The sequence below is a fragment of the Lontra canadensis genome, unplaced genomic scaffold (genome assembly GCF_010015895.1).
Source record: "Lontra canadensis isolate GAN:19392208 unplaced genomic scaffold, GSC_riverotter_1.0 scaffold29, whole genome shotgun sequence".
NCBI classification, from domain to species: Eukaryota; Metazoa; Chordata; class Mammalia; order Carnivora; family Mustelidae; genus Lontra; species Lontra canadensis.
Window position 1 is genome coordinate 669,690 of NW_022631023.1, and position 142,768 is coordinate 812,457.

At 54.0% G+C, this 142,768-nt stretch overlaps 1 protein-coding gene across 12 annotated transcripts; it reads right to left on the reverse strand.

Annotated features, from left to right (window-relative positions):
• Positions 1-42,578: 42,578 nt before the first annotated feature.
• PCBP3 (poly(rC) binding protein 3) lies at positions 42,579-107,308 on the reverse strand. 12 transcript variants are annotated; one of them, XM_032865198.1, is made up of 15 exons: positions 107,178-107,308; positions 102,800-102,893; positions 72,271-72,425; positions 71,327-71,350; positions 70,474-70,506; positions 70,075-70,191; positions 69,308-69,439; positions 68,320-68,448; positions 64,952-65,095; positions 61,685-61,726; positions 51,673-51,751; positions 50,887-50,946; positions 47,598-47,650; positions 43,985-44,154; positions 42,579-43,098 (listed from the first exon to the last, which is right to left on the reverse strand). In XM_032865198.1, the coding sequence occupies exons 3-15, from the start codon at positions 72,337-72,339 to the stop codon at positions 43,062-43,064; spliced, it is 1,089 nt and encodes a 362-aa protein (XP_032721089.1). In that variant the 5' UTR covers positions 72,340-72,425; positions 102,800-102,893; positions 107,178-107,308; the 3' UTR covers positions 42,579-43,061. The 12 variants fall into 12 exon arrangements, with proteins under 12 accessions (XP_032721089.1, XP_032721083.1, XP_032721082.1 ...); XM_032865192.1 differs by lacking the exon at positions 102,800-102,893 and having other exon boundaries at positions 51,673-51,748; XM_032865191.1 differs by lacking the exon at positions 102,800-102,893.
• Positions 107,309-142,768: the final 35,460 nt, after the last annotated feature.

A 142,768-nucleotide genomic window follows, 5' to 3' on the forward strand; every position in this document is an offset into this window, starting at 1 on the left:
TGATGCTCCCGCGGAGCCTGGGCCCACCCTGTGCCGCCGCTGCGCCCTCACCGCGCCGGCTCCCCCCGGACGCCAGTTCTCGAGCACGAGCCGTGATCATCCGCTCCCTCTCCTGGCCAGGGGCTTCCCTTCCCTACGCCGGCCCCACGCCGCCCGTCTGCCCTCATGCCGTCATCCGCACGGGCGCAACCGTGAGCACTCGGGATCGCGGTCCCCGCAGGCCCCCCCAGAGGACCTGCACCCCGCGCCCCCGTGGCCGCAGAGAGGGAATCATGAAGGGAGCGGTCGGCGGAACCGAGAGTGGACATGACACACGTCTGCCCCGAGGGGCCTGGCTGTCCCGGCGGGGTGTGGGGTCACTGCATCTTCAGCGCAGCTCCGGGAGCCCTCAGGAGGCAGCGAGCGCCTGCTGGGTGTGAGAGGACACTTTCTGCCCCAGACGAAGTCGGGAGGGGCTGCTCTGCGACACACATGCAAACCCCAGTGTCTCCAGACCCCACAGGCCGGCCCAGCCAGAACCTGCCACATCCTGGTCTCGGCAGCCCCGTCTCCACCACGCTTTGCCCTCGGTCCCCGTGTGCTAGCGGAGGCTCTGCCAACCCTGGAAGGAGTAAGAGAAGAGGCGGCAGGAGCGGGGACCCGGGTCCCTCTGGGATGCCCCCACCTGGGTTCTGCTCCTCCTTCAACCAGACTGCAGCGCCCCTGAGTCCTAGAGCCCTTTGCTCCAGATCTGCATGGGCCGCCCCTGCCCCCCAGACGCCCTGGAGCCTCAGCAGGGTGCTGTCACCCACGGGGGACGCATGGGCTCGGAACCTGTCAGCAGCAGTGGCTTCCAGCTCCGCGACGTTCTTCTCTTTTGGGAGGACATGGTCCGCAGGGTCATTTCCTACGGTCGCTGTGACCGGTTACACAGCCTGGAGACCTTAAAACAACAGCAGTTCATTCTCCCACAGTCTGGAGGCCAGAAGTCTGAGGTCCTGGTGTGGTTCTGGGGGAGGGTCCCCAGTCCCCTCCAGCCCTGAGGGCGGTGGCTACAGTCCCCCGGCCTTGGCCACTGCCCTCACCTGGCTGTCCTCGCTGCACATCTTCTCATTTCCCCGCAGTCCGGGGTGCCTCGTTTTACCTTGATCACATCTGCAAGACCCTGTTTCTAAATAAGGTCACAGTCCCAGGCTCCAGGGGCTCAACCTTCTTCATACCTTCGGGGAACATGATTGAGGCCACAACACCTGGTATCTGTTTTTCATCCTTTTCTAATTTACCTTTCTGTGTGGTATTTTTAGTATTTCACTTGGAATATTTCACACATAGCTGGAATGTTTATCCCATGTGAGAGTTTCTATTGCTTCGAGAATGACTGAATTAGTACATTCCATAAATGTAGTGAATTAACAATGTTGTGCGTTTAACCTGCTTCCTGTGCGAGTCATTACTAACACATTCGTGCTTTCTTTTTCTGTCTTATTGGACAATTTGAAATCATCACGTTTTCTTCCTCGTCTGCTATTAGACTGGCCCAGTTTCCTTCAGTTCCGTCTTTTCATCCGACCATTGAGAATACTCACGCTGATTTCCTTCTCGTACTTATTCTTAAGACGTGGAACAGGAACACTCTCTACTCCCTGAGCTCATTTGGCGAGTCTGTGCCTCTTTGCAACAAAAGACGAATCGAGGCTGTTCTGACTTACATTAGAGCCACGTAATCCTTATCATTTTTGTCCAGAGTTTTGGGTCCAAAAGGAATTCTTACATTTTTATTTTATTTATTTATTTTTTATTTTCGAGTGAGAGAGCACGAGCGTGTACAACTGGAGGGGGGCAGAGGGAGAGAGAATCCCAAGCAGGCTCCACACCCAGCACAGAGCCCACTTGGGGGTCGATCCCATGACCCTGAGGTCATGATCAGGAGTCGGAAGCTTAGCCGATGGAGAGCCCAGGCACCCCTGAAAGGAACTTTAAAGGGTCATTTACAGTTTACAAATGAGGTTGCTCTTGCTATCATGGCTTTTGCTTTGATTTGTCGCCATGTTTCCCTCATCTACCTGTGCTTGTTTCATAGTCTCCTGTTCTTATTTCATGGATATTGTTTTCCTCCTTATTTTTCTAAGGACTTAAATATGTATTTTGTGGTCGTTTTCTCTGTATCCTTGGGAATTGTTCCTCTATTTACTCGGTGCTGAAGGCAGAAGAAGCAGCTCCAAAATATACAACCTTGCATGTGGTCATTTAGAGCTGAAGGAATTTGAAAACAGCAGATACCAAGACTCCAGGCGATTCTAACCGAAATCCCATTATGGTTCTTTGGAACGCTGGCCTCCTGGGCATTATAGACTGTGATGAGTCTGTGGTTATTAGTACAGTCTGGTCCCGGTGAGCAGCAAAGAGCCTGGAAGCAGATGTGAGTGCGTGTGGACACAGAGATGTCTCGTCTCACAAAGGAGTCCCCAGACACCATGAGCTGGACCAGTCCCTGATGGGATAGGCCTGATGTGTCAGATCCCAAATGGAATATGGAGGAGAAAATATCAGAGGATTCAGATAAGACCCCTGGGTAAGAAAGGAGTTTCTCAAACAAGACTCAAAGATTCACAAGCCATGAAAAGAGATGGACAAATTGGACTCATTAGTATTAGTATCAGAAGATGCTGGAAATTTTCCCAGAGCAAGCTGGGAACTGGGGACCAGAGTGGCAGCTCACTCAGCTAACAAACAGTCAGTCTCTGACATACATAAGGAGCTCCCAGAAAGTCATGAGAAAGACAGTCTGACAGAAGATGGCAGCAGCCATGAACACGTGCTTCACTAAGAGGAAACTGGGTGGGTATTGTAATGTAAGGAAAGAGAACATATTCGGAGTCAGGAAGGTGCAGAATAAACCACAGTAGGTATTTTACACCCACCAGAGAAGGGATATTAGAGACTTACCTAATCCCAGGGACCATGACCCACAGGTGATGGGAGTAGAGTTCTGTGCAGCCACGGTGGGAGACGACCAGGCACGATGCCGTTGACGCCAGCAGGCTCCCTCCCTCGGTGGACGTCCGCCAGCGTGTCCCCGCGGCCCCTCGGCCGGCTGCAGGTGCACCACGGCTTCCCTTGGGCAGCCAGGCAGGGCCTGCGGCCACCAGATCTTCATTCATAGTGTGCAGGGCCAGTCCAAATGTTCGTGTTTTCTGTGGAATACAAACCCTGTGCCCGTGTGCCAGGAGCCTCCCGAGGAATGTTTGTATCAGCGATCTTTACAATAGCGAGAACCAACAGAAAAAGGAAAAAACGCTGATTCCGTCTGCTTGGGTGCGATGTGGGGCCGCTCCCTGGGATGCTGTCTGGCCGTGAAAGCGGGTGGCTGCCGTGTCAGCCCACACACGATGCCACATGGAGACGCTGGTCACAGAGAACACGGTACAACTCCACTTGTCGACAGGTAAAGCACGAAGAACTAAGCATGGGTGTCTGCACGCGCGGTAAACCGTGAAGCGCGAGCAGTAAAACGAGGGCCACCAAGGTCAGGGGTGGCCCCGGCGGGCGCAGCTGCCAACGCGCAGGGCAGGTCCTCGGTGCCTCGCCTGGGTGCGTATGCGGGGGCTCTCCCTGAACACCTGAGACCGTGTAGACGTTTGTTTTGTATCCGAGCACCGTTGCGGAGACGTAATCTGCACACCAGGACGTTCACCCACTTACCACGCACAGTTCCGCTGTTCTGGCCCGTTGACAGCCGAGCTGCAGTCCGGTTTTGGAATTGTCCATCCTTCCCCAAAAGAAACCCGCTGTTCATTGGCCGTAGTCCCCACGGCATGTCCCACTCTGACAGCCACTAATGCCTGTTAGACTCCAAGAGCCTCCCGCTCAACCATTCAGACAATCGCGTCCCTGCAGTGTGTGTGACCGTTCGTGGCCGGCTTCTTTCACTACCCCTCTCTCGGGTCAGATAACACCCCATCGTGTGACAGGACAGGTCTCGCTTAGGGCTTAGCCCTTCATGGGTATTTGGGTTGTCTTCGCTCTTTGGCTGTCACGAGCAATGCTGCCACGAGTACGTGTGTGGGAGGCTTTACACGGACATGTTTTCACTTCACTTGGACAGGCGTGAGTGGAATTTCTAGGTCTTCTGGAAACCTTGTTTAAGCTTTTGAGAGGCTCTAGAACCTTCTTCCCCCAGGGCTGCACCACTTTACATTCCCACCAACCAATATAGACCCATTTCTCTCCACACTCTCCAACTCTTGTTACCGTCTGTCATTTGATTAGAGCCGTCTGGTGGCTGTCAAGTGTGTTCCACTGTGGTGTTGATTTGCGTTTCCCCAGGGACTAATGATGCTCACTGTCTCTTCTTGTGCTTATTGGCCGCTTGTTTATCTTTGTTGGAGAAATGTGTATTCAAATTACTTGCCATTTTTAAAACTGTGTTGTCTTTTTATTACTGAGCTGTAAGCATTCATTATGCGTTCCGGATACAAATCCCTGATCATATATTCAATCAGCAAATATTTTCTCCTAGCCGATGGGTAGTCTTGACACTTTCTCAGTGGTGTTCTTTGAAGCACAAAGGCTTAATTTTGTTTAAATCCAAGTTATTGATTTTTTTTATAACATGTTTTTGTGTCATATCTAAGAAATCATTGCCTGATCCAACGTCACATAAATTTACTCTTGTGTTTTCTGTTGTGGGTTTTCATCTTCATTCTCACATTCAGGTCCACTGTTTACTTTGAGTTAATTTTTTTTTATAATTTTATTTTTTATAAACATATATATATATATTTTTTTCCCCCAGGGGTACAGGTCTGTGAATCTCCACGTTTACAAACTTCACAGCACTCACCATAGCACATACCCTACCCAATGTCCATAACCCCCCCCCAACCCCCCTCTGCCCAGCAACCCTCAGTTTGTTTTGTGAGATTAAGAGTCACTTATGGTTTGTCTCCCTCCCAATCCCAACTTGTTTCATTTACTCTTCTCCTACCCCATTAACCCCCCATGTTGCATCTCCTCTCCCTCATATCAGGGAGATCATATGATAGTTGTCTTTCTCCGATTGAGTTATTTCGCTAAGCATGATACCCTCTAGTTCCATCCACGTCGTCGCAAATGGCAAGATTTCATCTCTTTTGATGGCTGCATAGAATTCCATTGTATATATATACCACATCTTCTTTATCCATTCGTCTGTTGATGGACATCTAGGTTCTTTCCATAGTTTGGCTATTGTAGACATTGCTGCTATAAACATTCGGGTGCACGTGCCCCTTCGGATCACTACGTTTGTATCTTTAGGGTAAATACCCAGCAGTGCAATTGCTGGGTCATAGGGTAGTTCTATTTTCAACATTTTGAGGAACCTCCATGCTGTTTTCCAGAGTGGTTGCACCAGCTTGCATTCCCACCAACAGTGTAGGAGGGTTCCCCTTTCTCCGCATCCTCGCCAGCATCTGTCATTTCCGGACTTGTTAATTTTAACCATTCTGACTGGTGTGAGGTGGTATCTCATTGTGGTTTTGATTTGTATTTCCCTGATGCCGAGTGATATGGAGCACTTTTTCATGTGTCTGTTGGCCATCTGGATGTCTTCTTTGCAGAAATGTCTGTTCATGTCTTCTGCCCATTTCTTGATTGGATTTTTTGTTTTTGGGTGTTGAGTTTGCTAAGTTCTTTATAGACTTTGGACACTAGCCCTTTATCTGATATGTCGTTTGCAAATATCTTCTCCCATTCTGTCAGTTGTCTTTTGGTTTTGTGAACTGTTTCCTTTGCTGTGCAAAAGCTTTTGATCTTGATAAAATCCCAATAGTTCATTTTTGCCCTTGCTTCCCTTGCCTTTGGCGATGTTCCTAGGAAGATGTTGCTGCGGCTGAGGTCGAAGAGGTTGCTGCCTGTGTTCTCCTCAAGGATTTTGATGGATTCCTTTCTCACATTGAGGTCCTTCATCCATTTTGAGTCTATTTTCGTGTGTGGTGTAAGGAAATGATCCAATTTCATTTTTCTGCATGTGGCTGTCCAATTTTCCCAACGCCATTTATTGAAGAGGCTGTCTTTTTTCCATTGGACATTCTTTCCTGCTTTGTCGAAGATTAGTTGACCATAGAGTTGAGGGTCTATTTCTGGGCTCTCTATTCTGTTCCATTGATCTATGTGTCTGTTTTTGTGCCAGTACCATACTGTCTTGATGATGACAGCTTTGTAGTAGAGCTTGAAGTCCGGAATTGTGATGCCACCAGCTTTGGCTTTCTTTTTCAATATTCCTTCGGCTATTCGCGGTCTTTTCTGGTTCCATATAAATTTTAGGATTATTTGTTCCATTTCTTTGAAAAAAATGGATGGTACTTTGATAGGAATTGCATTAAATGTGTAGATTGCTTTAGGTAGCATAGACATTTTCACAATATTTATTCTTCCAATCCAGGAGCATGGAACATTTTTCCATTTCTTTGTGTCTTCCTCAATTTCTTTCATGAGTACTTTATAGTTTTCTGTGTATAGATTCTTAGTCTCTTTGGTTAGGTTTATTCCTAGGTATCTTATAGTTTTGGGTGCAATTGTAAATGGGATGGACTCCTTAATTTCTCTTTCTTCTGTCTTGTTGGTGTAGAGAAATGCGACTGATTTCTGTGCATTGATTTTATATCCTGACACATTACTGAATTCCTGTACAAGTTCTAGCAGTTTTGGAGTGGAGTCTTTTGGGTTTTCCACATATAGTATCATATCATCTGCAAAGAGTGATAGTTTGACTTCTTCTTTGCCGATTTGGATGCCTTTAATTTCTTTTTGTTGTCTGATTGCTGAGGCTAGGACTTCTAGTACTATGTTGAATAGCAGTGGTGATAACGGACATCCCTGCCGTGTTCCTGACCTTAGCGGAAAAGCTTTCAGTTTTTCTCCATTGAGAATGATATTTGCGATGGGTTTTTCATAGATGGCTTTGGTAATATTGAGGTGTGTGCCCTCTATCCCTACACTTTGAAGAGTTTTGATCAGGAAGGGATGCTGTACTTTGTCAAATGATTTTTCAGCATCTATGGAAAGTATCATACGGTTCCTGTTTTTTCTTTTATTAATGTGTTGTATCACATTGATTGATTTGCGGATGTTGAACCAACCTTGCAGCCCTGGAATAAATCCCACTTAGTCGTGGTGAATAATCCTTTTAATGTACTGTTGAATCCTATTGGCTAGTATTTTGGTGAGAATTTTTGCATCTGTGTTCATCAAGGATATTGGTCTGTAGTTCTCTTTTTTGATGGGATCCTTGTCTGGTTTGGGGATCAAGGTGATGCTGGCCTCATAAAATGAGTTTGGAAGTTTTCCTTCCATTTCTATTTTTTGGAACAGTCTCAGGAGAATAGGAATTAGTTCTTCTTTAAATGTTTGGTAGAATTCCCCCGGGAAGCCATCTGGCCCTGGGCTTTTGTTTGTTTGGAGATTTTTGATGACTGTTTCAATCTCCTTACTGGTTATGGGTCTGTTCAGGCTTTCTATTTCTTCCTGGTTCAGTTGTGGTAGTTTATATGTCTCTAGGAATGCATCCATTTCTTCCAGATTGTCAAATTTGTTGGCATAGAGTTGCTCATAATATGTTCTTATAATTGTCTGTATTTCTTGGGTGTTAGTTGTGATTTCTCCTCTTTCATTCATGATTTTATTGATTTGGGTCCTTTCTCTTTTCTTTTTGATAAGTCTGGCCAGGGGCTTATCAATCTTATTAATTCTTTCAAAGAACCAGCTCCTAGTTTCGTTGATTTGTTCTATTGTTTTTTTGGTTTCTATTTCATTGATTTCTGCTCTGATCTTTATGATTTCTCTTCTCCTGCTGGGTTTAGGGTTTCTTTCTTGTTCTTTCTCCAGCTCCTTTAGGTGTAGGGTTAGGTTGTGTACCTGAGACCTTTCTTGTTTCTTGAGAAAGGCTTGTACCGCTATATATTTTCCTCTCAGGACTGCCTTTGTTGTGTCCCACAGATTTTGAGCTGTTGTATTTTCATTATCATTTGTTTCCATGAATTTTTTCAATTCTTCTTTAATTTCCTGGTTGACCCATTCATTCTTTAGAAGGATGCTGTTTAGTCGCCATATATTTGGGTTCTTTCCAAATTTCCTCTTGCGATTGAGTTCTAGCTTCAGAGCATTGTGGTCTGAAATATGCAGGGAATGATCCCAATTTTTTGATAACAGTTAAGACCTGATTTAGAACCAAGGATGTGATCTATTCTGGAGAATGTTCCATGTGCACTAGAGAAGAATGTGTATTCTGTTGCTTTGGGATGAAATGTTCTGAATATATCTGTGATGTCCATCTGGTCCAGTGTGTCATTTAAGGCCTTTATTTCCTTGTTGATCTTTTGCTTGGATGATCTGTCCATTTCAGTGAGGGGAGTGTTAAAGTCCCCTACTATTATTGTATGATTGTCGATGTGTTTCTTTGATTTTGTTATTAATTGGTTTATATAGTTGGCTGCTCCCACGTTAGGAGCATAGATACTGACAATTGTTAGATCTTCTTGTTGGACAGATCCTTTGAGTATGATATAGTGTCCATCTTCATCTCTTATTGTAGTCTTTGGTTTAAAATCTAAGTGATCTGATATAAGGATTGCCACTCCTGCTTTCTTCTGATGTCCATTAGCATGGTAAATTCTTTTCCACCCCCTCACTTTAAATCTGAAAGTGTCTTCGGGTTTAAAATGAGTTTCTTGTAGGCAACATATAGATGGGTTTTGTTTTTTTATCCGTTCTGATACCCTGTGTCTTTTGATTGGGGCATTTAGCCCATTAACATTCAGGGTAACTATTGAGAGATATGAATTTAGTGCCATTGTATTGCCTGTAAGGTGACTGCTATTGTATATTGTTTCTGTTCCTTTCTGATCTACTACTTTTAGGCTCTCTCTTTGCTTAGAGGACCCCTTTCAATATTTCCTGTAGAGCTGGCTTGGTGTTTGCAAATTCTTTCAGTTTTTGTTTGTCCTGGAAGCTTTTAATCTCTCCTTCTATTTTCAATGATAGCCTAGCTGGATATAGTATTCTTGGCTGCATGTTTTTCTCGTTTAGTACTCTGAATACATCATGCCAGCTCTTTCTGGCCTGCCAGGTCTCTGTGGATAAGTCTGCTGCCAATCTAATATTTTTACCATTGTATGTTACAGACTTCTTCTCCTGGGCTGCTTTCAGGATTTTCTCTTTGTCACTAAGACTTGTAAATTTGACTATTAGGTGACGGGGTGTGGACCTATTCTTATTGATTTTGAGTGGGGTTCTCTGAACCTCCTGGATTTTGATGTTTGTTCCCTTTGCCATATTGGGGAAATTCTCTCCAATAATTCTCTCCAATATAACTCCTGCTCCCCTCTCTCTTTCTTCTTCTTCTGGAATCCCAATTATTCTAATGTTGTTTCATCTTATGGTGTCACTTATCTCTCGAATTCTGCCCTCATGGTCCAGTAGTTGTTTGTCCCTCTTTTGTTCAGCTTCCTTATTCTCTGTCATTTGGTCTTCTATATCGCTAATTCTTTCTTCTGCCTCATTTATCCTAGCAGTGAGAGCCTCCATTTTTGATTGCACCTCATTAATAGCTTTTTTTATTTCAACTTGATTAGATTTTAGTTCTTTTATTTCTCCAGAAAGGGCTTTTATATCTCCCGAGAGGGTTTCTCTAATATCTTCCATGCCTTTTTCGAGCCCAGCTAGAACCTTGAGAATAGTCATTCTGAACTCTAAATCTGACATATTACCAATGTCTGTATTGATTAGGTCCTTAGCCTTTGGTACTGCCTCTTGTTCTTTTTTTTTGTGGTGAATTTTTCTGCCTTGTCATTTTGTCCAGATAAGAGTATATGAAGGAGTAAGTAAAATACTAAAAGGGTGGCAACAACCCCAGGAAAATATGCTTTAGCCAAATCAGAAGAGATCCCAAATCATGATGGGGGGGGGGGAAGGGGAAAAAAAAAGGTTCAAAAAAAAAAAAAAAAAGAAAGAAAAAAGAAAAAAGAAACAAATAAAAAAAGAAAACCAATAATAAAAAAAATATAAAAAGGAAAAAATATATATATATTAGATAAACTAGTTAAAAAACGTTAAAAAAGAAAAGGGTAAAAGTTTAAAAAAAATTAGCAGAAGAAGAGAAAAAAATTGAAAAAGAAAAAAAAATTAAATTAACTGCAAGGCTAAAGAATCATGGGGAGAAAGCCATGAGTTCCGTGCTTTGCTTTCTCCTCCTCTGGAATTCCGCTGCTCTCCTTGGTATTGAAACTGCACTCCTCGTAAGTGAACTTGGTCCTGGCTGGGTTTCTTGTTGATCTTCTGGGGGAGGGGCCTGTCGTAGTGATTCTCAAGCGTCTTTGCCCCAGGCGGAGTCGCACCGCCCTTACCAGGGGCCGGGCCGAGTAATCCGCTCGGGTTCGCTTTCGGGAGCTTTTGTTCCCTGAGCGCTTTCCGTAGAGTCCGGAGGGCGGGAATGAAGATGGCGCCGCCCAGTCTCCGGCCCGGAGGAGCCGAGAGCCCGGGGCCCCACTCCTCAGTGCGCCCTCAGAGAACAGCGCCCAATTGCTCCCGTCACCCTGGCTCCGGCCGCGCTCCAAGCTGACCGAGCCTGAGACCGGTTCAAGGTAAGCCCGAGCTGTGAGCTCACTCCTCGGCTCTGTCTCTGTAGCCGGCTTCCCCGTTCTAATACCTGTGAGCTCTGGGACACTCAGACACCCCCAGTCCTTCTGTGACCCTGCGGGACCTGAGGCCACGCTGACCCCGCGCGGGCTTCACCCCGGTTTAGCCTCTGGAGCGATGTCCCTCAGCGGAACAGACTTTTAAAAGTCCCGATTTTGTGCTCCGTTGCTCCGCCGCTTGCCGGGAGCCGGCCCCTCCCCCCGCGGTCTATCTTCCCGTCGCTTTGGATTCACTTCTCCGCCGGTCCTGCCTTTCAGAAAGTGGTTGCTTTTCTGTTTCCAGAATTGCTGTTCTTCTTCTCTTCGATCTCCCGTTGGATTTGTAGGTGTTTGCAGTCTTTAGATAAGCTGTCTAGCTGATCTCCCGCAACCTGAAGTAGTCTCAGCTGCTACTTCTCCGCCATCTTGACTCCTCCCCCTTTGAATTAATTTTTGTGTTTGGTGTGAGACAGGGATCAAAGTCACTCTGTACACGGGAATATCTGGTCGACCAGTGCCATCGGTGGAAGACTCTCCTCTCACCCATTTAATGATCTTGGTAGCTTTGTTGAAGGCCACCTGACAGCGAATGCAAGGGGTTATTTTCGGACTGTCAGACTTGCTGCGCTGATTGGTGTGTCTGTCCTCACCCCAGCGTCATGTCACTGCAGCTTCACAGTCACTTTGGGAGTCAAGATGTGATCTACGTGCTTCTGCTTGGGTTTAGTTTGCTCCTGTCTTTCTAAATTGTTAGAGTGGGATGTCAGGGTATCAGTTTGAGATCTTCCTTCTTTTTGGAAAATATAAGTATTAGAGCTATACATTTCCTTCTAAGTTCTGCTTTTATTTTGTATATTGTGTTTTCATTTTCATTCATCTTGAAGTATTTTTTACTTTTTCCTGGTGATTTCTTCTCTGACCTGTTGATTGTTTAGGAGTGTGTTGCTTATTAGTTTCTACATATATGTGAATTTCCCCCCAATTTTTTCTCTTGTTGACTTCTAATTTGATTCCGTTGTGATCAGAGAACATGCTTTATATGACTTCAATCCTTTTAAATTTATCAAGGTTGGTTTTATGGCCAAGCATGTGATCTACCCTGGAGAAGGTTCCACACACACCTGAGAAAAATGCATTCATCCTACTCCTTGGTAAGGCTCTCTGACATCTGTTAGGTATAGCTGGCATGTATTGTTATTCAAGTTTTCATTTATACCCTGGTTGATCTCCTACCTAGTGTTTCTATCTTTGTGGAAAGTGTGAAACTGAAGCCTCCAGCCATTATTGTTGAATTGTCTGTTTCTCTCTTAATTCTTTCAGTTTATGTTGATGTATTTTGGGGCCTTGTTATTGTTGCATATATGTTCATGATTGTTATATCTTCCTGATACATTGGCCTTTTTATCAACATACAGTGTCCCTCTTTATTTCTAGTAACTTTCTGTTTTAAAACTTTGTATTGTACTATATTAACATAGCCTTTCCAGCTCCTTTATATTTGCTATTTGCATGATAAATTTTTTTCAGACTTTTATGTTTTAAATTTCAATATTTTTATCTTGGAAGATAATGTGTATCTCCCGTAGTGAGCGTCTGTTTGGATCTTGTGTTTTATCTAGTTTGATCATCTCTGCCTTTGGATTACATTGTTTAATCCATCAACATTTAATGTTATTACTGATATGGTTGAATTTTTGCCTGCCAGTTTGCTTTCAGTTTTTCATGTCTCATGTATTTTTTGGTCTTCTTTTCCTACTTACTGTATTTTTTTTTATTGTTGACTGGCTATCTTCCATTGTACCATTTACATTTATTTAATGATTTCTACTATATGAATGATTTTCTTAGTGGTTGTTCTGGGGCTTACAATATTCATCTTAATTTATATTCTATTCCAGATTTATATTAATTTCAGTAAGATACAGAAACTTTATTCCTAGAAAACTATTTCTTCTTCCTTAACATTAAAAACCCATTACATTGTTTCAATTATTGATGTATATAATGTATCATTTAGAGAAACAAAGAGAAGAAAGGAAGCAAATATTTTTTTTAATTAAAACAATTGTTTGTTATTTATCACTCTCTTCATTTGCCCTGTGTGCCTGTAGTATCATCTGGTGTCATTTCTGTTCCCAAAGAGCTTCATTTCCACTCCACTCCTTTGTGCTCCTGCTGTCAGACAAAATATGTATATATATATGCCATAGGCCCAACAGTACAAGTTTATAGATATTTTATACAATTGATTTTTAAGCCAGTTAGGAGGAGAAAGGGGGAAGGTATGTTTAACTGTACTGTTTTTATAATTATGTAAACACTTACATTTACTGGTACTCTTTGTTTTTCAGCTGCATGAATTTGAATCACATGCTTTTAGTTCAAAGAAATTCCTTTAGCATTTCTTATACAGCAGGCCAACGAGCAACAACCTTTCTCAGTTTTTTTTTTTTTATTTGCAAATGTTATTTTGTGTTCATTTCTGAATGATAGTTTCGCTGGATACAAGATTCTTGATTGCCAGTTTTTTACTTTGGGTACTTTGAACATGCCATTCAGCTGCCCTCCGACTGCCCTGGTTTCTGGTGAAGTCAGCCCTTGATACTGTTGGGATTTCCTCGTACATGACAAGTCATTTTTCTCTTCCAGTTTTCATGATTTTCTCTTTATTTTCGGACCTCAGTATTTTACTATAATGTGTCTGGATGTGTAACTCTTTGCATTTATCCTACTAGGAGTTTGTTGAGTTTCTTATTATGCAGATTATTCTTTTACAACAAATTTAGGATGTTTCAGGCATTATTTCTTTGAATATTTTTTCTGCTCCCTTCTCTCCTCTTCTCTGGTCATCTCATTAAGCACACACTGGTGCATTTAATGGTGTTTCCACATTTCCCTAAGGCTCCCCTCATGCTTCTCCTTTAATTTTTCTTTCATTTCCTCAAGTTAAATCATCTCTGTTAAATTCTCTTTAAATTCAAAAATTATTTTCTTCTGCCAGCTCAAATCTACTGTTGAGTCCCTCTAGTGAATTTCCCATTTCAGTTATTATACTTTTCAACTCCAGAATGTCCATTTGTTTTTAAAATAATTTCTATTTCTTTATATTCCCTAGTTGATGAGTCAGTGCTATTATATCTTCCTTTACTTCTATAAACATAGGTTCCTTTAGTTCTTTGAACATAGTTATAATATTTGCTTCCAGACCTTCATCCGCTAAATTCAACATCTGGGTTCCTCAGATAGTTTTTGCTATCTAGTTCTCTCCTGGTGGATAGGTCACATTTTTCTGTTTCTGAGAATGTCTTCAAAATTTTTATTGAAATTTGGACATGTCAGTCAATATACTGTAGTCACTCTGGGTACTGGTTCCACCCCCTCACACAGCTGGTCTGTTAGTGACATGGTTAACTCAGGGTGCAGTCTCCACTTCAATACTCAGAACTCTCCGCTTATTTGCTCATTGAGCTTGGCTTCCCAGGAGTTACTGTGTGTCAGCGTGGCTTCACGGTCAGCCAGGATTCCTTAGAAGTTGCGGAAGCCCCAGAGCCAGCTAGGTTTAACCCCTTATTATTGGATCTGTGTTGGCCTGAAGGCTGCTCTCACAGGCTTTGCCCCATGTTCAGCCAGAGACAATAGCTCAGAAAGTCTCTTTGGCTGCTCCTAGGAGTACACAGGCTTAAGCATACTCACAGGGCTATGGAAGACCAGGAGTGACCACACTTTACTCAGGGCCTCCTGACTGTCTCTTTCCTTGATTTTCCTGTGAAACTCCTGGCTGGTCTGTCTCTCGGTATTATGCTCAGCCATTATCTTCCATGAATTTCTAGCAGTTGTTCTGTTTTTGTTTTGTTTTGTTTTTTTTGGAATGACCTCGGACATAAATTTCTCCCCAGACTGACTAAATCAAGTCAAGCTCCTCGGGCAGGGCCAGAGTGTTAACAATGTCTGCAGCTTGCTCTGACGCCTGGCCCCAGAAGAACTTCTGTGTTTTGGAGTGGAAGCTGGGGGAAAGAGACTCAGTCTTTACCCTAGGATTCTCCCTATAGAGCAGGGGCTATTAGTGTGGGGGAGATTGGTACACCCACCCACACATTACAGTTCCTCCCACAACATTTGGTGGGGAAGCAGGTCCTCTCAGTGTTCTCTGACTGCCATGCTGGCTTTTCCACCTTGGGATCTGGGGTGATGGGCATTGCTGTTGACCATCTGAGCCACAGAATCTCTCCTGCACAACCCAGAGCTGGCTGGTTTTATCCCTAGCTCAAATGGCCTCGATTGCTTGTATTGAACTTCCACAGATTTTGTGAAATAAATGCTTTTAAATTTGTCTTCTTGGCCCTTTGATTAATCTCCAAAGACGTGACATGACTGCCTTTGCTAGTTCTGATGATGATGCACTTCTTTGGGGGACAGTTTTGCTGAGCTCTGCACACTCCCATTTCAAGAGTCCCCTCTACCAGTTTACATAATTTTATCTTTTTACATTATTATTATTTTAAAAAACAATTTAAAAATTTTTATTAATGTATAATGTATTATTAGCCCCAGGGGTACAGGTCTGTGAGTCACCAGGTTTACACACTTCACAGCACTCACCATAGTTATTATTTTTTTATGGAGGCATGATACTCCATGTTATATATGGACCACACCTTCTTTATCCATTCATCTGTTGAAAGGCATCTTGGTTCTTTCCACAGTTTGGCGACTGTGGCCATTGCTGCTATGAATATTGGGGTACAGATGGCCCTTCTTTTCACTACGTGTGAATCTTTTTAAAAATTATTTATTTACTTTTTAAATTTCTTTTCAGTGTTCCAGAGTTCATTGTGTATGCACCACACCCAGTGCTCCATGCAATACATGCTCTCTACAATACCCACCACCAGGCTCACCCAGCCTCCCACCCCCCACCCCTCCAAAACCCTCAGTTCTTCAGAGTCCACAGTCTCTCATGGTTCATCTCCCCTCTGATTTCCCCCAACTCCCTTCTCTTCTCCATCTCCCCATGTCCTCTGTGTTATTCCTTATGCTTCACAAATAAGCGAAACCATATGATAATTGACTCTCTCTGCTTGACTTATTTCACTCAGCATAATCTCTTTCAGTCCCATCCATGTTGCTACAAAAGTTGGGTGTTCATCCTTTCTGATGGAGGCATCATACTCCATAGTGTATATGGGCCACATCTTCCTTATCCATTCATCCGTTGAAGGGCATCTCGGTTCTTTCCACAGTTTGGCGACTGTGGCCATTGCTGCTATGAACACTGGGGTACAAATGGCCCTTCTTTTCACTACATCTGTATCTTTGGGGGTAAATACCCAGTAATGCAATTGCAGGGTCATAGGGAAGCTCTATTTTTAATTTCTTAAGGAATCTCCACACTGCTCTCCAAAGTGGCTGCACCAACTTGCATTTCCACCAATAGTGTAAGAGGGTTCCCCTTTCTCCACATCCTCTCCAACACTTGTTTACTGCCTTGTTGATTTTGGCCATTCCAACTGGTGTAAGGTGTTATCTCAATGTGGTTTTAATTTGAATCTCCCTGATGGCTAGTGATGATGAACATTTTTTCATGTGTCTGTTAGCCATGTGTATGTCTTCATTGGAGAAGTGTCTGTTCATGTTTTCTGCCCATTTTTTGACATATCTGTTTTGTGTGTGTTGAGTTTTAGGAGTTCTTTATAGGTCCTGGATATCAACCTTTTGTCTGTATTGTCATTTGTGAATATCTTCTCCCATTCCGTGGGTTGCCTCTTTATTTTGTTGACTGTTTCCTTTGCTGTGCAGAAGCTTTTGATCTTGATGAAGTCCCAAAAGCTCATTTTCGCTTTTGTTTCCTTTGCCTTTGGAGACATACCTTGAAAGAAGTTGCTGTGGCTGATATTGAAGAGGTTACTGGCCATGTTCTCCTCTAGGATTCTGATGGATTCCTGCCTCACGTTGAGGTCTTTTGTCCATTTCGAGTTTATCTTTGTGTATGGTGTAAGAGAATGGTTGAGTTTCATTCTTCTACATATAGCTGTCCAGTTTTCCCATCACCATTTATTGAAGAGACTGTCTTTTTTCCACTGGATGTTTTTTCCTGCTTTGTCGAAGATTAGTTGACCATAGAGTTGAGGGTCTGTATCTGGGCTCTCTACTCTGTTCCACTGGTCTATGTGTCTGTTTCTGTACCAGTACCATGGTCTCTTGGTGATCACAGCTTTGTAGTAAAGGTTGAAATCAGGCAAAGTGATGCCCCCAGTTTTGTTTTTCTTTTCAATATTTCCTTAGCAATTCAGGATCTCTTCTGATTCGGATGACATGACACTTTATACAGAAAACCCAAAAGACTCCACCCCTAAACTACTAGAACTCATACAGCAATTCAGTAATGTGGCAGGATACAAAACCAATGTACAGAAATCAGTTGCTTTCTTATACACTGACAATGAAAATATAGAAAGGGAAATTAGAGAATCGATTCCATTTACTATAGCACCAAGAACCATAAGATACCTGGGAATAAACCTAACCAAAGAGGTAAAGGATCTGTAGTTGAGGAACTACAGAACTCATGAAAGAAATCGAAGAAGACACAAAAAGATGGAAGACCATTCCATGCTCTTGGATCGGAAGAATAAACATTGTTAAAATGTCTATACTGCCTAGAGCAATCTATACTTTTAATGCCATTCCGATCAAAACTCCACCAGTATTTTTCAAAGAGCTGGAGCAAACAATCCTAAATTTGTATGGAATCAGAAGTTACATATTTTTAAAGGGAAAAAAACCTTGGAATTTCTTTTTTTTTAAACTATTTGAATTTTACAATGAACGTATACTGCTTAGACAGTAAAGAAGAAACAGTCTTCTCTCAGTGTTCGGACGTGTGGTGCTAAAGGACTCGATGCCATGTGGCTGGTTCCCACACCTGACACTACTTCCCACTCCAGCCCCATTTATTTCGAGACTAGTAACATTTCCCCATAAGTTTTGGCCTCCAACTTGCTGTATTTTCTTGGGTTTTCTTTGTGCCAGAAGTTGGGTCTTTCTAACACCCTCCTCCCTGGGTGGACTTGAGGTCAGGCCAACATGTCGCTACACTGCGAGGTGGTGGTGGTAGGTGTGTTTTCTGCCGTGTGGTTGGTGCCGGGACACGAGGCCCCCTCCAGGAGCCACCCCTGCCTTTCTGGGGTTCCATGGAGGCACACAGTATGTCCTCGGCCTCCAGGGCAGGGAGGGCCAGGGCTCCTGGGCCTGGAACAGTCTGTCTCTCTGGCTGCATGTGCGGATGTGCCTGACGGTCTCCAGATGTTCCCCTTCCCTCCCTCCAGGAGGACAAAGGCAACTCCGGGCCGCCAGTGCACAGGGCCTGCCTGGCTAGAGCTGCCTGGAAATAGGCATCAGCCCATCTGGGCAAAGCTGCGGGCAGGGTTGGGAGGAAGCTAGTGCTGCGGAGGGAAGGTCAGACTCAGGCTGGTGCGGAACCCAGTCCAGCAGCCCCTTGGCCTGCGGGAACCTGCCGGCCCGAGGCTCCCATCAGGGAACACCCCCCTGCCCTGTCTGCTCTGATCTGTCCACAACGCAAGCGTGGATCTCAGCTGTTTGTGCCAACAGCTTCTCTCCGTCCCCACCATGGGCATTTCAGACCTTGTTTGTTTGCAGATCTGAAACACACCCAGGGAGCCTGCGGGTCCGGGCACCTCCCATCTGGGTCAGTGCACAGATTCCCATTGTGAGCTTGTGCAGCTGAAAGGGGGGGGCGGCTGGGGTCTTGCCAAGTTTTCAAAGTCAGAACCAAATTTACACTTGGGCCGGATCTCATTTTGAATAGTCATCAGAGCACAAATGGAAGCAAAGCCCAGGAACGCTTGTGAAAAAGGAGTCCACGTGATCCGGGGATTAGAGAACTTGCTAGAGCCTGGGTCCACGAGCACAGCGGGTTGGCCCGAGACACCCAGCAGCATTTCCACAGAAGTCATGAGGAGCGCGTAGCCAGGACCGGGCGGAAACAAGCCGGCGGAACCCCGTGGCCTCCGTGCTGTCCCCAGGGGTCGTTGACGCTCTCTTCCTCTCCTGGTGTGATTTCCTCAGGGGGAGGGGCTGCACGGGCTGGACCCTGAAGCGGAGAACATTTCCAGGAACGGAGGGGAAAACTGTGTCTACCTACCCACTCTTCTTCATGCCCTCCCCTGGTCACCAGGGTTGGGGGGTCGGGTCCCCATCCTCCTGGCTTTCCTGGCTTGTTGGGGGTCTTCCCGGCCCCTGGCGCTGGTCACAAGTCTTTGGGGGGAATTCTGGTCATTTCCTGGGGTCTGGACACTTTGGGCAGCCCCATAGGGCTATTGCTTGCACTTGCCTGTGTAGACCAAGCCCTCCAATGGTCCCCAGGGTGGCTGTTGGAGAAATTGAGGTTGAGGGACCAGGCCTGTGGGTTTTGGCCGTTGACCCCAGCACTCTCGTCCAGGTGAGCCAGCTCTCTGGCCAGCCCTGACCACCCCTCCCTATTTGCTGTCTCTGATGTGGTAGACACGTACGACTAGGGACTGGGCAAGACAAGGTCCTGGCACGTGGGAGATTCTCCAGGCTTCTGGGGCAGCCCCGGAGGACACTTCCAGGCAGGAGGTGGTCTGGGAAATGTGACCAGAGATGCTCTGCCAAGGGGGTTCGTGGGCAGAAGGGGCTGGAACACCGCACAGAAGCTGGGGCTGGGCATCGGGCTTGGTGAGGGCCGCCAGCATAACCCCGGCGGCGGCCCCCTGATCGGGCTGAGCTGGAGCCCACACCCAGGGCACTGGCTGAGGACACTGCTCCCAAGGCGCCAGATCACTGTCCGAGGCCCCCAGTGCTCTTGATATCAAAGGCCATCATCTGTCTGGGGTCCAAGTGTCCCCGGTGGGAGCAGGCCCTGCAGAAGGTCTGCAGAATGGGCGGGGTTCCGCAGGGTTCCGCAGTGTGCGTGTGTGGGTCTCGAGAGGGGTTCACACGCACTGCGCCTGCAGCGGTGCGGTGCTCAGAAGCCTTGTGGCACCTGCGTCCCCACCGGTCCCCATGGGACAGATGCCCCTCAGGGTCTGTCCTCCGTGTGAGGGAAAGCAGGGCTCCTGCCTGTAATCTACATCAGGCTCTCCGGGCCGTAGGAAATCGGGCAGGAGCCACCGGTCCGGAGGCCTCAAGGGCCCTCGTGTGTGTGTGTCAAACTGGGCACCCCCTCATGTGTGTGGGGATCAGAGCCAAGAGGTGGGGGGCGCCGTGGGCAGTGTGGCAGAGCGCGGTGGCCGTTCCCGGAGGCAGCAGGACCGCAGCCTTGGCCTGACTCATGGGGATTGTGGCCAGAATCCTGCCCCAGGGCCTTGCCCCCTCCATCCACCCCAGATTTCCCACCAGAACCCCCACGCTGGGCCTTGTCACAAGCCGTCGGGCAGCTCGGCCAGGCACCCTGCCCGCCCACCCTGGGCCGAGCACCCCCAAACCTTGGCGCCAGCCCCACCCACCCACTGCTGTTTGGGAGGAGAAGAAACAGATTTTCCTCTGACCTTCTGGTCTCCTTCCCTGGAGCTGAGACAGTGTGTGCTGGGCGGGGCATTTCCGGAGCCGGACCTGGGCCGCAGCCCAGCTGCTCCCCAGAGCTCTCTGCTGGGCGGGGTGCTGGCTGAGGCTCACGGTTTCCTCCAGGAACCTTCTCTCAGATGATGGGAGAACCCCGTCTGGACAGTCCCAGGGGCCACTGTGGCCTGTGAGGACTCCTGGCCTCTGGCCACGGAGCTGGGCGCCAGCCCCTTTGCGCCAACACGTCTCACTCTGTCCACGGTGAGACCCAGTTGGTGTGGGGCCAGATCTTGTTCCCCCCGGATGGGCACTTTCTGGGGAGCTCCTGGTGGAGGTGGGGCCCAGCACATCTCAGGCCCCATGTCTGAGCAGCACATGGATCCCCGTGGGTGGCCCGGGCTGGCAGTAAAAATACTGTTAGATACCCCGTCTGTCTGCACATAACAATTCCAGTTTCCACGAACGGGCCCTGCCAGGCCTGTGGCCCGTGGACGAGGGCATTCCAAAGCTGTCCCGGGTGGCGCCTGCTGAGTGCACACTCGAGCACGCTGGCTCCCTGTGGCCTCCGACCCTCCCCCCAGCCGGTCAGACCCTCGAGGGTCACAGAGGTGACAGCGTCACCTCCTCCTCTGCAGGGGGAGCACTGGGACCCACCAGCCAGGCCCTGGGCCTCTGCTTCTGTCACTGAGCCTGAACCAGGCTGGAGGCCGGCCACCTCGTGACACTGCAAGACGTCCAGAGGGACGGGACCTTGAGGGTCTGAGGGGCCTATCTGTGGGTGGCTCTTGCTCCCTGGGAGTGGACAAGTGTTTCCAGGTCGTGCTGTGGCCGTTGGGCCAGGCAGAGTTTGGGGGCCTGAGGGTTGGGGAAAGTCAGACCAATCCTCGTCCCCTGAGGGACGGGGCTGTGGGAAGGCCTCTGGCTGCAGCCTGACTTGGTAAATCTGTACCCTGGGGAGGGAGTGGCTGGCCCAGGGACACCCGGCAGAGGGGCTGCTTCCCAGTCCACGGAGGGAGCACGGATAGGGGTGGGACCTGTAGACCTGCTGTGCCACTTGGGAAACTTCCTGCTGGGGCTATGCTCCCCACAGCAGTGGGGTTGGAACTCTCTGCCTTACAAACCAACACTTCAGTCATTTAAATTGTGACCAGCTTGAAAATCGCAGCATCTTTTGGACCTCAAGAAGCAGGTGCCCTAATGTTGGTGACCAGGACTTTCATAAACCGTGGAGGGCACCGGTCTGCCCTGAGCCCCAGCACTTGTGATCCCCAGAGCTGCATGGCTAATTGTGCTCAAGCTCCTGTAAAGATACTCAAGGACACGACGGACAGCCTGCCTCCAGGATGACGGACAGCCCGCCTCCAGGATCACGTAGTGCTGTGGGGGAAGGGCTAATCCCAGGAGCACTGAGCTTGTGCTTCTCACTGGGGCATTTCCAGAAGGGGAGCCTGGGTTGAGACCTGCTCTGGCAGCTGCTCCTATCCTCCCTTCCCAGCGATCTGGGGCAAAGTCACCATCGCCCTCACCCCACACAACAGAGGGTGTGTAGAAGGAGCAGGTGTGGCTGGGAAGGGGCGGCCAGCCTGAAGACAGAGGGTGGAGGGCAAGGAGTTGTCCACGGGCAGCCAGACCCTCCTGTCCCGGCCTGGGTCCTTAGCTGGGGTCCTGCTCCTCGGCCCCTCCCAGCCCCCAGTTTATTCAGTGAGGGGTTCTCTGGGCAAAGGGAACCGTACCTGCCGGATGCTCGGCCCCCAGGAGGTATGAGAATAGCACCTTTCGTCCTAGACTTGGGGCCGGAGTCTGGCCTCCCTCCAGCCATGTAAGCCATGACAGCCGTGGCCCTGTGTCCTCAGCTGCCGGCCACAGGAGGACATGCCGACAAAGTGGGAGGAAAAGTGGCCACTCCAGTGCCCGTGGGGGATTGTCCGGGCTGGGCTGCCACTTATGGTTCCTCAGAGAAGACTCACAGAATCCACGCCCGAAGCTGGGGGTGGCAGGTGGGGGCCGGCTACGGCCAGGGGAGACAGCTGGCCCAAGCTCAGACACAAAGGGGAAGTCCTCGTTCCCAGGCAGGGAGCTAATCCAGCATCCTTCCTGGTTGCTTCTCCTCTCACTCGGCCCTACCAGCCAAGGGACGTACTTCTCACGTGGGGCTGGGGATCCCACCACCGAAAGGAGACAGTGAAGAGGAGTAAGATGGTGGAGTGGGGGGACCCCAGGCTTGCTTGCTCCCTGGAACATAGCTGGATAAATATCAAATCATCCTAAACACCCAAGAAATCCATCTGGGGACTGAGAGAACAGACTGCACAACTAGGGGCAGAAAAATGGCCCCCTTGTGGCGGGTAGGACCTGCAGAGTTGATGTAGGAACTGTGGGTGCTGCAGCAGGGGGAGCCCCGATCCCGGGGAGCGTGAGAGAATGACCGAGCGCGCTAGAGCGAGAGGCAGAGTGAAGCGACACAGAAGACTGCACGAGAAAACCTCTCCCGCAGCGAAGGGAGGGAAAATGGAACAAGACGAAACCAGAACGGGAGACAAACCCTAAGAGACTCTTAATCTCCGGAAACAAACTGAGGGTTGCTGGAGGCGAGGGGGTGGGAGGACAGGGTGGCTGGGGGAGGGACACTGGGGAGGGCGTGTGCTACGGTGAGCGCTGTGAACCGTGTAAGACTGATGGACCGCAGACCTGCAGCCCTGAAACAAGTAATACCTCACACGTTAATTTAAAAAGAGAGAGGAAAAAAGAAAAACTCTTCTCCAAAACCACTGACGGGAAAAGGAGAGGGGTTGACCACCACGAGTCTTTCTAAGCAGTGGACTGCCGAGTCTGAGGTTCTGGAGGTCCGTACCACTACTGGGGGTGTGTCTGGCAGGCTTAGGGGTGCTCCTGTGGGGAAGGCAGGTAGAGACCCGGAAGTGGGCAGTGTGGTCTGAGGAACACCTGGGTCGCATGGTGGAGAAACCTTGGTGTGCATTTGGGAGAGGTGGCACGGCCTCTCCAGGGACAAAAGAGGTGGCAGGCAACAACATGCTGCCCTGTCCATTAGCACAGGAACAGAAACACCTGCTGAAGACAGTAAACCTTGGTGCTGGCTTTTTGCTGTGCTTTACTGTAAACTCTGTGTCCTGTGCAGTCATGTGAATGCTTTTCTGGGACAAACCAGCCCTGGCCACAGTGCAGTAGACCCTGCCCGAGGATCTGTGCAGGTCTGTGCTGTGCTAAAACTCCAAAATTTGGAGTTCTGAAACCCAGCTGTGTGCCCGAGATAAAACACAGGATTGCTGTGCCACCTGGCAGGCAGACAGCCCGGATGCAGACAGGGTGAGGGCAGGGAGCTGACAGAAGCTGGGGACAAAAGACGGAGATTGTTTACTCTTCTGTGAGGGCTTCCTGAAGAGCGGAAGGTGCAAACTCCCCACTCTGGGGGTGTGACAGTGGGGCAACGCCATCTCCACACCCCACCCCACCCCACCCCAATTAGCACAGGCTGACTTCAGGGAACAACACAGTGCCCCCCTGTGGAGGCCAGAGCAGCTTACACCAAGCCCCGAACCCCTGCAACCTGTGGGTGCATCCCCACTAGGGCGCCCCCTGAGAATCAGCACAGTTGGCCCCTCTCCCAGAAGACCAGCACAAACCCCTTACATCACCACATCTACTGAACATAGATGGCTGCAAAGCTTCGGCTCTCAGGGAGATAGGATCTAGCTTCTTTTAACAAATGGACCAAAACACACTCAGGTAAAACTTGCCACCCTGGACAAGGTCCAAACACGCTGGACAAGGTCCAAACAATCCCCACTGCACGAAAGAAGAAACTCCAGGGAGGACTGACTTTGAGGGAAGGAGTAGCCAAAACAAAATATCAGGGTGCACACATTGAAACACCTCCTGAGGCACCAGGCCCAAGACGGGATAAGACTTCTTCTTGATATAGCCATTACTCTTAGGAGCAGGAATATAACAGGGTTTCCTAACAATCACACACACACACACACACACACACACACACACACACAAACCAGCAACCCAGACAAAAGGACAAAATGGAGGAATTCACCCCAAAAGAAAGAACAGGAAGAAGTAATGCCAGTCAACCTGTATCTTACCATACAGATGTAAGTAAGATGTCTGAACCAGAATTTAAAACAATGATGATAAGGATACCAGCTGAGCCTAAGAAAAGAAGAGAAGACACTAGAGAATCCCTTACTGCAGAGATAAAAGAACTAAAAACTAGTCACACACACAAAATGCTATAACAGAGATGCAAAACTGACTGGATGCCATGATAATGAGGATAGGCAAAGCAGAGGAATGACTTGGTGATATAAAAGATAAAATTATGGAAAATAACGAAGATGAAAAGAAGAAGAAAAGGTATTGGATCACGAATGGAGACTTAGGGAACTAACTCCATAAAGTATAATAACGTTCATATCATAGGAGTCCTAGAAAAAGAAGAGAAGGAGAAAGGGACAGAAGGTTTATTTGAGCACATTTTAGCTGAAAATTTTCCTAATCTGGGGACAGAACCAGACATCAAAATCCAAGAGGTGCAGAGAACTCCCACCGAAATCAACAAAAGTTGGCCAACACCAAGACATAGCAGAGTCAAATTCACAAAATACACAGACAAGGAAAGAATCCTGAAAATAGCAAAGGTAAAAAAATCCTTAACCCTCAAGGGAAGGTAATCAGGTTGACAGCAGATCTGTCCACAGAAACTTCACAAGCCAGAAGCATGTGGCGGGAAATACTGAACGTGCTGAATGGGAAACATATGCATCCAAGAATACTTTATCCAGCAAGGCTGTCATTCAGGATAGAAGGATAGATAAACAGTGTCCCAGACAAACAAAAGCTAAAGGAGTTCATGACAACTAAACAGCCCTGCAAGAAATATTAAAGGGGATCCTTTAAGTGGGAAAGAAAGACCAAAAACAACAAAGACTAGAAAGGAACAGAGAACATCACCAGAAGCATTGACTGTACAGGTAATACAGTGGCACTAAATTCATATCCATTAATGATCACTCTGAATGTAAATGGACTAAATCCTCCAATCAAAAGACATAGGGTGTCAGAATAGATTAAAAAAAAAAAAAACACAAGACGCATCTCTATGCTGCCTATGAGAGGTTCATTTTAGACCTAAAGACACCTGAAGATTGAAGTGAGGGGACGGAAAACCATCTATCATGCTAATGGATGCCAAAAGAAAGCTGGAGTAGCCATCCTTCTATCAGACAAAGTAGATTTTAACCAAAAAATGTAACAAGAGATGAAGAAGGGTACTATATCTTTTTTTTAATTAAAAAAAATTTTTTAATAAACATATAATGTATTTTTATCGCCAGGGGTACAGGTCTGTGAATTGCCAGGTTTACACACTTCACAGCACTCACCATGGCACATACCCTCCCCAACGTCCACAACACCCCCTGTCCCGACCCCCCCCCCCCCCGCCACCCCCCGGTTGTTTTTTGAGGTTAAAAGGCACTTTTTGGTTTGTCTCCCTCCCAATCCCACCTTGTTTCATTTATTCTTTTCCTACTCCCCAAACCCCTCATGTTGCATGTCCACTTCCTCATATCAGGGAGATCATATGATAGTTGTTTTTCTCCGATTGACTTATTTCGCTAAGCATGATAAGAAGGGTACTATGTTTTAATTGAGCGGTTTATCCATCAAGAAGATCTAACAATTGTGAATATTTACGCCCCCAACTTGGGAGCACCCAAATATATAAATCAATTAATAACAAACATAAAGGAATTCATTGACAACACAACAATGGTAGGACACTTTAACACCCAACTTAGAGCAATGGACAGATTATCTAAGCAGAAGATCAGCAAGGAAACAAGGGCTTTGAATGATATGCCGGACCAGATGGACTTAATAGAATACTCAGAACATTCCGTCCTAAAGCAGCAGAGACACGTTCTTCTGAAGTGCACATGGATCGTTCTCCAGAACAGGTCACACACTGGGTCACAAATCAGCTCGCAACAAGTACAAAAACGCTGAGATCGTACCATGCATATCTGCATACCACCATGCTATGAAACTTGAAGTCAACCACAAGAAAAAATTTGGAAAAACCACAAAACATGGAGGCTAAAGAACATCTTAGTGAATGGGTTAACCAGGAAATTAAAGAGGAAATTTTAAAAATACAAGGAAACAAATGAAAATGAAAACACAATAGTCCAAAACCTTCGGGATGCAGCAAAGGTAGTCTGGAGGGGGACGTATATTGCAATACAAACCTACCTCAAGAAGCAAGAAAAGTCTCAAATACACAACCTAACTTCACACCTAAAGGACAGGAAAAGAAACAGCAAATAAAGCCTAAAGCCAGCAGAAGAAGGGAAATAATAAAGATTAGAGTGGAAATAAACAATATAGAAACAAACAAAAAGCCTCAGTAAAACATACCAACAAAACCAAGAGTTGATTCTTTGAAAGAATTAATAAAATGGATAAAATCCTACTCAGACTTAATAAAAAAGTAAAGAAAAGGGACCCGAATAAGTAAAATCATGAATGAAAGAGGAGAGATTATAACCAACACCACAGAAATAAATTATCAGTGAATATTATGAAAAATTATATGCCAACAAACTGAGCATTCTGGAAGAAATGGATAAATTCCTAGAAACTTACAAACTACTAAACTGAAACAGGAAGAAACAGAAAATTTGAAGAGACCTGTAACCAGCAAAGAAATTGAAACAGTAATCAAAAATCTCCCAACAAATAAAAGTCCAGGGCCAGATGGCTTCCCAGGGGAATTCTATCAGACATTTAAAGAAGAGTTTATATTTACACTTCTTAAACTGTTCCAAAAATTAGAAAAGAAAGGAAAACTTCCAAACTCATTCTACAAGGCCAGCATTACCTTGATTCCCAAACCAGACAAAGACTCCACTAAAATAGAGAATTACAGGTTAGGATCCCTGATGAATATGGATGCAAAATTTTTCAACAAGATACTAGCAAACTGAATCCAATAGTACATTAACAGAATTACTCACCACAATCAAGTGGAACTGATTCCTGGGCTGCAGGGGTGGTTCAATATTTGCAAATCAATCAATGTGATACACCAATTAATTAAAAAAAGGACAAGAATCATATGATCCTCTCACTAGATGAAGAAAACACAATTGACAAAATACAGAATCTTTTCTTGATAAAAATCCTCAATGAAGTAGGGATAGAAGGAACAGATCTCAACATCATAAAGACTGTATCGAAAGGCCCACAGCTAACATCATCCTCAATAAGGAACAACTGAGAGCTTTTCCTCTATGGTCAGGAACAAAAGAGAGATGTCCACTCTCACCATTACTGTTTAACATAGTACTGGAAGGCTTAGCCTCAGCAATCAGACAACAACAACAACAAATAAGCATTCGAATCATCAAGGAAGAAGTCAAACTTCCACTATTTGCAGATGACGTGATACTCCATGTAGAAAACCCAAAAAAATTCCACCAAGAAATTGCTAGAACTGATATATGAATTCAGCAGTCACAGGATATAAAATCAACATACAAGAATTTATTCCATTTCTATACACCAATAATGAGGCAGGAATCAATCGCATTTACAATTACATCAAAAAACAGCAAGATAGGGGCGCCTGGGTGGCTCGGTGAGTTAAAGCCTCTGCCTTCAGCTCAGGTCATGATCCCAGGGTCCTGGGATCGAGCCCCACATCGGGCTCTCTGCCTGGCGGGGAGCCTGCTTCCTCCTCTCTCTCTGCCTGCCTCTCTGCCTACTTGTGAGCTCTGTGAAATAAATAAATAAAATCTTAAAAAAAAAAAAAAAGCAAGATAGCTAAGAGTAAACCTAACCAAAGAGGTAAAAGACCTAGTGTTCTGAAACTATAGAATATTTATGAAAGAAATTGAAGAGGACACAAAGAAATGGAAAAACATTCCATGCTCATGGATCGGAAGAACAAATATTGTTAAAATATCTATACTGCCCAAAGCAATCTGTATATACATTTAAGGCAATCCCTACCAGAATAAACCCAGCATTTTCACAGAGCTGGAACACACAATCCTGACGTCTGTGTGGAACCACAGAAGACCCTGAACGGCCAAAGCAACCCTGAGAAAACAAAGCAAAGCTGGAGGCATGACAATTCCAGACGTCGAGCTCTATTACAAAGCTGCAGTCGTCAGGACAGTGTGGTAGCCGCGCAAAAACAGACACGGAGATCAACAGAACAGAAGAGCAAACACAGAAATGAACTCGCAGCTCTACGCTCAACTCATCTTTGACAAAGCAGCAAAGAATGTCCGATGGAAGAAGGACAGTCTCTCCAACAAATGGTGCTGGGGACACTGGACAGCCACATGCAGAAAAATGAACTGGACCGTTTCCTTACACCACACACAAAAATAAACTCAAAATGGATGAAAGGCATAATGTGAGACAGAAACCCATCGAAATCCAGAGGAGAACACAGGCAGCGACCTCTGTGACCTCGGCCGCAGCAACTTCTCCCTAGACACAGCTCCAAAGGCAAGGGCAACGAGGGCAGACATGAGCTATTGGGCTTCATCAAGATTAAAGCTTCTGCACAGCAAAGGGAACAGTCGACGAAACAAGAAGGCAGCCTGCGGAATGGGTGAAGATACTCGCAGATGACCTATCTGATAAGGGTGAGTATCCAAAACCTATAAACACGGGGGACAGGAGGCCCCAGTAGCTGGGGCCCCGTCAAGTGAGACAGGGAGACACTTCAGGTGCTGAAGGAACTGTCACTGGTAAGATTAGGCTCCAGAGCAGCAAAGCACCAGGTAACAGCGGCAACGCCCATGAGACGGGGCGGCAAGTAAGAAGGCGCGCAGAGAGGTGAAGTGACAGGCTCTTGACGCCCTCTCGGTCCAAGACAGACGACGCAGAGACACGTCTAGTCAGCCCTGACGGGCCACTTCAAGCAACAGAACCTCTGTGTACGTAGGGTAATGGAGTCCTCAGATCTTACTATAAACTCTTTCATCTGAGAATTCCTTACCCTGAGAAAAGGGATATACTTTTCTCCTCAAGCATTTAAGGAGAGAAGGAAACCGTGGCAAGTTTAGAGACCACATTCTGTACCTGAAGTGTAAACATTTTTAAAAAGCACTAATAATGAAAATAGGAGCCCCCACCCCCCAAAAAGCCCCTCTCCAATAGTCACTGGAAATAAGAAATAAAGTCCCCCAAAGTAGGTGATTTAGAAAATAATATATAAATAAAAACACTACCCACCAGAACCTATTGGATATAGTTAAAATATCAGAAAAAATGCATATTCTAAAATATCTACATTCCTGAAGGTGAGAACAGCCTGCAACCTTTGACTGTTTCTACAATGTAAATACCTCCACAGATGGCCGAGTTTATGCCAAGAGCATGAGGTCACTAGACGAGGCGTCTGGAGGGAAGGTACACAGCTGGCCCTCAGGCGGAGTGGCACCTCGGGCACAGCACGACCCGCTCGTGGGTCACTGAACCGTCCGTCAGCAGCCCCAGGGATGTGGACCCACCAGTGTGCCCTTCACACCTCAGCTTGTCAAACAGAGACTGAAGACCCTGGCGTGTGCCCTGGAGACAGCTCTTGGCCATCACTGCTTGGGCCAAGCCACATCCCTCCTGATTGAGGGGTAGGACATGAGGGCCACTAGATACACAAACACAAACATTTTGGAAAAGTAATTCTTTCCTCATCTTCTTACTTCAGTATTTTCACTTTATCAGTATGGAATCAGCAGACAGAGGGTATCGAGTAGCCTACGAGACACCTGTCCTGGAGTCAGTGTTACTCCAGGAACTGATTTACCACATGAACCACCACCCCAGTCCCGACCAAGCCCCAAGCTGTGCAATTGCTGGGAAGATGCAAACAGCAGGGTGGGGGCTTTGAAAACTGGACTGACATTGGGGCCGCCACCCGCAGATCATGTAGTCGGAACATCAGCTGACCGAGCGCCTGCCGCAAACAACCCCGAGAGCAACAGTCCCCAGAAGACTCTGACAGGACCCAGGATCTCACCACCCAGCCCACAGTGTCCAGCATGGAACCCAAAATGACTCTACGGCAACAGCACCAAATGTGAAAGAGAAAAGACGGTCAACGGAGGGTAACTCCAAGATCACCCAGATGCCGGTTGTCAGAGAACTTCACAGAGCAGTTAAACGATCTGCCCGGTAAGACTGACACAAGAGATGAAGGGAAGACAGATGTCCTCAGCAGAGAAAAATAAATGATCAAAAGAACCAAATGGAAATTTTAGCAACACTACAGTATCTGGAAAAGATCTGCAGATCACGAATCTGACAAAAGACTTGCATCCGGAGTATATAATGAACTGTGGAAACTCATCAATGTGAAAATAAGCCATCCAATAGAAAAGCAAAATGTTCTAGCCGTCACCTCACCATGGAAGACATAGGGACGGCACGTAAGCCTATGAAAAGATGCTCCTTGTAAAACTACGTAAGATGCTACCACGGGTGTGTTGGGACGGCCAGACACAAAACCAGCACCCGGCTGCCCATGTGCAGGGGAGGGTGCGGGGAGCTGGGAGCCGGGAGCTCGCCTGCCGGGCCGTGGGAACAGCAGGTGGAACAGCCGTTCTGAGAATCAGCCTGGCCAATGTCTTCAGAAACTACGGATACACACGTCATAGACCCAGACAATCCTGCTCTGGGGCATTTATCCTCAAGAGGTGAAAACCCACGTCCGCACAAAACCTGCACGGAGCTAGAAACAGCCCAGTGTCCCTCTGTGGGTAAGTATTTGAACAAAGGCCCCTCGGAGTGCCGCCTGGAGTAAGGACACGTGACCGCCGGACGGCCAACCTCAGATGAACCTCGCAGGGCTCACGGAGTGAAAACGGCCCGTCTCCAAGGTCGCGTGGGGTAGGACTGCATTTGCATGGCTTTCTGGCACAGACCAGCCACGGAGAAGGACAGGCGACATGTGGCTGCCGTGGCTTCGGAACAGAGAAAGTTTGGGCTGGAAAGGGCAGTGCCGGGGCCTGTGGAGGGGTGATGGGGCTGGTTAGAACCCGTAGGGCCGGCGCCATCTGTTAGCGCTCACGGAACTCAACATCACGAAGAGCGGATGAGCTAAAAATAAAAATTTTGCAAGTCAGTGTCCCGAGCAGGCTAGGAGAGACCAAAGGGCGTGCGCGGTACGGCCATGTGGGAACCCAGCCCGGCCCCTGTTTGAGACGCGCAGCCACACTCCACGCGCTGGTGACGAGCGGGACAGCTGAAAGGAGATGGGTGTTTACCTTAGAGATAAAACTGTTGCCGTTTTACCCGCAAAACAGGCGTGTTCAGGAACGGCGGAGAATTTCCGTTTGGGACACGCAAGCTCTGGCAAGACCGCAGGCAGGTCCAGCGAGGAAGAGGGACGTATTTTGTGCGGAAGGAGGAGGAAGTTGGGAGGTTGTTCTGAACCAGCGTCCGCTGCAGAAACCAAGGGTTCAGGCTGACGGCGGTTTCTCAGTTTCTCCTTAGCCGGGCGGCGGGGGTGGCTGGCTTCTTGCAGGAGATCCCGAGAACTTCGCGGCTGGGGCCGTCCCTGGTGATTGTCTCCTGCGGGGGTGGCTCTGTGGGGTCCGAGGTCGGCCATGCTCCTGGAACTGCGGGGAGCGCCAGGGCCCCTGCCAGCCTCCAGACTCCGCTTGCGGGCGGCTCGCCTTCAGCGACTCTCACACTAGGAACTATATGAGCTTGTAAATTTCCGAGTCGTGATGACAATTCTGTGTCTTGTAGGAGGACGCCCTTGTTCTTAGGAGAAAAGGAGACTCCCCTGACACACTCAGGGGAGCTGTGTCAGAGGATCTGCAAATTCCTTCCACATAATGAGAGAGACAGAGGGAGGGTGAGACTCTCAGAGACGCAGAAGCAGAACTAGAGCAAACCTGGTACGGATGGTATATGGGTTTCATCAAATAATTTTTCAAATTTTCTGTATGCTTTAAAAATTTTAATACAAAGTGTATTTTTAAAATGCCACGGAAAAATAATTCTCGGCCGGTCTTAATATCTGGGACCGAAATGAATTCTAAATTCCGAAGCACAAATAATTCCACAGCATTTTCCAATCACTCCTTCCAAGCTGATGGACGCTCTCCCTGCTAATGGGCTCCGCATCTGGAAAGTTCTGAAGACCAAAGCAAGAACGTGTTTTGCTCTCTGTCCTGCTTCTGTCCTTGGCGCTGCACGGCGTGGGGCTGAGCGGGAAGCTTCTGGGGAGCCAGGGCCTTGGCAACTGGGGTCGCCAGCCTTCCTGGCTGGGGTGTGAGGGGCCGTCTGAGATGGAAGGCCCTTTAAGGCCACATTTAGACGGCAGGGGAGGGTCCGTGCCCACCCTCCCCCCAACCACGAGACAAGGTGTGGCACCCTTTCCCATGGAGGGGCACCTGGGGACTTGCAGCGAAGTGAGCAAGGTGGGAACGGTCGGTTTGACCACCAAGTTGACCACTATGCTGACATCGAGCTGCTGGGGTCTGAGAGCCGACAGCCCTCCCGCTGGGCACCTTCCCTCCTTGGCACCACCTTGCAGCTCAGTCCCTGGCCCGGTGACGGAAGGGAGTGGACAACGCATTAGGAAGAGGGGACTAGGGAGGTGAGTGACCCCAGGCAAGGTGCACACGTGGGGAGCACCATGTCTGGGCCGGGCACACAAGCTTGTGCACACAGCCCACCGCCCCACGCCTGTTGGGTCCCCCACGTCTAACTCCTGCAGCCTCCCAAGAATCACAAAGGGGGCACAGGTCCCACGGTGAGTGCGAGGTGAGCGCCGCCCAGACAGGTGCCGGAGGCCTCCGGCCGAGACCCACTCCGTTAGCCAGGAGCCCAGGGAGTTTCTGAAGATCAGATCCCGCGTGTCGGGAAAAGACCGCACAACTGGCTGCCCTTTCACTCCTGCGCAAACCCTGGGCTGGGCTCCGTGCGGCACGCTTAGAAATCGTTTCCAAATCCTTATTAACCTTATCCGGCTGGGCCGCGAGGTTTACTGCTGTCTGCAGACGTTAGGGCTTCCAGGCTGACTCCGTATTTTAGGGGCAGATCTTCCTCAAAGTTCATTACGATTACTGCTTGTCGAGGCAAAACACACGTCCGTGATTTGACGGGGAAGTTTTAAGTTTTACGGGCTTTCTGAAATCTTACGTGTTAACGGATGGTCTACTTTGACCAAGCATCCAAATACAGTTAAGACACTGATTAAGTCACAGAATGTTCTCCATAAAACCCTTCTGAAGTCACTCTGCCCTTCTCAGACATCCTGTCCCTCTGCTGTGTTTGTCCACGTGGTGAAGTTTACGTTTCCCTCCCTGGCTACCCGCAGATCTCTCTCCTTCTACTCCCTAAGTTTTTCTTGTAAAACCATGATTCCTCTGCTGCTTGAGGCAGAAGGGGTGATGCGGTGGGGGTACTGCAGGGGCTGCCCCTGGGAAGGGAACGGAGAGCTGCGGCCGGATGAGGCAGACCACAGGCCGCGGAGTCTCTGTGCGGGGGCGGGCCAGCGGGGAACGTCCCAACACCAGGAGCCCTTTCCTTCTGCCTGAGGACCAGCCCAGGCCTCTCACGAGTGCGGCTGGCGGCATCTACTGTTCTAGGAGAGAGACTGACCAGGGAGGATGGCCCCGCGCCCACACTGCTGGGCAAGGGTTCCCAGGGCCTCCCTGCCAGGAGGGGGGCAAGGTGCAGCCAGGGTGGGCTCTCCCCCTGGAGTGGCCCCCCAGGTCTCTCCGGAGCAGCAGGGGCAGTCCCTGGGGTACTGGGGCTGGGTCCCTCCTTCCTTCTCCGGGCGGTGCTGCCTGGTCATTGCCTCCAGCTGGGAGTTCATGGGGCGGTTCCCTGGGCTGAGAGGACGTGTCCCTGCTGTGGCCTCACCACTCACACCCCCTCACAGGACAGCAGACCCAGCATGACGGTCACACCCCAGCAACAGCAGGTGGAGGCCGGGGATGAGCCTGTGGGGTGACAACAACGGGGTCCACTGTGGGCCAGTGCCCTGCACAGGGACCTTGTCATTGGAGCAAGTGCCAAAAACAAAGCGAGTCCAGAAAAGCTTCTGGCTCCATGAGCCAGCGTGGGAGTCCCGGAGGACGATCGCCAAGTGGCAGTGACGAGGTAGTGGCGTCGCAGTCAGGAGCGCGTGCTGGGCTCCAGCAGACCAACCAGGAAACAGGGGTGCGGGGACCCAGACAGCATGTGAGACCGAAGGCCAAGTGGCGACCGTCCTGCCTTTCCTCCCTCCCTGCGTCCCAGAAACCGTGGGTCAGGGCACCTGCCTCCGCACCCCCAGCACCACAGGGACACCCGACGCCCCGCCCCGGCTCCTGAGGGGGCAGGGGTCTCTCGGTGCCTCTCGGGTGGAGTTAAACATAATCCTAAACGTGTTCCAGGTCTTCAGGGGACACAGGACGGACCCCGTCCTCATGCCAGGGGCCGCGGCTGGGCTCTGACCCCAGACAGGAGTGAAGGGAAGTGGTCCCCTGGGCGAAGGGCAGGGCAGCTGGGAACTTCGGGAAAACTCAGAATGCCGGATACAGGGTTCATACTTTGCCTAACGGAGGCAAAGATCTGTCCAGGCGGGACTTGTTTTCGTGTGCTGTCATGGCAGCACACCCTTTAATCAGTGCAACACGGCGTCCTCTCAGTCCTTTCGGCGGGAGACCTCTTGTTCCCGCCAACATAGGTTTTGCCCAAGTTTGCGCTGTGTACGTGACCGCGCCCGGTGTTCCCGGATCAAAGCCACAGCCGTGGCTGCTGGGGGCACCGCGCTCCGCAGTGTGGCTGGCAAGCTTTGCCTGCCTCTCAGAGGAGGCTGGAGTACCTGGGGGAGGTGTGGCCCTGGTCTGTGGCCTGATCCAAGTCCAGCCCAACGCCGTGGCTCCTACTGCCGTGGCTGTGCCTCCTCCCCTTGGAAGGGCGGCTCTTCCCTGCCCCTCATTTTAGGTCAAGGTGAACTCACCCTAAGTTGGAGTGAATTAGGGATCGCCCGGACAGAGACCTGTTTTTTGGCCTCCTGCCCAGGGTGACACCCTCGGCCTGCCTCCCACTGGAGCCATGTGCCTCTGTGCACCGTCCACATCTAGGGACACATCCCAGGGTCACTTTGGGGACCCGCGCACGCAGCAAACACAAGCTGAAACCGAGTTGCCTCCCGTCGAGCTGGCAGGACTAGCGTGTGTCTCCCCGACTTCTGTCGGGCCTGTCTGTGGAAACACCTAAACATGTGAACCGACATGCACAGCAGACGTCCAGCCACCCTGTCACATGCAGGTCCCCCAGGAATCAGGGGCCGGCCTGTGCCTGCCATCCTCCTCTCCCCCACGACTCTCTTGCCCTCCTTCCCACCATGTGGAAGGTGAGACCGCGGCCCCAGCAGTGAGTGGTGACCCGCACGTCCATCCCGAGGGCCTCCGGCCTCCCGCACAGGGGCGGGCGCTGGAGCCGGACGACGTCCATCTGGAGTAAGACATTCTCAGGCTCCGAACAAGGTTTATTCCATAAATACTAATATCTTCATTGCTTTAGCTTTTTTTAAATCTAAAAATCCTGCCTCCTGAGGTTTGTACATCTACCATGAAGTTCCCGAGCTGGGACAGGGCCACTCACAGAGGCAAACCCCACTGAGAGCAAAGAGAAACACTGCATTCAGAACCAGCTACTATCACAGCAGCTAGAGAAGTCCTGAAGTGGCCCAAAGTGGAGCGGCTCCCGCCTGGGGAGACGAGAGACCTGCAGACGGGAGGCCGATGTCGTACGGCCGCTTCCCCTCTGAGACGGGGCTCTGAGAACAAACCCCACGTTGTCACCTGGGCTCTCCCTTTAGGACACTTGCCGGCTCTGGACCTTACACGGCAAAGGCCAGCCAGCCACCCAGAAAGTCGCCCAAACCTGGGCAGGGACTTCCACGGCCTGGTGGTGCTGGGGAGACAGTTCAAGTTCCAAACCTGCGGAGGGGTGGAGGCGGCCTTGGTAAACGGGCTCTTCGTGGGGCCTCTGGGGCTGTGCCCAGTAGACAAGTCTCACAAACTCCGGGAGCCATCCTCGCTAGGTACAGCCAACCCGTCCCTTCCCCGGAGGAAAATGCAACCGTCTGGCCGCCCTGGGGCCTGCCACCCACCACGCTCACACAGCAGCGCCGGACACTGCCGACCCTGCGAGGTGCACCAAGAACTGGGAGGAAAGACAGACACAAGAAGCAGACAACGGGCTCCGGAGTCTATGGTTTCCAGACAAGAACTCTGCATGCACTGTGGTTGAAATCCATAACAATTATCGAATGAACATCGATAATTTGGAAAAACCCAACGCAGGAAGTTAGGTCAGTTTGGCAGCAGATCAGACCCAAAGAAATGAATGATTTCCAAACTGACAGGAGAGACAGACCCAGAGAGAGCAGAATGAGCAGACAGGGAGGGGCCTGGTGGCGGTGTTGCACGCGCTGGTCATCGCGGACATGAGGCAGCGGCCCTCCATCACAAAACAGAACCGGGAGTGAGGGGTGTGGCGGAAGGACGCGCGGGAGTGCAGGAGAGACGCCTCTGGATGGTGCAGCATCACAGCCGGCTGATGGAAAACCCCCCCAGGCCCCAGGGCTGGGAAGCTGGGAGCTGCCCTCTGGCCAGGGAGAGGCCCTGTCCCGTCTGGAACATTCCAGCGGCGCAGAGCAGCAGCACCCTGGTGGCTCACAGCAGTGAAGCACTGGCTGACCTCAGCACGCCGCGGCGCCTCACCCCGAGCTCAGGGGGCCTGACAAGCACATGGACGGTGTGAGGAGGCAGATGTTTTCGCGATAAGACACCCCCACCCCAAACACACATCTGGGACCAGACGCGACTGTGCAGTCCCAGCCCGTGCAGCCACGATTTGAAGAGTGGTCTGCACTGTCTTCCAGAGGACGCCACGCGTGGACACGTGAGCACAGGTATTTCCAGAATCCCTCCCCGGCTGCACCGCCAGCACGTCCCCCCCCGGAAAAAGCCAGTGGAGGCTGCCAAACAGTAAAAACGGCGGCAAAGAGCTTTTCCTGGAAGAACAGGAGCCAACAAGCCAAGGTCAAAGACCAGAGTGGTGCAGACGGGAGCACAGAGAGGGTTTGCATAACGAGAAGGAGGACAACCTCACACAAGGGGGAAAAAACAAATAGAACAGAAGACGTGGAGCAATGACTTTTACCAGATGTGGGCAGCAAAGCGGGGTGAGCCCCACACCTGTCCCTGCGGAGGCCTGGAAAGTCCCCGGGTGGCGGTGCGGGCAGAGAGGATGAGACCTCGCCAGCCGCCCGACAGACCAGGGCAGCTCAAGTTGGCAGGACAGACAGCTGGAGAGGACAGAGCTGAAGGGAGAGGCCTTGGGCCACACAGGCCCCACTCCCGCATTCACGGGTCTGACAGCACGAGCATAAGGACGGTACTCAAGGAAAAGGGAAGAACCATCTGGAAGGACTGGAGAGGTGGGAAGCCTAGTGGCCTCTGTAGAAAAGACGAACTTGAAGGCACCTCTGTAAACCGTCAAAATGAAATACTCAGAGAAAAAAGAGTTAACGATAGAAAGGCCAGCAGGGAGCTGGGGACAACTCTGAGCGTATCACAGACGTGTGGTGGAGACCCCGAGAGAGCGGAGGGCGTGGGGTGGGAGCAGAAAATGTATCTCAAGAAATAATGGCTGAACACCCCCCCCATTTATTTATTTTTTATTTTTAAGATTCTGTTTATTTGAGGGAGAGAGAGAGCACGCGCACCTGTGCACAAAGCAGTGAGGAGGCACAGAGGGAGAAGCAAACTGCCCGCTGAGCAGGGAGCCCATCCCAGGACCCCAGGATCATGACCTGAGCTGAAAGCAGATGCTTCACCGACTGAGCCCCCCAGATGCCATGAACCGCCCCCCCCCCAGTATCATGGGAACTGAGAACCCCTGCAGGGCCTCGAGCACAAGCCACGTAAGAAAATCACACCAGGGCGCACTGTCCCAAGATGCCCTAACCCAGCCGTACAGAAACTGCCGGGACGCAGCCCGTAAAGGAAAGGGCGCGTCACACACCGACCAAGACGAGGCCAGCTGCGGGTTTCCTGCTGGAAACAAGGCGAGCGACCGGGCAGCGGAGGGACATCTGTAAGCGTCGAACAGGCTAAACCCGAATGAACCTGACAAACAGCTGTGAACCCAGCAAGGGTCCTCTCAGAAACAGACCGTGTGCGGATCCGTTCACACATCGGGAGTCTGAGGAATTCCTCCGGAGTCGGCCTGCGCGACGAGCAGTGGCCGAGGTGGTCAAGGCGTCCTGTGAGCAGGACAACGGTGCTGGGCAGAAATCGGGGTCTGTACACAGAAACGAAATGCACCACAAATGGTAGCGATGTGAGTGGGGAAATAAAAGATTTTTTCTATGTAATCTCTTTTAAAAATATAAGAATGAGTTTTCACATAAAAACGAGGACACTGTACTATGGAGTATATGACCTGTGCCTACGTGAGATGTGTGACACAGCATTAAGGCCATGGGGGGGAAGAAAGTGCGTGCCCAAGGCTCTTGAAATCCCTGTGGAGGGTCACTCGAAGGTGGGCTGTGGGAAGTTTATAAACCTGAGTTCAAAAATAACAAAATAAAGGGTGATGGCTAAGAAGCCAACACAAGAGATACAGGGGAATCATAAAAATTTTAAGTGAGTCCAGAAAAAGTCAGAAAATGAAGGAAAAAGGAAGAAAGAATATGGGGGACTGATAGAAAACAAACAGCTATGTGACAGATTTAAATCTAAATACATTAATAATCACATCGAATGTAAATTGCCCAAGTATCCCTATGGAAAGACTATCAGGTTGTATTAAGAAATCCAGACCTGGGGCGCCTGGGTGGCTCAGAGGTTAAGCCTCTGCCTTCGGCTCAGGTCATGATCTCAGGGTCCTGGGATCGAGACCCACATCGGGCTCTCTGCTCAGCGGGGAGCCTGCTTCCTCCTCTCTCTCTCTGCCTGCCTCTCTGCCTGCTTGTGATCTCTCTCTCTGTGTCAAATAAATGAATAAAATGTCTTAAAAATTAAAAAAAAAGAAATCCAGACCTACAAGAAATTAATTTTAAATATAAAATACAAATAGCTTAAGAATAAAAGGATGAGAAAGATACACTCAGATTAGCTAACAGGACGAGGAAGATACGTTAGATTAGCTAATGCTCATCTAAAGAAACCGGGGGTGGCTGTGTTAGCATCCAGCAAAGCAGAAAATGTAGACAGCAGACAGAGGGGCCCTCTAGAGATAAAGAAGGCCACTTTGTAATAACAAGGCGGCCAATGATCTGGACAGTGTAACAATACCAAACACTTATGCACCCAACAACAGAGTTTCAAAACAAACAAAGCTAAAACGAATAGAACTTCAAGGGAGACAGACAAGTCCGCACCACACTGAACTGCACCGATTGTAAGATGCAAGATTAACACACACAAGTCCATTTTTTTCTATACACTGGGAATCAACTACAAGCTAATGGTAAAACATGTAAAGCAGTACAGAAAGCATGGCACACTTCCGGATGAGTCTGACGAAAGAACTGTGAGCTGTGCCTTGAGAACAGGCACTACAAGACACTGCGGAAGTACACTGAATGGCACACAACTGGGGAGAGGCCCCGGCTCTCGGATCCATTCTGTTGAGCTGTCAGTGACCTTCAAATTAATCAACAAGTTCCACACCAACGCAATCAAAACCCCAGCAGACTCCTTGTGTGGAGACTCCGCAACTGACTCTACAATTCGTATGGAAGTGCAAAAGAACCTAGAATAGTCAAAACGACGTTGAAAAGAAAAACGAGGTTGAGGACTAACGCTGCCTGATGTCAGGGCTGAAGCGACCGGGACTGCATGGAACCAGCACAGAGATAAACGCACGGATCCATGCCACGAAGCAGAGCCCAGAAGTAAACGCGTATGTACCTGGAGGACTGAGTTTTGAACAAGGGGGAAGGCAGTTCAGTGGGGGAATTAACAAAAACTTCTAGAAGAAAATACACAGGAAGATCACGTGATCTTGGGTTAGTCAGAGATTCCTTAGCTGTGACACCACTAAGAGTGCGGCCCGTGAAGAACAAACTGCATCAAGACGAATCACGTGCCCTGTGCAAGGGACGTCACCGCAAGACTGAAAGGACGAGTCACAGCCTGGAAGGACACACTCGCGCAGCATGCGGACAGCATAACAACACTAAACACGCATGCACCCAACAACAGAGCTTCAATCATCAGAGTGTCTGATCGAGGACTCACGCAGAACATGTTTCGAGTGTCCTCAAAACAACATAATCTAAAAAACCACATTGAAAAATTGGCAAAAGTTTTGAGTACACACTTCAGAAAGAAGGTATAGATGTCCCTTGAGCCCCAGGAAGGATGCACGGCGAGCTGCGCCCCTCCCGCATGCGCTCTGGGACGGCTGAAGTAAGCAAGACTGAGCAGTGCCACACGCTGTCCAGCACGGGGCGTGCCTGGCCCTCCAGTGCCGTGCAGGGCATGGAGAATGGAGCAGCCATGGGGCGCCTGGGTGGCTCAGTGGGTTAAGCCGCTGCCTTCGGCTCAGGTCATGATCTCAGGGTCCTGGGATCGAGCCCCGCATCGGGCTCTCTGCTCAGCAGGGGGCCTGCCTCCCCCCCACCCCCGCCTGCCTCTCTGCCTACTTGTGATCTCTGTCTGTCAAATAAATTTAAAAAAAAAGAAAAGCAAGAAAAGAATGGAGCAGCCACTTTGCGAAGCAGTGTAGACACGTCTTGAAAAGTTAAACACACACCTTGTCACTCCACTTCCAGCTGTTTTACCCGAGAGACGAGAGCAGGTGCCCTCACGGAGACCAGTGCGGGAATGCTCACAGCACGCGTGTGCGTGTGCGCGTGCGCGTGTGCTCATGTGCCTGCCCCACGATCACCCCTCGCTGTGGTTTGGGGCCGCTCCCTGGGCCCAGCTCCTCACAGTGCTGGGGGCAACCCCTGGGGTTGTGACTCGCCCAGCACCCAGGCAGCCTCTTCCTGACTCCTGGCGGGGGTCCTGCATGGAGCCGCTGCAGTGCTCCCCTCATCACCTCTGGGCGCTGCCACGCCTCTCCGGCCCAGACTATGCTCCCATCATGGACCTCAGGGCCCCTGTCTCCTGTCACCCCAGCAAGTCCCGGCTGAGCTCTCATCCCCGCAGACCTGCCGCTCACGATGGCGAGTCGCCTCTCCAGAGCTCAGACCGGGAGCCGTCCTGCCTGCCGGGCCCCTCTCTTCCACAGCCCACTCTGACCTGTGGCCATCCTTCGTTCTTCTTCAAGATGCTTCTGGAACACGGCGTTCCCTGGCCCGAGCCCCACCTTCCTCTGGTCCCTGCAGCCTCCTGTCCCCAGCGGGCCTCACGGGCTCCACTCCCGGCCTCCTGCGCTTCTTTCTTTCCCTGCACAAGCTGCAGCCGCCCCCCACCAGCTCTTCTCCTCCAGAACGCGCCCCTCAGGGCCACGCCTTATCTGTGTGCCACGGCACTTCTGACGCCCTCCCCGCTGCGGCTTTCTCCTACTTCCGTGGCTCCTTTGTTTCTAAGATACCTATTCAACCCGTCCACGGCTCCTGTGCCCAGAGGAAGGCCTGGGTCCACTGCAGCCCCACCAGCTCCGGCCCTGAGCACAGCCCCTCGGCCAGGTGGCCTGGGCACACACAGCAGACAGGAAGGGCCTCGGTCCTTGTTTGCCCTGAGCGGGTGTGGGGGCTATCCACGGGGGGCCTGTGTCCTGCCGCCCCCAAGAGCTTCAGGGTCCAGAAGAGGCACAGCAGGCTTCCAGTCAAGCACAGGTGGGCAGAGCTGCCCGTCGCGAGCGAGCGAGCGGGGCAGGCAGCCGTGTGGGGACCGGGCCGTGCCCACACTCCCGCCGGTGGGCGGCTTGGCCAGCGTGCGGGGCCGGCCTCCAGCACACAGTGGCGGTGGGGGAGAGGTGCGTTCTACTAACCAGAAACAGGACTTCCATTATTGTCATTTTAGGAAGGTTTGCAAAAGCAACACTAGAATGACCTTGCAAGTCAGACATTGAAGAAGGGTGGGGAGGGGACGAGACCTTAACCCGTGAGATCAGCCAGCTGTGTGTGCGTGTGCGCACATGAGCCCGCGGTGCTGGGGGGCACAGACAGGAGCCAGAGCCAGTGAGGGCAGCGCACAACGTTTATTGAACTCGAACGTGGTGCAGAGGTGCTTCCTGGCCAGCCCCCCGGAAGACGCCTGGGGGTCCCCGTGTGCGTCCCCAGCACGTGACAGACGATTCAGTGAAGTCCGGACTCCAGCACCCCCACCTCGCCGGCACCCTGCCCAGGACCCTGTCTTCCATTCTCCCTCCCCTGCCCGATGCAGACCTGCGTGGACGGGGGCCGAGGGAGCACAGGCTTGCAGGGGTGGGCAGAGTCGGAGGGCTGCTGAGTGGGACTGAACCCGCTCAAAGCGGCCACTGTTCTAGACGGTCTAGGACAGACGGCTTGTGGGCAGTGCCGTCAAAACGCCAAACTAATTCTTCAACGGGTACACGGACACTAAGGGGCAGTACTTCTAAAACGTCACAGATGGGAGCGCCCCAGAGCGTTTAAAGGAACTAACACCGCATGCCAATGCACGAACACACGAGCATAAAGTAACTGCGAGGGAAGGATCCGGGACAGAGCCTGAGCTGACAGACATCATACAGATTTGCTTTGTCGGTGTGTGTATGTCTATGGCATAGGTAGCCTCCGTTAATAAAGAAAACCTCTATTTGTGTCTGCGATGGACGGCGGGCGGGCGGTCTGTGCAGCCGGTGCAGCCGGTGCAGGTCAGGGTCCACGGAGCAGACCGTCGGGCGGGATTAGAGCGCACCCATCCCAGTGACCTCAGATGTCAGCCTGGAGAGGACAAGGCACAGGGGAGACAGGTCACGATGTTCTCGTGAAACGGGACCGGAAGCGAACGGCTCACGCTGTGGGTCCTCACGGCCTTCGCACCCGCCCCCTCTTGCGGGTCAGAAGTGTGGCCGGGAGCTGGAGACCGAGGTAGGATGGAGGGAGGAGGACTCACTGGCACCAGGCTGGCAGGGTCTGTCTTCCCTGTCACCACATCGGGGTGTGTCACTAACCGCCTGGACAAGCTTTGGTCACCATGTTCCTTTCGACAGCAGCTGTTCCGGGAGGGGCGCCGGCATCACGCTGCCCATGGCACGCAGTGGGGGCTGCCTCCCCTGTCCACCCGGCCCCCCCGAGCCCGGCCTGATGTTCTGAGTTAAAGGGCAGGGTCTGGCCCCGGGTGTGGCCACTCTGTTCTCTGGCACGCCACTGCGCCGGGACGCTGACCTCCCCCGCCCCTGGTGTCCCCTCTGGCCCGCCCACAGTGCCCAGATTCGCTGCTTGGCAGGGGGCTGGGTGGTGGCCGTGTCTTTACGGCCACGGGCGTGTGAGAGAACAGTGCGGTGATGTGCTGAGACTCCGTAACCCAATTACCCAAGCGTGTGGCTGGCCTCAGGCCGTGTAGCCTCCCTATGTGCTCTGGCCTGTGAGCAGCTCGCCCCCCGCCAGGATTCCAGGGCGAATGGTCATGTGTGAACGTGTGGCACAGGGGTAGGGCCCCAAGGATGTGTGGAGACTGTCTCCGCCACTTCCCACCCCCAAGCCCAGCCGGGAGAGAGAAGTCACCAGAGAGGACCAGGCACAGTCCGGGCTCCCGCGACGGCGAGCCAGTCCTCTGAGCGTCGTGTCCAGCCAGCGACACATTGGACAGGGCCCTGTGGACACTCACCTGGCATTGATGAGGTACTGGGCAAGGCTGATGTTGGCTGGGGTCCCCGTGATGGTGATCTGGCGCTCGGATGACCCTTCTGTGGCGTTGGCAATTTTGATCTGAGCTCCAGACATCTGTCGAATTTCATTGATTTTGGTCCCTTGACGTCCGATTATGCAGCCTATTAGCTAGAAAAAAGGACGGAGGACTCCCTCAGAGAAGAGCCCCCACCCCGAGCTGAGTGTGTGCAGAGTCCTGGGGAGGTCCCCGAGGGAGGACAGCCCAGGCTTGGTGCCCACCCCACTCCACACACTCCGCCCTCCCAGAAGGATGAGCACCGCCCCCCCAACCCCCGGGAGGCAGGGCACCGGGTCGCTTTCCCCATGGGGCTGAGCTGCAGATGCCTGGGCTCTGCCTGCCGCAGCGAGTCCGCACAGGCCCCAAAGGGGAGAGGCACCTGCCGCGTCACCTCCCCTGCTGTGCTTTGGAGACCTGGGAGACGGGGAGCATGAAGGCGTTGGCACTAGGGCCCTCTTGGTGGTGTCCTTGGGGTGGAGGAATGTTTGTCTGAAGCCAGAGTTTAAAGGTCTCTGCTGCCTGAAACCCATCTTCTGACGAACTTGGTGCAATTCTGAGGACATACACTCCCTGTGCTTCCCACGGTATGACCTCTGGCCGCCCTAGGCCATCTGAAGGAATAGGCGGGTCACCAAGAGTCAAGCAGCCAGAAGGGTAAGAGCCAGGGCTCCCTGGGACACAGAAGCAGCCACACACGGGGCTGGACTGCAGCCCGAGTTCTAGACCAGCTCTCTGGGGCAGCCTACCCTGCTGCGTGGGGGGCAACTCAGGCCCCAGAGAAGCGTCCACAGAGGCGGCAGCTGGCACCTCTCCATGTTCCCTGGGGGCAGAACCGAGTCCCTGCCTGAGCCAGGGCCACTGAGGTCAGCTCCAAGAGCAGTCATGGAGCAGGGGTGGGGCCAGTGCAGCAGTGTCCAAGTCTGCCTCCCGGGGCCTGGGGCGGAAGCCGCCCGCTTCTGTCCACGCGTCTGAGGGTTAGAGGGAGCCTGGAGCCAGGTGCAGGGTGGCCAGCAGGAAGGAAGCCCATTTACAAACACAGACGCCCCTGGACCTGTGCAGTGACAACAGCTCTTGTCCCCGAGGTGACCTCCAGCTTCTCAGCTCTGCCCTCCTTCCCTGGGGGAGGTCAGCTGCCTCACTAGACCGTCAGAGTCTCTGCAGATGTTCAGAAAGCCTCCACCCCAGGACCGCCCGGCTCCCTCCACCTCCTACCCCATCTCCCTAGCCCCCTGCCCCCGCCCCCCGCCTTGCCCTGAGGTCTGTGAGGGAGCAGCCCCTCTCCCCGGCCTGGAGCCTCGACTCGTCCATTTCTGGCAGCAGAGACGTCACGAGGGCTGCCTTCCAACCCTGCCAGGCAAGGCAGGGGACTGCTGGGCTCGTGGGCCGCATGGGGGCGGCAGCACTGGCCCCTGACGGAGAGGGTCCCCAGAAGACGCCGGCACTCGGGAGGATCCGCACACTTCCTTGGCCTCCAACAGCCTAATCTCCCTTCCAGAAGCTTCCCCCTCCAGTGCGAGTGCTGTTTGCCAAGCCTCCTACAGAACCGGCTTGCTTCCTCCTCCAGGAAGCCATCTGAGGAAGCCGTCTCCTCTGGCACGGGGGCCACACGTTCTCACAAATATCTTGCTCTTTCCATTTCCTTGCTGAAAACGTACTTGAGCCCAGCACTCTCTTCCTCCCTGGGGCCTCACCCCTGAGGGGCCCTGCGCTGCCCCCCAGCTGGCCTGGGGCCCCTGACGCCGCTCCTCACTCCTTACTTACGTGTGTGGAACATGACCCTCTTCCAGAAAGAGCTGAGGCGGTGTGGGCGCTAGTGACACCAACTCCGGGCCGAGCCCCCAGCTCTTCTGCTCGCCCCTCGACCTGGCGGGAGCGGGGCCCTCCCAGCCCTGCTCTGCAGCCTGTAGGCCATACAGGCCCATACACTCGGCCTCAGGGGCTCTCCTGCCCCGTGGGCATGCGGCCCACACCCAGCTCTCTCCTCTTACCCAGCGGGCTTCCATAGGGAGCCCCGAGGGAAGCCACGGAGACACTTTCAAGCACCATGGTTCCTCTTTGCTGCACCCCAGGGCTCTGTGGGGACACACCTGTCCTACCTCTCATCCTAGAGTCACCTGTGTGAGGCCTTAGATCTCTGGGTGAATCTGGGGTTGGGACCAGAGACAGGGCCCAAGTGTGGGGTGACCACAGGCCCAGGGCCTGTGAGGACCCCACTGTGACATCAGCCACAGAACCCAAGGCCAGATGCCACCAGCAGCAGGTCCCACACGGCTGGCAGCCGAGACCCGGCCTGGGTCCCCGTGCTACGGAGCCTACGTGTGGTGGCACTTACCACGCGCCTCCGCCCTCTGGAAGGTCCTGCTGTGGTGGCGGGGAGACCCCCCACCCCGCATGACTAGCTCTGGCCAGCGACACAGATGGGCATCACGGCCGACGCGCGTCTGAACGTGGGCTCTGAGGCACACACGCCTCCCCGGGGGGCCGGGGGGAGCTCAGGAAAGCCCCCCAGCAGTGGTGTCACCAAATCCTCCTCCCAAGAAGGGGGCCTCTTTCTGAGGGACTCCCCGGGAGGGCACGCTGCCTGCTCTCTGAGCCTCAACCCCTTCCTCTTGCTTTCTGGGCGCAGGTCCCTTCGGGAAGGGAGGCTGGGACGGGAGGACACCCGTCGTGAGTGCAGCGGTCTCAGTCAAGGAGCAGAGGAGAAGCCCCGTGCGCGCAGCGTGGTCCCTGCATCTACCACGTGGGTGAAGACTTGGGGGGCTGCCTGCGACCAAGCTGCTCAAGGACCGTCTCGCAGGAAGGCAGGGTCGGGGGCGGCCTTGAGCGGACGCCCACTCCCGGAGACACAGGAGCGCGTCACCTGCAGCCGGCCACCAGGGTCCCGAGGGGGGTGGTGTCTCTTGTTTCTTGGGGGGTGGGGGGAGGTCCCTTCCTCCGGCCCTACGCCTCGCTCCTCCCCCGGCCTGCTGCCCGTCCCTGTCCACACTCCCCTGACGCCACAGCTCTGCATTTCTCGTAGGGCTTCCTGCCTGGCTGGTGCCAGGGGCAAAGCCGGGAAGGATCTGGAAGGCCTTGGTTCGATGGCAGAAAAGGCCAACTGACACGTGAGCCGAGAAGGCCAGTCCCCCAAGCAGCTGCCTTCCTGGGCAAGCCTGACCTGAGCCGCTGCCCCTCAAGGACACGTGGCCCACACCTACCCTGCTGTCTTGGTCTCAGATCGGAGTCTGCGTCCTCAGGATCATCAGGGTCAGAGGACAGGCAGGTAGGGCTGAGCGTGTGTGGGGGCTGGTTCATAAGGCCACTTTGTCAGCGGAGCCCTGCGCAGGGACAGGCCGTGGCACCGGCTACGGGTGTCCTGCTGCAGCAGACCCTCAGAGCGCTCCTGGCCCACGTGCTCCTCAAGGGCCAGCCCCTAAGTCCCCTCGGCTCCTTTCCTGTCTGGTCTCTCGGAGCGTGACATCGTGTGCCTTTCTGTGGCCGCTGTACCCAGCCGTGGGAAGGGAGGGGAGTGGTCTGGGTGGTCAGGGCTGGCTGAGGGCGCGGGTATACTCACATCGTTGGGAATGGTGAGCTCGTGAGTGCTGGCCGGGGGGCTGGCGTCCAGACCTGGGCACACCAAGGGGACAAGGTCAGGCTGACAGCAGGCTGCTCCCATCGTGCCCACCCCCACGGCCCCCCATAGTCCCCATGGGTGGGGCACACACATCCTGGGGGCCCAGGCCCTGTGAGCTCTCAGTCCCAAATGCAACCTATGTCTGGAGGCCCAGCTTCTCTCAGAACAAGGACAAAGAGCCTTAGCACGGTGATGTTTCACGTTTTCATCTGGGACACGTGCTGATTTCACTCCTGCACCACGGCGTGTGATGTCGGGACGCCCTTCACAGACATCTGGGGGACCCACATGCTGGCCAATTGTGTGTCCTGCAGCCCCCTATGTACCCCTAGTGCAGATGCCCCTCCACCCCGTCTGTGCCGGCAGAGCCACGGGTCCCGCACAGCAACCCCACGGCCCTGCACCACAGCCCCGCAGCCCTGCCCCGCAGCCCTGCAGCCCCACATCGCAGCCCCACACCATAGCCCGGCAGCCCTGTACCACAGCCCCGCAGCCCTGCAGCCCCACACTGCAGCCCCGCAGCCCTGCAGCCCCACACCACAGCCCTGCAGCCCTCTACCACAGCCCCGCTGCCCCGCAGCCCTGCAGTCCCATCCCGCAGCCCCACAGCTCTGCACCTTAGCACGGCAGCCCTGCAAGCCCCGCAGCACAGCCCTACCCCGCATCCTCGCACCACAGCCTGCACCACAGCCTTGCTGCCCTACCCTGCAGCCCCGCAGCCCTGTACCACAGCCCTGCTGCCCCACAGCCCCACACTGCAGCCCTGATGCCCTGTGCACCACAGCCCTGCAGTCCTGCCCCGTGGCCCTGTAGCCCCACAGCCCTGCACTGCAGCCCCACAGCCCCGCAGTCCCACATCCCCATGCTGCCAGCCCCGCAGCCCCACAGGCAGCTCTCCTGCCCCGACAGCCCCACGGATTCAACGATCAACCAGTAAGCCACCAGGCCCAGTAGAGACGGTGAGCTTCTGTGCAGAAAGGGCAGACACGGGCCTAATGGATCCCCAGGCCCCCAGTTTTTATCGTTACAATCTCAGCTTGGGGCCTAGCAAATCAGAGACAGCTTCTCACAGGACGAGGTCTACTCTTGCTCTTGAAACAGGGACAGCAAAATGTGCAGGGGGCTGCGAAAGGGCCAGCGGGCTCCCCTGCCCTCAGCACTCCTGTGTCCTCATCCAGAGGCATCTCGAGCACCAAGTCCAGGCACAGCAGACACCCCGTCCTCCTGGCAGGTCCCGCGTGCGCCTGGAGCCTGCGCCCGCAGAACCACCATCGCAGCCCGGCTCACACCGTCAGAGTACCCCAGAGCCCGAGCCCTCTCTTCTCCTCCCTCCGGGTTCCTGCCTCTGCCCTTGCCCCTCGGTCCACGCTCCACAGGCCCCGAGAAGCCTAAGGAAACGCAAGTCGGATGCCTTCAAGACTGTGCCAAACCCACCAGCTGGCTGCTGCTTCCGCCGGCGCCCACCCTGCCTCCCTCTGCTCCCGCCATCGGCCTCCCTGCCCTCCCCATCCCCTCCCCTCTTCCTGCTTCCTCCTCCACGCACTTGTGTCCCCAACACCAGACGCACTGCAGTCATCAGGCTCTGCCCCGAAAGACCGCGAGGGCCCTCCGTGCTGGGGGGGCCGCTGGCAAGTGCTGAATGAACCAATGCACCGGGAACCGTCATTCCCTTCTGCGCAGCTAAATCTAGAGTTTCTGTTCTTTATCTTCTTTTCAGAGAGGTATTCTCAATACAGTTATCTGATTGTCCAACCGTCTAGCCACATCCCATCAACAGTGACATGCGAAATGTCATCTAGGAGATCTGCTCAGTCCCGGGGGAGCCCGACAGGAACGCCCGCCCAGCCTGCTTCGGGAAGGACAGAGAGCCCAGAGTCCTGTCCGTTCACGCTGGCAGACTCTGACCCAGGGGAGGAGAGTGTCAGACTTCTTGTCAGGAGGGCACGGGAATAAAATGCTGGTCCGCAGACATGCCCGCTTACAGCTGGCATTCCCGTGTCTAGGGGCCTCGTGCCCAGTGAGCCTCCCTCGTGAGATGCTGACGCCGCCCGCGCTGGGACAGGGATCAAGCTTCGCCCGCCAGCCCGACCTGCTTTGCGAGCGTTGGTGACATCGCTCCTGGTCACCACGCCTCCTACTCCCCCAGCGGCTGTGCTGGGACACGCGTGTGTGCATGCTCTCCCTGTGGGTCCCATGGGGCCTCGGGGCAGGAGGTCATCATAGGGACGCCTCACGTCCCACAACCTTGAGGCCTGCAGGCGGTGCTGGGGGAGCCGGGGCAGGGCCGGTGGGCAGCTGGGGGAGTGGGGGTTCTGTGTCTTGGGCAAGCCAGGCCCCTAGGTCCCTAGCCGTCCCTGGGAAACCATCGCTGGGTGGGAAGTCACGGATAAAGTCTGGAGGGCTCACAGGCATGTGCGTGTCACCACCTAGATAACTTTGTAAGGGTTGATACCCGTTTCCATAATCAAATATGTCCTATACGTTTTTCTCTAATTTCCATTCATTAAATTCTGCATTCACTGCATTGAGGGCTGCACTGAGACGGAACCCACGTGGGGTGCGGGGAGCACCAGGGCTGGCATCTCGGCACAGGGTGCACCGCTAGGCTCTGGAGCCAACACCTAGAGGGGGTGACAGCCAGCGCCTGCTGGGAGCTCTGACCCCAAGGGGTATGGGAGAGCGGGTGACACCCCCCCCAAGGGAACCGACTCTGCCCTGCCACAAGGCTCCAGCAGGGTCACTGCCCCACCCCCCCACCCCCCTCCGGGCCATGGGGTCAGCCTACCGGAGCCTGCCCTGCGACCGCCTAGGGGATGTTAGCGCAACCAGATGGGTGTGGACAAATCTGGCCGAGGGTGCGCTGCTCCCTGACCGTGTGCGTCTCCTATGAAATACACTTCCACAAAGCACAGGTCAGGTCGGTTCTGCACCGCGGCCCCCCCCCGCCCCAACTGCGCCGCCACCCTGGGGCCCTCCTGACAGGCAGCTGCGCCCTGAGCACCTTCTGATCCTGGGACCTGCCACTGCCTCCCAGAAGCAGCAGCCGGGGCAGACGCACGGGCCGGCCACATGGGCCGTGTGCCCTGATGGCGCTGAGGCGCTCGCCTTCCCTGCGGCAGCCGCGACCAGGCCTCCTGGCCCCTCCCCCCGCCAGGTCCTGGAGCCCGGGTGGGTCGGATGCTGGCCTTCTGGGCCTGCCCTCTCTCCGTCTAGGGTGCTTGTGTTTTACCTGACGACTGGCCCATCAGATTTTGAGCTTCTTCGGAGGAGTGTAAAGGCAGCTTTTCTCCTGGAGAGCAAAGAAGAAACAGATTTAATGTTTTGCCCTCAAGGAGATAAGCAAGCTCACTTCAACTAGGGAAGCTCAAAATCTGACTGGCACAGGCGCAGCAGACCAGCGCGCCCAGGGTGTGGTCACCTGCACGGCGGCCGAGGCGACACCCCGCCCTTACCAGGGAGGAAGGGACATCTGGCTGGCCAGACGTGGCTGAGTGAAGGCCCACCCCCACCCTTGTGCCAAGTGGGGTGCCGACAGGGACGGTGCCCTCGGCTGGGGGCTGGCTCATCTCAGCTCTCCCTGGGCCGGGGCTGGGTGCCGGCCCGGGCAGGTGTCGCTCCAGGGCTGTGCACTGGCCTCCCACAGGAGGGCACCCCTGGCTGCCTGTCTGAGCTCTTGCTCCTGGACAGAGCTGGCTTCGGGTCTGGCCAAACGGATGTGTTCTGCACAAGGGCTCCCAGGATGCCTGGGTGCAGCGGAGAGCAGGCGAGGACCCTCGAGGGGACAGATGTCCCTTCACAAGGCCCTCGCGAGGTGATGAGCCTACCGCAGGACACACACAGACAGACCTCCCGCCCGGCCCCTGCAACGTGCCCGCTGCTGCGCGTCTACACTGCAGCCTTGGGATCTGCAGCTACAACTGTACCTGCTCTGCTCGCCGCCCTGAGAAACGACCGTTCAGAAAGAGAGTCCCCAGGTGAGAAGAGAGGAGGTCAGAGAGGGCAGCTGGGTACGTACCGGGGAAAGCGGGGTTGGTCTGTCCGAGGGGAGGAAAGGGGGTTTGCTGCATGGCCAGCTGGTGGAGCTTGGTCAACTGCTGGGGTGGGAGGGACACGAGAGCTAAGAAGATTATTGTCATCGAGCACCAGTCACACCAAATTAAAAAGGCAGTAACAGGACGTTGCACAAATAGAGGGGCCATGCGGACACATGGCAGACGCACAGCGCAAGGACTTGGCCTGGGAAACCAATGGGCCATGGGGTGGGAGCATCCAGTTCCTTTCCTCTCCTCGGCTCCCTGGCAGCTCACACAGGCCTGGCGGCAGTAACCCCCAAACCCCATGCAGGCGAGGGAGGCCCCAAGGCTCTGTGGGGAGGGTCTGAGAGCCACAGAACAGGACCTGCCGGGCCCCGAGGGGCTTCGAGGTCATGCTGTCCTTACAGAATGCACGTGCCTTGTGCCAACGCCCCCTTCTGCAAATCTGGCCCCAACCCAGCCCTGGCTAGGCCTGGACCTCGCCCTGCCTTCCCTGCAGGGCCTCCCCAAGCTGACCTTCCAGGATCACAGAATATAGTGCCAGAAGGATCTGTGGGGGGCAGGTGAGCACCTCTAAGACGCTGTGAGGGCTGTTAGCATCTCACGTCTCCAAATGGGCCGCTCTGTCCCTTTGTCCCCCACCTACTGGGCTTTCTTCAGCTGTTTTTATCTGGGCCTCCTTTCTTTCTTCCTCCCTCCCTCCCTTCCTTCTTTCTTTCTCTCTCTCTCTCTCTTTTTAAATTAGGCTCCACACCCAGCCCAAGCCTGATGCGGGGCTTGAACTCACAACCCTGAGATCATGACCTGAGCTGAGATCACGAGTCAGATGCTCAACTGACTGAGCCACCCAGGGCATCCCATCTGGGCCTCAGTTCTTAGGTCAAAAACCCAAAAGAAGGTAAGGGTAAATGTGGTGAGTCCTGGCCATATTTTGGGAACTGGAGGCTTGAGTGCTGGACACTCGGCAGGATGCCCTCAGGCCTAGCTCACCCGCAGGGTCTGCACCGCAGTCTGGGAAATGTATCTGCTCCTAACCTCCTGACAGCAGGCCTGTCCCAAACGTGTCCCAGCACTGCTCCGGGGCCGGCCCCAGACTCCTTTCTGGAGGCGAGGATTGGGCCTCCTCAGAGCCCCCCGGGGTCAGTAGGCGGGGCACTCAGGGAGGAGCTGGTGTCCCCACAGACACACAAGTGTGTCAGGGAGGCGGCGCTCCTGCCTGAGGACACACACCGCGACACTCAGAAGCCTTCACAGATGCCCTTCAGAGCGAGAGAGGAGTGGGTCGCTGAGGGCCGTCAGCAACGTGGTGCCACACAAACACCAGACCCCCTTCTAGCGTGAGGAGGACCACGGCCGCCCCATCTGTCATGCTGCATGGGTGCAGCAGTGGGCACAGGGGCCCACAGTGGGTCGTGCCGCTTGGTCCAGCTCCTGTTGTTCCCGAAGAGAGAACTCCCGCTGGGAGCCAAGCTGCGACCACCTGTGGCCTCCTGGTCGGGCCTTCGAGGTGAAGCTTTCGCCGTGTGAGCCCCTGGGACGTGAGAAAGGCCGCTACTGCAGAACTGACCACACCTGGTCTTTCCTGGCCAGCTCCTGTGACACAGCTGTCACAGTGTCTGCTTTTGTCCCTCCCTTGCTGGACAGAGCGACTGCCTCCAAGTGCAGACTTCTCTGTCTTCCGGGGTGCTCCCTGACCTGTGGCACTCAGGGTGGGCCTGCTGGGAGCACCGGCCACCTTGACTCGGGGAGGCCCCTCTGGGTGCATCTGAGCCGCTTAGGGGTGTGATGAGCTGGGGTCAGATTCAGCTGAGAGTCGCTGGTGTGGTGGTGCGGGTCAGGTTTGCACCTAAGGCTGGGGGCTGACCTGGCCCATGTCAAGTCTGCCCCAGGACCTAACATCACTGAGATCACTGAGCAGTGTGACCTGAGCGGCCACGTGTCGAGGAACCCTGAGGAGGCTCCCGGAAGAGCACACCCAGGAAACACCGTCATGGGGACACGACACCCGCTGAAGTCACAGGAAGGAGAGGTAACACATGGTCTGCACCTGCTGTGCCCCTGGCAAGACGACCTTGCAGGGAAGGGACCTGGAGGGTCAGAGACCCTGCCGCATGGCTTGGGCAGCCTAGCAAAGGCTCCTCTTTCGGCGACCAGTAGGAAAGACGGCAAGTACCCAACGGCATCCTGGGGCACGAGGAACGAGCGGGGGGGCAGTGCTGGGGGACCGGACGCACACACTGGCCCCAGGAAGCTGCATCCAGCAGGCACAAGTCCCACAGGTCACCTGGCAGGGGCGTGCTCGGAACCCACCTTCGGGCGGAGTTAGAATGGGGCTAAGGTGACAAGGCGGTAACTACGAGTTCCTAGGACGGAGCGGAGACCCCACTTCTGGAGCAGCGTGTGGGAGCCTGAAGCAGAGGCCATGTGAGTCGGGCCCAGGGCTGCCCGGCTGTGGGGGACAGGGCACGCCGGGTGCTCTGACGGTCACTCGGATTTCCACGAGAGGCAGCGCGCACACTGGGATAGTGGTCTGGAGCATGACCAGCCCTCAAGGGCCCCAGCCCTCGGGCCCGGGGACAGGCTGGTGGGGAGCCTTCGGGTGTCCCTGGGGCCGCGAGGTCGGCTGGCCTGGCTGCTCGGTGCTCCTGTCCCGCCACCTTTCCGGGCAGGTGCTTGTACTCCTCCCACGGGCAGGATCCTCTCCTGTCTGTCTTGGGTCCCCAAGAGCACCCAGCTGTGTGTTGGTCAGGACCGCTGGGGACAGTAGGGGAGGGTGGGGCCCTGGCGGCAGAACCGGCCTAGGTTAGCTCCGGCACTGAGCTGCTTGGCGGAGCGGGGCTCATCTGGTCTCTGCTGCCCCCGTGCTGATCTGCAGGGTGGGGGCATCAGGTGAGCCAGCGGCCAGCCACGCGGTGCCGTCCACCTCCACTGGGGAGCACCACCATCGTGAACCACGGGGGCTTCCCCACACACCTGTCCGGTGCTCCCGGGCAGGTAAGCGGGGGGTGTGTCCGGCGGGCCACACGGGCACACGGAGGAAGCCACTGGACGCTGGAGCACTTGTGCGGGGAGCCACCGCCCGCTGGGAGCTCGGCAGTCCTGGCCCTAAGCTCCGGCTGCTTCTCCTGAAGAAACGGCCTCCCCAGCGGTGATTCTCCCTCCGCCCATGCAGCAAGAATGTCAAGTGATGTCTGGGGGTGACTGGCTGGGCGCACGGTGCAGCCTGGATAAACGCCGGTCCAGGGAGCAGGAGGGCAGAGAGGCGGGTGGGTGGTGGAGGTCACGGGCCTCCCTCTCATCTTGGTTCTATCCTGAAGTCGTCAGCACTTTACCTCCTTGGGATGCCATTTCTGTATTTTTTAAGGAAGGAGCAGAAAAAGTGCTAAGGGGATTCCTACTTTTTGAGATGTTTTTGCCATTAAAAATTCAGACTCCCAGTACTCACATGTGTCTCCAAATCACTGGGAGGGAGGGAGGGACGGACGGTAGGAGGAGAGGGAAGGTGGATGGGGAGGGACAGGTGCAGGAGATGGACAGCTCTCTGCCCCTTGACTTCTCCACTGGATGCTGGATTGGAACAGAAAACAGATCCACAATGCAGGCGGAGGCTGAAACTCACTGGGCTATCACGAGATGGGCACGCCGTGCCCCTGCCACTCGCTGTCAGGAACAGACCACCGGGCGTGTTTAGGCCGCGTTCCTGTCTCTCCCGTGAAATGCTCGTGTCTGTGCCCGTTTTTCCATTGGGCTGACTTTGGCTTACTCTCAAAAACTCCTTTCATATTTCGGATATTAATCCTACTTCATTTGCACGTGCCGGGAAGATCTTTTTCCCACTCTCCTTTCCTGTCTTTATAAAAAGATAATTTGTAGTCAAATTCATTTATATTTTCTTCACGGTTTGTGCTCATGTTTTGGTTACGAAACCCTTCCCTGACTTGAGAACAGAAAGATCTCTGTTTTCTTCAAAGTGCTGTTTTCCTCTCTTGTGCTGAAATTCTTGGCATGTAAGAAGTGTTCAGGTCAATGTTCCCACGTGGATGACCATGGCCACCTGTCCTCGCCCCTGCCATCCACACTGGCAGCTTCCTGGCCAGCAGACCCCTGGCTCTCTCAGCGGCACACGGGCCCAGGGTCACTCCCGGCGCCCACCCCCTCTATCTCCAGCGGTATGGCCCTACAGCCCGTCCCCATGTCTGCCAGGACGGCTCTCCCAACCGTCTATTCTTTTCAGTGATATCTTGATGATTCTTGGCCTTTGCTCTTCCACATAAATTTTAAACAGCATGTTAAACCCCTGTTAGGATTTTGATTGGAATTGTATTACATTTGTACCTTGATTTAGGAAGAACTGACATTTTAAAGATATTTCATGTTCCTACCCATGAAACTGGTATCCCCCCCCCACCTTTTTTTGCTTTCTGGTCTTCTCTAACTTTCAATAAAGACAATTTCTTTAAAAAGTCATCTTTTAATTATTGATTTCAACTTAATTAATTTGGTGAGAGAGTACAGCCCATAGGATTCCAATTTTTGATGGATGGTGAGTTCTCTTGATGGTGTAATGTGGGAACCTGTTGTGTAGATGCTTCTGGGCCTGACTTCCATGTTGTGTAATGGTGTCCAAGCTCTGTCCGTCACAGCAGTCAGGGGCAGGCTCCCTACTTGTTGTCAGATTTTAACCTTTTTGATTTGTTGATTTTTTCTTTATATGTATCTGAAGGTATGTTGTAGGTGCGTACAAATTTTGAACTTGTATCTTCTGGTGAACTGAGCCTTTATTGATACATAAATGACTAAATGTAGAATTTGCCTTAAAGTCTTGCTTTCCCGCCCAGCTGATGCTCGTGTTGGTGTGGAGGGCTTCCCGCGTGAGTCTCTTCCCAGGACAGATTCTCCTTCAGTGCTGCTGGGTTTTTGTTCTTTACATGCATCTCTGGGGGAAACAATGCTAGATTTTTTCCGTTTTGTTCGTTGTTTTTTGTTGTTGTTGTTTTTTTTTTAATTTTTTTTCTCTTTTTGAAGTCTGATAGTCTTATTTTTTAACTGGAATGTTACTTTTACTTTGATCAAAATTACACACATACGGACTAATTTCTGCCATTTTATTTTATTTTGTACATCTAAGTGTCCTGACTTTCTAAGGTTTCTTCTGTGGTTTTCATTCTTTTTTCTTCTTTTGTACAGACCGGTTCCCCCACCCTTCTCCCTTCAGCACCGGAGTGGAAGTCACGTGAGTAAACTCTTTTCTGGGGTGGAAGTCACAGAAGTCAAATCTTCTCTGTCAGCAGTCACTTTGACATTTTAACACGTTCATCTTAAGTCTAACCTCCGTACCTTTGCCTCTTCTGGGGTGACAGTGACCGGCAGGAAGTCTGAACTCCCCTTGGTGCGTCTGAAGCACACATCAGCGGTCTCTGTCCCTTTGTTCTGTCCGGTTACCCCACGAGTTAGGCAGCCTTGGTGTAGGCGTGCAGACAAGTGCTGCTTCGGTTCACCTGAATGTTTGCGTCCCGTCCTAGCGCAGTCACAACCACCACTATTTCTTGGCCTGTTCTTATGTGAATGAAACACGTCCCTCTTTCCCGTCTCTCTAGTCTTCCCTCCACGGTCACTGTTCTCCCAAAGGGCGAGGCCTGTGGGTCATGGCTGTGAGTCTGAAAATGCTTGCATTTCAGTCCTTGGAAGACACTCGTCAGACAGAAGCCGGGCTGACAACTACTGCGCCGCGCCACCACCTCTGGCTTCCGGGGGGGCTGCTGAGATGTCCCCACCCTCGCGCTTGCTCCTTGGGAACATTCCCTTTCTGACTACTTTGGAGGTTCACTTTAGGTCTTGATGTCGTGAGGTTTTAGATACGTATAAAGTGGATTTCTTTTTACTTATCTTGTTTGGGCATTCTTGGGATTCCTGAATGTGAGGCTTGGTTTCTTTTATTAATTCTGAGAACTTCTCAGTGCTTATCTCCGACAATCTTCCCTCCATCCGTGTGGTGACCTCTTCTTGGGGCTTCGATGGGATGAATGCAGACTCTGCCTCTGAGGAGGGGCAGGCTGGGAGGAGGCCGGCAGGCGGCTAATGGCTCCGCAGGACGGGGGCTGACCGAGTACCCCTGGGGTGGGGGCAGGGAGACGGGGCGATCTAAGGTGAGCCGGCCTCCTGCTTTTCCCACCTGGGGACGTCGGGGTCTGGTGTGTGGGTCCCTCCCCACGTCTCCAAGCTGCAGGGCCCTGAGGAAGGAGCAGGGCCGAGGTGAGGCCCAGCAGCAGGCAGCCTGGGGGCGCTGGCTATGCTCCCCACCGTTTCCACTGTGAGGTGCCAGGAGCAGCCTCTGTGCCATCCCCATGGGGCTCCAGAGGAGGTGACTGGCGGTCATCAGGGCAGTTCCTGCACCCCCAGGACATGTGAGTGGACAGCTAGGAGACACTTTCCATGCAGGACCTAAGGTGCCTTTTCCCACTGATGTCTTCTACTTCTGTTGTGACTCCCGTGTTACTGTCTCCCGCTAAGGACGTGCTTCCTGGAGCTCTGGGTCACTGGGTCTCGCCGCCAGAAGCCAGTGGCTCTTCAGCTCGGGCGTGCGCTTCTGAAGTGGCCACTTCCTTGTGTGTAACTGGGAGGCCGTCCCGACCACTACCCCACAGTCGGCGCCAGGCGCAGGTGAACAGGCAGAGGGGGAGTGATCTGGACCCTCTGAAGACCAGCGAAGAAGAATCGCACATGGGGGTGGTTCGAGGCTGACGCGTCCCTCCCGTGTGGTCACGTGGAGTAAGTGAAGAGACACAGCTACTGGGTGGGCAGGAGGACGGGGGGGTTCCCACATCTGAGTCCTCTTGCGTCCCCCACATCTGAGGCCACGCAGACCTGGGCAGGGGTGGTCAGCAGCCCCTGGCTCTGGTGGTCTGGCCACGACTGGGCTCATCCTCCCCACACCTGGTGTCCTGGTGCCTCTCCTGGCATGTCCAGGCGGATTCGGGCTAAACAGGTGAGGGGCAGGCACGACCCTGCAGGGAAGCCGGCACGTCTCCAGGTGGGGGACCAGAACGCGCTCGTCAACCGCAGGCACAGAAAAAACACGTACGGTTTAGTTCTGTGTAAAGTAACACTTGGCGCTAACGAACCTGTTTTCTCACAGTCTGCGATGCGGGTCACAGGCCGCTGGACAGTCCCGTGCCGTGTGTCAGCCTCCGTGGCTCAAGCATTTAAACAGCATTCAGTTGTATTGTAAGATAAAGTAGGGCTTCCTACCATTATCCTATCTGCGTTCCACCAACAAAGCCTTTAAAATCCCTACTGAATAATACTAAACTCAAGTAAGAGCGGCCTTCCCAGCCGCCATCACCGACGTCACCAGACAGTGGCTTTACTTTTGTTTGGGATGGGACATCAGTAAGACTGTCCGGTCTTCAAGGCCTCGAGCCTGCGAGCCACACACTTGTCAGGGCTCTTGCTACTGAGTCCCAGCGGCTGCTTGGTCCTGGGCTCAGTCCACACAGCAGAGGGTCCCGCACAGGGAGCCGTTTCCTGACAGTCGACTACCTCGCGTCTCTACCAACCGTATGAGGCAGTTACGCAACAGTGATTATTAGTCAGTTTAACCAACCTGAGAAAAAACGCTGCAAAACAACCCGCTTTTAAGAGATTCTGAGAAAATCACACGAATGACACAGCAGCAAAGTAACAGAGAAACCAGCCGGCCGGACCGAACGCCGCAGCCTCCGCAGCTGCGCGTGCCCACGACCCGGGGAACTGCCGGCCAGAAACGCTTCTCTGTCAGCTCAGAGGCCGCATGAAACCCCAGGCCATCGTCTTTGGGTCTGTGGCTCCCGCCTCAACCTCAGAGCTGTTCTCTGGGGTCAACTGCCCTTTACCAGGGGCCACACCCCTGTTTTCTGAGTTCCTGAGCTTTCAAAAAGCCAACGGGCCAGGTTCTCCAGTCCGCTCTTGCGCACGTCCAGCGGCACAAGACCATCTGGCCCCGGGTCAGACGAGGACTGTGCCACCCCAGGGATTAGGCCTGTGACCCACTTGGCTTCTGCTCTGATTTCCCAGCACCCCCACTCAGGGCCGTCTGTGAGGAGCCGCGGAGCCCATCATCACAGCACCCGACCCCCCCCACGGGCGCGTCCACTCTGCACGGCATTCCTGCGCTAGGGACGGGCCACCCCTTCTCCCAGGCTCTAACATCTGCACCCCTCGGTCAGAGTGGGTGGTCGCCCAGGTGACGAGGGACGGGGCATCACCCACCTGGAGCTCCGGGACCTGCCCCTGCCTGCTGTGGGGGGTCTTACGGGCCGACCCCCACTGCTCCCTCCTTCTCTTGGGCAATGCTGTCAGTCTTCTTAGGGTATGAGACTTCAAACAGTTTTTAAAGCTGCTGATGGTTCTTTTTCGAAGGCTGAGTGGGTTCACACCTCCCCCACCTTCCCCACTCCTGGGATCTCTACGAAACACAGTAACATGGAATGGGGTGTGAGCCTAGCAGAGGCCAGGCTTTGACACGTGTCCTCAAGGGGGATGTCGAGGTGGCTGTGGGCTTGGCTGGGCAGGCAGGGACGGGTGTGAGCAGGTGGGCAGAACTAGTGTCACCGCACCAACCGGCTGCATCCAGACAGCTGTGCCCCTGCCCGGCTTCTACCCAGCAAGGAGTTAGGGCCCTCGCAGCACGTTCTGGGCAGGAGGAGGACAGCTCCAGGAGTGGGGGTGGCCACAGGCAGACATGGGGACAAGAGACTTAGCATTAAGGTAGTCCCCACCTAAACCTGGGGACCACTGAATGTGGACTCGGGGTTGTTCCTGGGGCAGAGAGAGCCTCCCGCTCGGCCGACTCTGCCTGTGCGGGTTTCTTCAAGAGGAGCAGCCTTGGCCGTACCCCTGCTCTCTCTGAGGGGGGCTCCCCGCGATGGCAGCGAGCTCTTACTCAGCCTGGCTTCGCTCTGGAAAGCCTTTGCCTGCTCGCCTGTACGTCTCACTGCCCACGTCTGCGCCCACCCAGTCAGCGCGCAGGGGTTCACAGAAGATTCGAGCACCCGTCAGCCTGGCGGCCCTCCCGGATGCGCGTCTTGGGTCACGGAGAACGCAGGCGGGAAACGCTTTCTCGGGAGAGGCCGTGAAGCTCGGCAAGTCTCCGGTTAGAGAAAACCGGCTTCTCCTGGCAGACTCCAGGTGCACCGCAGCTGCTAGAGCACCGAGTGACCGCTGGCTCGGCCTTCTTGCCCTGGCCTGGTCCCCCTCCCCTCCTCTCTCCCTCCCTTTGAGACCAGCTCCTGAGGCCTCCGGCCCCCGGCGCACGTCTAGATCCCTGGGGAGGGACGGCCTTGGATTGTGCCTGCTGCCCTGTAGTTGCCACACACTGTCCCCTCAGTCCCTGGGCCCCTGCACGGTGCATTTTCAGGTGTCCCCATGCTCAACTCTGACACCGCACTCCAACGGTAACGCGCTCGGGGATGGCTGAGCAGCCCATGGCGAGCGCGCGGCTTCAACACCGCAGGGAAAACCAAGGTCCCTCCCGTTGGCTTCTGACCTCGGGTGGGGAGGCCTGGGGGCGCCGCAAGTGTCGCACAGCTCTGGAAAGTGCAGCCTTACCGGACGTTCAAGCACGCTCTCCCGCGTCTCTTAGAGCACCTGTCTGAGAGCATGTCGCCCGACTCCTCAGGCGGGCGGAGGGCGCCCCGCGGTCCCTGCCCACTGGGGCGAGTGCCCTGGCAAAGCAGCCCTGTGGCCGCTGCCTGAGGCCCTGTGCACAGAGGGAAGCCCCAGAGCGCAGCGGCAGTGAGAGCAATTTGACGTCAGGCCAAGTCCTCCACACGCGCAGAATTAGTGCTAAGAGGTTAAAGGTTATTCAAGGTCATATGGATACGACACAGGTCAGGAACATTGAGAGAACGGTATTAATATTATTGTGTAATATTAATATTAGTAGCGAGTAACAGCAGCATGCAGGGGGGAACGGTAACAAGAAGAGAAGGTCGGGGAGGCAGAGTGGAGACTCACATCTGGGTGGGGGATGGCGTACTGTCCCTGGATCGTGTAGGCCTAGAAACAGAGAGACACCGTCAGCTCGGGAAGCGGCCAGCCATGCTGTGCGCACCAGTGGCCCTTCCCCGGGGACAGGGGCTTTCTCGGGACTGTGACTTCCTAGGAACAGGCCCAAGGCCCCACGGTCAGAGCTTCCTCCCAGAGCGCATCTCCGCCTGCCCCCAGCAGCCTAGGGCACTGGGAGGTGCAGAGCGGGGGTCTTGGCGCCGAGCCTCACTGGCGCCCACAGGGATGGCTGGGGCCACCACCAGACGCAGGAGCCCGGGGAGCCACAGCCCAGTCATGGACAGCCATAGGCGCGGACACTGGGCAGTCAGCAGGGAGGGCGCGAAGGCTCCCCACTCCCCGGGGTTCTTAAAAGAAAGCCCCAGCAAAGGATGGAATCCTGTTAGAGACGAATTGTTAAGCTTTTGAACTTCCATCAGCTTTCAGTGTAAACACCTTTACAAAGTATTTATCCCAAGAAAAGCAAACCAAACCACCTTTCTGAAAGCAGATTAAGTAAGAAATGCACCAAATCAGTCACAAGAGGGACTGACCTGTCTTGTGACCTTAGAGGGCCGCGCAGCCATTCTCACAGGGGGCTGCACGCGCTCGGCCCCACTCCCTGGGGGCCAGTGTGGGTCCCTGAGGCTTCAGCTTCAAGAGAGATTCCGACCATCCACCGCAGGAGTGTGGACCTGTGCCTCCCCACCAACCCCGGCTTCAACAGTCCACCAGCTCGGGTGCTCCCAGAAACGTCATGGCCAAAGACAAACGAACCACAAAGTGTCAAGGGAGAGCAAAGACCAGGCTTATTGTCGGGCCTCACGTGCTGTGACGTGGAATGTGCCACGCCCGCCCTGGGCAGCTGCATTTGAGGCCCCGGCGGGAAGGCCCAGGTGTGGAGGGACGTGGCTTCCGGCCCCTGGCCACGTGGGTCCTCATGCACATGCTGAGTGGACACGTGATGCCCACCTGTGTCTGCACGTGTGCACCCGAAGAGGGAAACCCCAGGTCAGTCCGAGTGTCACTCCCATGGACTCCACACTGAGGGGTGGCATCCAAGTTTCCGCTCAACCACGGCTTTTGAATCTGCCGAGAGTTTTGGTCATAAACAACCCAACCTGGGAGTTGAAGGTCAGCCAAGCCCTGGACAGGGACCACGGGAGGCAAGGCCCCAGTCTGGGTCGGGTCCGCCAACGGCGTTCCAGGAGAAGTAAAGGGATCTTATCAGATGCAGCAAGTGGCTAAGGACACCGCCTCTCCCCCTGGACTTCTGTCCACGGAGCGGCCAGGACTCGCCTTCAAGGTCTGTGGAGATGCCACGGGGCAGGTGCCCAGTGGGTCACCATGTGTATCGGGCCCTGGGACACTCGCTGCGCCCACCGGGCCAGGCAGGTCTATGGAGGTCGGGGCCTGCTCCCCACACGGCCCCACACGCCCGAGTGAACCGCACACGCTACCTGGCAGTGCGGCTCCTCACCCCAGGCGTTTCGGACTTATCTTCTCCTCCGAGGGAATTCTTAATTCTCCCTGAAGTGCACGGGCAGTGTGCCAGGCCCTCCGGACAGCGGTAACAGCCAGACGGAACTGACAGCCGGACGGACAGAGTTCCGTCTGGAGGAGACCTTCACCCTCTGTGAGCGGCCTGAGGGGCACGGCTGGGGCTCCGGGGCGGGCCCACAGCGAGGGGCGTCTCTGGAGGTCAGTCGGGGAGGGGGAGCTGGCCACGACCCTCAGGCCTGGGCTCTGCAGCAGGTGGGTGTCTGGGTTCCGAGGGCCCCGTGGCTGCACTAAATCTGTCACACCCCATTGCTGAACATGTGTGGTGGCTCCTCTGTCCCCACATAAGCAGGAAGAGCCACTGGGGAGGCCAGACCACCCCCGGGGCAGGGGTGCAGGTGCCTACAGTGTGGGATGATGCGGAGGGCCAGGGCTCTGCTGGGCTTGACCCGCTGGGCGTCCCAGGCTCCCCTGTGTGTCACTGTGCCTCCCTTTGGAATAAAGACCTCCGCTCCACCACATGGTGTCACCGCGGGTTTGTGCATGTGTCAGGGGAAAGGACACAGGGCTCTGAACAAGGGCCCCTGACTGCCTCTGGCCTTGCCTTCTGACCTGTGAAATGGGGGTATGCCCACATCTTGGGGCTGCAGGAGGAGGGCACGGGGACACGAAGGGTCCAGACAAAGGGCAGGGCAGGGCTGCTGGGAGACCGCAGGACTAAGGAGGGCTGGGAGGGAGGCCCGTAGCGGATGCTGGCAGAAGCCGGGGACCGTGGACACCGGCCTGCCCAGAACCACGCAGTCCCCATGGGACTCTCCCTGTGGGAAGCTGCCCACATCCTGCTCTTGGAAATGCAGGCCCCAGCCCCTCATCTAACGTGTGCAGCCAGTCTGGAGGATCTGGTAAGATTCCTTTAACATGGGGATAAATTTTTATTTGCTGACTTGTTAATGATAAAATCATGACCACTCTGGCCTGACCTGGGTCACCTCTGGGAATTCTCCGTCTTCACTCTCCCTCGAACAAAGACACATGTCACCGCCAACTGGACACAGAGCTCCTCCAGGCACCGCTGGCCGGCCGTCTTCCAGGGCCCTCTGGCCATGCTGTTGTGACCCCGGGGGGGTGTGGCAGGGGGCGGGTCCTTGGGGAAAGTGGGTCCAGCTCCTCTCCTTGGTCCTCTCTAGGCCCGACTAATGAACTGCTGGCCTCAGACACAAATGTCTTGGCAACCCCTGGGCTCCCAGACCCCTTGCAGGCAGGGAAAAAGGAGGTCAGTGGCCCCGGCCGCAACAACAGGTGTGCAAAGCAGGTGCTCCTGGGCCAGCTGGTGCGGGGCCCGCAGAGCGCGAGGGCCATTGCTGTGACCAGGAAGGCTCTGCCTGGCTGGGCAGCTTTCCCTTCCCTTGCTCCCAGAAACTCCCCTCAGGAAGGTCAGGGACCCTGTTGGTGCGGCTCCAGTTGCTTCAACGTGGAGCCCCGCATCACCCGTAACACTCCCGGCCCCTCTACTCGGCTTCTTAAGGACACTCAGGAGCTAGACTGGGGTGAGCGCTGCCTGGGCAGAACCGGGGTCCTTCGTGCCAGGCCAGGGAGAAGAAGCTTCCCGGGCCCAGCGTCTGTGTGCCCGACCCTGCCTCTGCCCCGCGGCGGCAGCGGACCGGGAGAGCTCTGCGTCCAGCGTGGGAGGGGTGGGAGACGTGCACGTGACGGGGGAGAAAACCTGAGTGCACTAACGGGCAGCGGCGGGGGCTGCAGTAAGAGGCTGAGGTTGGCAGTGGAGGCCGCGAGCGGGTCGGCTCTTACCTGACCACCTGCAAAAATGACAGGGGTGGAGGCGGGCTTTGGGCGGTAGGGGATGGTGGCACCTTTCGGTGGGGACTAGGAAAAGGGACAGGAGAGGGAGAGAGAGCATTAGAGCAGCTTTGCAGCGCCCGGACCTGACGATGGGGGCGCCTCCTTCCCGAGCCCGCCCCCCCGTGCCACCCGCCCCGCCCGGTCCCCCAGGCGGCAGCAGCCCCGAGGGTGAGGACGCCCCACAGCATGAGGGCCGCCGGTCTCCTCCGTGTAGCCGCCGTCCTAAATACGTCCCCACGTGGCGCCACCGTGGCAGCGCGCTCCACCAGCTCCCGACAAGCGAGAACGGAGGACGAGACCCCGCCGGGGCGCAGACGGCAGGTGGCGACCTGCGGACCAGTCGCTCCACTCTTGGCTCAGCCTGCCTGTTGCCTGAGGGAATCCCCCTCCCTCTCCCGCAAGCGCAGGGTGAAGCCGGGCTCTGTGGGCAGTTTGGCCTGGGGGCCTCACGCCCAGTGCCCCACAGGCTTTGTGGGGCGAGGCCTTGATGCTCAGTGGGCACCGTCCCAGGGCAGTTAGAAACATGGGATCTCACTATGAACAAAAGGAAACAACTTTTTAAAAAAAAGCTTAGAGTCCAAGTTCAGTATTTTATAGTCGGATGAGCTTTGCTGTAACTCCCTTTGCTTATTCTGTGTCCCCAAGCATAGGATTTTTGTCTCGGGACGAATGATACTCTCACGTCCCAGAAGTCTGCCGGATTCTGACAGACGACCGAACCCCTTGGTCAGAGGCAATCAGGGTCCTCCCGCGTCCGGCCAGGTGGCAGTCCTCCCTGGCAGCAAAGGCCAGGGGCTGAGTCTGGCTCAGCAACACCAGCCAGAGGCGGAGGGTGGGGCCAGGGCAGCCGGTCCCTGCTGGGAGTTCTTGAGACCACGGCCCACCCCGGCCTAGCCCACACCCTGGGCTATTGGGTGTGACGTCCCAGTGTCGCCACCTGAAAGACACAGAGCCACGTGGGGCCGGTTCAGCACGCCGGGTGGCAGGTTCAACTGTGGGGTCCAAGCCGTGCTGTGCGATTGTGGGCACACTGTGTGACCTTGACGACACTGTGTGACCTCGAACACATGGTTTGACCTTGACATGCTGCCTGACTTTGAGTGTGCTATGCGACCTGGGTCACTCTGTTCGGTTTTGGCCATGCTGTATGACTCAGGGGTGCCGTGTGACCTTGGGCAGTCTGAAGAGTGATGGCCATGCTGCAGGACCATGGGTGAGCTGGGTGTGACCCTGGGCAGGCTGTATGACCTTGGGAACACTGTGCAGCCTTGTTATAAAGCAGGAAGGGCTGCTGAGGGGCCTGTGAGTTGACCCCAGTCTGGGTCCCAGGGTAGGCTGGTCTTCAGTGTTTCTGCTGCTTATGCCCAAATGCCTCCAGATCCGTCTCTGTGCAGCCAGGGGTCACTGCAGCCTCAGATGAGACTCGGGTCGTGGTGGCAAGACTGAGCTCGAGGGAGTGGCATTCCCACTGCGCCAGCAGAGAACTCAGTCCAGGCGTGCCCCGTCCGGGCCAGACCCCTCACTAGGTGCTGCCCTCTGGCCCCGCGGCCCGTGGTGCCCGCCACCCCAGTGCCATGAGTGTGTGATTCTGGCGCTCCCTGACGTCCTCTGCCAGGAGAGGCCCGTGAGCACTGTGACCCGCTGCCCCTGGCCCACAGTGCGCTCTGCTGGGCGGGCTTTGCGGTGACACCTATGCTCTCCACAGCCCCAAGGACGTGCCCACACCCGAGGACAGCCTCTCAGAGGCCTATTCGAGGCTGTGGGGCCGCCCCAGAGCGAAGTCCAGAGCCCCTCATCTTTGCCCCACTTGTCCCACTGGTCCTCACTTAAAAACGGGCCCAACTGTTTCAAGGTGCAGTGACGCCGCCTTCTGCACCGAGGCAGCTGCTCCCCGACCTCTGAGAGCTCCGTGGCCCCAGCTCGAGGGAGACATCGCCTCAGCCCTGCGTCTGCCGTTCGCAGCCGCCAAGAGCGCTCGCTGCCCAGTCGAGTCTCGCGATAGCCCCAGCCAGCGCACGCCCCGGGGCACCGGCACTGTAGCCCGTGGCCTCCGGCCTGTCTCTGCGGGCGCGTTGGGTCACGGACGTGGTGCCGGCACCGCCCCTGGGGAGGAGTCCCAAGGAGACCGAGAGTCTAGTTCTAACCCTTGTTCGTGGACGCAGGAGGCTGCATCCCTCCTGGAACCGTTGCGTGACCCTGCACTGACGTGGCCACTGCCGTGCAGGTGTTTTCTCGCCACCTCGGGCACGTGCCGGTGCAAGCAAGCGCACAGTCTGCTCACTGCGTGCCCGATGGCGCCTCCGGGGTCCCAGCCGCAGGGGCCGGAAGGGAACACAGACCGGCACAACGGTCACGTGGCCCGTGGCTGGGGACCACTGGGACACCAGTATTTAGAAAAATACTTCGACTTCACAAAGTGATATACTTGGGGAAAATTAAACTATGCAAACATTTTTTAAAGAGCTGGATGTGGGTTTGAAGAGCAAACGAAGGACAAAAGCGGGGGGAGCCCACAGACACCGGCCGAGGCAGAGCCTCCCTTGCGGCAGCCGCAGGACGGCCCCAGGTCGTCTTTGTGGCTTAGAGACAGACGGCCCCTGAGAGGCTTCAGGGAGTCGCATGGCACTCGGGCCACTAGTCATAGTCGGGATTTAAATCTCGGATTTTTCCCCAAAAACGACTTCGAGAGAGGCTTCTGTCTTGCTCAGCTGTATCCTCTCCGCTTCTCCGTGGGTCCACCATTTTGTTTATTCTTCTCTGTCGTTACAACTTGGGCATTTTCCTGTGCTTTTCCTCCTTTGTGCCGTGAGTGCAGGCGAGCGCAGGCCTCCTGCCACCCTCCTCCATGGGTCCCGGGCAGCAGGGTCCCACCCGCAGCAGGCAGCGTGTCCGGCGCAGACATGAGCCGAGGGTAAGGCGACCCTTTACTGAATGCCCCCCCACTGCAGACTAACGACTCCCCCCCCCCACCCCTGGCTGTGTCCTGACACACCCCTTTCCCCGGCCCCCAGGCCGAGATATGGATGTGCCCAAGACGGCAGGCACTGCACACCTGGCACGGCTCTCACTCGGGTCGCTCTGAGCCTGGCTGCGGTCTCGGGTCACACTCCTGACCCCTGGCCCCCACACGGCCCTGACTGTGTGAATTCTCAGGGCCCCAGCCACGTGCCACAGCCAACACAAAGCAGCCACGGCCAGTGCGGCACGAGGGGCAGGCTGGTGGCAAGCCCCGGATGCCCAGACTGTACCTCCAGCATGACCACACAGATCTGCCTGACGCACTGGATGATGGCGTCGGGGGTCCCCGAGATGGTCACTGCCCGCTCTGTGGAATTGGGCAGCATGTCCCCGGCCACCTGGACCTGGGCACCTGTGGACTGCAGAAACAAGACATTGGAAGGGGAACGGCAGGGCAGGGGCTGGTGGCGGCGGCCAGCGCTGAAGCAGCGCCCCAGGTGCTCAGGAGGATGTCATGTTGAGGGTACAGTGCACATATGCCCACGCCAGGGGCACGACGCCCGCCTGCCACCTCGGCCCTCTGTTCCTTCCCTGGGGGCCCAGGGCAGGGCTAGTGTGCCTTAGCCTGTGGCCCCGCACGGCCTGGCACAGGGACAGTGACACTGGACAAGAGGTGTCTGAACCTGCAAGTGGCTTTTGCAGAGGCGGAGACAGAAATGGAGTCACTTTTTTCCAACACGTGGAACTTCATCTCCCTGGGAGCTGAGGGCACAGACAGAGACGGATTCTAGAGGGGCCTAAGCTCTGCGGCTGTCTTCCCTTGACGGGATCATGACAGGGCGGCTCCCCTCCTTCTGGGAGGGTCAAGGACTCAGGCTTTCTTTGAATAAAGGAACATGAACATAAAGTCTGCACCTCACCCAGCCCTGCTGGTCTGCTCGGGCCTGGGGGTTCTTGGAGGCACCTGCCTGGGGGCAGGGACTACAGCCTCCATGGCCTAGAGCCGCATGACTGGGTGGCAAGGTGCTGCCTACCCCGCCCCGTTAGAGGTGGTCCTGCCCCCCCGTGCAGGTGCCGAGCCCCACGGCGTGACACTGCGAGTGGTCTGTGCACGTGCCAGGGGCTCCCACAGCCCACCCTTTGCTTTTAGATGGCTCCGCTACCGGAAGCTCCACACTGGCAGGGCCCGCAGTGCTGGCCTCCCCGGGGCAGGCGGCGCTTCCCAGGGGCGGGCCTTACCCACCCAGTGGTGGGGCGCCAGCAGCCAGAGAAGGTTACCTCCCTGATCTCCTTGATCTTGGAGCCGCCTTTGCCGATCAGGGACCCACACTGGCTGGCGGGGACCACCAGCCTCAGCGTCACCGGGGGCTTGCTGGTGGCAGGGCTGTTGCTCATAGAGTTAATGATGTCCTGGGGAGGGAGAGAGACACATGGGTGGGCCTGTCAGGTACATACCAGTGAGTGCAAAGGCCAGGCTCAGTAAGAAAGCATCTATCTGGATGGGCCCCAAAGACTGGTGGGCCAGGCTCCCGCCCCCAGAAGCCCACGGTCAGTGGGGGTTGGGGGAGGACACGAATGGGAACTCGGCCGCTCTGAATGCATCTCTAAGTAACTTCTGGCGACTTGAATGATATTGGAAACACGTGGAAACTTTGATGTAAGTCGCTGACCGGGCAGAGAGATGTGCCCCAGACACGTGAGTGCATGTGTGTTTCTACGCGCCCGCAGCAGAGTCCCCAGGCCCAGCCTGCAGCCGAGCTCCTGTGCCAGGGCAGGAGCCGTTGGGGGTGGCTAGGGCTCAAGCTCGGCACCGGGCCCTGGACTCGCGAGCACAGCAGCTGGCCCGTTGCCAGGTGGCCGGCAGCCAGGGGAGCCCCCGGGCAGTGGAGAGGCGATCGGGGAGAAGAGAAATCTTTACAGCCAAGCAGGGCATCCCTGGTGGGCCAGGCTGTGCCCATGTCCTGACACAGGGGACGTGGGGCTGGAGCACCAGGAGACCATGTCCTCCCCTCCCCCAGCACACAGGGTCTGGGGGTGCATCTTACCTCCTCAAACTTGTAAGCGATCATGGCAAAGGCCTTGAAGATGGCATCCGTGGGGCCTGTGATGGTCACGATTCTTTCCGGGCAGTTTCCCTCAGAGATGTTGATCCTGGCGCCGCTCTGGAAGGAGGCGAGCATACCCGGGCCAGGGTCAGAGTCACCGCAGTACCGGGCTGGGTTCTCCACAGTACACGGTGATGCCTCTGCCCCATGCCTTCCTTCAGGGTGTGGAGAGCCACCACACTGTGCCCCCGGCAACGCCCCGACACAGAGACCCAGACGCGGGGGGGTCTAGGTCAGAGGGAAGGGGCCGCCGGGAGGTGATCACGGGCCGGGCATGACTCCTGGCCTCCCGCCTCCCGCCTGCCCACAAACGGGACGCACTGGGCCCGGCCACCTCACCTCTTCACGCATCTTTTTCACAGTTTCTCCTTTCTGGAATAAAGATTCAGACAACAGGGTGAGGCGTCACTCCGGACTTCGCCGAAGCAGGCAGGGGCTATGGTGTGGCACATAGGGGTTGGGAGCACTGCCTCACGAGCTCGGTGCCTGACGCCAGCAAGCAGCAGCCCCCAAAGGGGGGAGGGTGGCGGGGAGGAGAGCCCGGTGCACTGCAGCTCCCTGGGCCCCCACCGCCAGCTGGTGAGGGGCCGTTCAGAGGAGGCAGAGGAGGTAGCTGGGTGCTGGACCACGCGGCTCCTGTCTGCGCTGGTTCTCGTGTCCCTCATCTATGTCATCATGGGCAAGGCAGGGCCAGGCCAGGGGCAGGGAGGGGGACACCCCGAGGTTCTCGTGGAAAGACCTGGACATGGAGTGTGGAGGCGCCCCCTGGACGCCAGGGGCCTGGAAATGGTGGGTAGGTGGCGCCCCGTCCCAGTCTCTGCCACAGGCTCTTGACTCCCCGAGACTGCGGTTCCGTGCTCGCTTTCCCATGGAGTGCTTCTTTTATTTTGGAAGGGAGCTAGGAGAGACTCACCACCACCCGCTGGCCAGAGGGGACACTGCTCTGGAGAATGCCAGGGAATCACGCTCACTGGGCCCTCACACCAGGGAAGAAGGACAGGCCACAGGGCCACAGGGCAGTGGGGGGTGGGGCTGCCCTGGTGACCAGCAGGGGCCTTGCTGGGGCGGGGCCGTGGGGTTCCACCAGAATCCTTGGTGCACCCCACTGTGTGGCCTGCCACCCTGCACAGGCCTGGTGGCCCCGTCACCTCCTCGGAGACCGGAGCAGAGGCAGAGTTCACTCAGTAGTTACCTTCCCGATGATGCTTCCAACTTCCTGTGGGAACAGAATCACAGAAAGATGGTGTCATGGAGCAGAAGGAGACACGGCCTGCGACAGACACCAGGAGACCCATCTGTGTTGGCAGCAAGGACGGGGGTCAGGACCGTCAGGAGGGAGCATGGTCAGGCCACCTGTGCAAAGGTCCTGAGTCTGGGGGCTCCTGGGTGCCCGTCTGACCCCGCTTCCCAGGCCCTGCCTCTGACAGAGCATCGAGTGAGCACTAACGGGATGGGAGTGATTGGAACAAAACAGCCGCGGCGTCCACAGACGTGCGGGCGCGGGCGGCTGGCTGAACGCTGAGGTCTGGCGACCAGGGGTTCTCCGCAGCGTCCGCAGGCCCCAGCAGTGCGAACAGGAGGAGAAGCGCAGCCCTGGGCGAGGGACCAAGGGCTCCGCAACGGAGGCCCCGAAATCTGCGCCCCTGATGGGGAGCTCCTGTGACCTTCCCACCGACAGGGAGGAAACATCAGAAAAGCGGCCTCGAGGAAGGGCAGGGACTTTCAGGGTGAAATGCAAGGAAAGAGCAGGGGTCCCTCCAGGCTGAAGACCACCAGGGACGCGTCTGGCATGTGGAGGGCTGACCGCCACCCCCAGCACACGTGTCCTGTGGTGAGGGCAGGGTTAGACGACGGGTGACCTGAACGGGGCCTGAGGTGAGGGGCTGGGACATGCTGGTGTCGGTATTCTGACATGGACGGGGCACGGTGCCCTTGTTTGTAGGACATACACATGCAGGGGCTCGGTGACGGGGCAGCAGGCGGCAATCAGTCTCGAAGGGTTCCCGGAGAAGTGTAATTTGGAGCGGGCTGCTTCGTCAGCTCGAGACCGCGTGGGTTTACAAAGCAGACGCTGGCGGTGGGCACACCCTCCCTCGCTTCCCAGCTGGCCCGACACAGTGGCCTTGGGCTCCATACCTTTCCATGCATCAGCAGACGGATGGTCAGGGTCACGTTCAGGCCACCTTCCGAGACCTTCGGCTCCATCCTTCTCCCAAAATGCAGCTGGGGGTAGTGGCTTAAGGTGCCAAGGGCGCCGTAAGGAAGGACAGACGGAGCCCAGATGGCGTCACCTGGAAAGGGAAGGCACAGCTGCTGCTGGCTGAGGACACTGTCAACGCCAACACACGTCAGGGGCGTCTTGGCCTGCAAGGACCTTCGGCCACTGGGGTGTGGGTAGGCATGCGGGAGTCCGGAAGAGGGTGCGGCCTTCACTCTTGCTACTGGTGAGACACCAAGGCTCAGGGAGGCAAAGGCTCCTGGGAGGGCAGCCCAGTCAGCAAGAAGGCGTAGCCCTGGGACATGCCCTGGTGTGACCTACTGGGGCTTGGGGCATGTGGCAGCGGGACGCATGGGTTTGGGGAAAACCCGACAGGGACTAAATAATTGTGTGAGCCCAAGCACGTCATTCAAACACTCTGGTCTCAGCTTCTACCTCTGTGCAGGGAAAAACCAGAGAGGGAAAGGGCTCACATGAGTTGTGGGCTCCTGGCATGTGGCTAGAGTGTCTGTTCTGCTCCCATGTTAGCTCGTGTTAGCTCTGCGCATTTCCACCCTCTGGCTAGGACTCCCTTCGCCCTTGAAAACCCAGGACGCTATAGGTATTGGTGCTGTCTGCATGTTTAGAGTTCAGATCCCCTGGTGACCTCATTTCTAGAGTGGATCTAGTACCTACTAACTGAACCGCAGAATCGCTGGGCACCCCCTTTATAAAGTCTTTCCGGAAGATGCCTTGCACACCCGTACCACTGGTCTACGTGTATGGTACGTTCCTGCGGACAGTGGGTCCAGCACTCAGCCCACCAGACAAAATGAAGACTTTCCCTTTATGATTTACAGGCCAAGCATGATGACAGAGAGTAGACCCGCCAGACCCATGGGAAGAGTGACTGGACTGTCCTGACTGCAGCCCCTTCTGGGGAGGGTCCAGGTTCTCCTCCCGGCTCGGTCCCAAGGGACAGGTCCCCCACCACAGTGTACAGGGTTGCCCCCAAGATGGGCACCCGTGAGGAATAGAAGTGGAGGTCAGGTGGGACCAGGGCTCAGGGTGCAGCAAGGGGAGAGGGGAGGACCAGGAGAGGCTCAGAACAGATGCGAGGGGTCCGGATGGAGAGGTCTGCAGAACCAGAGTCTCAGGGAGGCCCCGATGTGGGAGGCCCCGAGGGGGCACCAGACCTGACTCCAGGCCTGGGAAGGCATGTTTCACTCTGCAGGCAACACGGGTCAGGAGTGGGCTGTTTGGGTGGCCATCCTGGGAGTGCCAGCGGTCAGGGCAGCAAATGGGAGCTGGAGAACCACCTGCAGGGTGTGTGGGAATGTCTCAGGGTGCAGGGAAGCTCCTGGGTGCCAGGGTCCACAAGAGTCAGAGAGGAGGGGGAATGAGGGGGGGATGAGTGACCCCCATGGGAGCAGGGAGTGGCCAGTCTGGAGGGGGTGGGTAGGCCATGGGGCAGTGGTCACAGGGTCTGACAGCAGGGTGCTGTCGGGGGGACAGGGAGGGAAGGAGGCCTGGCTGGGGGAGATTCCAGATGACCTGGGGCCCAGGGGTTCCCAAGGTGGGAAACCAGGTGGCTCCCATGGAACAAAGAGCACCACAGGGCTCCTGTAATTGCACACACCCGTCCAGGGGCACACCTGAAAGGTAGGTGGGCTGCCTGGGCCATCAGAGGAGGAGGAATCCCCAGCCAACTCTGCTAGCGCGCCCCACATACGACCCCATGCTTGGTCTAAGTCCCTCAGCAACAGTGAAACCTGTGTGTGCCCCTGCCTGGGGGTCTGGACACCAGCCTGTCGATGTGACCTGTAAAGATGGGGGCTCCATCCACACACACGAGAGAATACAAGTTAAAAATGCGAGATTCTGTTTTAACCTTCTAGGTTTTGGGGGGCAAAACTCTATCTTTTTCCTCATCAAAATATTCCTGCTGACAAATACGCTTCAAGGAGAATCCAGACACGACGCCCAGAGATAGCACATTCTCACTCTGTTGTGGTGGAGGGCGCGCACAGATGGCAGCTGCGGATGCGTTTCTGCACCAACAGACACGCGCACGTGACGATGTACCCCATGGACCGTCAACAACTCAGACTAGTGGTCCTTGCTATGGATCAGACGATGCTTCTCAAGAGCCAGGATTCTGACAGGAAGCTCTAAGACTTGGCAAAGGCAAGTTTTAGAAACCACCCTTGCATATTAACGCGGTCTGTCTCCACCGGCCAGCATGGGAGCCACCGGCCACCCGTGGCTATTCATACTGGAGAGAAGACACTCGCCAGCCGCGCCGAGACCTGAACAAGCAGCCCCACGCGGCTGGTGGCTGAGCGGGGACGAGCACAGCAGAGAGCCCTGGTCCCGGGCGCCGTCCTGCGGGATGATGTGGGCTGTGTAGCCACGCCAGCAGGTCTGGCCGGAAGAGGGCAGTCTGGACTGAAAGCCCGGGCAGGAGAGGAGACATTGGAGCCCAAGGGATTGGCGTGGCACGGAGTTCACCGCGCTCCCTCCCGCACAGACACCCTGCGGCAAGTGGAGGTACCAGCACCAGTGGAGCGGATTGGGCGCTGGGCACGCTGGGATGCCAGGCCTCCTGTTTAATTAGAAACATCTCCTCCTGTGGGGGCAGCAGTGCCCTGCGGCCGCGGTTACGTCAATGTTTCCAGCCACAGCGGAGAAAGTGGGTCAGCGAGTGCCGCGGAGCTTCGGGGTCCAGGCTGTCGGCTGCCATCAGTCACACAGCCAGCGAGCTGCCACGGGGGCCGGCCTTCATCACGCGGCCGAGGGTGAGCAGCACGGTGCCCTCTATAGACTGCTGGGGACAAGGAGTGGCCTGCGTGGTGGTGAAGGTCACCTGCGACTCAGTGCCCTTGACCTTGAAGAACCTACCCTGTGCCAGCCACCGAGGGGCACCGGGCTATTGGCTCCCCCAGGAGCACGATCTCAGGTGCACGTGGTCCGTCTTCTGTCGGCCCTGCTGGGCTCTGGGACAGGTGTTCATCGGGGGTGGCCCCAAGAGTATCAGGGCTTACTCCCACCTCGGAGCCACCCCCGCAGCAGAGCCCAGCGGCAGTACTTGGGGTCACACACACCCAGAGCCAGGCTGATGGGAAGTGGTCAGGAAAAATCTCTGTGACTCACTCCTGCCCACACTTGGTGCTCCAGAAGGCAGCTCTTCCGTGCCAGCAAGGACCCCACCTCTGTTCTCCGAGATGCTGGGAACTGAACGTATTTGTAACTCACCCGGTGGGAGGGAGAGGAGACACAGGCACGGTCCCCTGCAGGCCTCAGGCAGCCCGCCGTGTGGTCCTGCGCCGACACCGTCCACAAATGTGCCTCGGTTGGAACGTAGCCTGTGCCCGACTGCCACAGCCGCCACAGCCAGCCATGAGCAACCACAGCACTTCCGACCCCGTCAGCCCTCCCAGCCGCCTGTCCGTCCGTCCATCTCTGCAATTCTGCCTTCCAGCTTCAGGCCCAAACCTGGGGGTGCAGAGGCTCCCCTCTGTGGCCCCCAGCGCCTTCGTTAGCAAACCCCAATTCACGGATGCAGAGTTAATTAGCTCTTCTCTAGGTTTTTTCTTCTTTTGTTCTATAAAACTCTCGACATACAGCTTTATTGCGTCCCACTAATTCTGATTAACTGTCCTCTTTTTGACTCATTTCAAAACACCATCAGATTTTGATTTCTCTTTTGGTTCATGGGATACTATGTAGTGTGTAGCGTGTTACTGAATTTTTGGACACATGGAGGTTTTCTGGATCTCTTTCTCCTTCTGGTTCTCTGATGGTTAGAGAACGTAGCTGGTGACACCTCAGGGGTGTCCCATGTCCGGAGGTGCGCCTGCAGGCCAGACTGTGGTCGGTCCTGGTAAGCGTGTGCTCGGTGTTGGGGTGGAGCCTCTCACAGCCAGGATGGTACCAGCGGCGGTCCTCTGCGGTCCCGTCGGGTCCCCGGGGCACCAGGAGGGCCTGCGGCCTGCGCTGCAAGGTCTGTCGTTAGCACCCGACCACCGCACTGTTGCCTCGGCCGAGGGACCAACGGACTCCTTCGTCACCGTGAGACCGGCCTCACGTCGGCTGCGGCCTCAGCTCGTGACCCGGCTTTCTTCTGACTGGTGCTGGTGTGGCATATCCCCTTCCGTCTTTTACCGTGAACCTGTCTTTATATTTCGAGTGAGTTTCCTGTAGGCCGCACATGGCTGAACCTCGCCTTTTTATCTCGTTCACGATCTCTGCCCTTTAACTGGGGTGTCCCGACCTTTGACGGTGACTGCGGACATGGTGGAGCTGGGATCTGTCATTCCACTGCTTGTTTCTTACTTTACCGTCTCTTCTTCGGTCCCCATTTCTGTTGGTTTCTCCTCTGCCACCTTTTGCGTGAACCGCACACCTTTCCGGATTTCACTTTACCTCCTTCGTCCGCTTATCAGTTATGACCCTCGTTTTGTTATCTTGGGGCTGCTCCGCACACACCCTGAACCCGTCACCATACAGTGTGAGTGATCTGTCAGCGCATTGGGGGAGCACCTGACACGGCGCTAACCGTGCCTCTGTTTCCCCTCTTGGCCTCTGCACCGTGGCGCACTTTTGTTCTCCTGAGTTATGAACCAACAGTCTTATTTCTGACGTAAACAGTCAATCATCCTCTAGGGGATGTAGCTGACAAGAAAACACGTCTTTCTGCTTACCCAGGGGACTCCCACCCCGCCGTGCGCAGGCAGCGTCCTGACCGCTCTGCGATTTCTTCTACCTGAAGAGCTTCCCGTAATATCGTCTGCACGACAAGTCTGCTGGCGGTGGAGGCTGTTCCCGAGGGTCTGACAGGTCTGCTCACCTCAGCGATGGACGAGTCTCACCTGGCGCAGAACTCCAGGTCAGCAGGGCTCTCTCTGGGTCCCCGAGAGACGTGTCCCCGGACCCCTCGCCCCTGCTGCTGCCCCGACCCCTCGCCAGTGTTGCTGCCCCCTGCCCCCTCACCCGCGCTGTGGGCAGGGAGAAGCCTGCTACGTTCTCACTGTTTCACTATCTGTAACGTGTCCTTTCCCACAGCACGTGTAAAGGATTTTCTCTTAATCCGTGGCTTTGAACCACTTACTCAGCCTGTGCTTTGCTGCAGTTTCCTCAGGACGTTTTGTGCTCAGTGAGTTTCTTGGATTTGTGGCCTTCGAGTTTTCACTGAATTTGGAAAATCATGGCCATTGTTTTTCCAAACGCACTTTTTACCCTGCTCCTCCCCACACCCAGGCCCCTAAACCATGTCTGTTCGCTGCCTGAAGTTGAGCCAAGCTCCCCGAGGCTCGTTCAACGTTCTTCTGCCTCTTGTCTTCTCATTTGATAGGTTCTGTTTCCATCCTAAAGTTTAAAACCTTCCGCTCTGCGACTCCTGAGCTCTGGTTAATCCCACCCAATGCACTTCTCACCGGAGACTCACGTTTTCACTCTAGAAACTCCATCTCGGTCTTGGTCATGTCTTCCATGTCCCCACTGAAGAAACCAGACCCTTCGCTTCCTGAACACACGGTTTACAGTTCTGATACTGATTTCAAGGTCCACACCCCGCAGGTGCACCATCGTCACTTCTGAGTCTAGGCCCAGGAGGTGCCAGCGAGCGGGGGGAGCACAGGCCCCTGCTGACCCCAGCAAGTCTTTCTCTCTGCGGCTCCTACCACGGACGCTCCTCAGCCTCAGTCAGACCTGGTTGCCCGGGACATGGATGCGCGGCCTCCCAGGAGCCCGTGGACAGAGCCCCTCTTCCGGCCCGGCCGCTCCCTCTGTCCTGTGTGGGGGCACAGGGCTGGGGTGCGAGGCCCTGCGCGGGTCAGCTGGGTCCGTAAGGCGACAGTCCAGGTCTGAACCGCCCCCCGCCGCACAGCGTCCCACTGCGTGGGAGACAGGGTTCCATCTCCGGCTGCTCCGCGCGGCCTGGCTGCTGGGCGGTCACAGGTGGTGCAGCAGTGCGGTGGGAAGCCGGAGTCCAGCAGTAAGGGAAGGTGCAGGGTGAGGCCGGGCTGCGGGAACAAGAACAGGAAGGGGAGGCCTTGACGTGCAGAGGAAGCCTGAGAACGAGGCCACTGCAAAGGTTCCTGACATACATCTTCAGTCTCCTGCCACCAGGCAGGGACAGACAGTTGCACCCACAACGTCCTGAGGAAGGACTCTGGCTGTCCTGGTGTGGGTCACAGGTTGAGGTATGAGGGGCCAGGTACCGTGGCCAGACTCTGCGTGGGACCCGCTGCTCTGCGTGGAGCATTTCCAGGGCAAGTGGGGGCCCCGGTTGGAACTGGGCTCCCTCCCAGGCATCGGCAGCCTTCCTATGTGCATTTGCTTGTAAGAGCACCCGCTTTTCACAGGCCCTTGCCCCCAGTGCCAGGCTGGAGGGGATCTGGGGGACGAAGGCAAGCACTGGGAGGTGTAATCCTCCACATCTGGGCCAAGTCTCCAGGGGCTCACCTGCTCTCCCCTCACAAGGCCGAGCGGCACGTACGGTGTGTATCTGCAGCTGTGGTCAGAGCACCGCCCCACGCGCTCTGGGGGAGCCTGGCACCCGGACTGCTCTCTGTTGTGAGGCCAGTGGCAGAGTGCCAGGTCTCTCGGTACCAACACAGGGTCTGGGCTGGGGAGGGGGAAGAAGAAGGCCAGGGGCGCTGGGAGGTCAGAGGGAGGGGCTGCTGTGACACCGGGTGAGCAGATGGGGTCCCTGCTTGGACTACTGGCAGGTCCGTGCTAACAATCAGATTCTCTGCTGCTCAGGCCCCGCGAAGCCAGTCTGAAGCTGGAGGGGCCCTCTGAGTTGAGCTTCCGGGAAGCCAGACGCTCAGATCCCCACATTCATATCTGGGCCACATCTCTGCAAGGGAGGCATCAGGAGGGAGGTGGAGGGGAAAGTCCTTACAATGCCTAAGGACACCCCAGCTCTGTGTCACTTACTGACTTCTCGCTAGTCAAAGGAAACACATGCAGAAGGTGCTGGTGTCTGTCCGGCAGCCCCAGGCAGCCCAGGGGGGCTTGCCCTGGACAAGCGGCCCCTCTCTGCCCTCAGCCACCTTCAGGGCCTCTGAGCTTCACTGCCAGCTCTCTCTCCATCTCCAAAGATGCAGCAGACCCAGGAAGGAACATTCAGGAAGCCAGAGTCAGTTGCTATGCACACGTGATAACCATCACGGGCAGATTCTGTGCACACACAGAAGATGCAATCTTTTGAGTTTCACTTTAAATTCAGGATGGCTTTGAGAAGTCAGCTTCCATGGGGGATCTGTATAGACAGCAGAGATGGCACTCAGGAGGGCTGGCGGACAGGTGACATGACACAGGATGCCAGAGGCCCAGTCAGCACATGGGGATGCTGCTGAGCAAGTATTTGTGGTGGGGGCCGCCCAAGAATGCTCGCTGCGGGCCCCTGCAGACCAGTTCTGCGCAGCCGAGTAGCCTGCCCGCTGCCATCCGCGTGGACTATGCCAGAAGCCAGCTGCTGCGTGGGCACTGCTGATGAGCAAGGCTGGCAGGATGGCCTCCCCATGTGGGGAGCTCTGGCCTGATGGCCCCCAGAGCCCTCCTCTGGTTGGACCTACCCTCGGTGGTTGGCATCTGTTGATGCCTGAACTTCCCCTTTCAACTGGGAGGTGTGGGTACCACGTGGCCCCACTTTATAGATGGAAGGACTGACGCTTTACGCGGTAAAAGAGGTGCCCAAGGGCCTGCGGGAAGCGGGACCCAGCCAGCCCGCCCCAGTGTCTGTGCTCCGAACTCTGGCGTCTAACGGAGCAGCAGGACTTCCGTGCCGGCACGATGGAGCAGGGGCGCCTTCCCGGGGAGACATGGAGACCTCCGGTATCGCATTCAAAGCAAACACAGGAAGATGCTGAAATGTTGAGAGGAACAGGCAGACTAGCACACCAGTGGTCCACAGGGTGACGTGGTGGAGAAACGTCACTGCACTTAAAAGAGAAAAACAATTTGATGACAGTGGACTTCCTTAGAAGCCTCAGTCCAGATGGAAGTGGAACAATAGCTTTAAGTGGTTATAAGGAAAGAAATGTCAACTTGGAACGATATGCCCTGTGAAAATGTCCCTCAGGAATGAAGGAGAAATTGAGATATTGTAAGAGGAAGGAAAACGAAGCGTTAGTTGTCCACAGAGTGACTCCACAAGAGTGGTTCTAAGTTGTCCACAGGATGACTCCATAAGAGCAGTTCTAAAGGAGGTTCTCCACATGGAAATGAAATGATACAGAAGGAACCTTGAAATACCAAGAAGGAAGAAAGAACACAGCAAACAAAAACATTAATATATTCAACAGGCTTTCATTCTCCTCTTGGGTTTTCTAAATTATGTTTAATGGTTAAGCAAAAATTACAGTACTGCCTGATGTGATTCTAACAGTGTACTGAGGAAATATTTACAAAAATTACATTATGCATGGGGGAGGGTAAGGAATCATAAAGGGAGTTAAAGTCTCTACATTTCTCTCACACTGGTAAAATGTCAACACTAGTTGAATTCATAAATTGTATATATAATATCTGTAGTAATATGTAAGAGGCTACACAGAGAGGTATACTCAAAAACACTATCAATAAACCAAAATAGAATTCTTTTTTTTTAAATAAGATTTTATTTATTTATTTGACAGACAGAGATCACAAGTAGGCAGAAAAGCAGGCAGGAGGAGAGGAGGAAGCAGGCTCCCCGCTGAGCAGAGAGCCTGATGCGGGGCTTGATCCCAGGACCCTGGGATCATGACCTGAGCCGAAGACAGAGGCTTTAACCCACTGAGCCACCCAGGCGCCCCCCCAAAATAGAATTCTAAAAAAATATTCAGTAACCCACTGGATGGCAGGAAGAACACAAAAAATGGAACAAATAGGAAAAAAATAAAATGGCAAATTTAAGCCCTAATATCCCAATCATTATTCTAAATGTAAATAGTCTAAGTTCACCAATTAAGAAACAGACAATGGCAGAGTAGATTAAGAAACGTGACTCAACCGTATACTGTCTGGAAGCAAGAAACTCACTTCCAATAGGACAATAAAAGTATATTGAAAAAAATCATGGAAAAAATGTATCATGCAACTATTAACCAAAAGAAATCAGGAGTGGTTATATTAATATCAGATAATAAGAAGTATTGATGAGGATGTGGAGAAAAAGGAATCCTTGTGCATTGCTGGTGGGAATGCAAACTGGGGCAGCTACTGTGGAAAACAGGATGGAGGTTCCTCAAAAATTAAAAATAGAAATATCATATGATCCATTAATTCTTCTTCTAGGTATTTATCCAAGGAAAATGAAAACACCAATCCAAAGACATATATGCACCCCCCCCAACCATTCACTGCAGCACTGTTTACAATGACCAAGAGGCAGAAGAAGCGTAAGCATCCCCCAATGGATAAATGGACAAAAAAATGCAGTATACATACACCATGGGCTACTACTCAGCAATAAGAAAGAATGAAAGCTTGTCATCTGTGACAATATAGATGGACCTTCAGAGTATTATGCTAAGTGAAATAAATCAGAGAAAAACAAATGTTGTGTGATTTCACATATATGTGGCATCTAAAAAACAAAACGAATAAAACAATACAGAAATAAACTCATACATACAGGAAACAAACTGTTGGTTACCAGAGAGGGGAGAGGTTGGTGGGGGGACCAAAGCAGGTAAAGGGGATTAAGAGGTACCTTCTTCCAGTTATAAAATGAGTAAGTCATGGGGATGCAAAGTATAGCATAGGGACTGTGTTCAGCAGTATGTAATAACAGCATGGTGACAGACAGCAATTAGATGTATCATGGGGATAATCTTGTAATATACAAAAATATTAAGTCTAAAAAAATTAAACCTATTAATCTAATTAAATATTAAAGCTATTACGTATACCTGAATCTAATAGGATATTGTATATAAATTATACTCCAATTAAAAAATAGACTTCAAAGCATTGAAAATTATCAGATACAGATAGGGACATTGTATAATGGTAAGAGGATCAACCGATGAGGAAGCAATAGCAATCCTAAATGTGTGAGAATCAAACACCAGGTCTGTGAAATCTGTGAAGCAAAAACTGATAGAACTGAAAGGAAAAATACACATATCCACAATTATGCTGAAGATTTCAATACTGATCTCAACAACTGAAAGAGTCAGGCATAAAACCAGCAGGGACATGGAAGAAATCACACCACCATCAATCAGTAGGACCTATAGCCAACACTTCTCTAATGTTACATCTGGCAACAGAAGAATACACATTCTCTTCAAGCACCCGGAGAATATATGCTAACACCCGTCTCCTTCACCATCAAACAAACCTCAATGTTCAAAATAATCAAAATCATACAGCATGTTCTCTGATCACAACTGAATCAAACTAGAAATTAGTAACAGAAAGATAACAGGAAAATCTCCAAGCACTTGGAAACTAAAACAACACACATCCAAACAATCCTTGGGAAAAAGAGGAAATCTCCAGGCTTATTAACAAAAAAATACATTGACCTGGATGAAAATAAAATACAACATACCAAAAACTGAAGCAGTGCCTACAGGAAAGTATAGCACAAGATCCATACACCAGAAAAAAGAAAGTCTCAAATCAGTAATCTAAGTTCTAATTTTAAGACTTTAGAAAAAGAAGAACAAAATAAATACAAGCAAACAGAAGGAAGGAAATAAGAGCAATCACTGAAATTAGCAAGAGGGGCGCCTAAGTGGCTCAGTCAGTTATGGAGCCCAATACGGGCCTCCATACTGGGTGTGGAGACTGCTGAAGATTCTCTCCTCTCCTTCTGCCCCTACTTCCCATCTCTAAAAATACATAAATGAATTAATGAATAAATAAATAAAATGGAATTAGAAACAGAAAAACTAGAGAAAATCATTAAGATCAAGAGCTGATTCCTTGAAAAGATCCATAAAATTGACAAGGTAATACAAAGACTGACAAAGAAAAAAGGTCAGACAAAATTTTAATGTGAGGAATGACACGGCACTATCACAAAGAGCCTTGCAGGGATGCCTGGGTGGCTCAGTTGGTTAAGCAGCTGCCTTCAGCACAGGTCATGATCCCAGCATCCTGGGATCGAGTCCCACATCAGGCTCCTTGCTTGGCAGGGAGCCTGCTTCTCCCTCTGCCTCTGCCTGCCACTCTGTCTGACTGTGCTTGCACTACTAGCTCCTCTCTCTCTGACAAATAAACAAATAAAATCTTAAAAAAAAAAAAAACAAAAAAACAAAGAGCTTTGCAGCTCAAAGGGGTGAGGAATGCTAAGAACAACTCTACACAAATGAACTGACATAGACAACCTGACCCATTTCTGCAAAAAAAAAAAAAAAAAAACAAAACTACCCCAACTCATCCAATATGAAATAGATAATTTGAATAGCCCTATATTAGTATTACAGAAACTCATAATTTTAAAACTCAAAAAAGAAAGAAATCTCCAGACCCAGATGGTTTCACTGGAGAATTCTACCAACAGTTTTAAGAATTAACACCAATTCCACATACTCTCCTTCAGAAAATAGAAGAAAAAAAGAAACACTTTGTAATTCATTTTATGGAGCTAGTATTACCTTAAAACAAAAATCAAAGTGTACGAAAGAAAAAAAAAAACTGTGCCCTTAAGAATATAGGTGTAAACATCCTTTAAAATGTTAGTAAATAGAATTTAGCAAAATACAAGAATTATAAGCTATGACTCTTCTTCTATTGATGCAAGGCTGGTTTACTCTTTGAAAATCAATTAATGTAAGCAATTACCTTAACAGACTAAGAAAGAATGTTGCACGATCATGTCAATGCATGCAGAACAGCATTTGACAAAAGTCAACACCCATTCATGACAAAAACTGTCAAGGAAAAAGTAGGAATAGAAGGGAACTTCCTCAACTTGATAAAGAACTTTACAACAGCTCCCCCACCCCCCCCATCTAACATCACACTCGGGGTTGAACCCTGTTCCCCCTGAAGATAAGGAACAAGACAAGGACATCTCCTCTCACCACTGTGATTCAATGTGATGTTGGAGCTCTAGCCAGTACGACATGGCAGGAAAGGAGATAATAGGTACACTGATGAAAAGGGAAGAAACAAAACTGTCCCTACTTGCAGATGACAGGAAATACTTAGGTATAAACCTAACAAAACATGTATAGGACTTACATGATAAAACCACAAAGTGTTTATGAAAGAAATCCAAGATCTAAATAAATGGGGAGATATACCATGTTCATGAACTGTGATTTATCATGGTAAAAAGATGTCAACTCTCTCCAAGTTGATACACAGTTTTAACATAATTCCTATCAAAATCTAGCAATAAATTCATGGGTATAGATAAGATTATTGTAAAATTTATGTGAAAAAGCAAAGGAACTAGAATAGCTAAAACAAATTTGACAAAGAAAGAAAAAATCAAAGGAATGGGCCTCCCCAGGTTTAAGACTCACTACACAGTTACTGTAATCAAGACGGTGTGGTACCAGCAGAGAGAGAGACACACAGACCAACGGGCCAGAACAGAGAACCCAGAAACAGACCCACACAAACGTGCCCAAATGATTTTTGACGGAGGCATGAATGCTGTTCAATGCAGGAAAATGACCTTTCCAACAAATGGTGCTAGGGCAATTGCATGTCCATGGGCAAAGATATAACTTGGACTTAAACCTCCCATCTTATCTAAAAATTAACTCAAAATGGATTATCAACTTACATAAAATGTAAAACTATAAAATTTCTGGGGGAAAAAAGGAAATCAAGTCTAAAGATCCAGAGCAAGGCAGAATTCTTGGATTGATACTAAAAGTACATTGTTCAAAAGGAAAAACTGATAAATCTAATGTTTTAGGAGTAAAAAGTCTTGCTTTGCAAAAAATCATGTTTAGAGGATGAAAAGATAAGCCACAGACTGGATGAAAGTATTTACAAATGACATTTCTGACAAAGAGCTGATTTCTAAAACATATAAAGAATGATCACACTCAACAGTAAAAAACTGAATGATCCAATTAGAAAATGGGCAACAAATACGGTTATTACACCAAAGAAGATAGATATATGCAGACGGCAAATGAGTGGGTGAGACGGTGCCCGACGCCATCACCCCTCAGAGAGACGTGCCTCAGGCCACATGCGGCACCAGCACACACCCTTGAGAACAGCTACGCGGGAAAACCGCGGCCACCCCACACGCTGGCAAGGATGCGGAGAAGCGGGTCATGCACTCGGCTGGCGGGAGCCTAGCAGGTGTGGCCACCCCGGAGAACAGTCTTGCGGTGTCTTAAAAACGAAACATGTGCATTCATTTAGAGAAATAAAGATCTACGCCCTCAGAAAAACCTGTATGTAATTTTCACAGCAGCTTTCTTTGTTTTAACTGCCCCAAACTAGAAGCACCTTCACCCAGCGACTGCTTAACCAGTCACAGGGACATGGGACATGTACAGCTGTGACCGGGAAAGAAGTCCTCGGCCAGAAAGCAGAAGAGATGACGATGCACTCGGCAGCCCAGATGAACCTCAAGAGAATCGGGCTGAGGGAGTCAGCCAATCCCCCAAGATTACACACTGTGTGATTCCTTTACGCAACAGTCTGGAAACGACGATTACAGGAGCAGAGAACAGACGGTCCGTCTCCAGGGTGAAGGACGGGTTAGGAACAGGAGGGCAACACCCGTGGCTCTGGGAAGACAGCCTGGGGATGCGTGTGGGGGGTGCGAGGTTCTGTATCAGCACCAACGTCCTTGCGTTGGGGAAACTGAGGAAAGGGGGCATGGAATCCCTCTGTGTTACTCCTCACAACTGCTCATGAATCAAGTTACCGCAAATACAGAATTCAATTAAAAGAAAAAAAAAGCAGCTGCTTTGACCTGAGATTGTACCAGGCAACTCTCAATTCACAGAAGAGAAAGTGAGCCGGTATCTCCTCAGATAATTCCAACAAAAGAACTATTCTGACACTGTGAGGAGATCGAGTCGTAATAGGAGTCAGACAGCAACAACTCACCGGCTCCTTCTGACAGAAAGTAGTTCGACCAGTTCCTGGCTTCGATGCTGAGTCAGAGCAGCCCCTCTTTCCTTTACCACGTCCCCGCTCACACCCACACACCCTCACCCACACACCCTCTCACACCTGTCCACACCCTCACCCACACACCTGCTCACAGGCACACACCCACTCACCCACATACCTGCTCACTCCCACACACTCACACCATCACCGACATACCTGCTCACAACCTCGCCCATACACCCGCTCACACCCACACCCACTCACACCGTCACCCACACACCCACTCACACCCTCACCCACACACCTGCCCACACCCTCACACCACTTACACCCACTCACACCCTCACCCACACACACCCATACCCTCACCCACACACCCACTCACACCCTCACCTACACACTCACACACTAACCCACACACCTACTCACTCTCACAACACATCCATCCACACACACCCACACACCCACCACTCACGGACACACGCTCACCTCCTTACTCTCCCCTAGACACTCACCCTCACACACGTACCCATTTACTTGTGTACACCTGCTCTCACACTCGCACACATGCGGGTCGTTCCCCGGTGCCGGCCTCACCAGCCTGGGTGGTCCTGGGCAAGCAGGCGATACGGCAGACACACCCCTTGAGAACCTCTAGTATCAACTCGGCCTTGGCTGTCCTGGGAGATGGGGCCTGGCCAGGGGGTGTCGTGTGCCATCACCATTTCACATAGCTTAGGGACCCAGGGTGTGGATGGCATGTCTGGGGGCACAGGGAATGTACCCATGACTCTGAGAACTTCACATGGTCTGTATCTCTTTGCCCCAGTCTGTGGCGGTGACACAACTGTCCCCCCAGATATCACAAAAAGGAAAAAGGACCCCCAGCCCTCCCCATAAGGCCAAGGCCTCCCGTGCAGGGCCCGTCCCATGTGCCCTGGGAGGCACAGAGACTCTGCACCGGTTCCCCCAGGGCAGGGAGAAGACACTGGTCCTGGACACAGTGAGCAGAGGACACGGTCTCCTGATGGTCACGTTGTGGTCACCAGCTGGCCGCTTCACTGGGATATGTGGAGGGTATGTCTCCCCACACATCACCAGTGACCTTCCAGAACCTCAAATCAGGCCGCCATCTCCTTCCTGAAACTCGCGGGCATCTTCCCGTCGCCCGTGTAATTCCGCCCGGGCTCCTTCCCTCCCACAGCACTGCCGCAAGGGCTCTGCTACCAGACCCCCGGCCCCGCTGCCTGCTTTCCCGGGACAGGCCGAGTGCGCCCGCTGCCGGGGCCTTCCGCCGAGGGCGCTCCCAGCCAGTCCTCTGCCTGTACCCTGTACCTGTACCCTCTCCTGGGCTCTGTCTTCTCCGACCGCCTGGGGCTGTCACCCTGTGGGCAGGGGACGCTCTACCCTCTTCACTCAATACGGAGCCCCCATCCCTAGCACCATCCCAGGCCTCCGAGAGGGCAGCGTGAATTCAGGAGCTACTCAAAGTTCAGGTGAACACGAACACTGAGCCCTGAGCCCTGAGCCCAGGTCCGTCTCCATGGTCCCACGGGACATTGTGAAACCAGAATTCCATGATTTCCAAGCTTGGACACTCACGAAACATCCAAGATTCGCTTTCCATTCCTCGCAGGCCCTCCCCTCTTCACTCATTCACGTGGTCACTGAGGGCCTGCTGTGGGCCAGACGGTGAAGGGGTGTGGGGGGTGCCGGGGGACCCGTTCCCTGTCTGTCCCCTCAGCCCAGGCTCCGCCTGATCTGTAAGCCTGCAGCTCCCACCGGAGGGTGGAGGGGACACTCGGTAATGAACAGGTCTTGTTAAGGCTAACGAAAGGATGCAGAGAAGCCCCGCGGAGGAGCCCACGCTGGGAGACAAAACGAACAAGCGCCCCGCCCACCCCCGCCCGAGTTCCTGGAGCTCGGGGCCACTCCTGCCCTTCTCCGGGGTCAGCCCGCCTGGAAGCTTAGCTCCGTTTTCAGCTCCGTTAGTTTCTGGCCTCTTTTGATTGGTTCATCCGTCCTGCCTGCTTTTTCTCATTCTTGTTCTTTTCTTCTAGTTTCTGAAGGTGGGACCTTATTGTCTGGAGATCTTCCTCACACGGGCAGTTCAGGCTACAGATCTCTCTGGAGGTCCTCACTACTTGTCTCCGACGAGTTCTGATGAATACAAATATTTCTTTCGGTTCAAGATAATTTGCAACTTCCCTGGGTACTCCCTTACTGGCCAGCACATTATTGAGAGGTGTGTGTTTTGATTTTTAAGTATTTGGAAAAATTCTAGTTACTTTTGGTTACTGATTTCTAGTTTATTTCTGCTCTGCTCAGAAAAGACAGGATTTCAGTTGTTTTAAATTTGTTAGTCTTTTATGTTTTGACACAGAATATGGCCTACCTTGCAAACGTCCTGTGTGCACATGGAGATGTGTGGCCTCCGGCTGCTAGGGGGGCGGTATCCTGTCCGGGTCACTGAGACCCAGCTGACCGGGCCAGCCCGTGGTCTCTGCCTGCGCTAACGTTCCGTCCGCCTGTCCCGCCGTGCCCGACAGGGTGGACTCGGAGTCTCCAAGTCTCACTGTGGCTCTGTCCTCTGCGCCTTTCCATTCTGTCAGTTTTTGTTTCGAGTCCTGTTACTCAGCACACACATTGGGACTGATAGGCCGCTTGGTGAATCGGTCATTGTATACTGACATGTCCTCCTTACCCCCGGTGACGCTCCTTGTCCTGAGCCCACTTGGCCTGACACTACTGTAGCCTCTCCAGCTGCCTTCTGATTAGTGTTCATGTGACACGACTTCTGTCCTTTCACTCTTAACCTACCGCGGTGTAGCTCGTGTGTCTGTCGACTGCGCGTAGGTTCCACTGCTGCTCTAGCACATTCTGATCATCTCTCACCTTTATTTGATCTGTTTACACAGTCTTTTTGCAGACTGAGTAACTGTCGATCTAATGTGGAGACGCGTGTGCGATTCCGAAGTGATCTTGGATCCATGATGCTTGCAAAAACAGCACCGACGGTTTCTGTGCCCCTCCCTCACTTCCACTTGCTACCACCGCAGTGCGCTACCACAACAGCCACCCTGGGAAGGTGCTGTGAACCATCCGCAGCTGTGTGTGTGTGTGTGTGTGTGTGTGTGTGTGTGTGTACATGCACACGCACAGGCCTGTGAGACCTTCCCCCACGCTGGGTTTCTCTGACTACCTCCAAAGCAGGAGCACCAGAGACCCCTGGTGCTCTCCCCAACCACAGGCAGCCACTACCATTTTGTCATTGCAAGAGCTCTGTACGAATCAGCCCAGACAGCCCAGCCAGGCCCTCGCCGAGGACATCTGCACTGCTTCTGGGTTTTGTCGATCACAGATCAGGCAGCTGGAACCACAGTGCGCACGCGTCTGTGTGGCCGTCCAGAAGTGTGACTGCTGGATCGCGTGTACAGTGTCTGTCGACCCCGATACAAAACGGACACGCTGTTGGCCGGGGGCGTTTTCATTCGAGCCGCTTTCACAGGCAGCCGTGGTACCTCGTTGGGGTTACGTCTGCTGCCCCTCGGAGCTTCATGGGTTCACTTCCCATCCGCACACCCTGTTTGGAAACGTGCCCGCGTTCCCTGTCATCTTGCGTCCGGACAGCTCGCTTTGTTGCCGTGAGGCTGAAGCGCTCCCCGTACAGTGGGGACTCACAGGCTCTGCTGGAGCGTGATTCACACAGATTTCCTCTGAGCTCCTGATCTGTCCTCTCACATCTCCACAGAGTCATTCACAAAGCAAATGGCTTTAACTGTGACAAAGGTCAATTGCTGAATTTTATCTTTTACGGATGTGACTCTTTCTCCTAAAGAGTAGTTTCACGTTTTGTGTTCGATCTTTGCCATTTTGAGCTAACTGTTGCATAAGCTATGATGTTTAAGTCGAGGGGTTTTTGTTTTGTTTGTTTTGGGTTCGTTTTCGTGTTTACATATACAAATCCAATAGTTTCAATGCCATTTCTTGAAAAGACTACCCTTTGTGTACTAAACTGCTTTATTATCGTTGCCCATAACCATACGGGTGCACCCTGGTCCTTGGTGAGTTCCATCTATGTATGTGCCTATCTACCCATCACCTCCACATCTTTTTTGGTTGTTTTAAGTTTTTTTTTTTTTTAATTTGACAGAGAGAGAGACACAGCGAGAGAGGGAACATGAGCAGGGGGAGTGGGAAAGGGAGAAGCAGGCCCCCTGCTGAGCAGGGAGCCTGATGTGGGGCTCGATCCCAGGGCCCTGGGATTATGACCTGAGCCGAAGGCAGAGGCTTAACCCACTGAGCCACCCAGGTGCCCCACCACCTCCACATCTTGATTACTATACCGTTACTGCGTCCTAAAGTTACTCCAACTTTACTGTTTTTCAAAATAGTCTAGTTCCTTTTTGTTTTCACAGAAATCTTAACATCATCTTGTTTCTATCTATAAACACTCCCACTGGGACTTTGACAGGAACAGTGTCTGGGAGACATGGACTTTGTCATGGTGAGTGTCCCGATGTGGGAACCCGACGTCTCTGACTTGATCTTCCTTGATTTCTCTCACTGGCATTTTGTAGTTTTCAGCATACAGAACCCTGTGCATATTTTGTCAGACCCGGAGCAAGTATCTAACTCTTTGGAGCTCCTGTAAACGGTACTGGGTTTGGCATTCGGTTTCTGATGGCTCATTAGCGGTCTACAGAACAGTACTGACTTTGGTATGCCGACCTTTCATTCCTAAACAGGTGAACCTGCTTAGTGGTTCCAGGAATTTCTTGTAGACTTAATGGAATTTTTGATGCAGGCAATCATGTCATCTGCAAACAGAAGACAGGTTTATTTCTTCCCTCCCAATCTGTCTGCCTTTCATTTCTGTTTCCCACCTGAGCTGGCTAAAGAGGGCAGCACATGCTTGACAGAGCGGCGAGAGCAGACACCCTTGTTTTGCTAACGATTTGGGGGGAAGCATTAGTCTCTCACCATTAAACATGTTAGTTGGTAGGCGTATTTTACTCCATTTTTTAAAAAAAGATGTTATTTATTTATCTGGAAGAGAGAGACCGTGCAAGAGCGGGGGGACGGGCAGAGCGGGAAGGAGAGGGACAAGCAGAGTGCGCTGGCAGGGAGCATGGAACCCCTCGTGGAGCTCAATCATGCGACCCCAAGATCATGACCTGAGCTGAAACCAAGAGTTGGACACTTAACTGACTAAGCCACCCAAGTACCCATAGCTTACTCCATTTTGATCAGAACAAAAACTTCATTCAATCTTTCATATTGATTAAACTGGCAAAATCTGTTTATAATCAGTACTACCTAGAGAAATTCTGGTAAATTTTTAATCATTCTTTCTTAAAATATTCAAATCAATAGAATTCTAGCAAAATAAATACTGTCAGGGGCGCCTGGGTGGCTCAGTGGGTTAAGCCTCTGCCTTCGGCTCGGGTCATGGTCTCGGGGTCCTGGGATCGAGCCCCGCATGGGGCTCCCTGCTCAGCGGGAGTCTGCTTTCTTCTCTCTCTGCCCCTCCCCCCACTCGTGCACACGCACACACACTCTCCCTTTCAAACAAATACATAAAGTCTGAAATACCGTGCTAACGAAACGCACAGCTGTAACAGCAGCAGGGGCAGGGACAGGACCCGTGTCCACGCGCTTTTACCCTGCAGACCCACCCTGGGCTCATGCTGGCGGGGCCGTTCCCACCTCTTTTACGAGAAAAGCAGGTACACGACAGTGAAGGACAAGCTGGTCCCGGAGCCCACGCGATGACCACTCGACAGTTTTCGTGCTGGGCAAACAGAGAAGCCCCGCTGGGTGCTTGAGGCGCGAAGGGAGGAGCGCGGCAGTCGGCAGCGCACGCGCCGGCCCGAGCGAGGCTGGTCCCTTCAGGGAGAGGAAGCGGCTGCGGGCACAGCGGCAGGAGTTGTGCCGCTGTCTGCGGGGCTCACGCCAGCAGCCAGGCTCGCTGGGCGCACTCCCCCCGCCCTCCCGACCCGCGGCCTCTCGCCCGGGAAGGGAGCAGCACCGGGTCGGGCCGGCGCACCTCCAGCTGAGCCCACGCGGCTGCAGGGACGCCAGGCCGGCCGCCAGCCCCGCTGTGGCCCCGTTAGCGGGGCTCTGTCCGGGGCTCTGTCCGGGGCTTCACCCAGGGCCTCAGCGTCTGGGGGCAGGGACCATGGAAGGGACCTCGGGGGACGAGCGCAGCCTTGATTAATCGTGTTTAACAGCTCAGTGCCCCGTTAGGCTGCGGGAGGCCAGGGCAGCAGAAACCGACAGAGCCTATTAGCTGCTTCGTGCTCCTCGAGAGGCTCACCATGCAGTGCATGGCCTCGAGGCCGTGAGGGGCGGGGACCCCAGGGATGTCATGCTCTTGCCAGTCACAGTCAGCGTTCTGCATCCGGAAGACGCTCAGCGCTTACGCAACCCCGAATCGCTGAGCGTTCCACGCGGGCCGCGGGCTCATCACTCAGGTGTCCAGGCGGACACGCGGGATGGGGCTGGGGAGTCTGCGCACCTGCCCCCTTGCTCTGGAGGCCACGCTGCAAAGCTTCTCTCGCGCGCATGCTGTGTGGGTTTCATCCAGGGCTGCCGAGGTTTCTCAGGCCTCCCTTCGGGCCCAGAGTACAGCCGACCTTGGGGTGTAGCTCTTACAAATGCTCCAGTCATTTCAAGGGCGCACAAGATTTAGAACCTCTTTGCTGTGGGGACAGGGCAGGACTCCTGAGACCTATGTCTGGTGCTGTCTCTGGCACCCCCACCCACCCTGCAGTGACAAGACACGTGCGACCTTGACCCTCCCCGAGGCCATGGGTGACAAAGCCCTGGCTTCTGTGTGTCCAGTGCCCGTGCTCAGTCTGTCTGCATGTTTTACCTTCCCATAGACACTGCAGCCACAGCGGGAAGGCCACCGCAGCAGCGACACGCAACCGGACACTCCATTCTCCCCAGGTGCTGGGCGCAGGGTGCAGGACAGGAGCACGGTCCTTGAGGAGCTCTCGGCTCAGAGAAGAAGCTGGCCTGCGGACGGGGACAGCCGCCAACCCAAAAGGTTGAAAATCAACATTCAATCCGCCCCTCACCCTCTAGATAAATGCTCCAGATTGCTTAGAGATCCCAAAGTTCCTCTTCTGGAGGGAAGGAAGGGACAGCTTCTTATGGCCTCAGGGTCCAGGAGATGTGAACGGGGCAGAGGCTGGGGAATGGCCGTGTGCTTCTGCTGCAGTAGGACAGCAGGGGACGTCCCCCCTTCCTGCCCTGGCCTGGTCAGGGACATCACCCAACCTGTCTCTGGCAGACGTCTGAGACCACAGGGAGAAGCAGGCCTGGACACATCAGGCCCAGAGAGGCCAGGAGAATGACAGAAACACATATGGACCGCCCACCCGAGGGGCCTGTGGACCCACATTCTGTAGGTGCCAGTCAAGGAACAGCACCCCCTTCCCGATGTCCTGGGACTCGGCCACCGGACAGCAGCAGGGACAGAGCTGTGCTTCCCGACACCACCCAATTCCCGTCCACTCTCAGGATGGCAACACAATGCCGGGACCTGACCCGACCCCCGAGGTATGGTAGTGATGTGGCGTCCCACCCGGGACATCGCAAGGAGCCGGCATAAGCACAGCACAGTGGTGGAGACGCCCCATGCCGGCTGGGGGGCTTTGGGGGCAGAGGGTGCTGCATCAGGACGATCCAGGCACCGGGGCTAGTAACCGGCTCTGTGACCTGCGCGCACACGCACACCCGCCTGCGTTACCCCACGGTGGGTCCGCACGTCCCGAACGTCAGAGCCCCTGTAGGTAGGTAGCGCCTCCAGCATGTGCCCAGTGACACAGCAAGAGGCCGGCGAGGAGGAGCCGCCACACCCTGAAGGGCACACGAGGCACAGAATAATCTACAAATAACTAAGAAGGCGTGCGTGAGTGTAACGGGGTGGCTACCAGCGAAAGCTAGAACGAATTTCAAAAAGATACCCTTTACAGGAACATAAAAGTACCAGGATACATCCAAACAAAGGTGTGTGAAAACTCTATGTAGAAGTCTGTAAAATGTTATTAACATAAATTAAAGAAGACCTAAAAGACTCAAACACGGAATCAGTAAGATGTTCACTCTCCCCAGGCTGATTCGCAGATTCAATTCTATAGACAAGCTGGTGTCAAAATGAATGTGAAAAATTCATCAGGCCAAGAGCAGCCAAGACTTTCCCTAAGAGAGAGAACAAAGTAACAAGTCCTATTACGAGAAAGTCAGCCCGTGTGGTGGGGGCACAGGAGGTGACAAGCAGGCCGTCAGGACACAACAGAGTCTGGGCACACAGACACTCGGGGAAGAGAGCGTGGTTCCCCCAACACACACGTCCGCTCCACTGCCCTGGTGAGGGGAAAACGAGACCGGAGCCGCGCCCCGCAATAAACTCGGGGGCTGTGGTCGTCACTGAGACGAGCGCACAAGACACTGCCCATACGAGCGGGGAGGAGGACAGGGGCTACAGGACATGGACAGCTTTCATAACACAAGGGCTGACAGGATGTCAGAATCATGGTTTGTCGACCGACCGGAGAGAGGACAGTGGCCCCCTTGGGGCACAAGATCTGTGCAGCTCGTGTGCTCACATGGGGCTCCGTTTGCAAGTCACGTCCGTGCTGCTCACGGAAATGTGGGCACAGCCCAAATGGCTAGCAAGCGCGCCCGACGGCCACAGGTGTCATCAGTGGTGAGCAAAGTGCGACTGCAGTCACCGTGGCACGGGGGCCCGGCAGACCCTCCCACACAACCCAGACCCCACTTCCCAGAGCCGGTGAGCACGAGGCTGCTGGAGGCTGAGCCCCTGTCCCCCACAACTCCGCTGGCCCACCCGAGAGGGGCTCCACATGCCTCTGATGAGCTAGAAATTCTCGTATTCTGACCAAGTATTAACAAGCAGGGCAGCGACCCAAGACGGCCAACGACACAATACCCGAGGGAGGGCTATTCTTGGAGTGTGCGCACTTAGCAGAAGGAATTCCGTTCCCGATGTACAATCCGAGGAGGAGGCGCACAACTGCGCAAACAGGAACCAGCGATGCCTAACGCTGACCCGGGCTCTCCTGGCGGCAGGCCCGTCCCCCCAGCCCCACAGGGAAGAATCTGCAGCTCACGGCTGGGGAGCGGGAGACAGAGCCCGAGGGCACCCAGCCCTGCACAGGGGCCTTCTCCACGGGCGCCTGAAAGACCACCGACAAAGCCCGCCAGCCGGTGTGACAAGGGGAAGTAGGGCCGGCTGAAACACCTCCGGTAAAGATCATTTACCCCCCAAAATCCACGTCTGTGTCCTCATGACCATTTTTTACTGAGGAGGAGGCAGGACACGGAGCTCCTAATTCCAGCTTTTATTATAATAAAGTGGTAAGTCAGACCGAGGAAAGTGTGAGAACCTGGGAAGAACATTAGGTAAATACAACAGAGGCCAGAGGGAGCCAAGGACCCCCCTCTTCTGCCAGGTCTGAGGCTCTGTAGACGGGAGCCGGTCGTGCACCTCGCTGTCCCCCACAGCATCCCGGTGGGAGGGCAGGTCACCGTGCAGCCTCAGAGGGCCCATCGGGGTGCCCCTCTTCCTTCTGAGCCTGGTTAGGGTCAGCCCTAGCTCAGTCCGAAGCCCTGCTCCGGGGCGCAGGGGTGAGGCAGACGGCTGGCAGGAAGGGCGCGGGAAGCACCCACAGAGGGCACAGGAGCAAAACCCAGAGGAGGCGCTCGGATTCCCCTCTGCAGCCTGGGCCCTCAGGCCCCACGGAGAGGAAGATCTTCTTCGCTGAGGGGCCCTGAGTGCAGGGAGGCAAGCCCACCGCCCAGCCCAGGGTGGGGCACCCGCTCTGCCAAGAGCCATCCAGAGCCCCCTTCCTCAGTAGTGCCTTCGTGGGGTGCACCGGTGAAGTGTTCCCCTTACCGTGAGGGCCGGCTGCTCTTTCCGAAGAGGACTAAGGAGCTCTCGGGCTTGGAGATGGGAGAGCCCCGCAAACAGAATCACCAACCGTATGGCGCACAGACGGGACCCGGAGGCCCGCGGCAGCGAGCGGCTTGGCCTCGCTCACAGGTGTGCAGCAGAAGGGCCTGGGGCCCGGAGGACCAGCCTCGTGTCACCTCAGGGCCCAGAACTGTGCAGCCAGATGACAGCTGTCCCCGGCCCAGCCGGTCCTCGTGCGGCTGCCCGTGCAACAGGCAGCGAGTCTGTGGGGCCTGGGTGGGCCCACACTCCCCCGCGCTAGCCCCGAGGCCCTGCAGCCCCGCCGGCTGGCCTCCTGGACACACAGACCGACGCCGTTAGAGAATTCACCCAACAGCACAGGCAAAATCATAGATCACTCTTAACTATGTGGAAAAGTAGGCTAATGTTAGTTGAGTACGTCATTTCGTTCAATGTCTTAATAGTTTTTTAAAGATTAAAAAAAAGCTTATTAATGAGAGAGAGAGAGAGAGAAAGAGAGAGGGAGAGCGAGCATAAGCAGGGGGAGCGGCAGAAGGAGAGGGAGAAGCAGGCTCCCCGCGGAGCAGGGAGGCCGACGTGGGACTGGATCCCAGGACCCTGAAATCATGACCTGAGCTTAACCGACTGAACCACCCGGGTGCCCCATCAATGTCTTAATATTTTAATAATAACACAATTATAACACGACAAGTGACATCTGCTAAAAATAGAATAATTTTGAAAAAAGATAGAAGTGAAAGCAGCTAAAACCACAAAGACCCTTCCCAAATGAAGGGAAGAAAAGCTGGTAGGGGGAGAGGAAGACGACACTCTGTTAACAGAGACAGCACAGGTCAGCTCAGGGGCACAGGAAGGGACAGTGACGGCAGAAAGACGGTGGCGCAGGGACACTGGGCGCTGGGAGCAGACAAGCTCCATGGGATGAAGGGACCACAGCATAGAACTAAACATTAAACAAGAGTAGCTTTGGGGAAAAAGCAAGGCAACTTAGAGAAAAAACGAAAAAGACAAAAAATTCAAGTTTAAAGTACGACTAAAACCTACAGGAAGCCAGACTGAAAGCCTACGGACAGCGTGACTGGGACCCTGAACCCGGCACTGCTGACCTGGGGGCGTCTTTGATGAAGCCGTGGGGGGCACATGCGGCGTGCAGCCTAGGACGCAGGGGGCAGGCTCTGCGGGGCACACGCGCTCCCACCATGGTCTGGCCACCAGAGCTCCCAGCCTGTGTCCCCCGCCAGGTGAGCTGCCTGCCCACGGTGGAGGGCCCCTGAGTGTCCTGGGGAGCCTGGAGGGCAGGCAGGGGACGGGTCAGGAGACAGCAGGGGGGCTAGGGGTGGACCTGCCCGCATGGGCTCCCTGCGGAGCCGAGGAGTATGTACCTGGAAGCGTGTCCCACACAGCGGGAGCCAACCAAGTGTCACGCCAGAGAGAGCCTGAGCAGGGCCCGACCGCTGGGGTGGTCCCCTCCCTCTGCCAGACTCACCCTGGGGGATCGAGGGGGAGCTGAAATGCCCCTTGGGCACCTGAGTGGTCGTGGCCTGGTTCAGGAGCCGAATGCAGCCTCAGCAGGGGCCAGGAGGCCACAACCTCCCTGAGCCCATGACCTCACTGACCTCCCTGAGCCCGTGACCTCACTGACCATGGGCACCCCTCCCCCGAGCTGATGCTGCTGATGAGCGTTGATCCCCGGGCTTCAATCCCTGATGGCCCCTTCATCTTGCAAACCCGCAGCCGCCCGCGGCTTTGACGTCGTGCCCCGGGCTCGGTTTGCTTTGATTTCAGGGTGTGCCAGGAAAGATGTGGACACTGACGACCTCTGACCCTTCCTACTTGCCAACACGCAAAGGCAGGTTTGTAAGTCCGTGCACAGGCGGACCCCTGGAGCAGCGAGAGCGGGCTATCCAGTGTCGGGCTTGGGACACAGGAGCTTTATGAAGCAGGGACTCTGGGGCTGAGAGCCTGACATCTGGTGGCGGGAGGGTCTGAGCCGCCGACACTGCCGACCCGGCCCGCACGGGCCCCTCATAGGACATGCGGCCCCGGGCTTCCTTCCCGCTCTGCCGCGGTCTCTGCACACCTGGGGGTCACAGGACGGGGAGGGGCAGGAGAAGAGGGTGCTGGCGTTGCCCAGGGACCAGTTCCCGAGGCAGGTGCCGTGGACACAGCCAGGGGGCAGGTCAGCAGGAATGCCTCCTGGCCCTGCGTCCTCCCTCCTCCACCCCAGCCCGAGGGAGAGCTCAGAAAGTCAAAGATACACAACTCCGGGTCACCAGGGCCCGAGGCTGTTTAAAGATCTGATTCTAACAGCAGTGGACTCCCTTTCAAAACCAGTAAAAAGAACAAAACAGGAAGGCAAGGAAATGCCAGCAGAGCTGGGCCAGCTGAGGTGTGAGGGGCCGTGAAAGAGCAGGCCCCAGGGGCTCTGAGGCCAGCGGACCGGGGGAACAGAGCCCACCTGCATGCCCCGGCCCCCGAGGGGGAGCGGCTCTCATGCAACCCTTTCCTTAGCATCTGCGGACACACACTGCCTCTTTGTTTTGCATGAATATCACACTACGTGTGCTCTGGGACTGGATTCTAGCATGTGGGTGTAATTCCCGGGCATCTGGAAATGCACGGGTTGATTTTCACACGTGCACTCACCCATCTGATCGCCAATCATGACACGGAACATTCCAGACCTGGGGAGAGGCGCCTCTGGCCCTGTCCTACAGCCCCAGCGGCCCACCCTGCACGGCTGGCCGCTGTCCCCATGGTGCCTTCCACTGTTCTTCAACCCGATACAATCCCCACACTCTCGTGTCCAGCTTCCCGCACTCAGAGCCACGCTCCTGAGAGCCGTCTGTGCTGCTGGGAGTGACAGTCGGGTTCTCTCCGGGACTCCCGCCACGAACATGGGTGCCTGCCCTGGCCCTTCTCCAGTTTGGGGCTGAGGAACAAAGTCAGTGTGTCACGCGCATATCTGTGTGGAGACGTGGGACTTGCCAGGAGCCTGGCCATCCTCACCCAAAGGGTCTCCGTGCTGGACGATCCACTCGCTTTCCCATCCACACAGAGCCCACCGTCCTGACAGCTGGCACCGTGGGGACACCGTGCACACATCTGTGGGGAGACGGACTCCAGGAGGGAAAGCCACAGGGTCTGTCTGCATAGACGCCTGCTGGGCGTGGCCAGCCCGGACCTCACTGCCCTCCAGGTGGGCCTCCCCCAGACACAGCGGTCCCGAGTGCTCGGTGGGCCCGGTCTGCCTTTCCTAAGACCCGCAGGGTCATTTCTCCGTGGCTGCGGCTCCCATCCTGGGCGGTCACTTTCCCGAGCCACCACGTCCCCTGGCCGCCGGGAGGAGCAGGCATGTGAGCACGGTCCCTCCGCGGGCACCAATCGGGGTGTGCACTGTGCTGAAGGTGCCGTTCCCTGGAAAGGACTGTTCTAGAAAACCCGACATACATTTTCTACGGACCTTCTATAGTTACCGTTAGCTTGTTACTCGGGTTGGGTGGGTGAAGCCTGAATTCGGTGTCCCTTGCACAGACAGCTAACTAACCCAGCAGCGCGCACCGACAGCCTCTCCATTCCTATGGACTCGAATGCCACTGTCATTAAAGCAAACCGAGCCCACCTCCCCACGGCTCTGGCCCCACCCACGAACCCCTCATTTCATGCACCCCGTAGTGTGCTCCACACACACAGACGCACAGCGTTTTCTTTTCCCCTCCTGGGTTTTTCTGGGGGTTTCCCTGCCCCTCCACAAAAGTTAGTGTGGGGGCTGCCTGCTCGGGGAAGGGCCCCTGGCAGGGAGAGGGTGTGCACAGCCGGCTTAGCAGCTGGCGGTCCTCTGTCTCTCTGGAGCTCACCCCGCCCCCAGCCGGCCCCCCGGAGATGCTGGACACGGCAGGGAGGACAGGCTGTAAGACTCCAGCACGGTCAGTACTGACCTGCACACCGTATAAAACACGAAACCACACCAAGGGGCTCCCCACAGGTGGGTCTGGTGCCCATCAGACCTCCGCACTCTGGAGCCCGACGCATGCTCAGAGAGGACACGCTCGGCCTCCGATCCGGTCGTGCCCCCGACCACACACTCACGGCACTGGTCATGTGCGACCACCACCCACACACTCACTCCGGTGTGATCGGCACCAGGGGCTCCCACACCGTTGTGACGTCAGCATCACCGGAGGGTTTGGCAAATCACGACCGGGCTCGCCCAGGGTTCTGACAGAGGGCCGGGGGCAGCGGAGAGCCTGCCTCTCCCGGAGAATTCTCAGGTGTTGGCGATGGCGGTCTAGGACCCTCTCCGAGAAGCGCTATTCATTAAAATCATGCCGCCGGTGCTCGCGGAGAAGGCAAGCCGGTGCTCCCCCACCACGCTCCCCACACAACCCAGTTCTGCCCAAGGACGGCCCTGCTGGCCGGCTGGCCCCCCAGTGCCCCAAACTCTGAAGCCCCCACCTCAGCCAGAACGAAGACGTCCTTTCAGAGTTTCCAGCTATGAGAAGTGCGGGACCCCATATCTTCCTGAGGCTTCCTTGCCTCTTGGTGGTGGGTGTCTGCCTTCCTAGGCAGAGTGGGAGCCTCAAAGAGACGGCACACGGCCCGGGCAAACCAAGCACGGCAGGCCGGCCAGGCCCAATGCCAGAGCGGCCCTTTTGGTTTCCAGGTGAGTCAAGGCCGAAGCACTGTGTGGTGCAGAGACCCCCACCCGCCGTGTGTTCCCTTCCCGGGTGGGCAGGAAAGAGAAGGCACGTACAGTGCGGGACCGTGTGGACGAGCTCGGAGCACCGCACCTCTGGCTCTGTGCTAGGACACTCTTCCGAGCAGTACAAAGGGACGTAGCCATTGCCTCTGCATTGCTCTGTCTACGTTATTTCTGGGGGAAGAAAACTACCTGCTCCTCCAGCACGTAAGGGAAAATAACACCCCATTGATGATTTCCAGAGACAACAGCTCTCATTCCCCCCCAATGGCAATAAGCTGCAGGGGGCGGCAGCTACGACTTGGTAATTTCACACGAACGCACATGCCCGTCGTACCCGCACGTCTCCGTCTTCCTCGCACGCGAGATGACCGTGTGCGCACATTACCCTCGTCTTGGGGCTGCGCGCCAGGCAAGGCAGGAAAAGCGAGCTGCTCGGCATGGCCCTGGAGTGCGCGTGGCTTTCCGCAGGCAAGAGAGAAGGTTATAACCACAAACAGTAACAACTTTGGAATTTCCTGCCCCATCTTATTGAAAACACAGAAAAAACACGAGGCTCTTCTTCTGCCTGTCACAGGGAAAGCGCTGTAAAATGGGCAAGAACCTTTCAGAAATACGGCTCCGAGGCTGTGGGGGCAAGGAGGTGTGGCTCACCGTCCCGCGAAGGGGAGAGTCATTTTGCTACTTCGGTACAACTGCTGTCCTACATCGAAAACACCAAGCCCAGGTGAGCCACGTGTTCACACTGACTTCCGTGCATGTAGCCACGGGCCCGTGTTTCCTAGAAAGCAACCTAAAACACAAATTTTAAATATTTTCATCTCAGAAAGCGAACGCTTTTATTCTGTAGAACATCCTCAAATCAAACACCATTGTGACTTCGCTGCCAGAAGACTATTCCGGAGCGCCTCCCTGCACACCCAGACAGGAGAGCCCCTTCGTCTGAATACGCGCCCGCGCACCCACCACACAGACATGGCAGACACAGCACGGCCCACGCGTGACCTGCCCAAACAGGTCCGTCAGCAGGATCCCGAGTGGACGGCATCTTACTTCATTTACAGGACAGCCAAGTACACACAGAAATACATAAATAACTAAATGAGTGTTTGTTGTTCATAAGCCACAGAACTCATGTTCGTTTTACAAACACATTTAAATACACCTTCCGTGTCTCCCTGGTCATGAAGGAGTCACACTTGCCGGCCGTCCCATACATAAGAGAACCACAGTGTTTCCCAGTAGAAGGGGCAGGCGGCAACAGCGCGCGTTCTCTGTGCACAAACAGTGGGCGTGTGTGAACCTGGCTCTGACCAGGGGGTTCCGCGGTGCTTCGTACGAACGGACGCCAGGAGTTCACCTGTCCAGCACAGAGGCTCGTGCTCGCCTGGCGCTCGCACACAAAGGTACTGGCCGCACTGAGAGCACAGGGCCCAGACCTTGGGGCGGCCGGTGCGTCGTAGGGGAGCCCCGCCCCCACCCCTCCCCCGTGTCACCAACGGACAGCTGTATAATTGCACACTCACTTTTCTACACACAAACGCTTTAACATGAGCATGGTAACGGTTGACCTCGATCCCCAAAAAGGAGCCACATTATTAAGATGGAACCAAACATGAGGCTCTTCCTCTGCCTGTCACAGGGGAAGCACCGTGGCTGCCTCAGCAGGCGCCGCCGGCTGCTCCCGAGGACCCGTGCGCACCCCGCTCCTCGACACCCGGCCTGTCTCCTGGCCGGAGCGGCCTCCCCCAGCTCCCCTTACCTCAGAACAAAGCAGCTCTGGGAGGTCGGGAAGGGCCGGCTGGATGCGGCTATCAGACAGATGGCCACCCTCCTTGTCTAGAGAAGATGAAATGCTAGAGGAGAGAAATCAGAGTGGGTTTTGTCCTAACCAAAGGAGGCTACAAATCCCATTGGCCTCAGGTTGGAAACCTCGTGACATGGGACCGGGCACATGTGACCTACTTTTCGCCCAGCTCCCCTCATTCCGTTGGAGGGGTGCACCCGGCACGGATGTGCTGTCATTTCAATGACTCCTTCCCCGAACAGGGGCCAGCGCACACATCGGCATGCCTGCGGGCCACGGCTGCCGCGCTCTGCCCTCGGAAGGGAAGGCGTGGGTGGGCCCCGGTGACGGAAAGGCGGCTCCTAGGGCCCGAGCAGTTGCTGCTGCTGTCAGCCGTCTGCCGCGGTCGGGCCTCACACAAAGCAGGCCCTGCTGACGCATTCGGTCCCAGAACTGCAGCATGGGGTGCCTGAAGCAGGACAAATTGCAAATTCTGTCCTTTCCCCATTTTGTCTTTGTGCATGCGCGCGTGTACGTGTGTGTGTGTGTGTGTGTGTGTGTGTGTGATCCAGCGCGGCCAGGTCCAGGCCTAGAAGCAAGCTGCATGCTTAAGCCTAGAAACGCGCGAGCACCGTGTGTTCTTGAGAGCCGCCCTGACGCAGGGCTCTGGCGTGGGCATCGCTGACAGGAGGCCAGATGTGGCCCCGTGAGACGTGCTGGGGAGGCACGTCTGTCACTGGGCAGGAGACAGTCGCCCTCGGTCCACCTTCTACTGAGCACCAGAGCTCACCAGCTCACATGAAATCGGATGCAGACAAACGGTAAGACCCGTCACAGGAGAGGTAAAAACCTGGACGCAGGGAGGAGCTGCCGGCCGTGAGGACAGGCTCTGGCGCTCAGGAGCCAATGAAGGGACACAGGAAGTGGAGGCCCGCGGGCCCACCTGACCGAAGTCAGCCCGCGTGTTCACTGCAGGACAACAACTGAACACAGCACAAGCACTGGCTGCTCATTACAGGAAAAATAGAAAATGCACGTAATAAGCGCACAAAATAACCCGTAACGTCATTGCTCAGAAAAGACCACCAGCGAGAGTGCGCAGTTTGGAGGCTACCCAGTCAGACTTTTGTCTAGGAGCTGTGTGTGTCGTTGCATTTTTTTAATAAAAATAGGACCAAACCTTCCACATTTGTCCTGTTTTTCTCATTTAACATTATGGATGAAAATATTTTTCTACATATTTAAATCTACACGACAATGATCACATTCCCCACGGTATTTTTTATTATTCTTATTATGCGTAAAATTTTATGCATTTTTATGTAGAAAAATGTAACCAATCTGGAATGCTGGTATTTCCAGGTTTTTGAGTTGTTATATATTTTTTTAAGATTTTATTTATTTGAGAGAGAGAGAGCAGGAGCTGAGGAAGGGGAGCAGCAGACGGAGAGGGGGAAGCAGGCCCCCCGCTGAGCAGGGAGCCCGATGCAGGGCTCGATCCCAGGACCCCGACATCATGACCTAAGCCGAAGGCAGAGGCTTGCCTGACTAAGCCAGCCAGGCACCTGGAACGGTTCTATCAAAGAACGTTTCCACAGCCCTCCTTGGTGGGCCTCTCCCCGCCCCTCTCTGGCTCCGCCGGAACACGTTATTTACAGATATTCTTCCCGGGTGGAAGGACACGCGTGCTCGAAGCTCGGCCAGTGACACTGCGGTGACGAGGGCCGTTGCCTGCACTCCACATGGTGTGGGCAGCTCTGTCCTCAGTGCCCAAATGAGCCCTGAGTCCCGGGGACATCAGCCGCTCGGGGCCAAGCAAGGAGGAGGTACTGCAAGCCGGCCTGAAGCCAGCCCTGCCGTGTGTCTGGCCCCACCGGCTACTCCCCACCTCGCAGTGGGTCTCTGTGGAGGACCCATCCTCACTCTGGGGCGGTCGAAGGAAGGAGTGGCAGAGTCCCACACGGCTTGCTCCCAGTCCTAAAGCTCAGGCCATGGAAACCTGGCTCTTGCCCACCAGACAGCCAACAGTGCCAAGTGCCACTGAGGGCCGGGGGAGGACTGGACGCCGGCTGGCGTGTCTGGCCAGCGCAGGCCTCGGCCCTCGACAGGCAGGTCTGGTGCAAGATAAACAAGTGGTGACAGCCAGGCCAGAGTCCAGGGGTTTCCACAAGCAGATGTACTGCCTCGGGGCATGCCGGCCTGTTTGGTGCAGGGGGGAAGCAGAGAGAGCCTAGATGGATGGGAAGTGGTACAAAGGAGGGAACGGAAGGACCAGAGTCATCAGCCAATAGAAGTGGCTGAGGGTATGGGGGCCACAGAAGAGAAGGAGGGGTGCAGCCCGGAGGTCCAGAGAAACCAACGGATGGGGGCACCTTGGGTGCTGGGGGCAGCCAAGAGAAACCAGGCCAGGCGAGAACTGAGGGTGTGACCTTGGGCAGTTTCGGGGTAGAGGGAACACTGCAAATAGGGTGGGGGATCCCCACTGGGAGCACCACACCACCCAGGGGTTGGCCAACTGGGGGCACTCAGGGGCTTCAGGGTCATTGGGACATGTTGGGTTCAGTGGCCAGTCACTTCCTGGATGGTTGTGGGTTTCCTGTTCTTATGTCCACCCACTGCCTCTGCAGCCATGTCCCGTGCCTGACACGGGGTCAGATGCCCAGACCACCAAGTGTGTGGGTACCTGGCAAATGGAGTCAGGCAGAGGGCAGGCTGAGGAGTAATGCAGGGCCCCCCAGCATGCGTCCAGCTGGGCTGGAAAAGGGGCAGAAAGCCCTGTGTGGGGTCCCCTCGGCTCCCAGGTCCGGTGAGCCACAGCCGGCTTGAGCTCCAGAGGTGCCTGGAGAACCTGGTCAGCCTGGGCTCTGATTTGCATAGCTGGGCGCAGTCCGGACCACAGTCTGGGACAGGTCAGTCACCACAAAGGACCCTTCCCGTTTGACTCCCATCCAGATCCAGCAGAGTTCAAGGCCACCGTGACCAGTCACTGACATTCAGCCCAAACAGACACACCTGGGAGCTGAAATGGATTTAATCCTCCTCGATGGGAAGAACAAAGAAAAGAGCAAAACAGCACAGGCCGCAGGCTCGGGGAACTGGGTCAGGCACCACAGGGTTAAAACGCTGAGCTGCAGTTCACAAATGAACAAGCCCAGACAGAGACCCCAGGGGCAGAGGAGCAGCTGCTCCTGAGAACAAGGGGAACCTCTGGGAGCTGTGCTGAGTTCTGGGACGCTCAGCAGATGCGCGTGTTTCTCTGCCAGCCACGCGGGGGCACGCTACCGCAGAAGCCACGGTATTTATGCGGCGAGTCTGGGTTAGCAAATGGTATGGCTTAAACATCCTCAACGGCCAGCGCCGTGTCTCCACGTGAGCAAGGCACCCTCAAACGTGTCCTCGAGGCCTGAGCAAAGCCTGTGTGACGTGAAGACACAGGAGAATAAGGTACAGCCGGGCTGGGGATGAGCAAGGCATGTGCACCGTGGAAGGTGCTCGAGGCCTCAACGTGAGGCCAGGGAAAGTGGGTTCTGCCGGCCCAGAACCTGTAAGGCAGAGAGTCTGGACCTCGGGGTCCTGGAGTGCACAGAGGCACAAAACACGCACACTCTGTGCACTGCAACTCCCCCACTCCCGGCGCATGTGCTGCTGTATGCACGCATACATACACACGCTGGCCACTTGTGAGCCGTCACCACGTGCACGCACGCTCCCCCACCCGTACGTGGCGCTCCTTCCCGGCACAGCCACACACATGGCGCCATAGCCCTGCACACACGGAAGGACTGTCGGTAGGGCTGGGCCAGCAGGAGCTCAGCACAGGGGCCCTGCATGAGGTTGGTACTCATTTATGGGGCACCCAGTAAACAAGCGGACACCAGACTTAGCTCTTCGGCGTCCCCCCCCACCAGCCCCAGCATCCTTTAGAAAATGGTGGGAGGAGGGCCAGGAGGGATAAAAGCAAGGAATACTTAGGGGAAAACAGTTCTAAGGGTTCCCACCCTCCTCCAACATTCAAGGGAAAGGCCATGGATAACATTCTGTCTCAACCCCAGAGCCAGCCAGGAGCTGTTAGTTCAGAGTAACAGTCATGAAATTACATATTAACCCAAATGCATTGCATGTTTTCCACTCTCGCAGGACACGTAACCATGCTGTCCCTACATGATCACATGCGGTGTCTGCTGCCTTTCTTTGTTAAACATCCTGGCGCTGCTCCCCAATGACACCACGTCATAGACAGAAGAGGGTCAAATACATATCGCATCGGCTCCCTGTCCTCAGGCTGACTTTGACTTTGTTACCTGCGTCCCTGGTAAACAGACAAGCAAACAGAGGGTCCTTCACAGTCACTCACCTTCCCCCATAAGCAGGCGCGAGGGGTCAGAGCAGATCCATAGACAGAAACTGGTCGGACTCACTGTGACCTAGAGCATCACAGCTGGGACTGGTGACTGACAGGGCGACTCCGTCCCGGAGCTCACCTACCTGAAACAGAACACAGGGTGCGTGAGTGAGCACATCCGCGCCCTTGTCCCTCGGGACGGAGCTTCCGCACAACTGTTTCCTGCATTCGACAGAGGAGCAGACAGGCCTTCAGCATTCACGTAAGGCACGTGCGGGATATGGAGATGAAGTGCCAGTGGGAACGTGCCCTGGGCATCCTGCCTTCTATGTCCCGAGTGAGGCAGCTCACAGCATGAGGAGGCGTCCGCTTCACAAGTGAGGAGCCCGAAAGAAGAGCTTTGGTGGAACCATGTCGACTTTTGAGAAGGTAAATGGAACAGTCAACCTTCTACGACAATATTTAGTCCCATTCTCTTCCTCTCCTTCCCCCTCCACTGATTTCAGAGTAACAGTCATGAAATTCCCTATTAACCCAACGCGCCGCTGGTCTTCCACTCTCGCAGGACGCGTAACCATGCCGTCTAACCCACCCCGCCCTGGTCCGGCGCACACGCGCGTCCAGGCAGACCTGCCTTCCGCGCTGCTGGGTGTTTTTCTAGAGACTGTCGGTCTCACCTGGGTCTAAGTGTCCCGACTTTTTACCTTTCAAATTCACTTTGGTTGCCCAAACTGGAAATTTAATCCCCAGTCACAAGTACCTATTTTCATTCACTATCCTTTATGCTGTGTTACAATTCCATTCCCGAAGTGTACATGTATGACCTTCCTGTGAATTATTGTGACAGATACCTTAAAAGGCTTATTTACGACAGCACCCAACACTTGGAATTGTGGTCATAGCACCAAAAATAATTAGAAACCTAAGTCCAATGTCTTTGCCTTTCTCCAAGTCAGTCAGGTAACCACTTGCGTCAATAAACCACAGCACTGACTGACTGTGCTCCAAGCTACAGTGTCTTACCCATGTACCACACTGCGATTCAAAGTGAAACTAACTGGAGAAAACCAAATTCGAGGAAATTCCATGAAAGGTGCTGTGAAGCAAGAACCGCCGTCTTTCATATAGGCACCCAATGCCTCAGTCGGGATGAGTCGTACACGAACACAGTAAGAGGTTCAATGTGTTACTGACTAGAGGACCAGAGAGGCCAGATCTGTTGAGTTAGGTCTTAAGGTCGGTCAGTGGGAATTCATCAGAAAGCACTGGAAGTATTTCAAAGAGGAACGCTGTGAAGATTCAATGGGAAGGAATCGCCTTTGCAACATATTGTGCTGGGGGAAATGGACATCCAGATGCAAACAATGAGCCTTACAATACATATGAGCATTAAGTAAAAATGGACCAAAGACCTAGACTTACGAGCTAAACTACAAATGCTTATAGAAAACATGAGGAAAAATCTTTCTGACGCTGGATTTGACAATGAGGGTCTTGTGGCTACACCACCAAAAAAGCATAGGCAACGACAGCAAAACACAGACAAAGTAGACTTAATCAAAGTTAAGACCTTCTGTACTTTGAAGGACACTACCAGGAGAGAGAATTCAACCAGGAGAATAGGAGAAAACACTTGCAAATCATGAGAAGGGATTAACACCCAGACCACAGAGAGAACTCCGGCAACTCAATAGTGATTTTTTTAAATGTGCCAAAGATCTGAATACGTATTTCCCTAAGGAAGATGGACAAATGGCCCAAGCACATGAAAAAGATTCTCAACATCGCTAGTCATCAGAAAAATGCAAACGAAAACCACAATGAGATGCCACTTTGCGCCCAGTTGGGACGGCGATAATAATAACAAAAGCAGCAACAGGGACGATAATGAGGAGGAGAGTGAGCAGGAGGAAGAGGAAGAAGAAAAACAAAATTACAAGTGTCAGCCACGATCTGCAGGAACCGGAGCCTTCGTACACTGCTGGCGGAACTACAAAATGCTATGGCCACTCTGAACGGTCTCGCAGTATGTCACGAAGCTGAACGTGGAGTTACCAATGACCTAGTTAGTGACTCCACTCCAAAGGGTCCACACGTGAGAGCTGAAAACGTATGTTCACACGAAAACTCGCGCATGAACGCTCACAGCAGCAGTCGTCACAGCAGCCGCAGAGTGGAAACAGCCCAAATGCTCTCCCTTATGAAGGGACAGACACGACGCGGTATGTGCACGCAACGGAGTATCACTCAGCCGCGCGAGAAGGCAGCGGGCCTTCAAATGCAACACGGGCGAAGCTGGCAAACACGGATGCCAGATGCAGGAAGCCACGCGCAGCACGACCCCATGTAGAAGAGATGCCCGGCGAGGCCAATCACAGACAGGAAGTGGACGGCTGGCTCCCAGGGCTGAGGAAAGGGGACCGGGGCAGGTGATGGGACTAGCACTGGGCATGCGGCTTCCTTTCGGACAATGAAGTGTTCTAGTCTGAAGTTAGTGGTGACGGCTGCACACCTCTGTGACTCCACTAGAAACTGCTAAAATGTATGCTTTGAATGTCTAGAGTTTGCGGTATATGAATTACACTCGATTTAAAAAAAACAAAGGCAGGGGTCCCTGGGTGGCTCAGTCAGTAAAGCACCTGCTTTCAGCTCAGGTCATGATCCTGGGGTCTTGAGATCGAGCCCCGCCATCGGGCTCCTTTCTCGGCAGGGAGCCTGCTTCCCCTTTTCCCTGTCCTTCTGCCCCTCCCCCAGCTCGTGCGGTCTCTCGCTTTCTCTCCAATAAAGAAATAAATAAGATTAAACAAACAAAGGTAATCAATACTCAAAAGTTAAAAGAACAAAGTAATGAAAGACCCCTCCCACGAAACACGCGGAAGGAACGTTACAGAAGGGGCGCCTACATCACACAGAACAGAAAGGCACAAACTCACAAGTACTCGACGGCCAGGAGAAGAGAGACCAAGCAGACGAGCGGTTAGCACAATACTGGAGTCTGGACAGTGGATGAAAACGTGGTTACTAATTTGGCAAAGTCAGGAAAGCTGAAACCCAAGCCTCTGAGGGGAGAGGCCCCCCGCACAGCAGCCGGTTCTTGCGTCTTCCAGAACGGCTGCAAAGGGAGGGGCCGGAGGCAGGTGAGGAAAAACGGGGTAGTAATTAGAGTTTTCTGTAAGGCGTTTGGCCCCAGAAATCCTCTGGCTCTTTTCTTCCATGGATAACAGGAGGCTTCGCCTCTGCAAAGGGTGACTCATTCAGGATACAGACTCAGTGACGAGCGGTTCTGAAGACAGCGAAATGCCAAAATTAACACGGGAGTGTAACACGGGAGAAAACAAATGGAACAATAAGAACTGCCCCCCTCCCCCGAGAGGCTCTCCGGATTCTATCAGGCAGGGTTATGACCTCAGTAAGCTACATAACACAGGAACAGTGGAGACCGCGGTCTCCGACAACCATGGGATAAAACCGGAGATTAATGAACTTAACCAAAGAATATTCCATTTGCAGTTCAGATCGTTTTAGGAGCATCTAAAGGAAACTAGTTTACTTAATAATCATATATAGCCCTGCTGTGTCACTAAACTGGCAGGAAACACAATGAGATGGAAATCTTTCAAGTGGCGGGACGAAAAGAGCCATCCGTGCAGTGACCTGCTTCTTCCAGCACCAGCAGCTTTCGGAGCCGGGGATGCCAAGCACTGCGTGGAGTTAGACGTGAGACATGAGGAGAGTCCCAGGGAGGCGACACGCTGCTGTTCCCTTTGCAAACACAGCTGATGTCAGGAGGGAGGGAGATGGAGATGAAGTTAGGGATGCGATTCCTTGCCTCACCTCCACGGCCTTCCCTCGCTGCGCGACCCACTTAGCAACAACAGAAGCAAAGGTTCCAACGTCTTGCTGAGCCGCCCGCCACAACAAATCAGCTTCACAGGATGAGTCCCCGGGGACGTCACTGCCCCTTCTGGCACAGGCCAGACAAAAGAAGCCCATTCAGCTGCGAACTACACCCACGCACACACACACACTCACACGTGTGCATGGGGCAAACACAGCTCGTGCCGTTTGCCGAGCTCAGCAAGGGGCCGGGGCTTCACCAGATGGTTTGAAACGTCAGACAACTGGGAGGCAAAGCGCGCCCCACCTGCCGTTCGCTGGGCTTCCTCCACGCTCTCCTCTTGCCAGGAGCACGAGTGCGGAGAGGCTGATGAGGAAGGAGGAGGTTGGGGGCCGTGGGGGGTGGGTGTGGAGGACAGACCGGGAGCCACCTCGGGAGGCTGTTCAGGCCTCTGCAAGAACGGGGGCAGGTGGGTCTGTGGACGACAGGGCTGTGCGGGGGCCCTGAGATAAAGAGGCAAATCAGACAACAGGGATAAATCCTGACACTTTCACACAAGCCATCTGGCTCTGGTGTGGCAAAGAGATTGAAGGTGAAGAGGTACAGCAGAAAAGCCGGGCGAGAACTGAGGAGGCTAGGAGGGCCCATCCCTGGGGATTCAGTCTTACGAGGGAACCCAGGCCAGACCAGCAAACTGTCCCTCTAGTGGGAGACGCCCACACACGCGCAGGAACAGCCCATGCAGTACAGCGGGAGCGCAGTAAAGACGCGGAACACGCGACGGGCACCGCAGACACAGCAGCGTGTGTTGGTGAAACTGCGGCTGATACCTGGAGGTACACGCTCCCCTAAAGCCCGCAGAGAACAAACGAGAATCGGCAGAGTTCTAACTCACAGTGCAAGTGTCAACAGATTCTGAAGACACGAAATCAACAGACTGTGCTCTCCGCCCACCAGGCAATTAAACTAGAAACCATCAGCAAAGGGTAACTTTCCAATCCCCCTGAACATAACATTTTAAAAAAGCTTCTGGGGGCGTCTGGGTGGCACAGTTGGTTAAATGTCCAACTCTGGGTTTAGGCTCAGGTCATGATCTCAGGTAGTGAGCCCCACATGGGGTTATGTGCTCGGTGTGGACCTGCTTAAGATTCTCTCTCTCCCTCTCCCTCTGCCCCTCTCCACCCTGCTAGTGTGCTCACACACACTTCCTCTCTCAATAATAATAATAATAATAATAATCAGAAACTTCTAAGTAAGAAATGGATGGACTGACATAATGCAATTAGAAAATAACCAGACCAATAAACTTGCAACATGCCAAACTTTGTGGCAAGCGGCTACAGCAGAATTTACAGAACTTACAGTCTTAGAAGCCTGTATTACGAATAAAGGGAGGCCAAAAATTAGTGAGTAAAAAATCCAACTTAAGGATTTAGAAAATAACAGAAAGTGCCTACAGAAAATAGAGAGAAGGTAATAATAAAAAACAGATCGGAAGAAAAGACATGAGCCAAGTGAGAAAACGTACCCACATAAAATTTAGTTCCTCAAAAAGGTCTAGAAATACACAAGCCTCTGATGACACTCACAGAGGAAAATAACCAAGAAGGCACAGGCGTGTTCGTGGCTACAAGGAAGACCGGGGCCTCTGGTTGTGGACATGACAAGTAGACAGTCCCCCACTCTTCCTGCTAATGAGCACAGCGAACTGGACATTAAACACGAAACAAACAAGGGAAAACTGGGGAAGCAGCGAGGAGAAGGCCGACCGGCGAGGGTGCTCTGGATTCGAAGAACCACACAGCAGGGAGCTCCCACACTTTGCTCCGCTTCACCTCGTTTCCGTCCTATACATTCCTGAGTGGTCCCTGGGACTGGTCACACTAAAAATGCTGCAGGACACAGAAAAACAACTGTCAGCAAAAGTCTGCTCTCTCTCTAGGCCAAGGACTGGGAACAGGACACCGAGGCAGCCAGACGGCTTCTCACAGCACCTGCGCTCCCACAGCCCGCGCCACAGGAGACGCACACACACCCCTACCAGCCCCCATCACAGCCTAGGCTCCCACCCCTACCTGGCAGCACCACGGCACCCCCCAGCCCAGGTATGAGGGAGACTGAGGGAGGGACCTGGAGCCCCACCGCAGCTGGCTGTGAACAAGGTGCCCCGGCCTGGGCCCGGCGGACGCCCACAGAGGTAGGAGATGGACAGCAGACACAGGATACCACACCACCGTAACCAACCTTTCCAGGATACAAACGAAAATCACTTATCGGGCCAAAAACTAGGAAAATCTCAACACGAACAAGGAAAGAAAATCAACAAATGCGGAATGCTGAGATGACAGATACGTGTGAGCCCTCTGACAAGGCTGTTAAAGCAGCCGTCGAAGGAAGGCTTCGCCGAGCGTTTAGGAATCAGCTAAAAGCACGTCTCTGAAAACCCACAGAGAAAAGGAAGCCATGAAGAACCATCAACAGCCAAAGATCAATGAAATCATCAGCCTCAATACCCCTATAGCCATTACATAAAGTGAATTTGTAATGAAAAGCTCTAGAAAAAGAGATCTCCAGGCCCAGATGGTTTCACCAGAGAATTTCAATACCCAAAGATGAACAGCAGCCCTAGACCATCTTTCAGAGGAAAGAGACGGAGAATCCCCCAACTCATGTTGTGAGGCCAACGCCAGAGCAATTTGCCTTAGGAACACAGACACAAATAACCCAAAACGCTGACTCAAAATGGGTCACAGACTTTAGATATAAAACAAGAAACTAAAACTTTTAGAAAAAAAGCATAGGAGAAATATCTTCAGAATCCAGGGTAAGCAGAGTTCTTAGACTTAACACAGAAGGTATAATCGGTGCATGGAAAAATCAATAGATTGAACTTAATAAAAATTTAAAACTTTCACTATGCAAAAATCCCCTGAGAATGAAAAGACAAGCTATAAACAGGGAGAACATATTTGCAAACCACACCTCTAACAGAAGGCTAGCATATAAAATATATAAAGCATACTCAAAGCTGAACAATAAAATTCTTTAAAAAATCAATTAGCAAACAGCAATACTGGGGCACCTGGGTGCCTCAGTCAGTTAAGCATCTGACCCTTGATTTCGGCTCAGATCAGGGTCCTGGGACTGTCCTGTGTCGGGCTCTGCACTCAGCGGGGAGCGGGGAGTCTACCTGAGGATTCTTGCTCCCTCTCCTTCTGCCCCTCCCCCTGCTCTCTCTCTCTCCCAATCTCTCTCTCAAACAAATAAATAAATCTTTATGGAATGCCTGGGTGGCTCAGTCTGCCTTAAGCATCTGCCTTCAGCTCAGGTCATGATCCCAAGATCCTGGGATCGAGTCTCACATTGGGCTCCCTGCTGCGCGGGGAGCCTGCTTCTCCTTCTGCCTGCCGCTCCCCCTGCTTGTGCTCTCTCTCTCTCTCGCCTCTACTCTCTCTGACAAATAAATAAATAAAAGCTTTAAAAAAATTGAATAATCTTTTAAAAAAGAAAGAAAGAAAATGGCAATAGAGGTCTACCTCAAGAAGTATGAAAAGTCTCAAACAACGTAGCCTTGCACATAAAGGAGTTATAAAAAGAACAAGAAATAAAACAAAACTAGCAGAAGGAAGGAAATAGTTAAGATTAGAGCAGAAGTAAATGATATAGAAGCTAAAAATATAGTAAAACAGATCAATGAAACCAAGAGCTAGTTCTCTGGAAAAAAAAAGGAAAATTGATAAACCTTGGTTCAGACATACCAAGAAAAAGAGAATAGGCTCAAATAAATAAAATCACAAATGAGAGAGGAGAACTAACAACAGACAGCACAGAAATATCAACAAACACAGCAGAATATCATGAAAGACTATGTGCCAACAAAGTGACAACTTGGAAGAAACAGATAAATTCCTAGAAACATACCAACTACCAAAACTGAAAGAGGAAGGAATAGAAAATTTGAACAGTTCAATAACCGGCAAAGAAATTGAATCAATAATCAAAAATCTCCCAGCAAACAGAAGTCCAGGACCAGATGGTTTCCCAGAGGAACTCTACTGGACATTTAAGGAGTTAATACCTATTCTTCTCAAACTATCCCAAAAGCAGAAAAGGAAGGAAAACTTCCAAATTCATTATATGAGGCCAGAATTACCCTGATTCCAAAACCAGACAAAGACTCCACTGAAAAAGAAAACCACAGGCCAATATCCCTGGTGAACATGGATGCAAAGTTCCCAACAAGACGGGAGCAAATCGAATCCAACAGTTCACTGAGAAAGTCATTCACTATAGTCAAGCAGGATTTTTAAAAAGATACTATTATTTGCGAGAGAGAGGGAGAGAGCTTGTGAACATGAGTGGGGGTAGGGTAGAGGGACAAGCCGACTGACTCCTCACTGAGCAGGAAGCCCGAGGTGGGGCTCGATCCCAGGACGCTGAGATCATGACCTGAGCCAGAGGCAGACACTTCACAACTGAGCCACCCAGGTGCCCCTCAAGTGGGATTTATTCCTGTGTTGCAAGGGTGGTTCCATATTCACAAATCAATCAGTGTGACACACCGTATCAACACGAGAAAGGATAAGGACCATAGGTTCATCTCAATAGACACAGAAAAAGCATTTGACAAAGTACAACATCCATTCAGGATAAAAGCCCTCCACAAAGCAGGGATAGAGGGACCATACCTCAACATAATAAAGGCCATATATGAAAACCCCACAGCGAATGTCATGCTCAATGGTAAAAAAAAAACTGAGACCCTTTCCCCTAAGGTCAGGAATACGACAGGGATGTCCACTCTCACCGCTGTTACTCAACACAGAGCTGGAAGTCCTAGCAACGGCAATCAGACAACAAAAAGAAACAAAAGGCATCCAAATCAGTAAGGAAGAAGTAAAAAACTTCCACTATTTGCAGATGACATGATACTCTATACAGAAAACCCGAAAGACTGCACCAAAACACTGCTAGAACTGACAAACAGATTCAGTAAAGCTGCAGGATACAAAATCAACATACGGAAATCTACTGCATTTCTATACATCAGTAATGAAGCGGCAGAGAGAAATTAAGAAACCAGCCCCATTTACAATTGCATCAAAAATAAGATACCTAGGAATAACCCAAAGAGGTGAGAGCCCTATACTCTGAAAACTAAAACGCTCATGAAAGAAACTGAAGACGACACAAAGAAAGGCAAAGACATTCCACGTTCACGGACTGGAAGGACAAACAACATAAAACGTCTACACTGTCCAGAGCAATCTCCATATTTAGAGCAATCCCTATCAAAATACAAATAGCATTTTTCACAGAACTAGAACAAACAACCCTGAAATGTGTGTGAAACCACAAAAGACCCTGAAAAACCAAAGCAATCTTAAAAAAGAAAAGCAACAGGTACCACAATTCTGGATTTCAAGTTCTATTACGAAGCGGTAATAATCAAAACAGTATGTATTGGCACAAAGACACACAGATCAACAGAACAGAATAGAAAACCCACAATTAATCTTTGACCAAGCAGGAAGGAATATTCAGTGGGAAAAGGACGGTCTCTTCAACAAATGGTATTGAGAAAACGGGACAGCCACATGCAGAAGAATGGAACTGGACAACTTTCTTATGCCACACACAAAAAATAAAATCAAATGGATTAAAGACCTAAATGTGAGATCTGAAACCATAAAAATCCTAGAAGAGAACATAGGCAGTAGCTTCTCTGGTATCAGCCGTAACATTTTTCTAGTTCTGTCTCCTGAAACGAGAGAAATAAAAGCAAAAATGAACTATTGGGGCTTCATCAAGATAAAAGGCTTCTGCACAGCAAAGGGAACAGTCAACAAAACTAAAAGGCAACCCACAGAACGGGAGAAGATATTCCCAAATGACATATTCAATAAAAGGTTAGTATCCAAAATCTATAAAGAACTGATACAACTCAACCCCCCAAAACAAGTAAGTTAATTAAAAATACATGGGCAGAGGACATGAACATTTTTCCAAAGGAGACATACAAACGGCCAAGAGACTTATGAAAAGTGCTCCACATCACTCGGCACCAGGGAAATGAAATCAAACCTCAATGAGATCCCACCCCACACCGGTCAGAATGGCTACAATCAACAACACGAGAAACAGCAGGTGCTGGCGAGGATATGGAGAAAGGGGAGCTCTAGTGTTGGTGGGAACGTAAGCTGGGGCAGCCACTCTGGAAAACAGCGTGGAGGGTCCTCAGAAAGTTGAGAATAGAGCTGCCCTACGACCCAGCAACCGCACTACTGGGTATTTACCCTGAAGATATAAAAATTCTGACCCGAAGGGGACATGCATCCGGATGTTTACTGCAGCATCATTCACCACAGCCAAGATGCGGAAACAGCCCAAATGTCCATCAGCTGAAGAACGGATAAGGGAGATGGGGCACCTCCACAACGGGATAGCACTCAGCCACAAAAAGAATGACATCTCACCATTCACAATGACATGGACGGAGCTAGAGAGTATTATGCTACGTGAAGTCAGTCAGTCTGAAAATGACAAACACCATATGATCTCACTCATATCGGGAATTTAAGGAACAAAATAAACAAGCAAAGGGGAAAAAATAGAGAGACAAAGCAAGAAACAGACTCTTCACTATAGAGAACAAACTGATGGTCACCAGAGGGGAGGTAAGTGGGGGGCATGGGGGAAATAGGTGATGAGATCTAAAAAAAAAAAAAAAAAATCAATTAAAATTGATAAAGAAAGGGCGCCTATGTGGGTCAGTCGGGTAAGCATGTGCCTTTGGCTCAGGTCATGATCTCAGGGTCCTGGGATCAAGCCCTGCATCAGGCTCCTTGTTCAGCGGGGAGCCTGCTTCTCCCTCTGCCTGCCTCTCCCCCAGCTTGCACGCGCGCTCTCTCTCTCTCTCTCTGACAAATACATATTAAAAAAGAAAAGAAAAGAAAATGAGAAAAAGTCATGAACAGACATTTCCCCAAAGAAAACATATGAAAGGGAAAGAAGCCCGTGAAGACACTGTTCAGTATGATTAGCCATCGGGGTGCAAACCCAGACCGCAGAGACGGACCAGCGAACAGCTCTGGAAGCTGGCGGTGACACCGAGTCCCGGCAAGGACGGGCAGACCTCACAGCTCCCGCACGTCGCGGTGCAAACGTAAACGGCACAGCCCCTCTGGGAAAACCGCTTAATGTAAAATTAAACATTTCCTTGCTCGAGAACCCAGCAACTGTACTTTTGATCATTTACGCCAGAGAAATAAAAGCCTGTGGACACGGAAGCCTGGGCCAGGAGAGCTTCGTTACAAGAGGCAAAGACGGGAAGAAGCACAGGGTCGCTGGGTGGGCGGGGGCGCGGACCGGCTCAGCCCAAGCGCGGTGCCCAGCGCGGCGCAGACGGCAGCGAGCCGCGGGTGGCGGCGACGGGGACGGAGTGCGGGGCCGCACGGGCGAGAGGAAAGCCGCCTCTGAAAGGCTGCTGACTGTGTGACTCCATTCCTAGAGCACTTCTGAGATGACGTAGTTCTGCAGGCTGAGGGGGAGTTACTGGCTCGCAGGGGAGAGGCGGGGGAGCGTGGAGGGAGGACTTCAGGCCTCACGAGGCAGTTCCCTGCAGCGACGAGGGTGGCCGTCCCGAAACTTAGACGGTGGCGGTGGTTGTGCACATCCATGTGGGGCAGCGAACCGCGTGGACCCTGACTCCGACTGCTCTGACTATTGTCACTGTCACGGCCACCGTTGCTGCCGCGCTTCCCGGTGCTGCTGTCACTGCCGCCACCACCAGCGCCACGGCCGCGGGGCTACGGCCTCTGCTCTTGCTGCTGCCATTACCACTGCTGCTGTCGCGGTCACCAGCACCACCGCCACCGCCACTGCTGCTGTCCCCGCTAGCACCACCACGGCCACGACCAGCGCTTCCAGTCTTGCTACCACACGACCGGCTCCACTGTTCCCACTCCGGCTACGGCTCCCGTCCCAGCAGCTACTCTCACTACCCAGCTACCCGCAGTGGCACCGTTACAACTCACTGCCGCCGCCCCTGCTATCACTCCTCGTCCCCCTACCACACACACACACACACAATTACAGGTAAAAATTGGTAAAACTGGAATGAAGTCTGAAGTCTGATTAGCAGCGCTGCACCATATTTTCTGGGTTTTCGTGTTGTGCTAAAGTCACATAAGATGTTACCGCTGGAAGAAGCTGCGTAAATGTTACAGGAGACTCTGTACTGTTCTGACTACCTCCTACGAATCTGTGGTTCTTTCGGAATAAAAGTGAAAAATAATGTTACAGCAGAGCTGAAAGAAGGCACAGAGAAATTCTGATAAGCACAAAGCTACAAAAGCCAGTTTCCCACTTAACGGGCCCGCGCAGGACTGAAGAGATTTTTTGAGCCGAGGGCTGAGCCGGAGGAGACGGTCCACGACGTCCCACACAACGAACCCACACAACGAACCAGATGGGAAAGGCGAGATGAGACACACACACTCGCCGCGCGGGCCGCTGACCTACATTCGCTGGGGCTCCGAGGGGAAGGGAGGGGCTGGCGCAGAGGCTCCTGTGCGGGGCCAGAGCTGGAGAAAGGCCCGGAATCCGCTGACTCAGGCCCCCGACCCACTGCAGCAAGACTGGTGGAGCCCACGCCAGGTGCATCATAACAGAATCTCCAGAAAACCAAGACAAAGACGAGATCTTAGAAGCAGACAGAGAAGTACATGAGACTGTTTTCAAAGGAGCAGTGGTGAGACGGAAGGCTTCGTCCTCAGCAAACCGCGGGCGCTGGAACAGAGAGAAGTCGCGCTGCAGGCGCGGGGAGTTGCTCGCTCCTGCGTGTGGCCGCGCCTGGCGGACGAAGGCGAAGGAAGGCGTTTCCGACAGTCAGAACCTGGGGACCCTCTTCCCCAGCGCACCCACTCCACAGGAGGTTACGGTGGGTGATGTTCGGGCAGAAGAAAATGGCCGCAGAAAGAACACTGGATTTGCAGGAGGAAACATAGGACAATGAAATGTAAAACTATGAGTAAAAGGAAATGAATACCAACCACATAGGACAATAGCGGTGACTTGTTACTTCCGTAATTAGAAATCTCCTGGGACTTAATATATAAAAAAATTCACTGTGGTGGTCAAGGAAAAGGGTAGCTTTTTCTTTCCTTTTAATTTTCAAAATTCCTTAAAAGTCCCCAGATACGGTGACAAGATTAACGAAGAAAAAGCCCCTGCGACCTCTTCAGTACAGAGCCCAAGGGATCCCTCAAACCCGAAGAACAGGGGCAGGTGGGGCCGACACCCGGCGGCAGGTCCCAGTGAGTTGCCGAATGCACGCGCTTGGAGGAAACGGCAAGTGGGGAACAGCCCTTTGAGCCACCAAACTCAGAATCCCCCACAAGTACTGCCATCCCCGTCAAGAAACAGGGCCTCACACTAAGTGGGAAACTAGCGAACATTCTGACAGCAGACAGAGAAGCCCCGGGAAGCTGGTGCTGAACCCAAATCCCCCTGTTCTGGGAAAGTGGAAAAAAAAAAAAAAAAAGGAAAAAAAAAACGGAGAAAGAAAGGAGGAAGGGAGGGAAGGCAGGAAGGAAGGAGGACAAGGAACCATTTAGGAGCTTGTAGGAAACTTAAACCGTGCTGAAGGGCTCTAAGTCCGCAGGAACCTTGAAAACGTACAACAGTGTCCACTTTGGGAGAGACTGGAGAGAGAAGCATCCGGAGAGAAAACAAACCAAGTGAAGCTACTGGAACCCAGGAGGCTTCAGAGAAGGGAGCTGGGCGGGGGAGGAGGGCAGCCACCGGGTGTACTGCTGAGCACCGCAGGGATGATGGCTGAGGGTGCAGGGCACAGCCGTGGGAGGGGAGCAAGTGCGGAGCACTGTCCCTCTCCGGACGACAGACGGAAGTCCTCCTGGAGCAGCAGTGACGCGCACCAGCAGGAAGGCCTGTGCAGGGGCCACTTAAACACTACTTCATGGCAACAGTAAAGGAGAAAGCCCTTGGCCCCTAAGGCTAAGGAAGTTATTCTGGCCCATTCCCAATTCCTTTTCAGGAACCTCTTCCCTAATGGTCCAGAAAACCTCCTATTTAAAAACAAGAGGCAAGGAATCATGATCAAATCCCATAAAAATGTTACCAAAAAGAGGTGAAAATAAAATAAATAACATTGTACGGGATAATAAAAATACGCCAGAAAACTATGAACCCAAAGCAAATTATAGCTAATTAATATGTGGCACTGAAATAAAATTTGAGAAAATAAACAACATTTTAGAAGAACATAATTTAAAATAGAATTAGAATATCTCAAAGTGACATGGCAAGAAAATGGGAAGAGATAAAAAGGTGGCCAGGGACGCTCAGGAATAAACTGGAATGTTTTTCGAGAGTGAGAAGCGGAAGGCGCTCAGGAGCTCAGAGCCGGCACCGAAGGCCAGGAAGGAGCGCGGAGAGCAGAAATAGGCAAGAAAATAACGAGACAGACGTACAGAAAGAAGATCTGAGAGGACACGACAGACCGCGTGCGGGCAAGAGGGCACCAGCGCTCCCGTACGCCCCAGTGCGACCCGCCGCGCCCTCGCGCACACACGCGCGCTCTGGAAACACCTCCTGAGACAGGACAGGGCCTGAATCCGCACAGTGACCGGGCGCCCCGCGGTGCCGAGAACTGGAGCCTGAGCAGTTAGCAGACAGACTTCAGGAAAACGATGAGATGCTAGAGATGAAGTCTTCGGGGCGCCCAGAGCGAAGGCCGCCTGCGCTCACGATGAAAAGAACAGCAGAGAGAGGCCGGACTTCTCAACAGCCACGCAGGAGCAAGGAACCTTCTAGGACACCAAAGTGAAACGCTACGTAGACGAAGGATTTTCCGCAGCTAAATTACACGTACGCTGTAAGGCTACGGATAAAAAGAGGCGAACATGCAGGGACACAGGGAGCGTGGGGCCAGCCCACCACGCAGAACCTGACGGACAGTGCGCCTCAGCCAACCGTGAAGGTGAAGAAGCTGTCACAAGCTATGGTGACAAGCGTCAGACATATTCGCTCTAGAATCATGACTGACTGACGCTCTTCACGGGGACACCAGTGTACAACACGCCCAAGATAAAGAAGGAACCACCAGGAGAGTGGAAGAGCGAGGAGATAAAGCCACCAGGAGGGGGTAACCAGGCGGCACGTGAAGCAGACGATGGCGGGAGGTGGGGGACAGAAGCGGCTTCCAGCCGCCTGGGATGCTCCTGTGATGAGAGCACAGCAGCAGACAAAATAGAAGAGAAAAGAGGGGTTTCTGCACATAATACACACAGGTAATAGTATAAAGCCAAAAAACATAAACCTTCCCAAGAATCAAAGGAAATAGGAACAAAAAGGAAATGTTTACTAAGTTAAGGAATTCATTTATACACACACACACACACACACACATATATTTATATTTTCAAAAAAATAATGGAAAGTTATAAAGAATTAAAAGCTACTTACTTGGGAAGGGAGGGAACTGGTTAGAAAGAGGGTTGGATGTGAGACAGACTTCAACAGATTTCTACTCTAGAATCACATAAATGTTTACATAATCAAAAATAAGAATTAAAAAATTTTTTTAAAATCCCTAAAATTAAAAAAAAAATCTAAGTATACACAAAGTTGGTGATATAACCGCACAGGATTGTGGCAACTAACCTTAAAACACGGGAACGTGGCTGGGTATTCTCAGGGACACAGACATGCCGGGAAATGTACTAACCTTGATTAGTCATTTGTTGGCACCAATAATATCCCAAACCCATTATATGTACATTTAGGGTAAAACATGTAAGTAATAATGCTAACAAGACAAAAGAGAAACAAGTCCAAAATTTTAAAATTTTAAGTTAAAACCCTGTAATCTTGCATTTGATTTAGAACTATTTCTGTGAACTCACAATTTCCCCTTCTTTCCCCCTTAACTCTCTCCACTGAACTACGGAAAAGTGAGGACATTCAATTGCAATCAGCACCCTTAATGCCTAGACTGGGGCCTCCGAACACTTCGGTGGGTTCCGGGAAGGCTGGGCAAGCGAGCATCAGAGATGAGGTGGGAACGTGTACACAACAGAGTCGGGGAAACCGTCAAGTCTCGTGCGGCTACGTCCACACAGAAGCCAGCAACATACAGAGCGATGTGAGTAAAGAGTGTAACAGCTGCCAGTGAACAAATGTACTGTAGATATGAAACCCATAAATCAATAATAATGCTCAAAAAGAAAGAAAGAGTAGCAGGGAGAGGAACGAAACTCATTGGACGATGGGAAGACAGAAAGAAAGAAATGCTGACCCCGCCTTTCTGGTAGGAACTGTATTTTAGGCACCGGATGGCCCAGTGAGGAGGAAGTTCCTCCACACGGAGTAATCCCAACGCACGCGCGAGGAAAGGCTTACACAACTGTCAGGCCACTGTTCTCCAGCCCCTGCTGGAAGAGCTGAGCTTGGCGGCGGTGGCCAACGGACCCTAAACCCCGGGTGCACGGGGGTGGTAAGCCGGGAGAGCCAGGGTCCGACAGACAGCCGACGCGCCCACAGCCCGGGCGCCGCCTCGGGGACCCGCACGCGCCCTGCCCCCCACAGCTCCAATGTCGGCCTGTCCGGAAAACACGACGAGGCGGGCAAAGCCAGGTTCCGGGAACCGAGGAGGAGGAGCATGCTGAAGGACCTTGCAAGGAAGCAGCCGAACCCAGGACGTGGGACAGCCGCACGGCCGCCCGCAGGGAGGAGGCTGAGGGAACGTGCTCGCATGACACGGTCTCCGCACAGCACCGACGGCCGGGCCCGCGGCGCTGCTCCCGGGATTTCAACGTGACGTCACGGGGCAGCCCAGATCCAAGGGCAGGGAACACCGACCCCAGCGGGAGGGCAGGGAGAGTCATGGCACGGGAGCAAGGGGGCCTGAGCACGAGGGCCACACCCCTGGGGCAGTCCCCGGTGGGAGGGAGCGTGGGCAGAGCGGAAGACGCCAGACAATCAGGCAGGACTGTGGAGGTCGTCCTCGCTGGGAACAGAGGGATGCAGGTGGTGACATGTGCACAGCGACGCTTTTCAAGGTCACTCTGGTTCCTGGGAGGCCGTGATTGGTCTCATGACCGAGGCAGGCAGGATGGAGGCCGACGCAGAGGGGTGGTGTTGGGTCAGATGACAAGGAGGGAGGAGGTATCAGGAGCGACTCTGCGGCTCCATGCGATGGCATCTCCCCCGGAGGATGGCCAGCGCGAGCCCGCCGGGTGGAAGGAGGCCACTCCTGGGGCAGTGGCGGCCCCAGCAGGACGGAGGAAGAGGCCGCTGTGGGCAGCATGGCAGCACTGCCCTGCCCTGCACTCCCTTGCTCCTCTCGGGAACTCCTGCCAGCATCTGAATGATGAGACAGCTTTTTGTCTAATGAGGTCACGGTGCCTGTGGCTGAGTCTCTGTCTGTCACCTTGCTGTCCCCTTCCTGTTGGACCGAAGTGCAAGGCCATCAGCTGGGGCCCGTCCTCCCAGGGCTGCCCGGGACACCGGCTCCCCACACACTGTCCCCCGCTGGGCAGCTAGGCCCAGGCCTACCGTCTAGGAGACAGTCACACACAGAGTCCCGAGCCCAAGTCCACTTCTCTGGCCTCGTTGGCAGCTGACACCATCTAGCCCGGCCAGAGCTGCCACAGGGGAACGCTGTTGCCCTGTCCGGTCGAGTCTGCCCGAGCTGGAGTTCAGGCCACGACCCGCTAGAGAGACTGCTCACAGCTCCTGGTCTTTGTGGCTCCTGCGTCTGTCACCCGCGAAGGCTGGCACAGTGCAGTGTGGCCGGACAGAGGGCCACCACATCCATAAGGTGCTCAGTGCCCCGTCTTTTTGTACTTGAGCCCAGTGACGGCATCCCCCTCTCTGGTTTCTCAGATGCACATGGAATGAAAAGAGCTTCTCCAAGGTTCTCCTGGTCAGCAAGGGCCCGGCACCAGGACACGGAGGACACAGCCGGACACACCAGGACCCCCAGCCCAGAGTAAGAGGCCCACGGCTGGGCCTTCACGGCTTCCGTGTCTCGGGGCCCATGGCTTCCAGCCTCCTCCATTAGAGCCTCTGTGAGGGGACCAAGGGCGAGGGGGCTGTAATGGTCGCCAACCACAAGAGCCAAGGACATGGGTCTGCCTCTGCACACAGCGTGCTGACGGTCCTCCCTCCCTCTGCTCCTCCGGCCACGTCCTGCTCGGCTGGGCCTTACCTACACGTGGGTCTTCCCCCTGGTGACCAGACAACGTCTGTCTGACACGTGCTCACTGGTCCACATCGTCTGAATTTGTTTTCAACATTTAAAAATCAGATTTCATATTCAAATCTCATGACTTTAAACAGGAGCAAGGAAGCGGCGACCCTGCATCTACCGGCCAGGGAAGCTACAAGTGCTCCCATCCCACCGAGGGTCTTTCCACTCATGGACAGTGGCCAGCCTCTCCTGGGTCACTGAGCCATGCTCTGCACAGCCCTCTGTCTCTACGTGTCACATCCACGCTGATGGCCACACACGCCGGGCGGTGGTTGTAAATCCTTGTGAATCCTGGAGAGATAGACCCTGCTCCTGTGGGAGGGGCACCTCCCTCTCCCCTGGCTTATCTAGCAACTCAGGGCCCTGGAGACCTGATGGTCTGCTTGAAAAAGCTGCTAGAGGCCAAAGTGAAAAGTAAAAACAAACAAAGTACCAAGCTTGGTACCATTTTTGTTAAACTCAGTCTGCCCACTAGACTCTCATCCTGTCCCTAAAGCACTCGATGGCACCAAGGAACCCACAGAGAGCTGGAGAGCCTCGGCTCTTCTTGGGCTGTGACGCGTGCCAGGGGTGCAGGCAGGGGTCTCCGTAAGGCTGAGGTGGTTAATTCCCCTGGAACCATTGTGTGTCCAGCTGGTATAAGAAGATGTCATTCACGGTGAAAAACGGACTGTCTGAGAAAATTCTGCTTTGACTTCCACGTTACCAAGAAGCAGACTTTCAGTGGCTGATCCACAGGCTGTATCCATAGAAAATTGTCTTACTTGCCTTAAATTAATTTTGTAAGCTGGAGAAACCAGGTAAGTTAAATTTACTAGTCAGTTCTGCCAAACTTTGTGAAATGAAACATGACAGCAGAATGTTTCCAGCCTTCCCTTCTCCAAAAACATCTAAATGCACACCCCTTTTACCCCTGAAGAGCGGGGCAGGTGGCGCCCGGAGAGCTCGCCAGCCTCACGGGCCATGGGCCACACAACAGTTTAACAAGAGCCAAGAGCACCAGAGGGCTGTGTGCACTCCAGAAAGGCAGAGCTGGGGCCTCTCCTACCGCTCTTCTAGCGGTGATGGTGATGTCTGTGGTTTGCTTTGCAGGGACGAGAGAACGAGGGTCACACGCTAGTGCACCGGGACTGTGGCACACACTCCAAGACCCTGTGGGACAGGCCCAAACACGAGGGTGCCGTGCTCGGGGATGCACCCTGCAGGAGGGTGGGGCTCTGACAGTGGGGCACACAGGACAAGAGGATTTGTCGCAGCACCAAGTCCCCAGTGTCACCTAGACAGACTTCGTGGGGGGCGGGGAACCCTCCTTTCAGGGGTGGAGAGCAGTGCTCGGGGGCAGGAAGGCCTTTCTGTGAAGCTTCGAGGCTGGGACGGGGGTTGGGGCGGGAGGACCTCACTCCCAGAAGGTCGCCGGGAGGGGGACAAATCAGACCAGGGACACTAGCTGAGAAAACCAGCCACTCATTAGTGGCTGGGAGGAGGGGACCCCGGGCGTGGGCTTCTGGATGGCAGCAGGGAGGCGCGGCTTTGGAGCCGAGAAGGCACGGAGCCACTTATTTCCCAACAACAGTGCCGGGAGCAGATGGTGATCACGCTCCTTCCATTCCCTTCCCTTCCAGAAAAGGCTAGTCACAAAATACTGCAGTGTCTTAATGTCAGCTTATAAAAGTTACTGTGACGCCACACTCCCATGTCGTTAATTATCTTGTTTTATTATAAATACGATTTACATAACTGTCAAAAGACAAGGACTTAATTACACAGGCAGGGGACAGAGCACTGTGGGCACCATGGAGCCGCTCCTGCCCTGTCCTCCCCATGCTGTCCCCCCGACTGACAGGCCCAGGACTGCACCCACTTCCTCACAAACCCTTCCCCTGCTGTTTCCAGCAGCACTGCCGGGGGCACCTGCTCCAGCCTTCCTGGCCTCTCTACCCTACACTCAGCGCGACCTTAGTGTTGCAAGTGACCTTGAAGCATAGTGAGGAGGCTGCCTGGTGCTGCTGCAGAGGCTGTGGTAAAGCTGAGTGTTCCAGAACCTTCAGGGAGAGGAGGTACCCAGACTCTGCATAAGCGTGGGGCTCTGCTGGGGCACCCCAATGAGCTGGCATTGCTCTGGGCACGGCTGGTGGGCCCAGGCCCACAAGGTCCCCGCGGCCTGCTTTACACAGATGCTAGGAGGCTGTGGGTAGTGGGGACGGGCTGTCTGTCCCCACCGGAGAGATGATCTGCACTCTGGGGAAGACGTGGATCACAGCTGGGCTCAGTGCACATGCACGCCCAGAAACAGCCTGGGGATACGGAAGTCCCGGAGCTCTGGATGGTGCCTGGGGGCTGGAGCCACCCCCCCACCTGCTGAGAGAAGCCTGCCTCTTGGAGCACAGGGGACACGGCACTGCTGGGCAGACAGCACAGACAAGCACCCAGAGGCAAGGCTGTAAAGCTCCTGGGAGACACACCTGAAGCCACAGCTGGGGAGCCTTGACTCAACCCCCCGACCTAAGCAATGCTTCCCACTCCACGGACCTGTCTTCTCCTCAGCTGGCGCTCATGCCCAACACGTGGTTTCCTGCCACATCCTAAGACACGGCTCAGCCACCACATCCCCACGTCCCAACACCTCTCCTCTGGGCCCCCAGCAGCCTTGCAGCCCGGCACCACAGCAGGCAGCACGAGGAGCTCTCTTCTCTGCTCACTTGTCCGGCACCTCCAAATGCCCCCACTGCCCAAGGTCACTCCCAGCCCGGGGCAAAGGCATGATGCGTGTGTTCTGGATGGATGAGAGTATAAGGAGATGAGGAATCACAGCATGAGCCCCGGGGTACCCCGACTGCACGGTGAGGCCCACACCACGCCCCGGGGTACCCCGACTGCACGGTGAGGCCCACACCACGCCCCAGCAGCCATGTGGCCGAGGAGAAACAAACCTCCGGACCCTCTCATCAGGGCCCACCTGACAGGCCCTGGGATGCCCAGGGTGTCCTGACCCAGATCTTGGGCAGGGGGCAGAAGCTCAAGAAAGGGTTGGGCCACTTCTATCGACACCCGGAGGAAAGGCCAGAGTCAAGCAGGGCTCACGATGGTCACAGCCTCCCCAGAGTAACACCCGAAACGCCCCACCCTGTCCCAGTGTTGGCAACAGACACGTGAGGTGCCTTGCAGCGGACAGCCCCAGGCAGCCCCAGGATCTGCTCAGAGCTGGCAGGCTGGCCCCAAACACAGTTCAGGGGCAGGGGAGAAAGGATGGAGGACGGACGACAAGCAGCTAAAGAAGGATAGATTTCCTCTACACTAAACTGACATCAGGCCTTCCGGTCAGAAGGCCCGTGTGGGCTCAACGAAGCCTCCGTCCCTGGCCGCAGAGTACTTCCTATCCCACTGCGGCATGCTTGGCCATGCACCTGCTCTACCCAACCAAAGGTGAGCAAAGGTGGCACGTGTCACTTCTCTGTTCCAATGACAAACATCCTAATGGTGCTTCTTTTGCACCAGGAAAGGAAGGGAATAAACTCGTTGCAAGCAGAGTGGCAAACTGGTGGCTGTATTACCTGTCACTCCCGCCCCGGAGAGAGGACTACGCTGGCCAAGCCCAGAGGTCAGGCCTGGCCGTGTAATGTGTCCTGCGGGAAGCAGTTTACCGGCCCGTGCACAGCTCTCCTGCTCTCCGCCTTCCGCTGGCGCGTAGGGAAAGGGTTAAGGTAGAGGCAGGGAGGGGCAGGGGCTCCTGACTAGGCTCTGAAACCATTCCCGGCTGCTGAGAACGAGAGATAAGCGAAGACCAGAGCACCCGGCCGGACGCCAGGGAGTGTACTTCTCCGGCGGCCACGCTGTAATCACTGAACACGAGCAGACCTCAAAGCAGCAGGCACTCGGGTTATCGACGGTCCCTGCTCAAACCAAGGCAGCGCCAGGACCTCGAGGCCACAAGCTTCCTGCTCCCGTCTGCAGTAAGAGACCGGCCCCAGAAACTCGGGGTGGCCTCCACTGGCCACTCTCACTCCAGAGAGCTGCTCCTTTCCTGCCCACCCGCACCTGCACTTGATGCGCTGTCACGTCACCTCACCCTCTCGTGTCCATGACACAAGAACCTGCGATCCCGCAACATGCTTACGTGACACCGTTCCCCAGAGGCCGCACCACTAGCCTGGGAAGGGGTGACGTCAACACAGAAAGGGTCACATTGACCCAAATGCCTGAAAATAAACTGCATTTACAAGCCTCCGAGATCTGCGAATCCACGGCTGCTGCAGCTCAGCCACGGCCCTGAAGGGTCCCCGCTGTGCTTGTCCATGCCTCCCAGGCCAGCAGCGGGACCATCGCAAGCCTGGGCCCGGCCTCCCCACCTACCTGCTCAAATCCCTTCCTTTCCTGTGTTGGTATGAATCTGGTCATTTCCTTCATACCTTTCATTTTGAACTTTCTGGGCCGTTTATTTAAAGTGTCCCATAAACAGCCTGCATTAGACTTCAACACGTTAATTGAGATATAATTGATGCACATAAAATCGTACATATTTATACAATTTAAGGTGGTTTTTTTTTTAAAGATTTTATTTATTTATTTGACAGATGGAGATCACAAGCAGGCAGAGAGGCAGGCAGAGAGAGGGGGAAGCAGGCTCCCTGCTGAGCAGAGAGCCCGATGTGGGGCTCGATCCCAGGACCCCGGGATCATGACCTGAGCCGAAGGCAGAGGCTTAACCCACTGAGCCCCCCAGGTGCCCCAAACGATTTGAGTTTTTAAATTGTGTTTATTGTATTTTTCAGTTCTAAAATTTCAATTTGGCACCTCACCAGAGAAGACACACAGACGGCCAATCAGTAAAGCTGCCCCACGTCCCAGGTCACCGGGGAGATGGAACGCAAACAGCGGCGACACCGCTGCACCCCTCCGAGAGCGGCCACGGTCTGGCGAGGACGGGAGCGCCCGGAGCGCTCGGTCACGGCTGTGGGGAAAGCAGGTGGTGCCGCCACCTCGGAAGGAGGTTTGGTGGTTTCTCCCAAGACGAAACCTGCTCTTCCCATCCGACCCGGCGATCGCGCTCCCTGAGGTCCCCCCGCGGCGGACGGGAACACACGTCCCCACAGAAACCTGCCCACGAGGGCGGCAGCAGCTCCGTGCGTAACTGCCGACCCTCGGAAGCCACCCAGGGGCTCTTCAGCGGGTGGACGGACACGGGAACTGTCCCTCCAGCTGGGAGAGGGTGTTCAGCGCGAAGAGGACATGAGCCATCCCGCCATGAGGGGACGCGGGGGGCCGTGAGTGTGTCACTGAGTGACAGGAGCCGGTCTGAGAAGGCTGCGGCCCGTGTGACCCCAGCGATAGGACTCTCTGGCGAAGGCACAGCGGTGGGGTTGGTGACAGGTCTCATTGCAGTGGTGGGGGGAGGAGGGACAAATGGGCGGAGCACGGCAGACGGGGAGGGCAGAGGACTCTGTAAGACCCCGCAGCGGGGGATGCCCGTCCCTACGCAGCCGTCCCAACGCACAGAACGCCTGCCCCGAGAGGGACCCTCCCGTGAACGATGGGCTCTGGGGGATGACGACGTGTCCGTGTGGGCTCATTCACGGGAACAGACGCAGGACTCGGGTGCGGGATGCGGACAGTGGGGGAGGCTGTGCCTGTGTGGGGACAGCGGCTGTATGGGAAATCTCTGTGTTTTCCTGTAAATTTTACTGTGAACCTAAAAGTGCTCTGAAAAAACTGACTCTTAATAAAAATAACTCTCAATTTTGGTTCTTTCTTACAACTTTCTTACTTCTATTTCTTTGCTGAAACTTTCTAGTTTTTCATTTGTTTCAATTTTTGTACGTGCCCATAAAGCATTTTTATAAATCTTCTTTAAAAGCCTTGTCAGATAATTTTGCCATCAGTGTCATCTCAGCGTTGGTGTCTGTTGCCCGTATGCATCCCGTTAGGGACCTTCCCGGTCCGTAGTGTGTGGAATGGTTTTCAGATAAATCCGGACACTCTGATACTCTATTGTGAAACTCTGGATTTCACCTAAATCTTGTGTTTGCTCTGAACTCCTCAGACGCCGTTCCATCAAGGAAAGGGTGGGGTGCTGCCTTGCTGGTTCCCCACTCGGCCTCCACTGATACCCAGGTGGCCCCACTACTTCTGGGCAGGTAGGGGAGTGTGGGGCCCACATTGACATGGCACCAGGGGTCTCAAAGAGCCCAGAGGGATGAAAGTCTGCCCCCAGCCTCTCTGACAGCAGCATGGTGAGGGCTAGGGTGCGCTCTTACAGTATGGCAAGGGTGGAGGCCCTGTTTTGGGGGGTATCTGCCCCGAGTAGAATGCTTCTTATCTGACCAGGCTGGTTTGCTCGGAGAGCGCGGGGGTTTATTTGGATTTTGGTCTGCACAGCACCCACGGGGATTTTAAGTTTCGGACTTGTCCCAGACCAGTTGAGACTGTACGAGGTGACAGAAAACCCCAGGGGACGGGCCACCATTGCGTCCCTTGCTTCCGCTGTCATCCGGCTGCTCTACCTTTGCCTCTCCACCTTTTGGAGTGTTTGATGCCTGTTTTATATAGTAAGGCCCAGGGCTCCGGCTGCGCTCAGCATCTCGGTCCTCCGGGAGGAAGTCTGCTGATCGGCCTTTTGTCCCTATAGGTCAGTTCGCACATGCAGGATGTCACAGAAATGAGACCTGCGCACATGGGATGTGTGTGTCGGCACTTAGGGCACCAAGCCCAGCCCTCTGCTGGCAGACCTGGCTCATTCTCATTCTCCCTTTCATTAGATACTTTGTTTCACAGTGATTTGGGAACAAGTGTATCTTTTTTTTTTTTTTAAGATTATTTATTTATTTATTTATTTGACAGAGTTCACAAGTAGGCAGAGAGGCAGCCTGAGGTGGGGCTTGATCCCAGGACCCTGAGATCATGACCTGAGCTGAAGAGAGAGGCTTTAACCCACTGAGCCACCCAGGCGCCCCGGAACAAGTGTATCTTAATGCTAGTGGCTACAATAAGGAAAAAACACACTCGAATCTACTTGTCTGCCAAGGTTAGACTGTAGCCTCCTTCGTGTGAAGTGACAGATTCCACACAAGACCCCATGTCCCACACCAACACCCCTTCTGCTGGAAAGGCCTCACTGCAGTGCCTGATGGAGGCTGGGGGCTGCCCCCGACACCCCCCCGGCTGCTTCAGCTGAGGCGCCTTGGATGAAGTGAGGTTGGCGGTCCAAGCCTCCCCTTCTCCCAGCTCCTACCATGTCAGACCTCCCTCTGAAACCCTACCGAAAAGAAAGGTAGACATAGGGGATGGTCTGCACAGGCCCTGAGAAGTCACGGCAGGCAGCCCTACTCCCTCATGGACCCCCAGTCCTAGGGTCACTGGATTGCAGTCTCGTCGGGGGCAGATGAGTCACCCTCCTTGCCCCTTCCAGAAGCCCCCAGCCCCAGACTGACTGAGTGTTCAGGGCCTCAGGCCCCACAAGCGCACCAGCAGGGGAGTGGGTCAGTTCCCCTCTTCTGCCTCCCCCACCCCGGGGGCCTGTCATCCACGGGTCCACAAGAGCCTCTGAAACAGAGGAGCAGCCACGCTCCAAAGCAGCCAGTGTTCCACTGAACATGGCCACAACACATCCGAGTCCGGACTCCGCAGCGACCCGTCCTGCTTCCACTAGGGAGTCACTGGGCCACGCAGACTTCAGGGAGACCCACCAAAGCCACAGTGGTGAGAGCCCTGAGCACGGCCCTGGCTCAGATCTGTAAAAGCTGCCGGTGACTGTGCGGCCCAGAAGGGGGGGACGGGGCTGCTCTCAGGGCCACGGGGCTGAGGACGGCCGCCTGGCCTCGGGGACACTTTCAGGCCTCAGAGGTGCCTTCTCTGCAGCTGCCCACCTGTGAAATGCGGGGCTTGGAGGTTTGCAAGCACTTCCCCAGGAGAAGCACATTCTGTTCCAATATGATTGTGCTAAGGCCCCAAACACTCAGAGCTTTACCGCTGGGGACAGTCTGCTCCCTTTCGATGGCCCCTAAGTCCCGCACCGTCTTCTTGAGGCACCCCCTACACGCCCAGGGTCATCCGTGTCCTTGCAAAAGCAACAGGTTGGATGGAAGAGAAGGCCTTGGCACACGTGAACTGTCGAAGCAGCAGCCCCACCTGGGTGGGCGGCCCCCGACGCCCCAGAAAACCCTGCCACCCACGCCAGCTGCGGAGACGAAGCCCAGGCTGGCAGGCGAGGGCTCCCTGCTCGCCCGTGGAAGCCGGGTCTCGCCGCACAGCCCCCAGCCCCTGGCGATGCCTCGCTGCGCATAAGCAAACCTGATTCGAAGAATCTGATTACAGGGCATGTGGAACAGGACATGACGTGCCCCTCCGCTTCCATGACTGAGCTGAAGAACTCTGGATGCGGCTTAGTGCCCTCAGATGCTCTCAGAGAACTCGAAGACTGTGGAGGAAAAAGGAAACGAGAGATCCAAAAAGCACAGCAAGAACCTGAGAGTTTTGAAACTCCAGATGCTCTGTAAACAGATTCACAGTTAGATCAGTGCTCCCTGGAAATGTCTCAAGTATTTGAGAGAAACAATGAGGGACGTGGGACTGGGGAAAGCTGGAGCGAGGGGCTTGGCAAATTATCTCCTCCCGAACAGTGAAAAACTAGACAAAAATGTCAAAAAATAACCATTTTAGGGTGCTAGAAATTAACCAAAGGCATATAAACAACTGAGAAGCATTTCTTCCAGAAAACCTACGGCTCCTTGGACCCAGTGGCCCAGGGACCCTTTCTGCCTTGCATGCCGAGTGCAACCACTGGCCTGGCCTGGGTGGGGACAAGCTTGTCCACACCAGCCCAGTCCCTAGGAATTCAGTCTTAAAAATAAAAACAAGAACACTGAGCAGAGAGCTCACACTGTCAAGGAAACAGATGTCATAACTTTTCAGTCAGCAGAAAACTTTAAAGTGTGCAGTTGAGTACCCTATACCGGGGGACACAACACAGCTCACCAGCACAGGCAGACAGCACCAGTGACTCCGGGCCTCAAGCACCCGTGCTGACCTCTTCTCGTGCGTGTGCGTAAACGTGCGTATGTGTGGGCGTGTGCACGTGTGCCAGAGCCCATGGTGTGTGCACATGACCGAGACGTAACTCAGTGCAACGAAACCCATGCAGATGCTAGATGCGGAGAGCGCTCCCTGGTGAGCCGGGGCTGCTCACAGATGAGACCCCCTAGGAGCAGGGACAAATCCCATCACCTCTTGTCACAGAGCATGTAGGTGGTGGGTTGCCACAAAGGTGGTCCTTTTTGGTGAAAATGCTATTTCGGTGTGTCAGCAGTAATCCAACAGAGGAAAAATGCAAAATAAAACAGGGTTTTCAAGGAGTACGTGACCATGCATTTGGCTTTTACTCCATCCACTCCTAAGCCCGTGGACCACACTTGGGGACTCTGCAGCCTGGCCCCCCGGCCTGGCCACAGCTGGGGGCTCGAGGGCTCACTTCGTTGTGTCAGTTCTGAGCAGGGCTTTGCCTCACGGCGACAGGAGCTAGAACGGACGTCTGGCTTTGCCTCGAGCCTAACACCATCCTGTCAGCCCTCCTCACGCACCGGATATGTGGGGGCAGAGGTCAGTCAGTGGGGAGTAAATTCAAACTTGAAATGCCAAAAATTATATAGCTTTGACCTTCAAAGAGTGAATAGAGAAAACCACGTACACGTTCGGGCTGGCCAAGAACAAGAGCCTGGGGGACTCTCGTGAGAAAAACCTGTGCTGGGACACGGAAGCGCGCGGTGAGGAAAGAGCCCGAGCTCGCGGGGCTGGGGGTCTAGAGGCGCCGCCGCCGTCACTCCTGGGAGGCGGTCATCACACCCCCCTTGCCCAGGGGCGGCTGCGGGGCTGCCCAGTGCTTTGCGCAAGTCTGCCAGATCGCAGGGCCGAGAAGTCAGGCCCTGCGGGTGCGGCAGGTGAAGAGCAGGGAGCGCCCTCTAGAAGGGGCTGCCAGAGTGGCCTGCGCCGCGGGAGGATGGCCGCACCCCCGCCAGGGCCTCCGTGAAGCAAGCGGTCCCAGCCACGAGCCCAGCCGGACTGCCGTGGAGCCTCAGGAAGGGATGCGGTGGGTCGCTTACTAAGGCGGCAATATTTTAGAGATTGCAGCTCCGTGCTCCTGGCACAGTGGCACAGTGAGACCAGCGGAACCAATCAAAGCCGTGCACACGTGGCGCAGGAGAGTGACACGGCAGCAAGGGTCCTGGAAGCTGAGACACCCTTTAACGATGGTGCTGGCACAGTGAGTTTAAGACCAAAGAGTTAAAAATTAGAGACTCTAATCTCACACACAAAAGCAATACAGATTCTAGCAGAAATTCAGAGTGTTTATGTCCATCCCTAAGTGTGGCGCACACAGTGACACCCTCCCAAGAGGACAGTGTGGGAGGGAGCAGGGAAGCCTAACACACATGACCTGGCCAGTGGCTCAAGGTCAGTGTCGCCAGAGTGTGCATGCCGGATGTGACAACCAGGGCACTTCACATCTGTGGTCTTCCTGGAAACAACTCGTCCCCCCAGTCTCACTCATCCTGAGACAGACATCAGGGAAATCCCAACAGAGGCACATTCTACAAAATCCCTGACCCCGTACTCCTTCAAACCGCCAGGTCATCGAAAACAAGGACAGTCTAAGAAACTGCCCGTGAAGACCCTACAGAGACTGTGACTAAATGCCGTATGGGTCCTGGATGGGATTTTGAGACGGAGGAAGGACGTTGGGCAAAAACGGAAAGTCTGAAAGCAGACGTTAGTTAATGAGAACATCGCTTGGTTCATTCATTGTAACCAACGGACCACGCCAACAGCTGTTAGTAACAGGGGTGGGAAATCTCTGTGCTGGCATTTAAATTTTTCTGTAAACCTAAAAAGGTTTGGAAGCCTATTTTTAAAATATATTTTCAACAAAACATAAGGGCCAATAACCTGAGAAAACATTTGCAACGCAGACTCCAGGAAAGGAACGGAAAGGCCTTTCGCTTGCAGAAATACGGCCCGTGGAACCAGGAAGCAGAGGAGTGGCAGGAGCGAGCCAACCTGTAGCGGGGGCCGGGCAGGGCTGCCCGTCGTGCAGGACTCGGGCTCAGGGCGGCTGCGTGCCAGCAGGACCTGAGAGGCCATCTCCTCGAAGCACCAAAGTCCCGTAGGCTGAAATGCCTCCCTGGGGCGTCAGTGTCCGTCCTGGGTGCCACGTCCCTACGCTCGGGCTTCTTACCAGCTTTCGCACTTCCTCCCGGGTGGCTGTTCAGGTTGACTGTGCATTTTACCTCTTATTCCTCTGAGAAACAGCATCCCTCACTATTGTGCCTTGCTAGGTGGGGACGTGGGAACTTCGTGAGTGCAAACCTCTCCCACGGCCCTCCAGTCCGCACACAGCCTCTCCTTGGCCCATGTGGGTGACACTGCACTCGGGCAGCAAAGCCTGGGTGTACGGAGGGCAGGGGCCTGGGGCGGCCCCCTCCTGCTGCAGGGTGTACCGCATGCTCAGCAGACAGAGGCTGGCAGGAGCGTGGAAGGGTTTCTCTGGCCTGATGCCCTTCCAGGGAGGGAGGGACCCAAGTGCCACCAGTCTTGCCACAGCAGGGACATGGGGGGCAAGCCCCTGGACGTGACACCAAAGGCAGGCTCAGCTGGGGGTCTCCATCACTGGCAGGTTGGGGAATGGGCATGGCCACAGCCTGATCAGCCTGGTGAGAGAAACCTGTGCCTGTCTGCAGGTCACGTGGTCTCAAGCCCACTGGGCATGGAGTGGGGAGCAGGGAAGGCTGACTGCCGTCCACAGCAGAGGTCAACGGCCTGCCGCAGAACGGAAAGGCCCTCTGACCAGCATTCACGTGGATCATCCCCAGGGGATGTCACACATACCTATCAATCTCCTGGTCACTAATTTTCTATCTGTTGTTTCCAAGACCTGACCCCCTAGCCCATGAGTCGGCCTATCTCCCGGGTCACTGCCAATTCAGGCCACTCTTTCTGAATACGTATTGACTGCACGTCAAAGACTCGGGTGAAGACCTGTTCAGGGCATGACTTCTCAGGGAGAATGTCCAGCCCATGCCGACAAAGAGACGGGGATGTCCTATGATGAACCGTGACCATCCTACTCTTGTGTCGTGGGTTCACATCCTGGGGCCTGGCACTGAGGGGGCTGCCCTTTGAGTGGCAGCTTCATGAGACCTCCCAGGCCCCCACTTCCAGTAGCCCTGAGCCCCATCTCTTGTTTTGGTCAGCCCGAATGCACGGAGATGGAAGCTCAAGGTCCCAGAGTGGGCCAGACACGAGAGGGCCCACGCCGGCTGTGGCTCGCTTCTCCCCAAGCTCCCACGTACACTGCGCCTGCGGCCTGTACGGGCCCCTGTGCCCTTGCCAGCTCACCAGTACATTCGAAAGATAATCACGGCCGCCAGGCTTCTGGCTAGACAAGAAGAGGGCCTGGACGAGAACTCTTTTTTTCTGGACTGGTTCCGCGGATGCTTTGCCCACGAAGTCAGGAAGTACCTGGTTAGTAAGGGACTGCCTTTAAAGTTTTTCTCATACCAGACAAAACCCCAGCCGTCCGGACCCCCATGAGACTGACGCCAAAGGCGCTGAAGCGGTCCGCTTGCCCCCAATCACAGTCTTCTGATAGAGCCTCTAGACTGGGGGTCATAAAGGACCTTTAAAGCTCATGACATGCATGACTCTATGGAAAGGACCGTCCACGCTACGGAAGAGAACCCCACGAAAGAGAGCAGTCGCGGAAGTCTGGAAGGATTACACCAGTGAAGATGCCAGTGTCGTTCCAGAAAATCCGTGAAAAGCACGGAGCCTGAAACTCAAATTCCTACTGGAGGACACTGTGTCCAGATGTGCATGACTTGGGATCTCTGACGGAGACAATCAAGGAAGAAACCCAAGTGAGGTGTGGACACGGCAAAAAAAGGTGAGGGGTGAAAGGTTTCAAGATCTGGGTCTGGAGCTAAGAGACACCAGCCCAGAGGGATGAACAGAAGACGACCTGATGCTGAGGAGAGTTCCCGGACCAGCGCCGGACGACACGGAGGAAGTGGGCAGAAGCCACCAGGTCAGGAAACAAGCTGGCAGGCGACAATGACAATGTGCCTGGCAGGTCCCATTACTCAACGCTGCTTTGGACTTCTTTTACGACATGACACTCCTAGGACATGGGCACTGGGACTAATGCGAACAGCAGAAGAGGGATTGGTGCCATGTAGAAACATTCTTAGAGGAATGAAACAGTAGAAAAGTCGGATACGACACCGTATTTCCATAGTTACACTGAGTGTGCAGTGTGTACCACCTCCCTTCCAGGTCCCCCTGCCCCAAGACAGCAGGACCCTCTGTCCCTCTCCTCAGCCTGTCACCATGAGCACAACCAGGGTGAGGCCTTGCATGAGGCCCCATTTCCACCTACTGACTGGTGACTGACCTCGTGCCGTACAGGTCGCAACATACCTGCTGCATGTCTGCGAGCGTCCTCGTGCGCAAGCCTGTCCCCGGGACGCCAGGGACTGTCTGCAATGCTTCCATCACCATCACCAATCCCCTCAACACCCACCCAGCAGGATGTCGTGGGCAAGACTCATGGAAGGGGACAGCCTATCCCCTACACAGGCAGGACGCAAGTCCTATCTAGCATAAAATTAGTAATGCGTGGGTTTTCTAACACTGTTAGATAACTTCTTTTATAACTTGCTTTCAACGAATTCCATGAAGGTGCAGTGCGTCTCTCTCTCCAGTTGGAGAAATGCCTATCAGTCGATCATTACAGGTAAGCAGTTGTTTAAAAAATAAAACAGTATTCCAGTACTGTCTTACGGATGTGGCTGTAACACTGTACGCCGTGGACATTTTACAGTGCTCTCTCATCAGCGTCTAGGCTAGGCTTCTGCACAGCAAAGTACTGATCACAGGAGGCTAATATAAAGCCATCACAATGCTGATTACACCTGCAAACACACCAGCAAACACCCATGAATATATTTGTACATGACCTTTCCGATTTGGTGCCTAGTGTTAGTGCTGCGCATAACCTAGAGTTTTGTATCATGTAAAACAATCCCGATGTAGGTATTGACAGCCAACTCATCTTGTAAACAGTCGGCATAAACTTACGGTATTGATAAATACGGTACAGTACTGTAAGTGTATGTTTTCTTCCTGGTGATTTCTTAATACCGTTTTCGTTTCCCTGCATTTCCTCGCCGTAAGAACACAGTAGACAACACACAATTCATGTGAATCGACTGTGTCATTGGTAAGGCTTCCAGTCAAAAGAAGGCTATTAGTAGGTAAGCTTTGTAGTCAAAACCTACATGTGTATTTTTGACTGTGTGTGTGTGGGGCGGGGGTGCTAACCCCGAGTGTTCAAGGGTCAGCTGTACTTTCCATCCCGGGATCTTTTAAAAAAAATTTTTTTGTTATTATATTCAATTAGCCGACATACAATACATCATTAGATTTTGGTGTAGTGTTCAACGATTCATTAGTTGCCTATAACGCCCAGTGCTCATCACCATACATGCCCACCTCAATACCCATCACCAGGCTACCTCATCCTCCCATCCCCCTCGTTTCTGTAAGTCTCAGTTTGGTGCCTAGAGTCCAGAGTCTCTCATGATTTTTCTTCCTCTCTGACTTCTTCCCATTCAGTTTCCCGCCCTTTCCCCTATGATTCTACACGCTGTTCCTTATGTTCCATATATGAATGAAACCGTATGATAATTGTCTTTCTCTGCCTGACCTATATCCCTTAGCATAATCCCTTCTAGTTCATCCATGTCGATGCAGACGGTGGGTATTGATCCTTTCTGATGGCGGAGTAATATTCCATTGTACATACGGACCACATCTTCCTTAACCATTCATCCATTGAAGGGCATCTTGGCTCTTTCCACAGTTTGGCTACTGTGGCCATTGCTGCTATGAACACTGGGGTACAGATGCCCCATCTTTTCACTACATCTGTATCTCTGGGGTAAGTACCCAGTAGTGCAATTGCAGGGTCATAGGGAGGCTCTGTTTTTAATTTCTTAAGGAATCTCCACACTGTTTTCCAAAGTGGCTGCACCAACTTGCATTCCCACCAACAGTGTAAGAGGGTTCCCCTTTCTCCGCATCCCCTCCAACACACGTTGTTTCCTGTCTTGCTAATTTTGGCCATTCTAACTGGTGTAAGGTGGTATCTCAATGTGGTTTTGATTTGAATTTCCCTGATGGCCAGTGATGATGAACATTTTTTCATGTGTCTGTTAGCCATTTCCATGTCTTCATTGGAGAAGTGTCTGTTCATGTCTTCTGCCCATTATTGACTGGATTATTTCTTTTTTGGGTGTTGAGATTTAGAAGTTCTTTATGGATCCTGGATACAGTCCTTTATCCATAATGTCATTTGCAAAGGTCTTCTCCCATCCCATGGGTTGCCTCTTTGTTTTTTTGCCTGTTTCCTTTATTGTGCTGAAGATTTTTATCTTGATGAAATCTGAAAAGTTCATTTTTGCTTGTTTCCCTTGCCTTTGGAGACGTGTCTTAAAAGAAGTCACTGTGGTCAATGTCAATGTTCTCCTCTAGGATTTTGATGGATTCCTGCCTCACATTGAGGTCTCTCATCCATTTTGAGTTTATCTTTGTGTGCGGTGTCAATTGTAAATATCTGTGCCCCCAACATGGGAGCAGCCAACTACATAAACCAACTATTAACGAAAATAAAGAATCATATTGATAATTAGTGGGAGGCTTCAACGCTCCACTCACAGCAATAGACAGGTCATCTAAGCAGAAGATCAACAAAGAAACAAGAGCTTTGAATGACACACTGGACCAGATGGACTTTGTAGATAAACACAGAGAACATTCCATCCTAAAACAACAGAAAACATTCTTCTCGAGCGCACATGGAACTTTCTCCAGAACAGACCATATACTGGGTCACATATCAAGTCTCAACTGATACCAAAAGACTGAGATTACTTCCTGCATATTTTCAGACCACAATGCATTGAAACTGGAGCTTAACCACAAGGAAAATTTGGAAGGGAATTTGCTAAAGAATGAATGGGTCAACCAGGAGATTAAAGAGGAACTTAAATAGTTCATGCAAACCCATGAATATGAACACATGTAGGTTCAGAACCTACGGAATACTGCAAAGGCGGTCCTTAGAGGGAAGTACACAGCCATCCATGCCTCTCTCAAAAAATTAGGAAAATCCGAAATGCACAAGCTGACCTTATACCTAAAGGATCTGGTGAAAGAACAGCAAATAAAGCCTAAACCAAGCAGAAGAAGAGAAATAATAAAGACGAGAGTAGAAACTCATCTGGGTATCTTGAGAGCCGTTCCGTGGAAAGGAGAGGGCCTCGCGTAGCCACATCCTCACCACTGGGTGGCAGCAGAGCTCCATGGTCCCCGCGCGGAGCATCGGAGAACTGGCTCCAGACCCTCCAAGACCGTGCTGCTGGGACACACCCAGCCCCAGCCCATTAGTGTGGCTCAAGGTTTACGGGCATGGAGCCAGGCGCTCCCACTTGCCACTGGTTTTCACGTGTGTTCAGGCTGCAAGGGCGGAGTGCAGTGGGTGCCGGGAAGACCGCACGGCCCACAGAACTGAACCAGCTCTCACCAGTGCAGAGCACATAAAGGCCAGGCTCTGATTCATGCCTGCAGGGTCACCAAGTGTCCTGGAAAGACATGGTCTCTCCATCCTGATGACCAGCCACGCATGGCCAAGTGGGTGGTGTCCTGTCTGCAACAGGTGGGTCCTCTCCCGAAGGAGCCATGGAGGGAGGCACGGGCCGTGTGTGCCCGAGTCAAAGGGCTGTGGCTCACCCCCCGCCCCCCAGCAGGCAGCTCACTGGGACGGGGAGCACTCCCACCCAGAGGAATCCACAGTGTCTCGACTCCTGTCAGAAAACAAAGTCCCCTGAGTCCTGAGTCTCACCTGAGTTGCCAGGAGCCACCTGGGCCTGGAGACACAAGTCCAGGCCAGCCTGAAGGGCACCCCTGAGCCAGGGCAGCGGAGGGTGGTGTGGGGAACACGGTGTGGCTGCTGGCTTGTGTCCTGGGGAAGGGGCACAGCTCGGCCTCTGAGCACTGTTGGGGACGGCCTTGAGCAGCGCCCCCAGAGGACAGGCCGCCTTCCAGGGAAGCACAGGGGCCTTTGTTGGCAGGAAGCAGCACCTGTGACCAGCGCAGCAAGAGTGGTTCCAGCGCTGTGAGCAGGGCCTGGATGCTCCAAGAGCCAAACGTCAATGGGCCGGGCATGCACAACAGGGTGGTTGGTGGGGGGTGTCCTGCCAGCGTTTCCTGAGGGCCCTTCATGGAGGCAATGAGGAATGAACTGGAAGCAGCAGAGCTCAGTGCGGTGTTTTTGTCAGCCTGGCTGTGGGGGGAGACGCAATTCTGGGACAGCAAAGGCCAATGGCCACATGTGGCCAGTGAGGCTGGGTGGGGGCAGAACTAAGCAACGTGCAGCAAGGCCAGGGC

What these genes read in the sequence shown, in the direction of transcription:
- PCBP3 (XM_032865191.1), bottom strand. An exon ending in GTCTGCTGATGCATGGAAAG is followed by an intron (nt 71,351 to 72,270) that starts GTATGGAGCCCA and finishes CTGTTCCCACAG; the next exon opens with GAAGTTGGAAGCATCATCGG. An exon ending in TTGGAAGCATCATCGGGAAG is followed by an intron (nt 70,507 to 71,326) that starts GTAACTACTGAG and finishes TCTTTATTCCAG; the next exon opens with AAAGGAGAAACTGTGAAAAA.